Source organism: Stegodyphus dumicola, chromosome 9 (genome assembly GCF_044657685.1).
Source record: "Stegodyphus dumicola isolate Sdum_Otavi_A_Nest chromosome 9, ASM4465768v1".
In the NCBI taxonomy this organism is placed as follows: domain Eukaryota; kingdom Metazoa; phylum Arthropoda; class Arachnida; order Araneae; family Eresidae; genus Stegodyphus; species Stegodyphus dumicola.
This window is the reverse complement of record NC_140776.1, coordinates 82,333,482-82,455,815: the sequence shown is the minus strand read 5'-3', so window position 1 is coordinate 82,455,815 and position 122,334 is coordinate 82,333,482. Positions and strand designations below refer to the sequence as shown.

Below are 122,334 nucleotides of genomic sequence, written 5' to 3'. Positions count from 1 at the left end.
CTCATGTGAGACACCGGCAAATGCGTTAAGAGAAAGTTCTGACTCGTGAAATTTTGAGTTAACCCTCTGACTGCTCAATTTGTAGACCGAAATCTCTTCCAAATTTATTTATTTTTATTTATTTATTTTTTGCATATTTTAAATATATATATATTGGAGAATTGAAAAATGCACTTTTTCTTTCTAGAAAATATTTTTTACCTAGATTTTTATCATGAGAAACTAAGTTGCCAGAAAAACCAATTTCAGATGTTATCCCCAAAAAAATCTTTTTTTAAAATAAATTTCAGTCGAATTACAGTTAATTTCTATTTATTGCATAATATAAAAAAGTGAAATGTATAATTAAGAAAATATAAAGTGCTGAGGGGAAAATACCGTAGAAATGCAGTTTAGTATGATAGGGTTCAAAACGGGGTTCAAAGTTTATAGTCCGACTTCACAGTTTTTGCACCAGATTAAATAAATCTAATTAATAATCAATTTAATTATTAATATAATTTATAATTCAATAATTTAATTAAATAATCAAGATAATTGCTGTAGGTTTTCTAGCAGCCATTTCTGTAAGAAAAAAGTGAAGTTTGAGCGCTAATACCACGTACCATCAAATGCTGCAATTTAGTGGACAACTAACGATATCTGTTGGCAAAAATGTAAACTAAATTCCTAATGCTGTATATAATTTATTTCAATACTTAAACAGGGAACAGGATGCGCTCCTCAATAAAGGAAGAAAAGCATATGCTCACGGGATAAGCAAATTTTGCTACGTTTGAGTTGCCCTTGGAATTCGCGGGATGATCGGCCAGAGGTTCTAAATTTAGCTAAATGAAATTTTAAAACTGAACATATCATTAGTCTCATGTATAGATTGATCTAGAAAGGACACTGTCCAGAAACAGATACTGTTATTTATAAAATAGAGAGTATACGAAATTTAAATTGAGCATTATTTTTATTTTGATAAAACATATTTTATGATTCTGTATACTAACAGTTTAATTTACTTAACTAAAAAATTTTACATAAAATTAATATTTTCTGGTGTGAAGTAAATTGAAAACCTGGACAGAATAAGTATTAATCGTTAAGTCATAATGGCAGTTTTTCTATTAAGATATAATTGGATATAAATTGGGACATTTTCACTTAATTTTTCTGTTATAATAACAATAATTACTAAATAGCTTACCTGGAAATATTTGAATTTGACACAGTAAAGAGACTCAAAGAATTGAATAAGATTTTGACTTTATCAGCTGTTAGAATTATTTGCATGAGTTCATTCTTTCTTAGCATCGAATACTAGTCGTTTAGTTTTATTTAATCTGTTGCCACAAACACATGGCAAAATTAAAAAATACATTACGAATCAAGCATCTTGCACAAAGGCAGTGCCGTCTATAGAAAAGTATAAATTAAGGGATAAACACAGTTCTCCCAACCCTGGGCTGAACACTCAAGTTCAGGAATGACTACTTAGGAAGAGGACAGCATATGGAAATTGGACATCGACAAAGTCCAGTTGATGTTTTTACTTCAAAAACTCGAATGACTCCCCCTTTTCCAGGAAAAACTTCTATGATTCTTCCAAGATTCCACTTGAAAGGAGGAAGAGAATCCTCTTTGAGATAAACCAAGTCATTCACTTAAATATTGTTTGCACGCAAAGTCCACTTTTCTCGTAGTTGTAGTTGATTCAGATATTTCTTCTGCCATCTTGACCAAAACTGATTATGAAGCTGTTGAATCAGATGCCATCTTGACTTTACAAAAAGAAACTTTATTAGAGATTTCTCAGGAAAGGAAGTTACAGGAGCACCTATTAAAAAGTGTCCTGGAGTAAGCAGTTCTAAATCCTGAGGATCTGAAGGAAGAAGAGTCAGAAGGCCTAGAATTTACACATGCTTCAATCTGCATTACAAGAGTGGTAAATTCCTCAAAAGTTAAGATAGCTGACTTGCAAACTTTCAATAAATGTTGCTTCGCAGATTTGATTCCAGTCTCCCACAGTCCTCCAAAATGTGGAGCTGAAGGTGGGATAGCTGATATTCTTGAGCTGCAAAGTTTTGAATTTTAGCAGAATTGAGAAGCACTGATTGGTCTTTTATGTAGGTTGCTGCTCCTCGAAAATCATTGCGTTATCAGAATACTACGTTTGTAGATAAACTGTCTTAAAGCCACTGGAAAGGCATCTGTTGATAAGTCTGAAACAACCTCGAGATGAATTGCTTTAGTGGCAAAGCAAATAAAAAGCAATGTACGATTTGTAATGAATGGTCCACCAAAATCAAGTCCAACGTTAAGAAATGCTGTTCCAACACTAAATCTACTAGAAGGCTAGTCTCTCATGATGGTAAGTCATACATTTAGATAGAATTTGTCGCACTGCATCTCTTTCAGAGGGTGTCCAATACTTTTGACACATACAACACAAAGTAAGTAGAGGACCACAATGTAAATGCATTTTGTGAAAATATTGTATCAATGGAGTAGTGAAATGATGATTCTTTGGCATAAGAATTTGATGTTTTTGATTGTGATCTAAGTTCAAGTTTATTAACCGTCCTCCTACTCTAATAATTCCCTCTTCATCAAGGAAAACAACACCATGAAATTATTCTAATGCATTTTGAAAACAATGAGTATCTTGAAATAATTTCTTACATAGCAGTAACTTCAGGTGCATCTGAAATTGTGATATTGACAGACAAGTGATTTCTTTTCATCTGATATCATCTGCACGTGCTTCCTGTGGATTTCTAGGTAGAGGGAGCATATTAGGCTGATACAACCATTGAGGACCATGCCACCACAAAGTGTGACTTTTCAGTTTTAATGCAGAAATACCTTTGGAGACACAATCTGCTGGATTTTCTTGACTTTTCACGTAATTCCATGAAGCTTCTGAAGTTGAGTCTTGAATGTTTGATATTGTATTAGCAACAAACATTTTCCACCTTTGAGAAGATGATCTAAAACTATTTTCGAGTCTGAATATAAAATAGTCTGATCAATGTGAATATTCTTCCTTAAGGATGTTGGAACAACTTTATAGTCTAGAAAGAAGAAGTGCTTGCACATAGTTCGAGTCTTGGCAATTTTATTGTCTTTCAGGAGCAACTTTTGTTTTTGAAGTAATCAATGAAACGTGGAATGTTCCATTTTAGAATATTGTTCTTAGATAAAACACTGCAGCATAGGCATGTTCAGATGCATCGCAAAAGCCAATTAACTGAATATTTTTAATAGAACTGTTTTTTATCATGAATCGTGAAATCTTGATTTCAGCTAAATGATCTATTTGAGATTTAAAGAGATTCCATGCTTGGGAAATATCATTAGATAATAAATCATCCCATCAATATTTTTCTTCCATAAATGCGGCATTAAGATTTTTAATCGAATCGTAGGTGATAAAAACCCAACGGGATCATAAATTTTCGCACAGTTGACGTTTTGTTAAAACACCATTCATAGGTGGGTTTATTCTAATTCTGAATACATCTTCTTTAGCATTCCAAATGATTCCTAGAATTGTATGGATTTGACTTTCTTCACTCTGCCAAAAGTCCATTCAGCTTCTTAGTTCTTGGAGCGAAAATTCAATGACTGACGGTTCATCAGATACCCATTTTCTTATTGGAAAACTGCCTTTCTTCATTAATTTGATAATTTGTGAGACTAAATATTTTGCTCCAGTGAGAACATCGTCTACATAGATATATTCCAGTACGACTCTCGAAACTTCTGGAAAAACTCATTTGTTCCTCTATGGCAAGCTGTTTTAATGCCCGAATAGCCAAATATGGAGCACAAGATGTGCCATACGCAACTGTCAGAAGACGGAATTCTTTAAGCGGTTCTTCAGGATTTTCTCTCCAAAAGATTCTCTGGAAATCAACGTCATTTTTATTTACTAGGATTTGGGGGAACATTTTCTCAATATCTCCAGTGAGAGTGATGCGAATGAGTTTTAAATTTCAATAGGATGTCAAACAATTCATTTCGAAGTTTTGGACCAGTATGGAGAACATCATCTAACCGTTTGACTGCTACGGGGCGCAAAAGCGCTGCGTTCATTTGTCTCGAAAACCGCGACGCAGTTAGTTATTTTAGAATGCACTCGTGTTACAAAGTACGCGTAAGGCCAGACTACACCCACGGAGCAAAGACACACTGAAACTCTCAGCGCAAGAGTGCTGCGTCGCGGTTTTCGAAACAAATGAACGCATTGCTTTTGCGCCGTCTAGCAGTCAAACGGTTAAAGAAACTTCAGAATCAGACTTTGCAGAACTGTTGAATACAGCCCGTAATTTGGTAGTTTCACTTTGATCTCTAATAACTGCAAAATAAGGTAAATAAAAAACTCTGAGGATGATTTTGAAAAATCGACATTTGGAACAATCTGCATACGGTTCATCATTTGATATTCCCACGTGAAATGTATATAATGAGTTTTAAGCTCTGGATTCTGTTGAATTTTTCTTTCCAAGGAAAAGAACCGCTTCCTAGCTTGATTTCTTGAATCGCCCAATAGAGCTTTATTCTTAAATAGAAGACTGACAACAAATCTACCATCACAATTTTGACTAGTGTGATTTAAATAAAATGCCTCAACATCTTGCTCTTCATCATGCAGTGTACTCACTTCTGGAACCGATTTGACTTCCCAGAATTTTTTCATTAAATTTTCAATATCTACTAAAGAATGACAATTGATTAAAGAATTCTGAATTCTATTTGAAACGAACACCCTTCCTGAAATGAGCCAACCCAATTTTTAATTTAGAGCGGATGGTTGGTTTTGATTTCCCACCTTCTTTCCAGTTTGAATTAAATCTAAGAATATATCCGCTCTCAGAATAATATCAATCCGTCTACTTTTGTTAAAAGAAGGATCTGCTAATTGTAATCCTTTCAAATGAGGCCAATTGAATTCTGACAGATCAAAGTTTGGTAAATTTGATGTCAGCTTTTTGACTACTAAATCCTTAACAGAAAAGTTCTCATTATTAAAATGAGGAGCAAAATTTAAATTAGCTACTTTCATAACACGTGCGGCAACTGTATCATCAAATCCTAGGACAGTGTGTTCAGACTTTTGAGATGAAAGTTTTAGTCGATTACAATCTAGCTTGATTCAGTGATTAAAGAAGTGATGTTTGAGAACTACTATCAATTAGAGCACGACATTCGAGAAACTGTCCTTGATTATTTTTTACTCTTATTACTGCTGTGGCAAGTAAAATTAAATTAGAATTTTTCCTGTGAAACAAAACTGCTGCTCTTCTGAGATACTAGCCAAAGGTTGATATAAAGGCTGATTTTGAGATAGACTTTTTGGAGTACAATCGATATTCATTTTAAGAAATTTCTCGCACTTATGTAAAAGATGTGTAATTGGCAAAGTGCACAAGAATCCTGCCTTAACTTTTACACTATTTTAAGAGCAAAAGTTTTGTTAATGGATTTTACTGATTTGTCTTGAATATTATAATTTCCCTTTACGCTATGAAGGCTTATAGCTTGCTTTTCCAAAAACGTAAGAAACGTTTTTACAGATGGAAATGTTTTATTCTCTAGCGTTAATTCCCACTTGATTTTAAGTGAATCTTCTAGCTTATCTTGTAATGCAAATATTAGAAGAATTTTGACTAACTGATTGCATTCTAGACCAAGTGTTTTAAAATTCCGAATAACTTCATTGCAGGTATCTATCATCGTTCGAATGGAATCAGATGTTGGTTTTACAAATTTTAAATTCTACACTGAGAAAATCCTAATTCCCTTTAATCATCATATCTGTCGAGTAAAGTGTCCCAAGCATCTTTATAATTTTCAGAACTTATTGCAAATCCCTTAATAAGTCTTGCAGTATCAGACAAAACTGCACTTTGAAGATACAGTACAAAGTCTGTAACCCGGACCTCAAAGCTACAAACTTTCTGCGCATGCGTAGCGTTTACGCATAATACATTTACGCATGCGCGTTTAATGTATAACAGACGATATAAGCTAGGCTAAAATTATCTATTTCAGTTAATGTTGCAGATTGCATTGTTCCTTAATCTTCTAATTGGATCCAGCTTATTATTTTTTGCAGACTGTTAGAACAATTTTATAAAAATTAAGCTTGAACTTTCGATTATGTCAAAAAGAGTTTCCAATTCTGGAGCTGCCAAAGGATCTACAAAGCGAAAGCATGTTTCTATGTCCATTAAACAAAAAGTGGAATTGCTGCAAAAAATGGATGAAGGCCTATCCATCTCAAAATTATGCGAGAAGTATGGCATTGGAAAGGCCACTATATATGACACAAGAAAAAAGAACTTTTTGAATTTTTTGTGGAAGCATCTTAAACAACTTACATTGAAATAAATGTTTAATAAAGTAAACAAATAAATATTAAGCTTTTTTTGTAAATTTTGATACCCTTTAGATCATAATTGTTCTTTATTTCATAAATTACGATTTCACATTTTAAACTGTATATTTTCTGCATGCCATCTTACCAGATTTAAATTGATGATCTATAATCCAGAAAAACTTCTAATCCAGAATTGCCGAAGTCCTGACGAGTCCGGATTAAGGACTTTGTACTGTATTGCAATTTTTGAATGTCAATTAAAGATACATTAGAATCAACAGAACTTAAAAATATGGATTTAAAACTCAATCAGGATTCCAACTGGCCAGAAAACATTGGAAGATCATACTTTGAAAGCTTTATAAACATATTATGATGAAGCAGATTTTACCATCTTATCATAATTGAGCTGTGATTCTTTATTAAATGAATTAAGATACGTTTTTATTTTAACTAACGATTCGCCTGCCAAATCCTGCGTCAATTTTTAAACTCAGATTCTTTATCAAAATCTTCAAGAACATCTATAATAATATTCTTCAAGCTTGTCACGACATCTTTGCAGATTTGATTTTAATGTAAGAATTTTCTCTAGATTTTCTGATGTTAAAGCATTGTCAACAGTTCCAGCAAATCTTGCAATTTACTTGATTTGAGTTCGATACGTTAATGGAACTGATGATTTCCTTTTTAACATGTTTATTTTACCTTAAAAAATAAAATTACATACAATATAGTTATGTACAGATGTTGTGCAAACTTCAAACATATACTTAAAAAATTTATAATAGAAACCAGAGTTTAAGAATGAATTTTACATGAAAATAATCTGAATACGACTAAAACTTCCTTATAGTTTTTCATTTACAACATAAAAATGCATACTTCAATTTTTTTGTAAACCAGGTAACTTTAATGGAATACTAGATTTGTATTTTCGTCTTTTACTATTAATATCTCGTCGGTGCCTCCAGTGTTTGCTGGTAAGTTCAATAATTAATAATTATTAAATAGCTTACCTTGAATTTTCATCAACTTATTACCTGGAAATTTCATCAACATAGTTACCTGGAAATACTTGAATTCGGCACAGTAAAGAGACTCAAAGAATTTAATAAGATTTTGACTTTATCAGCTGTTAGAATTGTTTATATGAGTTCATTCTTTCTTAGCATCAAATACTAGTCGTTTGGTTTCATTTAATCGGTTGCCACAAACACACGGCAAAATTTTAAAAATATATCACGAATCAAACATCTGGCGGGAGGGCAGCGTCATCTATAGAAAAGGATAAATTAAGGCATAAACATTTTTAAAACTGAACAGACGTGCTTTAAGTTTCGAATACCAGATTTAATGTAAATTGACAGATTACAGTGTATACATATTTAAATATATTTGCAGTGGTTTATAAAATGACTGTCTGATAAGATAGTTGTGTAAAAGACTTGCAGTGAAAGTTTTTTTTTTTTTTTTTTTTTGTTTTTTGTATACATTAATAATGGGTGTTTTCATAATAAAACGAAATTAATTAAATTTATATGTAAAATTTCATACAAGTTTATTCATATGTCACTAATAATTACAATGGTTACAATATGATGATACTTAAAAATTAAAATTTTTCATCAAACTCGGTAAGAGATGGCCTAATATTTACATGTCTTCCACTGTTTACCATGAATGTAGTTTAAGTCATTTATTATCATTATTCATGAGTTACATTGTTGCCAGTCCATTGTTCACAAGGTCATTTTAATGCCTTCTATTATTTCACTAAGAGAAAAATACTGAGATCATAATGTGTGTCTCTGTCTTGGTGAAAACTTGATTTTATTTTATGTATGGACCTTCATATTAAATGCTGTTTGCATTAATTGAATTAACTTAAATCAAAATGCAAGTCTTGATTTATGCATCAATCATTAATTCTTATATAATGGTTACTGCATGTTAACAGAATCCATGTAAGATACATTACTTTCTTTAAATAAATCTGCATTAATAACATTTGAAATAGTATTAATGTGGTACACCAGCTAAAGTTCAGCTATTATAATTCAGTATGAATCAGACATTTTATGAACTTAAAAAAAAAAAGTGAATCTTTTGTATACATTTATTTAAAAATATGATGCAGTATCTAAAAGTATTAGATATCACAGAAAATTCTTATCAAACTCATGTAAACAAGTATGAGAGACTAACTAGTTATTCAAGAGTCAATAAGCCGTAAAACTTCATGAAATGAAACAGTTTTGTATTTGAAGCTTTTAAAGTAGTGCATTCTGTATGACTTTCAAAATTCATGATTTTTCTTATGTTTTCATAAATTTACACATAAAACTATCAATATTCAAATATAACTCGAGGTTTTAATCTACAAATTTGGGGTCATCTTAAATTTACATAAGAAACAATATTATAACTTGATATTTTCAAGTTGTATACTGTTGGAATGGTCCCTCATGCACAACTGCTACCTCCGTCCCTCAAATTCCTTCATATAAAAAGGTGTCTTCTTTCAGAATCTACTGTTGGCAACAAAAGAAAATGGCACTGAGTAACAATATGTGTCCAAGGTCCAGTAAATTTAATGTGTGTAAATACAAATACCATTGATAGAATGTTCATCACTATATCCTTTATAATGTATTTCAATAAGATGCTGTTTTTGAAAAGTTCCATAAATACCTAAAATTGTGCTTCAATATATTGTAGAACCAAAATGATAAAACCATATTTTTTATATGGATTCAGGGAGTGAAATATCTTTAAATTAATTCTTTAGAAGTTGCTGAAAAAATAGGAATCGTTCTACATTCAGATAAATATGACAATTGCAAATAATAATTTTTAATAGATCATCATAAATATAAGACATTATGTAAAAATATAACTAGATCTAATAAATGCAGTTCAGCACTAAAATAGATATTGAAAAAGTTACTTCTCAGACATTCAATTTACAAACAAATTAAATATGCAAGCAAAGTTGTTTTATTACTATTAAAAAAAAAACTCAAACAAAAGCAACTAGTTATTTGTTTTAAAAGGAAAATTAAAACGTATCACAAAATATAAATGGTTATATTTCATTATATAAGAACTGCTTGCTGGTATACATAATTATCTTGCATAAAGATACTTGATATTACAAAGAAATACATTGATAATGAAAGACAACAAATGACTTAATATCATGAACAGATCAACTTGAGCAACAGAAGCACAATGTATATGTCCAGAATTATTCTTAACAAAATAAGAAAGTGATAAAAATTAGTTGAATTTTACAAGTTGCTGTGTCAATTCCTATCGGACACTGCAACTAAGACAAACCTAAAGAGAGATTACTTTCAATATTGTTAAGTAAAATAATAGTATCATATCAATTTATAGAATAATTTGACATGTTTTAATTTATGTAACATTTGTAAACTAGAAAAAATAGTCAATCTTTACAAATACTACATTATGTTTTAACTCTTCTGGTGCAGCAAATCAAAACTTGAATGAAGTTATTGATATATACTTTACCAGTTTTAAACTCAGTCACATTAACTGTTAACATTGATAATTATTATATTTCAGTTTGAAGCTACAGGCTCAGAACTGTTAATGAGATTAAAATATTAATATATATATACTCATTAAATAATAATAAACAATAACATTTACAGCTTTTTTGGGGGGGAGTTAAGATAAGTATAATGAATATTTAAAAAAGATGCTATGGATTTTATATCCTTGAGCCCAAACATATATCAGAGTTTCTTCGAGAGAGTTTCTTTCGGTAGAGAATTTAATGAAAATAATTTCAGCATTGGTAGTAGAAGGGTTTTGTAAATATAAATACCTAATTTTTTTATGGTTTCTGTATAGAAAAAAGTTCAATTAGAGATATTTGTAGCTTTATAGGTGAACTATTAAATTAATAAGGAATTTTGCTTTATATAATACAGAATTATTAATTGCCAGTTTTGTAATTTGCCATGAATCAGAGTATAGCATATTAAGATTTATCCTGATGTCAGTAAATGATTTATCACTAAATTCTGCTTATATCTTCATAAATACTACATACAAAGATATGGAACCTTTTATGCTTAATGTATTGAAATAATTGAAACTGAAATTTATACTTATAAAATTTTTCTACTCCCAGTTTGATCTGCTTTTCAAAAAGTCTACTTTATTTTGAGAAATGTTGTAATTAACAATATATATCAAAATTGAGGAAACAAAGCCTATAGTCATCTTTTAATACCATGTATGATAGATATAGCCTCTTTGGCTTATAGCTATAATAAAAGAAACATAAACAACAGGTTATGACTAATTGCAGCAGTTTAGATCTGTACATGCATAATAGCACATTACTTGCTATTTACAAAAATGCAAAAATGTTATGTGCTTGTGCATGGTGGGCATAGTGGACTCCAGAACAGAAGGTGTTTCACATTTTATCATTTGTCGAATTGAAGTCTGTTAAGCGAGTGCTTTGTGCGTTCTGTCATGAGTACAACCTGGAACACCGCTTGCAGTGTTCATGCATGAATTGAATGCATTCAAAAAGGAAGATGCCTGAGGATAAAGTGGGGAGAATTTGCACAATCTTCCAGAAGTCCAAGAAAATCCATTAAAAAAGGAAATGTCAGAACTTGTGATTCCATATTCCACTGTACATAATGTATAAAAAATGCCTACTTTTGCAGATCTACAAGATTAAAATACACAGCACATTTATTTTGCTGACAAACAGAGGAGGATGAGGAACTCCTGACAGCTGCTTGTTTTATATTAGTGAAAAGATGAAGGCACAGTTGTCAGATACAGACTAGTGAAAACCCACATGTAGTTAATGAAACTGAATGTAAGGACGGGCATTAGGAAAGACAAGATCATGGCCCATTCTTCACTGAACAGTTACCTGTCCCTCAAATTGCTGGAACTTTTTGTCATGTCTCAACTTCCTCTAGATACCATATTTCAGCAGTAAAGGGCCCTGCAACATTTTGAAAACCAAGTCATTTACGGGATACACAATTATCCGGACGATAGATTGGATGGAATTCAGTATTTCTTGGCTGGCATTTGCAGTTACCTAATCCTCCCAATTGAGATTTTTTTTTTTTTTTTTTTGGATTAACTTGAGAATCTTATATCTTATCGCCTGTCTAAGATTTGGCTAGAGCTGAAATACAGTTTTGATATCTGTTACATTACTAAGAATGGCCAAATAGTGTACTAGTAATGACACTGTTATTGAGAGAGACAAGGCCAGTATCTCTCATTTTGTGAAGTATATTGACAATGTATTGTGTATCAGGATCTAATAAATTCTAAGTCTAATAGACTTTGAAAGGTCACAAACAATGTAGTCGCTTTACTAGGCATCAATATTTGTAGTCTGATTTAAGTAAAATATAATTTTCTTTACAGATGCATAGTAAATTGTTATGCAAGTGAGAAATTATTATTCTCCTTAGTATAAACCACAACATAACATTTCGTTCTCAAATTGTTATTTTAAATGAACAAATGTTTTCAGTATCGTTAATAACCAAAATGGATTTTATATTACATTCAATCAAATTCTCTAGTATATGCTGTGATTTGATTTAGTTTCCAGAAAAATACATCATGCATTTAAAGTGCATATTCGTTTATTTTTGCATTAAGTACAGTGTGACTCAGATAACAAACAAATGCAATGGTAAAAATAAAGCCCCTTTAATAAACCATATCTGGGCATTGTCAAACAATATTAATATGTACATTTAAATTTGAAAGCTTTTTTTAGCACTGTTCAAGTAGTGTAAAAGTATAGAAAATATGTATGAGCATAAATAAAAACAGAAAAATGGGCACATAAATATATTTTTTAATATACTATTTCTACTACAGAAAAGGAAAGCATACTCCTGCAAGAACAAAAGAAGCCCCAGAAAGAAATTTCTTATCGGGAAGAAGGGAACACAAAAGGTTCATGACTACTGCAACCACCAATTTAAAAGAGGTTTCAGACCACAAAAGAGCAATGACATCCCAATAAAATAAGGTGAATACAGTTAGCAGATCTGTTCAATAAAAATGCTAGGCATTGTTTCAGAACCATCCTGAGGAAGCAAGAGAACATGAGACTATTTTAGGGGGGAGGGATGCCTTCGTGGAGGACTTTCTCGGAAACTGGCTTGTCTTTATGTAACACATGAGAGAAAATCACAAAAAACAACCATGTAGACAGATCATTCATCTGAACTCCTAGCATTTAACTGTCTTAACCTCTAAGCTATTGGTGGTGCAAAAGTGACAGAACGTAAGAAGCCTTGGTCCAAAGGCAGCTGAGTACATATGTTACATATTTTTTTTACTTCTACTAGTAAATTCATAGCATTTCTAGTGTTTTTAATATGGCCTTAACTGTTTTTACACCTTTCTGAGATTTTGGGCAGGCTTATGAAATTATTCCCTAACGTGATGAATAGTATTAGCATCCTGGAATGAAGCACGTTTGTTAAGAGAGGCATTATTGTATTTTGTAAATTTAATATTTTTGATGTACAGTTAATACTGCACATGTGTAAACCTCAAACATTTTAATATTAAAAACATTTTAACAGAAATGTATTGCACAAAATAAAAGCTGATTTATTGTAGTCAAATTTTAAATATTTGCATGCATATATACATGGCTATGTAACTCTGAACACACATAAGCTAGCTATGTATTTAATAATAAGCTCTTCATTATTAAGTGTGTGTAAATGATAACAAAAGAGATGCATTTAAATGCCTCAAGCAAAGTATTCAGAAAGTATTTCCTGAATATTCTTATTCATATGAATTTGTATACTTGAAATTAATACATTTTTTATGTAATATTTTTCCTAAAAAGTCATTACAACTAAATTTTCTGTTTTGTGACTTACCTGACATGCAGATCATAGCCATGTAATACATGTTATATGCAGCACTGTTTATTAAAAATTATCAAGCATTCAGAATAATAAGTACTTGTGTTCAAAAAGAAGCAGTAATTATTTTTAATTATTAGAAAATGTAGCTAAATTAGGTAGCATCAAGTGAAATTTAATAAAAAGTAAAATGCTCACATAGAACTCGTGAAAAATTATTACTAATTGATTTCAACTATTTTTAATAGTAGTATTTTAACTTCTAATTGATGCTAATCATGTAATATCATCTTTCTCTCTCTTTTTTTTATAATAAATTAGAAAATCATTCTTATCATCTGCATGCTATGAAAATTGCTAGGCTGCTACTCAGAGTGTTCAAATGAAATATTATTAAATTTATTGACAAAAAGTCATAGAATATAAAAACTAATTAACATAATACTTTGGCAATAACTATTCTTTTTTTTTTATTATTATTCAAACATATGCATCTCTACAACAATAAAATAAACATAAGAAAGAAATATATATCCTTTGCAGAATTATATGGAATGCTTACATGAATTACTGATGTGAATGGAGGCTATCCCACAGGTTCCTAAAAAATAAGTTCATTAAAATACCAGAATTTTCAGGATATAAATATGCAAATCACTAAACAATATAGATGACAATGATTAAATTTGTATCAGGTCATTTAAAAATAATCTCACCTACTCTTATGAGTAGATTAAAACATGTAACTTAAAAAAGAAAGAAGCTTTACTCTCATACAGAGCAGAATAAAATTTGGAGACACTACTCTTTCTGATATGAAAATTTTAAAATAAGCTATGAATTTAGAAAAGTTTTAATAGAAAAAGCTATAGCTCTCCCTGGACAATTAATATGAGATTTAATATATATAGAGAGAGAGAAAATAAACTTAAATTAATGAATTAATTCATTAAGTAAAATAACTTGTCTTTATTTTTTCCAATTCAAATTAAAACTATATACAGTACAAAATCAGAGATTTGGACTCCTCGGGATTTCAGAGATTGCAGAACTTTTCAGATTTTAGATTCCTCAATTTAAATCTGATAAGGTGACATGTAGGTCTGCTTATAAAATTGAAATATGAAATAGTTGTTTATGAAAAAATGAAACATTTATGATCTTAAGAAAATTAAAATCTAACTTTCCCATAAAAGCTTAATAATTATTTGCTTATTAAACATTTCTTTCAATTTAAGTTACTAAAGTAACTTCACATAGTTTCTTATTTAGTTATATTTTTCAATATAATATGATTTATCAAGCTGCCATGAATTGATAGTCACATGTTAATGAAAGCAAAATATGATTATTAGGTTGTCATCAGAGATGTACTTTATTCCATACATGTACAATCAATGATTAACTTCAGTATAATATTTCTGTTTGAGATGTATGCCAAGCAAAACGGCAGCCACAGAGCCAACAAATTGCTGATAATATATATTTAAGCTAAAAAATGATTGTTTCTTCAACATGATCGTGTTTTAATTAGTTTTGAAGTAAGATTAAGAATCAGGACCTTTCACAAAACATTTCTTTAAAAAAACAAAAATGCCGGTGGTCTGAATATTGAGCATCTGAATTTCAGACTATGTACTGTATGCTTTTATAATGTTAAATATCATTTGAAATATATTACAGCAGGTTCCTAGTGTATTTGTCTTTTTTTATTATAATGATAGCCAATTTAATAATTTAAAATATCTTTAATAAAAAAAATTAATGGTAAACTCTTTGAGATGTTAGATTATAGTCTGAAGTTACTACACTGTTAATTCTGCCTCTCCTCCCAAAACGCTCAAGAAAATATAACCACAAAACTTTTTTCAATACTTACTTGACCTGTGGGATGCCCAGAAAAGCAGAGCCTGAATATGAACCCTCATTATTCTTCTGGAATGCATGAGAGGCATACAGATTGTATTGACCCCAAATGCTATTCATTAATTTGCTGTTATAGTTTGGTAACACATTATCCATACCTGGAAAAAACCCACAAGAAGAAACGTGGCGTAATTATACAAGATTAAATAATAAAATGATCCCTAAATTTTTTTCCTTTGTGAACTTAAAAATTAAATAAATTGCAATCAAAATAAAACTAAATTATATTATAATACAGGGTGTTTCATAGATCATGGGACAAACTTGGAGGGGTGGTAGAGCGTACTAAAACATGCATTTTTTGTATAGGAATGTAGGGTCTAAAGCGACGGGTTAAAGCAGGAACACAAAAAAAAAACGACACGAGAGGAAAATGTGTTTATGTACAAAATCAACGCAAAGTGCTACTTTGCAGCAATACAGTATTCACAATAAATGTTCAAAAAAGAGAACACTAACAGTAATAGGAACTACAGCTGTGATTGGCTGGCAGTGCAGTGGTAGAGGGTGGTAGTGAGCTGGACAAACCACGATCCGATGCATCAGAGGATCATTCCCAACTCTGATGTCGAGCGTGATGGGCGAGTTTACGCACAGGGAAAAAACTGACATGCATCTCGTGTATGGTGCTGCTAATGGAAACGGCAGAGCAGCGCCACGGTTGTACCAGGAACGGTTTCCAAACAGGCGTATGCCAAAGCACACAATGCTCGAGAGGTTGCATCGGTCTCTGTGTGAAAAAATGGGTCATTTGAAGCCACCTGCAAGAACTATTGCATGAACAAGAGTTATTGCACGTCGTCTACAGCTGAGTCATTCCATCGTTTGGAGAGTATTGTATGAAAATGGTTTGCACCCATACCATTTGCACAGAGTCCAAACCTTGCAAGAGACAGATTAACTCCTTTGAGTTCATTTCTGTCATTGGTTCTTGCAGCAGTGTGCAGCGCAGGCGGATTTCCCATCGGATGTGCTATTCATGGACGAGGCAACTTTCTCACAGGACGGCATCTTCAATAGCCACAACATGCATGTGTGGGCAACTCATAATCCACATGGCACACGTCACATGCATTCCAAACCCGTTTCTCCATGAATGTGTGAGCAGGTATTGTTAACGACTACTTCATAGGCCCATACCTCTTACCTGCATGTACAAATGGCTTATGTTATCGTATTTTTCTGAAAGAGGTGCTACCGGAATTGCTGCAGGATGTTCCGGCTGTTGTTCGTGATACATGTGGTCTCAGTATGATGGTGCACCAGCCCATAACCACGTGCGGGTCCGCAATTACTCGGATGGGACATTTCCGGGCCGATGGATTGGATTGGCCGTGGTGGACCCGTTCGATGGCCAGCTTGTTTACCAGATTAGATTTCAGCTTGGATATTTTTTTTATGGGTCCATTTGAAGAGCATCATTTATCAGACTCCCATTGAACTCACTAGAGGACCTCGTTGCATGACAATCCATTGCAGCTGTAAGTGTCCACGAAATGCCTATAGTTTTTCGAAATGTTCGTCAATCCCTTCTGCGACGTTACCAAGCATGTATTACTGCTGGTGGTTGCAATTTTGAACATTTATTGTGAATACTGTATTGCTACAAAGAAGCACTTTGCGTTGATTTTGTACATAAACACATTTTCCTCGCATGTCGTTTTTTTGTGTTCCTGCCTTAACCCGTCACTTTAGGCCCTACATTACCATAAAAAAAAAATGCATGTCTTAATATGCTCCGCAACCCCTCTAAGTTTGTCCCATGATTTATGAATCACCCTCTATATCAGTATGTAAGCAAAATACGGCTGACTTTTCATTTCTATACATATATAACATTAAATTGTGTATTACCAAATAAGTTGTAGCGAAACATCTTTCCAGGTGTTTCTCCATCTGATGTTCCATCAAATTTATTTTTAGACTTTACATGATCATGTATTTTTGAAGCACTAAAAGAAGTGACAGGAATGGAAGCCATGGCAAGCACTAAAATGAAATAAATTAAAAAAAGAAAGGAAGAAAGATTCAATATATAAAAATATTTGAATTTTATTATATACTATAATATTTTGACTAAAAATGTACAATTTCACCACTATTCAAACTTAACATAGCTAAAGTATTAATAGTTAAGTAAAAATTAAGAAAGTAAACATTTAAAATTAGTAAAACAGCAGTTTTTCATCCTTTATTGGAGGGACTGAATACATTTTCAATGATTTGCTATATATGTTTAATGCATATTTTTAATAGATTCATCCACAAAATTTGTGAGTAAAATGTATATGTTAGTCTACTAAGATTAAAAATGGCTGAAAATTATGTATGGCATTCAGTAATATTATTGATGATATAGCATAGTTTATACAGAAAATACACTGAAGGGCCATTACATTATGACTATCCTCTTAATAACATGTAGGACCACCTTTAGCCCTCAAAACTGCCAGCACCTGGTGTGGCATTGACTCCATAAGATGCCGCTAGGCAGGGCTGTGAAGTCGGGAGTCGGAGCTAGGCAGATTTAGGGGAAAAAGGACTCGGAGTTAGAGTCACTAAAAACACGGCAACTCTGACTCCAGTTTATATTGGACAGTTTGAATTTGAAATTAAATTAAGGTGAATTGAAAAAAGATTTAATGAAAAATCGAGTTATTATTTTTAGTTATGAACTATATACATCAATAAATAGTTTTTTTTTCTATTTTATTGACATATTAATAAATAAATATAAGGGAGGAGGATGGATGTGATGTTTGCCATTATTGATTAAACTGCTTCATTTAGTTACAACTTAGACAAGAACTCCAAAAATTAATGCCATTCTTAGGAAGTGAGCAGGAAAAGGAGCAATTATTAATCAAGCAACATGAGGGGGAAGTACATATTTGATGATATAGAGGTTGTTAGAATAAAGAAATTTTTAGAAGATTTAGATAACCCTAATGCTTCACTAACAGAAAGACTGTGGAATGATCTTGCAGAATTGAAAACTTTTCTTTGTGTATACAGCCACAAAAAAGCTACAATCTGAAGAATTAACAGGAGGTGAGAATGGAAGAATGTGATGTTTGTTCTTTCTGAAATAGAGGGTTTATTGCAGAAGGAATCATTCCTGCAACGAAGAAAAGAGAAACTAGTTTGCTAGACAGTGAGAACTTGCTGGGTTCAATATATGTAGATCCAAAACACCGAATTTAGCTGGATGACGGACAAATTAAAAAGGCAAAGAAAGCCATCTATGAATTTTCATTAAGAATGAAATTATTCTCAAGACAAATGGAGTATTCAAATCAGGGTGGTCACACTCTAAATTCGAAAGAGTCCTATCCGACTCTAAAGGAGTGACATCCCACCTCCCTCTAATGCCAAAATGGCACCAACCTCGAAAGAGCGATATTTCACTCTAGTAAAAAGCGGTTCCTTTTCACACAAAAACAGGAGTGACCCTTTCTTCGTTCGCTCTTCTTCGATAGTCAGATATCGCCCGATATTCAGGTGAAACCACACACATTACAAGGAGTTATAATAATAGTCTGCTCACTCCTTGATAGTGTGATTTTTATATAATTATTTTATAGGCAAACTGAAAATTGGTATTTACTATGTAAACTTTATAGCTGATGTATTGTTTTAGATATCTGGTTAATATTATCTCTTGAAAAAAATATTTTACACTACTTTTTAACATGCTATTGTGATTTTAATTATCTTATATATACATCTGTTTTAGATTTGCTACCTATGTACTTACTTAAACATTTATTGGTGATGAGATTTCTTTCCAGATCTAACGAAATATCCATATAAAAAATTACATCCATATTAAAATATTGGAAATTCGGTGTAGTTAACATTCTGAAATACTTAACACTATCACTTTCTCACAGAATATATTTAAATTTTACAGAAACATGGCTTTTGCCTTTATGTGTAATAAGCAATAAAAATAAGAACATCAATGCAACTTATATATAAAAACTGGATTATGAATCAAAGTAGACCATCACTGAAATAAAAAAACACAGTTTAAAGACAATCATATCTTCATTGTTTAGACATATAGTTTTTCTTTCCAAATCTAACCAAATATACATATAAAAAATTACATCCATATTAAAATATTGAAAATTCGGTGTAGTTAACATTCTGAAATACTTAACACTATCACTTCCTCACAGTACTTCTGATGTGAAATTACTTTGAATTCACAGAATATATTTTATTTTACAGAACCTTTATGTGTAGTAAGCAATAAAAATAAGAACGTCAATGAAACTTATATATAAAAACTGGAATAGCAAGATATTCGCAATGAAAAACTTAGTTTTTGAATAAAAAATAAGGTTTTTCAGGTACTTAAAACTTTGAATAAATATTTCAGATATTTTCAAAATTTGATTTGAGAAATCAAAAAATGCTTATTTTCATAAAAGAAATTTAATAAAATCATTTTAGATGAATCATATATATATATATATATACTGATATACATTCTAAATTTTGTATACATATTTTAATTTAAAAAAGCAAATTATGCTTATTCACATGATTTGGGCACGTAATCATGTAAATTGTAAGCTAAATTTTCCATTAAATAATCATACTAGTTGGAAAAGTAATTTATTAAAAATAGTTCTTGACAAATTTTATAATGAAAATTTGAATGTGTTAGAACAGCTGATCATATATATATGTGTCAGTAAACCTGTATCATAATCTGATAGATTTAACTTCTTAAAATGCTACTTATAAGTGAATATATTAATACAATTTGTGAATTGATGTTACTAGTAGTTTGTCTACTTGAGCATAATATGCATAAAAAATCGAATAATAAATTTTAATATACATTGAACTAAGAAACAAATGCGAATTTAATTTCCCTTACATGAAAACTATTCAGCTTTATTTTCAATGTATGAGATTCAGAAAATAAGTAACCATAAAATACTCTCATGCTATTTTTTTAGCTCCATATATTGCACAAAATATTGCAAAAGAAATGTTTTTATTTCTTATTACATAATTATGAAGAGCTTAAAATTAATTATTACCCCAAATTATGAATAAAGTCTAAAATCTTCAGTTAGCTTGTTACACTTTCTATTTTTGAGAAGTTATATGCATACAAATTCCCATACATTAATCATTACAGGTGAATAAATGCTTACATATACTTTTAGACTATAACTTATTTTTATATATGCTAATTCCAAGTCTCATTTGGGAAAAATAAAGTAAATTTTAAAGTGAAATAATAAGGATTATAGCTCACATGTGTAAGCTAAAAATTCATTTTTCATAATTCTGCTGAAAATTATTATGTATTTCATTTGTTGACTAAATCCGAATAGGAATCATTACCATAACTGCAGAATTATATTAATTTCAATGAACGAAGTATTTTAAATATAAGTGAAAACAAGCAATGCATGAAAAACTCTTTATTAGGAAATATATGTACATATATATACATATATAAAAATGGAAAATATGACAATAAAATGACATTAAAAATATGAAATGTAATGCATGTACAGAATGCAATAAATTCATACTCAATCATGTATTTAAAGAGTCCCCACAAGCTCTAGGATTGCTGACATTATACAAAAGGCTTGCCACAAAATTATAAAAATTTGTTGATGTATATGCATATTGAACGCTAAATACAAAATTAGTTTTAAATAGAATGTCAAATGCCTTCATGGCATGATTTGGGCATGTTATTAAGTGATTTACTGCTTTAATATAGAATGAACTTGTAATACACACTATAATGGGCTGTTTATTCTGAGCTGGCCCAAGAGATTCCATGTCTTCTATTTCCTGAAAATAAATTTCTTTATTAAGAATACATCCATTACCTATCTATTAGGACAAGTCAAATATCAATGAGCCATACTAGAAAGTATATCTTTCCAATTAAAAAATATCGCCAGAAAATTTGTTCTTCTTTCAAAAATAAGTAATTCCTAGTAATTTTATTCACATAGAGGTCTTTTGCTTTTAGTTTCTGTAAAAATGCAGTATAAATACATATAGGAATATGTAAATATTATATTGATGCAAATATAGAATAGGATAGTCTATTTGTGCATTGCTTCTTAATGAAAAATGTAATAAATAATGTACATAAAAATGTAAAAAGAACAAACTATATGGAGAATTAGTCTGTCTTTTCCTTATAAAAACAAGTATCATCCCTTCATAATAAACTATTGTTGTTCATAATAAACTATTGTTATTGTAAAGATGTTTGTTCTTGATTTCATGATCGCTATAGTCTGGCACTTTACAAGTTAAAAAAAAAAAAAAAAATCTATGTTCACTGTATATACATGCATATATATGATTAGTGTCATGCTTTAGATTTAGATCATATAAAGGCATCACACATATTACAAACCATCTTATTCTCTTGAAATATTTGCTAGTATGTAGGTGACATTCAAATCAGTGCAATTCCAATTCTACAGAAATTAGCTAAATGACCATGCATCATCTGTGGGTACAATAGTCGAAAGCAGCCTGAGAAGATGAATTTTAGCAACATGAGGCCAAATACATTCACTGTTGTAAAATGGCTCATTTTAATATAATCTGCCCTCTTAAAATGAAAGTTAGTGCAAAGCATATCAAAATTCCTCAATACTTACATTTAGCAAATATTAGAAGTGCAAAATTTGGATTTTTTTTATTTTTTTTCAAATAACAGCCTGATGCTAAAATACTTGCTTTGCCTTTACCCTACAAAAATAAAAATAAAAAAATATATAAAAGACATATACTGGATAAAAATTGCATGTGAAATATAATAATTGATTGAAACTATATAAATATCACACATGAACCTTTCAAGATAGAATATGTAGCAAATTTCAAAGGATATGCAGCTCAGCTCACTTACATATAGTATCAATAGCTTATTTACATATACATACACTGCAAACTAAAAATATTATCCTATGAAAAGAATTTTATAGCTAAGCATATGAAATTATTTTTTATGCATAGACTTATGCCAAATATTTACTCATTAATAATGAATAAAACCTTTTCCCCTCTTTCTTTCCAATAATTTTAGCTGAGCAAAAGTTCTGTGAGCAAAACTAATGCTTTTAGGTCATCTCTCTCTAATATATATAAATACACACGTTTATTACATAATGTTTGCAAAAATATCATTAAAAAGACCTTTGGCACTAGAGGCACATGCATTTACAGCTTACCTTTATGAGCCAGAAGAAACAAACTATAAGCCATTTACGAATAAAGACGAATGTGAGTAATAGATGCAAAATTACTTTACTCTAGGTAATTAAAAAGTAAACAAAGAAAAGTTTTAAAGTATTCTATCATTTATAATCCTAAATAAATTCTATCATTTATAATCCTAGTTAAATTTTTAAAGATTTTTACCACTGAAATCAGCAATACTTGGTACCAGAAGATCAAGGCGTTTTGTTTCCACATATTTCAAAATTCTTGGGACATAAAAAGATGAAAACTGTTTTTTAAATGTCTATCATTAGAAATTGTTTCAGTTTCGATACAATTTCTTACATGGCTATTAGACAAAACCATTTCAATTGTTTTAATGACTGAAACATACTGAAATGTTTCTTTTACAATTTTGGTTTCAAATTGACCTGTTTTTGTATTCAGAGCTTGATCCAATCTACTGCCAAGCATAATTTCGACAGGTTCGATAAAATTCTGACAGCTTTTCAAAGCCTTTATTTGTTCTTTAGTTGCTGACATGCCATCAAAAATCTGCCTAATGGGAAGGATGCCTCCGTGGAGGTCTTTGTAAGGCAAACTGGTTCGTATACACGTTACACATGGAGAAAACCACAAAAAAGTCCACGCAGCCAGCTTCTTCATGCGATTCAAACTCTGGACGAACTACCAGTGCTCAGCGACTTTGCCGCTAGTGGGTATTATTTAGGGGATGTGCATTAATGTTCGGAGAAAAAGCATGATATTAAGCATTTGTTAGTTAACAGCCTGTTAAACATGGTATTTAGGGCATATAAATTAAAATGAGCGCAGGGGTGTAGCTAGAGGGGGACAAGGGGCATCTGTCCCCGGGCGCAGGATCCAAGGGGCGCCAAACTGATGTTACGGCATTTTAGAATTAAATGTTTTCCATCCTTGGCAAGCAGTAGGGGGCGCGAAATCTTCAGTTGTCCCTGGGCGCTGAAAACCCTAGCTACGAATCTGAATGAGCAGCAAGAAATATAATATTAAGCATACGTAAGTAAAATTTACATAAAGTAAATATTAGTTACTGAAATCAATTTGGCCTTCCCCCATTTTCTCAAAATTGTCCCAAAAACTGTTCCGTTAAGAAAATTTTCGGCAACATATTATCTTAGAAGGAAACATTCTTTAAACGCAATTTAATATTTCTTTGACTGTATCTCAACCATTATGCTTAATTTCATGCCGAGACAAGTACTCGAGTATGCAGTTTTGTAAATTTTCTTTGCAAACACTTTAAAATCACTTTTAGGAAACATAGCACGGAAATCAGACAAAATAATAATAAATTGAGAAAAAATGAGACATGCAAATAAATTTTGAACAGCAGCGAAAGAAAGCGAGGAGGTCGCAAGAGAATTCTACCAGCTTTGTGCTTTTGCAGCATTTACATTTACTGGATTCTTTGCGGTAGTGTTTTCGAAGGCAGGTGGAAGGATGGTAACTTTGAACTTCTGCAGTTCATAAAATTTCAGAATGCAATTCCAAAGGATTAAAAAACACCTAAGACTGAGAAATTGTACCATACTGTCTACAAATCAGCTGATAGAGTATTAAATCAAACTTTTAGAATACTATTAATGGTTTTGTGTATAGGAAAACAAACAAAATAGTACTTTACGGTATTAGAATTAATGTTTTATTTCAAAAATAAACACAGATATTTTGTTTTTATATATATCATTTTGACATTTTATAGACCTTTTTATTGTGCACTGAGCGAGGCAGCAAGAACTCTGGCTACACCTCTAACAGTGTTCACATAACTTAGTTATTGAAAATGTAAACAAGCTGTGTTACCTGGGTCTTTAAATCCTATCTAAACCAGAAAATGAATTCATATGAGTTTATTAAAATCAGGTTACTTACATTTCTTTCCTACTTTAAAGGACTGTGGATAAGAAAAGGTTTATAAGACTTGTTTGATACAACAATAGCTTTTGCTAATGTAAACAATTATATTATTTTGAACATTACTTTATCAGATCCTCTCACTCATTTTAATATCACTAGGAGAAGATATAATAACTAATTGAAATGAAAAAGCATTAATCTTGAAAAGTAATAAGTAAATGTCATTAGTTTAACTTTCTAACTATTGAGTTGATGTATATGAATTAATCTATAAATCATTTTAGAATTATCATGTTTAAATTAGTATATATTTCAACAATATTGAAAGTATGCCTGACAAGTTTTCTTAGAAGGGGGATATAAATAAATAAAAATAACTCGTCGAATTAGGTTTTCTCCCGCAATAGAAGGTAGGGGAAGCTGTTTTTTAATTGTGCATTCTATTATCTGTTAATAAAATAAGTTAATTTTCTAAATATGATAGGCGCTGCCACAAATATAAGGCAATATTGTTTAATTTTCATATTATAAAATAAAAATGCATCAAACATTTAGGTTTTATGGCTTACATATAAAAAAGTCGTTTTGTTTCAGTTGAAATAAAAATGTTTAGACATGTACGAATTTTACTATTTAATTAAGTCTGAGAAAAACATGCCTTACATTTTTTAAAAATAAATACTGTTTTTTTAATTTTCTTATTTGCATTAAAAGAAATAAACATTTGGTGTACATATTATACGAGGGCCATCCAGGAAGTAGATTACGTTTCCGTCTGTGTCCGCTAGGGGCGGGGCTAGCGCGGCCATCTTGGGGTCAGAGCGTTGCGCAGCTCAGTCTGCATCTAGCCGTGCTAGTGAGAGGTTCGTGCTGTGCTCCGTTCAGATACTGTGACGGTTTGAAATGTCTGCGTTAATTGAAAATCCCGCGAGCTGCGAGGTGCGCTCAGTAATAAGGTTTCTGACTGCAAAAAACTGTAAACCGATAGAAATCTATCGGCAGCTTCGTGAAGTGTATGGGGACAACATTATCACTGAAGGTGGAGTGCGTCAGTGGGTCATAAGATTTCAAAATGGCCGAACCAATGTTCACGACGAAGATCGAAGTGGGAGACCCAGCATAGTGACCGCCGAACTTCTCGAAAAAGTCGATGCTAAAGTCCGTGAAAATCGAAATTTCACAATAACGGAACTTTCTTTGAGTTTTCCACAAATTTCGCGAAGTTTGTTGCACGAAATCATCAGCGAAAAGCTTGGTTACCACAAGTTTTGTGCAAGATGGAAGGCAAGAAGAGGTAACGAAGTGGTTGAAGGCGCAGGCGGCCGAATTTTTCGACGAAGGAATTTCCAAGCTCGTACATCGCTACGATAAATGCCTTAATTTGTATGGTGACTATGTAGAAAAGTAGTATTTGAGTGTGGCTTTCATCTGTATATAATAAAATTTGTTTCCTATACTTTGTTTATTTTTTTATTCCAAAACGTAATCTACTTTCTGGATAGCCCTCGTATATTGGCATATACGTATATTTGTCAGTAAATACATATTTAGCATAAAATAAATACATGTATATAGCATATAAAGTCAACTGAATATCTGGAATTTTCAAAAATCCGGACTCGGTATAGTTTTTAATTAAAAACAGAGTAGACCTGGAACATTTAATAATACAATAGTTTTCAGTTTGTCATCAGAAAATCAAAACTTATTTTTTTTTTTTTTTTTTTAAATAGCTGGGTTTTTTTTAGTCCAAAGGGGCAATTCTCCCAGAAGGACTGTTAATTTCGTTTTGGCATTTTGCATCGATTCCCGATATGTTTCATTTCAAATTGCTGCCACCAAACATTATATTTAAAGAAATTAAATAATGAAGAATCTGCATGAATGTATGTATGTTTCTCGCATTGTAATAAAACAACGGCACCTAAAGCCAACAAAATTTGAATAAGGTAATCTTCCATAGAATATGGGCATGTGGAAGCCCTAATTTGAATTTGAAATTGGTTTTATTATTTTCGTTATTATTTAATATTTTGTAATACTTCAACGAATTTTTGATTAACAAAGTAAACGATTTCAAAGCGAGCAATGGCAAGACTGCTCGTGTAAAAAAAAAAAAAATATATATATATATATATATATATATATACCTCCAGCTCGCGAGACTCTGTATTGGAAATTCTAAAGATATATTCATTTTAAAATTATTTTGCGATATTGCTGTTGAATGTTTTTATGGTTTAAGTGCGAAGAACATGATATTTAATAAATAAAGGTAACACACAAAATGTTAAAAAAACGCCCCTTTGGACGTAATTTAAAATCTGAAGCTTTCAGTCTTTTTTAAAGAATGCAAGATTTTTTTTAAATCGTAAACGGAAAGCCGTCTTATCAGCTTTATTGGCCTCCCGGACTTTTGTAGCTACACCTACACTCTCGAGAATAACAACATATTTGCAAAAATATAAGTTTTAGAATGCTGATATGAGCCAGGTAGTGCTAGTATTTATATTTTGGAAAAATTCAGCTTTGCAACAGTAAGTGAATTTTATTGTCACAAACTATAAGCAGAATTTATAAAAAATTAAAATTAAAAATCTATTAAAAACTACTAGAAGCTGAAAACGATATGACTTCAATAGGAAATTCAGTAAAGTATACGGTTTTTATTTCTTCCAATACTACCAAATAATTTACACACTTGTGTTATAAAAAAAATCAAAACTTTAGTATGCATTTTTTTTCCCCACCGCTGTTCTTCCTATTTGAAATAGGAATGCATGCAAAACTAAATTTAAATAACTAAATTCGATAGCTTTGTGTAAATTGTTCAAAAATAAAAATAATGTTAAGAATTATTTACAAAAAGTACCATCCATACGTACAGCTTTCATTGTGTTAGCAGTACGTAATAAATAAAACTACGTTACAGCATTACACTCTTAAACCAAATTTACAGACACCTAAAAAAAAAGAGCAAACTAAAACTACTTTTTATTACATACTTAAATTTTGACACATAAATCTAACTATAATTTATAATAATTAAGATATTTATATTAAGAAATAATTGTATATATATTTTAAAAGCGAACTTACTTTTGGCAAAGGAGCTGTATCCATTGTTACGACTGTCCTCGCTTGAAATGGCGCTTAGCCAAAGAACGTTCTTTGACTTAGCAAACTTGTTTGGTCAGTCTGGGTGGACAATGGCAAGACAGGGGGTCGTCCTGCTCCTTCAATTCACTCCCTTCCCCAAGGTTATTATTGCAAGTGGGAAACATGTTCTGCTACCAAGACAGTAAATTTGCTTTGTTTGACACGAAAACGGAGCGAAAACTGCTGTCACCCTCCAAATCCCACCCTGCGAGATTTAGAGTGCAAACTACAGACATTGCAACTGAGACTCTTATCATCCTCTTCCAGTGATGAATTAGATTTTGAAATATTTGGATAATACTGAAAAGGCTTAGGTAAAGCAAATGAAAATAAAGAACCAAAAGCCTTTCGATATAAAATTGAGAAAAATAGAAACAAAATTTCTATACAGCGTTTGAAGAAAATATGATTGCTCTTGCAAGGCACCTCTTTTAGAACTTATAAAAATCTAGTCTGAAAAGTTAAAACAAGTAGCCTATAGTAACAGCACTTCCTCCTACTCAAGTCAGTGTGGAAAGTCTCTTCTCAGCTCTGAAGTTCATCAATTTGGATCTACAGACCTTTATCAAAGATACTGGCCGAAGCTATACTGTTCCTTAGAAATTACTAATTCCAGGTTTTCCATTTCATGATAAATACTAATTAATATAAATAATTTGCTATGCCATAAATTTTTTGTAGCATCTATTACTTCTTTTATATTAAAAAAATAAGCTGCAACCCATGTGTATATGTTTACATATATATGAGTGAGTGAGAGTCTTTAAAATTCCAGGAGTCGGTAATTTTCCCTACCGACTCCACAGCCCTGCTGCTGTGTAGTCTGAGGTATCTGCTACCAAGCGCTCATCGAATGGTATTGCATTACTCGCACATTGCGAGGGGGTAGCGTGGCAGAATGAATTTGGTTTTCCAAGTGGGCCCACAAATGCTCTATTGCAGTGATTCTCAACCTTTTGAATAACACGTACCATCTAAACAAAAATTGAAAATCTTTAGTACCATCATTACAAAGGACTACTACCTTCTCCACTGTTGAACAAAGCTCAGATCGCACAAATTTACGAGCGTTAGAGGAAAACCTCAATCAGGATATTGGAGTTTTAATTTTTGAATTTAAGAGTTCTTTGCATACCACCTATTTTTCTCTTGTGTACCACCGGTTGAGGACCGCTGTTCTATTGGATCAATGTCAGGTGAATTTGGAGACTAATACGTGACTTAAAAGTGACTAAATGTTCCTCGAACCGCTCCCTAACATAAAAGTGACCCTTATGACACGGTGCATTATCCTGTTGGTAAACACTATCCCTGCCAGAAATGCTATTGTCAAAACTGGTGAAACTGGTCTGCAACGATGTTCACATAGTGCATAGACGTCAAGGACTGTTCAATGGGGATTATGTATCCTAATGTGCTCCATGAAAACATTGACCACACCATAATACCCCTGCCACTGGCTTGTCTATGTCCAACTGTGCATCCGGGAGCCAGAGTTTTGTTTGGAAATCGGTGTATTACTACATGCCCGTTGATGCGATGGACAAGAAAACGTGATTCTTTGGACTATGCAACTTTCTTCCATTCTTCTAATGTGTAATTCCGATGTTTCTCGGCCCATTGCAGATAGAGCTGGCAAGGCCTCTACACAGCAATATATGCTGCATAGTGTGTTGAGAAACACCACCAGCTACAACACTGGATCGCTAGTGTTGTAGCTGGTGGTGATTTTGGCTGTTGTAGGTCTTTGATCACGGCAAATAATGTGTAGCAGTCTCCGCTCTCCTCTGGAATCAATGCGACATCCACGACACACTGCTGGCCAGCAACTTGTCGTTCACCATCCATACACCACTTTCCATGTAAACTAATGTGCCGTTTCTGATATCGATGTTCTCAGTAGCCAAGCCATAATGGTTTCACCTGTATCAAAGTCTGATAAATCAGCTGCTTTTCTCATTAAGTCGCTAATTGTGCTATGTTTGGAAAGACATTTTATATCTTTTTATATTTATTTTATTTTATATGCTTTTATTTAGCACAGCCATTCTATATCCTCCAACATCGGACGTGTAAGCGCAGTACTTTTGTTCCTGGGCGAGCCCATTGTTATAGATGGAGGATGGTCATAATGTAATTAATGGCTCTGTTGTTGTTGCTTATGCCCACTTGTTTTGAAGTAGTCAGCCCAAGCTCACGAAATACCTCGTGGCAAGGAGCGCTAGAATACGCCTGCCGTTGGCAACAGCCTTTTACATCATTCAGACGAAAGTGATATTTTGCTCAATTCCACCCCCAATTTTGATAAAGAGCACATGGTGTCAGCATAACAGTCAGCGATGCTAACCACTATACCGGTTGGACGGTGTAATGGCTCTTCAGCGTATATCACTTATGGGTACTTCCTTATTTTAGTACCCTCCAATTAATTTAATCGCTAATCAACCAAGATGTAGCATGTAGTGAGATACCTCAATTCATCTGCGATTCAATCTTGGGGGCCTATATAATAAGGAAGAACCCCATTATGTTAATTCCTTCACTTTCAGAGAATGATTTTGCATTCTTTCAAAATGTCAAAACAAAAATATCATAAATTTTATTGACTTATGAAATTATTGTAATAATGGAAATAATAAAAGGCCTTTTAAAAAAATTAAAGAATAAAAAATAATGTCCCCAGGGAAGTTGAATTAACTTCACAATCTGTTTTATCTTCAAGTAAAAATTAACATATTTGAAGTTCATCAAACATCCTCTTTTACATTTTCCACATACTGCAGCTGCAACTTTCATTTTCTCTCAGAATTTTAAGTTCAAACATTAGCCTTTATATATATATATATATATATACAGTACAAAGTCTTTAATCCGGACTTGTCGGGGGACTTCGGCGATTCCGGATTAGGGGTTTTTCCAGATTATAGATCATCAATTTAAATGTAGTAAGATGGCATGCAGAAATTATAAAATTAAAAATATGAAAGCATAATTCATGAAATAAAGAGCAATTATGATCTAAAGGATATAAAAATTTACAAAAAAAAAAAAAAAAAAACTTAATATTGATTTGTTTACTTTATTAAACATTTCTTTCAAGGTAAGTTGTTTCAGTTGCTTCATTTTATGTGCTAATACTTTCTCTTTAATTCTATATACAGACATAATTTCTTGTTCAGTTACAAAGTTCCGCTGTTCAAGTCCTGTAATTGCTGTGCTGAGAATACCGACTTACTTGTCAATCGAAATTTTTTTCGTTTTCACTAACTTCTCTGTCACTTTCTTCATGCCTTTATCCATTTTTTGCAGCAATTCCACTTTTTGTTTGATGGACACTGAAACGTGCTTTCGCTTAGTAGATCCTTTGGCAGCTCCAGAATCGGAAACTCTTTTTGACATAATCGAAATTTCAAGCTTACTTTTTATAAAATTGCTCTAACAGTCTGCAAAAAATAATAAGCCGGATCCAATTAGAAGATTAAGGAATAATGCAATCTGCAACATTAACTGAAATAGATAATTTTAGCCTAGCTTATACCGTCCGTTATACATTTAACGTGCATGCGTAAACGCTAAGCATACGCAGAAAGTTTGTAGCTTTAAGTTCCAGATTAAAGACTTTGTACTGTATATATATATATTTAAAAAAGTATTCCATTTATGGTTATACACTTTCATAGAAATAAATAATTTGTTTGCTAAAATGTCTACAAGAACACTTTAAACTTTGCTTTTGGATGCATGTTAAGCTTTTAGTCTGATATTTAATAACATGATGTTACAAATCATACTTGCTGTCTAAAAGTTTGTACAGTGCTCATACAGTTATTACTGCAAGCATTTTAAAGCTATTGGCATCACAAAGGATGTTTTTGTGAAGGGCTTTCTAGGGAAGCTCTACATGGGAAAGAGAATCTGTTAATATACAGATATCTCTGAGGCGTTTTGATTTTTGTTTGCCAAGGATTAGTTCAACAATGTCAACCAAGAAGAAAGGGTACTGCCATTATTTACATGGAGAATCCATTGACCATTGCATAAAAACCCTTTATTGACATTTCAGTTTTTGCTTGCCAAGTGCTAATTCAGCAACATCATCTGGGGAAAAGGGAAAATACAGTTTCAAAATAAGTTTTCATGACTCAAAAAACATTATCAACAAATAAACTAAAAATAAGGCTGTTTTCAGAAGAATACGGTATATAATATTAATTTTATACTCCGGATGTGCGTGATCAAGGTGACAGCCGGCAACGCCTCAGACGAGGGAGAAAACCCGTTTGGGTTAGTCTATTTCTTATTAGGTCCATGGGAGCTTCGTTGTGATGTTGGCTTACGCATGAAGCGCCGATCACGTGACCTCCCTGCGCGTTCGGGAATTTAGCGCTGATCTTGTTGTAGTTTCTTGTAGTTCTATGGAAACTTCTATCTTAAAAGAATATTTTATCTATATAAAATTGGTTGTCATTGTCTGGGACTTATCCCATGGTATTAAACAAACATAAACAAAATTAAGATGGTTTAAAATTTGCATTATTTCAATTTTTTACAGCTTCAACTTTCATTTATAAATCACAACTTTTATCATGGAAATGATTTTCTGAAATATTTTTTTCCATTTGATTTGATTCCTGTGATAAAATTGGAAAAAAAAATTAAAACTTATTTATTGTAAATTATCCAAAGATTAAAATAAAAACTATATGTTACATTTATGTATACACAATTTCAAGTAACATTCAGAATTTAACCGCTGCTATGTGTTCGAGATTTGCAAGAACTAACCGCTCTCCTTTCTCCTAATAAACTTAAAATAAAATAACTTTACATATAAAATTCTACAGCGTCATATTTACTTTCAAAATCCATAGAACTACAAGAAACTAGAACAAGATCAGCGCTAAATCCCCGAACGCGCAGGGAGGTCACGTGATCGGCGCTTCATGCGTAAGCCAACATCACAACGAAGCTCTCATGGACCTAATAAGAAATAGACTAACCCAAACGGGTTTCTCCCTCGTCTGAGGCGTTGCCGGCTGTCACCTAGATCACGCACATCCGGAGGAGTAGGGACGTGCAGAAATATAACATTGGTTGCCTATTGCAGCGTGTATAATTGTCAAGAAAAAGCTGTCTGTAGCGCCTTATTTCACAAATTTTCTACATATTTTTATTTTTGAAATTGAGATTGATTTTTAAAAATTTAGCATATTTAGCGTTCCAAATAATTATAAAGCTATTGCATGCTTTCAGGACTGGATATATTTTTAGCTTTTCCTATGCTGTAAGGAAATTTGTAAGTACTTCTTTTAGAAAATAATATTTTAAATCTGAACTAATAGAAAATTTCATACAAGCAATTTTCTCTTGCAATTTTTATGCTTTTATGCTTAAAAAAAAACTTATGCAGAACAAAAAAAAAATTAAAAAATAATCACTATAAAATACAAGCAAAATTAATTATTACGGTTAAATACAATTTTAATATTAGAATTAAATGTATAAACATTTTTAAGGAGTCAAACGTGTTTATCACTATGATGTATTATGAAATATAATTGAAATAAAATTCCTAAAGCGAATTTTTGAAAGTTTTGTTTGAAATTCTCAATTGTGCTGCTTTTTTAAAACTATATATGAGTATTATAGCACAATTTCTATAAAGGAATTTTATTTCAATTATATTTCATAATACATCATAGTGATAAACACGTTTGACTCCTTAAAAATGTTTATACATTTAATTCTAATATTAAAATTGTATTTAACCGTATTAATTAATTTTGCTTGTATTTTATAGTGATTATTTTTAATTTTTTTTTTTTTTTGTTTGTTCTGCATAAGTTTTTTTTATTATTATTATTATTTTATTTACTGTTAATTTAATTTATTAGCCTAAAGGGGCGGTAGCCTAGAAAGGCTGTTAGTATTTTGCGCTGTTTTACTATAAATGTCCGTGTCTCCTTGCAAATTGTTATTACCATATATTATCGCCCTGTATTATATGTGAAGAAATTAAATAATGAAGAATCTGCATGAATACATGTATGTTTCTCGCACTGTGACGAAAACGACAGTATCTAGAGCGATCAAATTTTGAAAAATGTAATCCTCCACCCGAACTTGGGCATCTGGACGGCCGAATTTCGAATTTGTTTTAATCTATTTCATATTTTGTAAAACTTTAACGAATTTTTGATTAACAAACTCAACGAGTTCAGAGCGAGCACTGTACGGAAATAACAGTTTTATCTCCAGAGCGGAAATTCTAAAGATATGCTGTTTTCAAATGTATGTGGTTTACGGGCGAAGAACATGATATTCAATATATAGAGATAACACACAAAACTTTAAACAAAGGTTCCTTTTGGGCGTAATATAAAATCTGAGTGCTTCTAGATTTTATTTTATCTTTTTTTTCCTTCATTACGCTCAGAAAATTTTATGCTCCGAATTTTATGAATTATTAAAATAACTAATCCACTTTAATGTTAATAATTTAATGATCATATAATCAAATAAATATGATCGTTTTGTAATGTTATTATAGTTTAGAAAATCACTACCTGAAAATGTTCATTAAATTAAAAAAAAAAAGTTATCAGATCTTGTTTAATTTTACCTTATTTATTTCAAAGCATCGCGTACTATCAATCTTATTTAATTTTACTTTATTTTTACGCAAAATTAAGTTCATAAATTTTGTGCTTTTAGTTTTTACCGTTTTACCAAAGTAAAGATGTTTGTACAAGAATTACGCGTGAAAAAAATGGGCGAAATGCAGTAAAATGTGCTTTAATGAGATATATTAAATCCTATTTGGAAAAAACTGTGGCTTTTATAATCTCATTACTATACAACGTATCACATTTAATAATTCAAAAGAGTTATGTGATACAAACGCCATAGGTTTCAGTGTTAAAGTAAACCAGATCTCTTTCTTGCCGACATGTCGGGGACGCGCGCCACGCCCACTGGGTTAGTCTATCTCTTACAAGGTCCATGGAAGCTCCGCCCAGCATCAACAACTTCGATGTAAACATGGTTCGCAACTTTGATTCGGAAATCTGAAATAAGTCTTTGTGGATATCTGTGAATATGAATGTTTGAACGATTTCGAGCATTGAAAGGATAAATAGTGATCATTTTTTAGATTGGTCTTATATAGAAAATGTAGTACATGTAAAAAAAATCTTCAGTAAGATATTCTAGTATCAGATATTTTTAATCTTATTTTTACATGATACGATTGCTTTGTCAAGTTCACTGATTAAGCTAAACTTAGCAAAACTAGGCAAATTTAGTCTATAAATTTCTCTTCAAAGAATATTCAGAATAAATTGGGATTATGGTAACCTCACAGTAAGATTAATAATTTAATTCACAATGGAACTATGTTCGAATAAAAATATATATATATAAACAGTTATCTGTTATTTTGTAACCAGACCTTAAAAATAGATTCTAAGTTTTTGAAAATGCCAATCAACTGCATTTCCATATATTTGCTATTTTTTTCTCATTTCACATCATTCATCATCATCGGCAAACTTGTGAATAAAATTTATATAATTGCTACTAAAACATCTGTGTGTTTTATTGGATTTATGATGCTTGCATAATAACAGATATTTGTCATGCCACCATTCACACTTGTGGATAAATATCCAACTCTCATATAACAGTTTATAATGATATCAACACAACTAGAAACTGAACTTCTTTGCTCCAGGCAAACTTGGATTTTTGTTTCCTCGCTTTCAAAATCAATTTAGTTTTATCCAAAATCTAGGCTCCAATTTTTTTTTTTTTTTTTCTTAAAAACCTGATTTTAAATAATTTCCTTGCCAATTCAATAAAGTTAAAAAAAAAAAAAAAGTGGACAGTTTCTATTCTCTGACTTCGCAAATCTGACAGATACATAAATCAGAAATTACAAAAAAAAAAAAAAAAAAAAAAAAAAAAAAGACAGTTTTTTTATTGCAAGCTGAAATTAGGTGCATTTGAGTAAAAATTTTATATGATGCAATTAAAATATAAAATGAGCAAAATTTTAGGAACATATCTTGTAATGCTATTTCTATCATTATCATATTTTGCAAACAAGGAGCTCACATGTGTTAAAAAAAAATTCTGCACAATGTTCCTATTAAAAGGTTTATGCTCATTTTTTCTCTAATAAGTATGTTTTTATAATGTTTGTGTACTTTTATCATGCATTACAAGAGAAACTGAAAAAAGAAAAAAAAAAAAAAAAAAAAAATATCAGATTTTATATGTGGCACTCAATACACTTTTGTTCTGCAGTGTTGCCTCTGCTGTAATTTTATGAAACACTGCATTTCTGAATATTCAAAAAAATGAATATCAATTGTATAGGCTGCTTCTTTATGAAGACAAACTAAATGCAGATGCTGCCAAATTGGGAAATAATAAATAGCAGTGCTAGGAATGCGTTTTTTTCTACATAAATCAACCATTCAACTTACTTTCTTTGTTTTCAGCATTCATCTTTACTACCTATATTTCTGTCACTGAACTTGATTAAACTATTATTTTAACTCTCAGGTATGAGTACATAGAATTAGTTTCATTAGTTAAAAAGATTATTAGTAAGTAAGATACTTGCAATGGTATATTGCTAAAAATATATAAGCATGCAGGAAAAGAATTGTTTTAAAGGACATAAATTATATCTTAATAGACAAATCAACATAATCCAACAAACCAATCAATAATATAATTTGCTATTTCAGAATTTTCAGCAACAATACTTTTTCTTATCTTTCTTTAGAATTTTTCAAAGCTACAAAACAGAAAATAAACCCATGACTGTTTCAAAATTTAAATACTCAATAAATAAAAGTGTAGAGAACAAAATATGATTTTAATAATGAATATTTATAAGGAATAATGTTTAACATTTATAAGAACTGTTCAAATAAACTCATGCATCGCAACCACAATGAGCAACACATGCATCGCAACCACAATGAGGTAACTGGCATATACACTCATGTCCATAAATTAAGGATAATGCAAAATCAGGCAAAGGAAGAGTTAGAAGCAAAACAAATATGACTTATTTGTAAAGCTTATTTATTAAACAAAAGGTGAAGAGCAAAAAAAGTTGCTATATGTTTGATATTAACAAAATTAGCGGTCATGATATCTGTTATTAAAATGTCACCAGACTAAGATAAGACCATTGTAATGGTAAGGCAAAAATGAGATTTGTCTGAAAAGAATGTTGTGTAATGCTGAAACTTCCCACATAAAGGAGCATTGGCAAAACATACAATTCCAGTAATTAAAACAACCTATAGTTCTTTCTTTTTTAGTCTTTCTACATAGTATTACTGGAGTACGTGATGTGCGTATACACTGCAATATTAATTATATGCATATTCCATCAAAGTCTGTTCTAAGTCATCTAACAGGAAGATTTTAAGATTATTGGATCCTTCATTCATGGTATTGTATTTTGAATACCAGCAGCGTAGAAAGTGAAAGAGGGAAACAGATGCGTATTATGACGGAAAAAACTTTTAAGGAGGATATATTTTAAGGAAGGATTTTTGAAATAAACTGTGATAACTACAAAAAATGAATAACTATTACATTATATAGAATAAAAAAGATTAAAATCATTACCAGATTAAAATCATTACCATTAATTAATCTTTAAAAAAGATTAAATCATTACCTCCTTACCATTTTTTTTTTCTTTTTGAAGTGATGGAATAAGAACATGACCTAATTTAAAATTGTCCTTGTAGTATGTGTTGTAGTACTGTATTGAAATTTTATTTTCATAAATTTTAATATTTATGCTAGCTGTACATGTCTGTCCACACTTTATAAACCTTGAGCTTTTAGTTTCCATATTCTTTTCCCTTCAGATTTATAAAATCCACTACCTGTCATAGTTAGAAAGAAGGGATTTTGAATTCCCCCCCCATGAGCTATTTAATACAAAGGATGTTCTGGTATTTCTTTCCTCATCATGTAACCATTCATAGAAAGCTCTATAAAAATTTGGAAATCCATTATCTAATAACAATATGTTAATTTCATAATATGTAATAAACATATACTACAGTCAAAAGTCGTTAATTCGGACACCCATAATTCGGAATGATCTGTAATCCGGACCTCAAAGCTACAAACTTTCTGCGCATGCGACGCGTTGACGCATGCGCGTAAGATCTTTACGGCTGCGAATAGTGTGCGCATGCGCAAAATACGTTTACGAATGCGCGTTTAATGTATAACGGACGGTATAAGCTAAGCTAAAATTATCTAATTCAGTTAATGTTGCGGATTGCGTTGTTCCTTAATCTTCGAATTGGATCCGGCTTATTATTTTTTGCAGACTGTTAGAGCAATTTTATAAAATTAAGCTTGAACTTTCGATTATGTCAAATAGAATTTCCAATATATATTGACTAACACGTAAAGGATCTACAAAGCGAAAGTATGTTTCGAAGTCCGTGTCCATTAAACAAAAAGTGGAATTGCTGCAAAAAATGGATAAAGGCATAATCATTTGTTTATCTAATCATTCCGAAATCTGTTTATCAATTTCACGCAATTCGACGCGCAATGAATTGGAAGTTGATCTGTCAGTACTATCCTTATCTTCAGGGCAGATGTTTTTATTTTATTTGGCTTATAATTCCATACTAAATGTAGTATTTGATCTCGATGTACTCCGTCTTTGATATGATTTAAATCAAATTCCTCGTCATTATAATTCGCTTCCGATAGAGAAGAAAGTGACACAGAAGTTATTGAAAACGAAAAAATTTCGATTGGCAAATTAGTCGGTATTCTCGACACAGCAATTATAGGACTTGAACAGCGGAACTTTGTAACTGAATAAGAAATTATGTCTGTTTATAGAATTAAAGAGAAAGTATTATCACATAAAAAACGAAGCAACCTAAACAACTTACAATGAAAGAAATGTTTAATAAAGTAAACAAATAAATATTAAGCTTTTTTTTGTAAATTTTGATACCCTTTAGATCATAATTATTCTTTATTTCATAAATTATGGTTTCATATTTTTAATTTTATAATTTCTGCATGCCATCTTACCAGATTTAAACTGATGATCTATAATCCGGAAAAATCGATAATCCGGAATCGCCGAAGTCCCGACGAGTCCGGATTAACGACTTTTGACTGTATAACGGTGCACATGAGAGTCGGCGAAATTCGGGTTTAAGAGACTAATAAACGCGCCAATTGTGGTAACCAAGCCGATTTGGACGCTCTGGAGGAGAGTGCATTTGGGAGCATTTTCGCGCATGCTCATTAAATATTTTAAATTGAGAAGTTTTGATTGGTGCAGATGGAAGAGAAGAATTATTTCAAACCATTGTTTGAAGTTCCGTTAATCTTCTGTCTTCGGCTGAACTGAATGAGAAAGGATACGTATGTTCAGGTAAAATTTATTTATCTTTTATTTTTTGTATTTTTTAAAATAACAGTAGTGGTTCCGCCGAGTTTCTGATTGGTTAATATTTTTTAATTAATCGGTTTTTGGTCAGATACTGAATATGATTTTAGTTTGATAACGTCTTTTATTCTACAGTTCGAGTTGCTAACGTATTTTGTTCTACAGTTCTATTTGCTAACGTATTTTGTTCTACAATTCTATTTGCTAACGTATTTTGTTCTACAGTTGGGATAACGTTACTTTTCGATTATGATGTGCAGTGCTATGAATTGCGAATATTTAAACACGAATTTTTTTTGGAAGTTAGAACTGGAAGGAAAGCTTGCTGTAATTCAATGGGCAGTAGATGCCGGGTTGCTGCCGAATTTTAAAAATTGCGCTATAGCCGCACCGTATACTAGGATTTGGAAGGAACGTGGAGTGCTGTTAAGCGTGAGACGAAAAAGGTAAGCGAAGAATTTGACTCTTATTTGGTGGACTATATGTGGCGGCGCATGAAAAATAATAAATCGTCATCCGAAAAAATGAAAGGCTTTATATTTGCAATAAAAGCAATATATCCGCCACCCGAGTTTGAGGGCTATGGCATTTGAGTTATGATATAGACCCTAAAACATATGCGACACTGAGCCATGGTATTTAATTTATTATATTTGATATGTGAATGTTTTGTATTTGCTGCGATGCATGTTGAAAATTATATTTTTGTTTGTTATAAAGTCTGTTAAAAATTATTTTCAATTTCTAAATGCTTGCTTTTTTTCTTGTGTCTCACCGTATGCTTAGGATTTATTATCTTATGATTATCATTCTGTTTACTTTTTTTGCCAACTCAAACTTGTGGTGACGCTTTACTTTGAGGTTGCCAAAAATTTGGCGACAAACGTAAACGCATCATTTTGGTGTTGGCGACAAATTTAAAAATCGCGCCAAGGCCGCACCGTATACTAGGATTTTACCGGATGCACTCTTCCGAAGACATGCCGTACTCATTCAAACCAAAATGGACCATCGCGTCACGTAACAGAAGACCACGCCCACAATCTGATGTCATCGAGAAGTCTAATTTAATTGGCTAGCTACATGAGGGTACAGCGCGGAGTCTAGCTTCTCGTAGCGCTGACCACTACAACAAAGATCAGATAGTTGCCATTCTTACAGTGACAAACTATGAAAAGAAAAATAACAACTGAGGCTGGGTTCCAACAATACTCCCACCTTTTGATTGATGACATATACTTAATCAATCAAAACAAAATATAATAAAAAATACTGTCCACATAAATATTAAGGCTAAATAATAAACCAAAGAAAAATTAAGTTCTTAAATTTCTACTCTAAAATAACTCAAGTAGTGTTCAGGTTAGAAATCTAGATGGAATTTTAATTTGTCATCCACTTCTAGTCACGACAGTCTTAATGTCCTTTGATAAATCTGCAGCTGAATTATTCTTTGGTAATTTTGAGACTAAACTGTCTTCACCCTGCGTCTCAGTTTCATTTGCCTCATTTGACTCCAAAGATGAAGGTATTTCGAGAGGGAATATTCTCTGGATTGGTCGAACTAATTCTCCAGACATGGTTTTGACACAAACTACTCGAATGTTGCCGTCCTTTCCGGGATATAGTTCAATTACTTTTACTAGAGGCCACAACACCTTGCGTTTGTCATCACATTCGATAAGAACTATATCCCCGATTTTTATCTGTTGAGAAATCGGCACTGTAGATGGACGTTGCACGAGCAGGCCTAGATATTCATTTCTAAATCTCTTTCGCAAGAGCTCTCGTAAATTCTGTAAATGTCTCAGTCTCTTGTTGAAATCAACTTTATCAAGATGATCCAAGTCAGGAACTCCAAAGACTGGAATTTCACCTAAAAACAAGGACGGTGTCAAAGGGATGAGATCATCAGAGTCCTCTGATACATAAGTGAGTGGTCTGGCATTCACAGTTGCTTCGCAGTCGCACAGCACACTCATCAGTTCTTCATAATTCAGACATGACTTGCCTAGGAGTGGACGCAAAAGCTTCTTAATCATTTGAACAAGTCGTTCCCAAAAGCCACCCCACCATGGTGCTGCGGGTGGACTGAACTTCCTATCAATCTTGTTTGTGGCGGCTTCTATCTCAATGGTATTCCAATTAATCGATCTCAAGAGATTATTTGATCCGACAGAATTGCTTCCCTTATCGCTATAAATTATCGATGGCCTCCCTCTACGAGCAATAAATCTTCTAAGACCAAGTAAAAATCTTTGAGTTAAAAGGGACAAAATCAGTTCCAAATGGACCGCCCTGAAAACAGTACATGTGAAAAGTAAAATCCAAGCTTTTCTTTTATCCTTCAAAATTAATGGGCCAGCTAAATCAACGCCGAAAATCTCGAAAACACGAGCCTCTCTAACTCTGTTTTCTGGTAGAGTAGCAAGCACAGTCTGTAGTCGTTTACCTCCATGTCTCCTGCACCTGACACATGCATATAAAGCTTTTCGAATCGTAGCTCTACTTTTCAGGATCAAAAACGTCTCTCTAAGTGTTGACATCAGTACGTGAATTCCTGCATGAGACATGGAGAGATGTTTATAAATTATCAATTTCTCCACTATCTTATGATTCTTCGGAAGTAACATCGGATAAATAAAATTTTCATGGTCTTTCCTTTCAGTCAACATAGACCTGACACGTAAAATGCCTTCGTCATCTTTGAACACACTTATTGACTTCAGTTTCTTAATATCATCAGATGAAAAAGAATCATGTTGAATAATCTTCTCGATAGATTTCTCAGCCCTTATCAATTCATAAACTTTTAACTCTCCTGATTCTCTTTCTTCTTTCCTCTTTCGGGTATTTCCTATGAATCTGTGTATCCACCCAATCATTCTAAGTATTTTCTTATATTTTGAAAAATAGCCAAAGAATTGTGAAGACATATCGCTAACATTGCTTAACGAAACTATAACTGCTTTACGTTTTTCAGTATTAACCTCTTCTTTATTATCGATTGGGATAGAACGAGGCCATTCTTCTTCCGGCAGTGCCAACCAAGGTGGGCCCTCCCACCATCTTGATTCAATGAGTTTCTTCACAGAGCATCCTCTTGATGGCATATCGGCTGGGTTTTCCGCACCTAGTACAGGATGCCAATTTTCACGATCCGATAGGATTCTAATTTCTGAAACTCCGTTATTCACAAAAGTGCTCAAAACTTCTACGTTCTTTATCCAGAACAGTGCTGTTGACGAATCGGTCCAGTAATATTCCTTTGAAATTTCGACCTTAAAGTTCTTCTTGACAAATGATGCTAATCGCACCCCAATAAGACAAGCAAGCAATTCAAGTCGTGGTATACTTATTTTTTTCAAGGGAGCCACTCGTGCTTTGGCTTGCACTAGGGTCACTTTGACTTCTCAAATATACTGCACTTGCATAAGATCCCTGTGAAGCATCGGCAAACGTATGCAAACTAAAAGATTGTCCTTCTGTCAATGAAAGCAGTCTGGGAATCTCCACAGAGGATAACAAGGGCAATTCTTTGACCCACTTCAAGAATTTTCTTTTAATATCTTCAGGTAGCTCTGCATCCCATCTCAATTTAGTTTCCGAGCTCTTTTGCAAGTATAACTTTGGAAGGAGTGTAAAAGGGCATGTGAAACCTATTGGGTCAAAAACTCTCTGTACAATCGATAGAACGTTTCGTCTTGTCACTGAGAGATCAATCAAGTTGATATTAGGGATGTCGCAAAACAAAGAATCTTCATATTTATCCCACAGAAGGTCAAGTACTTTCAATGTTTCGCTCATTGTAGATTTTCCACTGTTCAGTTCTATTTGCTCCCACTCTCTTAAGTAAAGTTAGCACTTGCCATTAACTGAGTTGATTTTGCAATAAAGTATTGTGCTTCTTCATTCGAATTCACTGAAATGACACAGTTGTCAACATAGAAGGAATTTTTCAATTTTGTAGCCACTTCCTCCACTTTTCAATTTTGTAGCCACTAGTTCACATTGGTCTAAATGAGAGTTGATCACTGCTCCTAAAAGAAACGCACTGCATTTTAGTCCGAAGACTACTCTGCAATGGCGAAATTTTCTTATTTCCTTTTGTTCCGAGTTTTTCCACCATAGGAATCTTAGGAAATCACGATCAGATCTTTGAACAGATATTTGAAAAAAAGGTCTTTTAATATCTGAGATAATCCCTATTTTTCCTTGCCTAAATTCAAGAAGCAGTCTAGGTATTAATTCAATTAAATTTTGACCTTTTGCTAAACAGTCATTAAGTGACAGGAAATCCTTTTGCTTGCACGAATCGTCAAATACAGGCCTTACTGCTGTTGTACAGTTATCTTTGAAGACCGGTCTGTGGGGAAGATAATGATTGTTAACTCGTTCCTCTTCTTCTGTTACTTCTTCTATTACTCCAGATTCGAGCCATTCTTCGAACACTGCATTGTATGTTTCAAATTTATCTTTCAACATGAGCTTCTTTGTCGTGGAAATCAATCGCTTTTCAGCAACTTCTCTGTTACTTGGTAAAGCTTCTTTATCGTTGATCCAAGATAAACTGACTTCATAGCGATCATCCAACCTCTTCAGAGTCTTGTGAAAGTGATCCCACACTGCTTCTTCTAACTCTGAATCAGTTTTACTTTCTTTGGCATCTGTAATTCCCAGTGCTTCTAGCTTCCACAAGTTTTCTATGTCACTGCTGTGAGTCAACATCGATGTTATGGTTGAAGACATGGACAAGGAGTTTCTTTCTGAAACGTTATCTTTTATCTTTTCCCATGATTGTCTATCCAAGTAGTGATTCCACAGCAGTCAGCCCATTTTCTAATTTCTGAATTCTTCCGGTTAACAGAACACCTGCGACGTCAGCTCCAATAAGAACTTCTATTTTCAAATCCTTTTTTTCCTACATCAGATGCATGGATATTCTTCTGTCTTAGTTCTTCTATCCATGGTCCAGGCTGTAAACTGACTACTGGTCCACAAATCTTCGACTGTTCCAACAAGATTAGTCGCCTAGAAAAATCACCTCTTAGGCTTCTAACGTTCACTTCATAGCGTTTGTGAATTTCTCTCTTTGTTGTTATTCCTCCAAAAAGTGCATGGATTAAAGATTCAGTTCCAATTGCGTGGCACCTTATGATGTCTACAGCAGTCTCCTTTAATATGTATGAACGTTGCGATCCTGTATCGATAAGTGCCCTTACTGTCTTCTGATTTTTATTTGCGTTTATATTAATTAATAGTGTTTGAAGAAACACTTCATCTAGGAAATTAGTGCTCGCAAGTGATACGTTTTGTGTTTCCTCTTCTTTATTCTTTTCAACATCATTGCTCTTTTGATTGGTGGGCAAATCCGGACACATGACACCCCAATGTCTTTTCGAGCATATCGTACATTTGTCTTACATTGCTTGGCCCTGTGTCCAATTTTGAGGCAGAAGAAGCAACCCTTCTTTTTCTTAATTTCATCATTCTTTTGTCTCAGAGGCATCTTCTGAGCAACAAAGCAATCTCGACTTTCATGAAATTTTTCACAAAATCTGCAAGAATTCTTCTCACTATAATTGGTTGCTTTATTATGGCCTGAGAATAAATCATTTGCTGTAGGCACGAAATGTTCACTCTGGTACTTTTTATCTCATCTACTTTCTCTCTTGGCACCCGAATCAATTAATTTAAATCCAGCTTTTGCCAAAGAAATTCTCTGCTCTTCATTCTTTAAAAATCTTCCACTTCATTCTTTAAAAACAATAGTAATTGTTTTAATTTATCAGAGTGAGAATTTTCTGCTGTAATTATTGATGCATAATTTCTAAGCCAAACTCGTAAAATTTTCTCGGGAATGCAAGATTTCACGAGCGGAAACAGCATTGCAGCGTATTTATCGCTTGTCATTCCTATTGACTCCAACGAATGTAAATACGACTCTAACTTGTCATACAATTCTGATATACTGCATTTTCCCTTTTGATCAGTGACATTTTTAATAATAAAACCTAATAATTCCCGAATATAGAATTCTACCAACAATTCTTCCCTGCCGAACCTATTTTTTAAGCTTTCTATAACTTTTTCATAATTTTCGGCAGTTGCAGGGAAGCTGTTTACAATATTCCGTGGTCTCGTACCGGGTACGGTCGCTTGAACGAGATAATGTATCTTATCCTCGTTTTGAATTTCTTTATCTTCATGTATTTGCCGAAATTGCCCCCAAAAGGGTAACCAATCTTTAATTTCGCCACAGAATTGTTTTAACTCAATTTTAGGTAATTTCAGTTTCCGTTTGTTATAATTCGGCGGAACACTGCTTATGGATAGTGTCGTAGGCGATTGAAGAATAATTCCGTTTCTACTCGTATTAAATCTAATTTTTCTTTGTATTCTTCAATTTTCGCCCATTCACTTTCAAACTTATCATTTGAAGAAAATTCCGAATTTAATATTTGAGTATCAAATGCATTAAGTTCAACAGATAAACGTTCTAAAGTAACAAGTTTCGTTTTTACAGATTTTGCATCTGGAATTTCCTTTTCTAATTCTTGCAAAATTGCATTAATTGTTCTCGTAAAAGACGCTCTGACAGGTTTTCGTTTCTCAATTAACGATTCCATTTCAATAAAAATAAATTCAATAAAGTCAAATAGAATTAAATTCTATAAAACTAACAAAATTACCTTGACTTGTTTTACCGATCACTTCCGTCGTCACCAAAATTGTTCGACATTTGCAAGAACTAACCGTTTTCCTTTCTCCTAATAAACTTAAAATAAAATAATTTTACATATAAAATTCTACAGCGTCATATTTATTTTCAAAATCCATAGAACTACAAGAAACTACAACAAAGATCAGATGGTTGCCATTCTTACAGTGACAAACTATGAAAAGAAAAATAACAACTGAGGCTGGGTTCCAACAATACTATGTTTTATTTAGGTAAACACAATTTCAACTAAACTGTTAGCTAAATTCTTTACTTCACTTTTTATAGTTTGGCATCTACATGCTCCTTGTTCAATTTGAACTGTGCACATGTAGGACCTGCAAAACTGACAAATGGAAACCTGACTTCATTATTTTCGGTGCCTTAGGCGATCAGTATGATTTGCGCTCCCAAATAAACTTAATCCACTTTTAAAATAAGAGAAAATGTGCTTTAGCCCATTTCCTGGCCATATTTTGGCTATTTTGTTTACTTTTTTGCAAAGCGTCTACAAGAAGCTGAATTCCTGCAGAATTTACCCTCCTCCACTAATATAAACAAAATAACAACCAAGAAAGAACAAATATTTAAAATAAGCAACATTAAAAATTTAAAGGAACACAATAGAAAAAATCAGTTTTTTCACTTAGTCTTTTAAAAATTGGAAAAAAGACTTCTCCCCCCAAAGGGATTGATAATTTTTTTATAAATATGTCAGGGTGCACCACTCTTATCCCCCCCCCCATTTTGAAAAAAATTACGGTGTTCATTCGATGCTTACGGTAGATAGGAGGGCTATATTCTGATAAATATGAATCGTAAAGTTTATAACTGGGTGCCCCTTGTGTTTTTTTTTTTTTTTTTTTTTTTTTTTCTTCACGCTAAGATCAGCGCCAGGAAGAAAACATTTCAAGATGGCCGCTAAACAAAACCAAAATAAGAAGTCAAAGAATTGCATAAATTCGGTTTCCATGTACACTCGAGGTACTAGGCATTGCGCACTGCTTTATTTGGAAGCACTTCCGCAGACAACCCGGTAAATATAAACATCGCCAACTTTGGCGATAATAGTTTAAACCTGGTAACCCAGCAGATTTATCCTATACGCTTGTTCGAAGTTTGCAACCATTCCTCTTGCGTTCATTTTGTTGAATTATCTTTGTCGTTGTTCGCATCTGCAGATTTTCGTAGATAGATGCTGGTACTCGGTTCGGGATGAAAGGAAGAAAATACGGCGGTGAATGCTAATTTGTAACACGGCTGTTTACGTTGTGTGGTACTTTTCCGTTTTGCCGGCGCAAACGATAAAGTCGCCAATAATGTATCTTCGCTGGTAACCTTTTACGCCTCATTTTCAAAACAAGTCGCTACCATTTCTTATCAGATTGATTGTTTCTTTCAATACTGGCATACAATTACATAGAATTTTACAAGATAGTTAAATTTTATGCCCTAAAACAATTCGCGGTAATTAATTAGAATGCAATCACACCGCTCACCTGAAAGCGAAAATATATCAAAATCAAAGTTAAGGCAAAATCAAGTTTGGCAAAATCAAGAGTTAAATTCATCTATTCTAATGAGAACGCATTAATGAAATAAAGCACTGCGGTTTTACATAATTTCTGAGTAAGCTTTTCGTACGAATTGAAATAATTCTTGCATTCAAACTTGTATTCCAAATTAAGCTTTAACTTGAAATTAATTTAGGTAATTACTGAGAGAATCAGATTTTTGTAGCGTAGTTTACGTGAAATGAGATCACTTGGGGTCACGTGATACGAACCGGCGAATCAAGATGTTGTACCATGATAGCATAGTAAATTCTTAAATTAATGTCTTTTTACAAAATTTTAAACCATATTAAAATGTTTATGGCTTGAAAATAAAAAATTCTTAGAACTAACATTCGTTAACATTTTTTATGTGTATACTGTATGCTGTCGCCAACAAAGTCTGCTTGGCGAACTTTGCGCCGGCGAAACGGAAAAGTACCCGTTGTGTTCTTAATTATTAACAGCTCTAAGAACCATGAGGTTTCCAACCTCTAAAATAATTTGTTTCCGTAGGCCGCAAAAATGTGCATGTGCATTTTAAATAATTAAGTAATGCTTTTATTTTTATTATTGGTTATTGTCATCTAAAATTATGAGAATAAATCAATTTTTATGGTGTAAAATTTTAACAAGGTAATATACTGTTAATGCTTTTCTAACAATAACCTTTCAGAGGATGGCAGGTGTGACATAAATAAATGATTAAATTGAAATAAAAAAATATTATTGATTATCTAAGATGACAGAATAGTTTGATGTATCACCATAGTCATCAAAATTAGCAAACCACTGCTGGTGTAAGGAATATATTGTTTTCTGTGTTGAATAGAATTTAAGACAAATTTTTTTCGTTTATCACGTTTAACCGGTTAATTTCAGTATATTAATACTAATTTATATTTTTTAAATGAATTTTTATTTCCGTTATAAATGCTTATATATTGTCTTATGCTTAATATATTCTTTTCTCTGCTAACTTGAATTTAATACAAATTTATTTTCAGAGTCGTAGCTAGGGTTTTCAGCGCCCAGGGACAACTGAAGATTTCGCGCCCCCTACTGCTTGCCAAGGATGGAAAACATTTAATTCTAAAATGTCGTAACATCAGTTTGGCGCCCCTTGGATTCTGCGACCGGAGACAGATGCCCCCCTTGCCCTCCTCTAGCTACGCCCCTGTTTATTTTCGTATATCACGTTTAACCGGTTAGTTTTACATCTACATGCTTATTATCTGTGAATTTTTACTACCATATGCTTAATATATTGTTTTGTCTGCTAACTTGAATTTACATGCACTAAAAATCACGTTTACAGAATATAAAGTTTACGGCTCGGCTCTTCGTCGCTGAACCGCGAGCTTGGCGAGTAAAAATGCAACGGCGCCAACGGGTTCTTTCCCGAAGCGCCAACGGGTTCTCTGCAGATGAAAACCCCCTATTTTTGTCCATGTACACATCGATCTATTTTCCCTTAAAAAAAAAAAAAAATCAGGTTTAATCCTAGTATCCGGTGCACACGGGATTTGGCCACTTTTGGCGACTTTGATGATGAGCAGTAAAAACGGGACATATACGATGAGTAGTAAACGGGTCATTCGAAGAATATATATAGTTATACATAGTATATACTATGTATATAGTGTATAGTATACATATAGACGTTCTTTGGATCATGTTTGGTGTTGACGATAATTTTCAAAATCGGGCCAAGGCTGCACCGTATACTAAGATTTTACCCCAAATCAGGAAGCTAAAACAGTTATAACTATCATGGTCACCAGAAATGGGGTTTCATCGCCAAAATTTGTCTCCAATCGAAGGGGCACCCAATTCTATACTGTATCTGAATCAAAGTCACCATTTTAATGAACAAAAAAAAGATTTTAGTGAAATCAAATGTTTAATTTTTCAATGGAAGTTAAACATTAGTACTTACCAACCACTGAAATGAATTTCTTTCACTAGGATATAAATGTTGCCAGTCGAAGTACATGGAAATTAATTTTATGCAAGGGTAAGAGGCGAATTTATAGCGTAGCGCTAATATAATAAGCAATATTTAAAAAATACCTAAAGAATGGATTACTAATCTTTTATATTTAGACAATGGGATTGTATCTTAGGGGAGTTTATGAAATAAAATTAATTTTTGCTTGCTAATCAATAGCATGCTTTACAATACTATATTTTTGGTTACACACCATTATATGCATTTTAATAGCCTTAAACATTGCAAACGCAAATATTTTGAAACTAATTAAAATAAATATTGTATCAAATTTTTAACCATAGTGTGACTAGCATTCAAAACTAAATATTTTCACTTATTTCCAAGGGCTACAAGAAACTGTTTTTGCTGTCTCATCTAAAAAAAAATCATACCCAGAAATTAGAGAGCTGCAAATATTAATATGTCACGTTAAGTCAAAAGATTGACATTCAAGAGAGAGTTATGCATCTCATAGATGTAAGATTTATCAATATTTACATTTAATTGTTAATATGATAATTAATTCTGTTTAAGGACAGATTAATTTTTATCAATTTATGAAACAAAAAAAAATATGTTGTTGAGAAATATGTGTTTGCAATGTATGCTTATTTAAAATTTGCTTAAAGGCATAACGTTTTGGCGAAATTACATAATTTTGTTTATTCCAACGAAATTTAATATTTATTAGTACTCTTATTACGGTAAAGTAACAGAGTATTACATGAAGTTACAATACGTAACTGTAAAGTTTTTATTTACTTAAGGTATTGCAGAAAATTGTAACTGTAAAACTGAAATTCCCTATACTCAAAAATCCCTTTTCCTTTCTCCTCTTAGCTCATCCCTACTTTCACGTACCATACCTACAAATCTTGGACTCATCCAGCAAACAATAGAATTCGTTCCGAGATTAAGCGCCTACTCATCATAACAGAGGAAAAAAGTGAAAAGTTCTATTTTAAAATCAGGTGATGACAAATACGCAACAACTAAGGTAAGCATTAAAATTCCTCCTTCTGGGGAAGTATAGTTTTATCAATAGAACTTCATTTCACTATTGCTACTATTACTCAAAATGAAATGAAATTTAATTATTTTGTCACACAATTCGAACCGAAATTTGTCGAGAATAAATGAGACATTAACCAATGTGATAGATATGATAACTATTCAACTGCAAAAGGTATAACAGATTTTAAAACCTTTTAAAGAAATTGCGAAAAAAAGTTTCAGATGATTGCTTACGGGAATTTCTTTAGTTGATATGAAATTTAATCAATTACCAAATATCAGTGATGGAAAAATAGATTTTCAGCAGTAAGTATTCGAAGGCAACATAAAAGTGAATTTCGGTAACTTGAATTAAACAGAATAAGACTCGCACTCTTTCAAGAAAACGACTTAATCCCGGTAGAAAATATTATTAGTACTACTTTAAGTTTGGTAATCAGTGTTATACACTGACTACCAATAAGTATTTGGACACCTGTGATAGAAAAGAAAAACTAACTTTATTCAAAATCAATAGTTGGTAGAGCCTCCACGAGAGGTAATTACAGCGTGGACCCTCCGGGGCATACTTTCCACAAATCTTTGTATGACAGCTAGTGGTATTTTCTTCCACTCGGCTTGGAGAAGACGTAGAAGTTCCTTCACCGATTTTGCACGGGTAGTGCACCCCTGAATTCGGCGATGCAACTCGTCCCAGAGGTTCTCGATGGGGTTCAGGTCTGGACTCTGGGCAGGCCAGTCCATTCGATGAACTCCATTCGAAACCATACCAAGCCTTGGTTAACGTCGAAACATGACAACTGGCATTGTCGTCCTGAAAGTAACAGGGGTCCAACCCGTAAAACTGCCACAACGTAGGAAGCACATTGTCATCCAAAATAGTGCGGTAGGCATCGGAGTTGAGCTTACCATGAATGGGGACCAAGGGTCCCAGTCCATACCAGGAGAAACACCCCCAGACCATAATTCCACCTCCGCCGAACTTGACTGTTGGCACAATGCATTCTGGCAGGAGACGTTCTCCAGGTAGACGCCAGACCCAGACCCTACCATCCGAATGGTAAAGGGTGAACCTTGATTCGTCACTCCAAAGAACCCGTTTCCACTGATCTACGGTTCAATTTCGATGGACTTTGCACCACATTAACTGAGCAGCGCGGTTGTGATCAAAGGCTTATGGGCGGCAGCACGACCATGAAAACCAAGCAGATGTGCTTCCTTACGGATGGTATTCATTGAAACAATACTCCCGGATGCCTGTTGAAACTTCTCGCGAATGAAGGCCATCGGTTGGATGCGGTTCTTCCGAATTTCTCTGGACAGCATTCGTCGGTCCCTATCTCCCAGTTTCGTTGGTCTGCCGGCTCGGGGCACATTCCGACAATCACCGCTCACCTTCCACTTCTTAATCACATAGGCCACTGTCGAATTTGGGTACTTCAGATCGCTAGATATGTCCCTTAAGGATAGGCCACATTTGTGATACCCGATAATTATACCTTTCTCGAAATCAGAGAGCTCTGACCTCCGAGGCATCTTGCATGCGACTAAAGCCGATGCTGTTTCCTACACGATATATACCGACGGAGTCCGTGACGTACCTTAGGATCGCAGATATCGTCATTCCCATGCGTGTCCAAATACTTATTGGTAGTCAGTGTAGTAATAAGTGCAAAGATCCATGTATCTGGAAAGTATTGGAAAACTTCGAAAGATTTGGCGGCAAGTTCCGCTGCTGAAAAATTTATAGACTGCCATTTATGCGAAAGAACCCTTTATTTGTAAAAGATAAAGCAACTTGTTTATGTTTTCCTGCGGATAGTGAAGCTGACAATATCTGTTATTAGTGCATCACCAAAATATGATATATGTAATTCTTTAAAATTGTAAGCTGCAAATGGCACGAGTTTTTCCACATTTGGTTTCAGAATTTTAGCTCTGATTCTAGCCCTTTCGTAGCCAATTCTAATTTCCTTTTACAATAGCTAAAGTAGACAAAGCCATTTCAGGGGCAAATTTCCTGACTCAATTAATAAATATGGACCTGTTGAAATCAACAAATTATTGCATGGCTGTTTTGCAAAGTTTCTTACCATTTTACAGAAATCAAGTGATTCGCCATTGGAAAATCCCCCTAGCAAGACGCCTGCGAGTAAAATGGATAATACCGAAAACAAGGACTGCGTGGATACAGCCGACCACAATGTCATGAAATTTCGAAAGGCTATCCGGACAATATTAGAAGTATTTTCAGGACTAGTGCTTGATGTGTACTACAATATCTTCCATCCCAGAATAAAAACGTCGATTAAATTTGTTTTTCGAGGCCTGGATACTGATTTTACAGAATAATAAATTGTAGAAGCGATTCAGAGCCAAGCAAATCCGATTGAAAAGCGAAACAGTTTTTTTGTAAAGTTAATAACCGTACTGGAAGACTTCCCATCTTCCTCATGGAAATGTTGAGACAATGAGGGAATAAAATGATTTTTTGACTTGAATTTCTTCTCCATAGGAGAGCTAGAGTCATCTCTTTCAAGTCACGGAAGTTCCAGATTCAGTGTTTCCGATGTCAGCGCGCCCACCAGCGGCCGAGCGGTAAGGTCGCTGAACACTGGTAGTTCGGTCCGAGGTTCGAATCCCGCGAACGGGCTGGCTGCATGGGCGTTTTCGTGGTTTTCCCCATGTGTAACGTGTATACGAGCCAGTTTCCCTTAGAAAGTCGTCCACGAAGGCATCCCTCCCCTTAGGCAGATAGCCCTAGACTGCTTTGCCGTAATTAAAATACACCACACTATACACCGATGTCAGCGCTTCGCACGTGCCCAGTCAACTATTTTAATTCCTTAACTTTGAAGAACGAAGCGCAGCTACGGGACCGAACCCACTGAAACCGAATGTCTCCACCGGCCCATGCATTTTCAGCAGTTCAGCCTACTTTTACAAAAAAATTCATATAAAATCAGAATTCTCATATAATGACCTCAATTTTTGAAGTTACGTAGTTAATATACTAATTATTAATATGTACTAACAAAAAGAATAAAACATTAATAGAAATAAATGAAACATGTTAAACACTAAAATTATAACTATAAGCATGAAAACAAAATTACAAATACGAAATGTAAAAGAAAATTGAAATGTAAATGAAGACGAAAGCAATAATGATCTGTAGGTAATTCCAATTTAATAATTCTACTGTGTCTGGAATAATTCAAAATAAGGATAGACAAACAGGACAATGATGGCTTTTTTAGCGTAGCATGTACCGAGCAAGTAAGATGCATCACGCATCAGGAAAGATGATATTTTTCCCCTTCTGTAATAATGCTGTAAAATTAATTTGTAATTAACCAAGAAAGTCTATATTAAGATTTAAAATAAATATAAAAAAGGAAAACTGGTCTGAATTTTTCCATCACGGAAGTTCGGCGACGATACATCAGCTAGATGCGTTTTCTTGGATTCTACTAAAAAAATGAAAGCATTGAGCTGGATGCACTTCCCCACATTCTGATAGGGAAAAACGCTCCTAACTTAAAGAACTATGATTCTCAGTTTGTTCACAGCAAATCTGTCAAAGCCAGAAACACAGAAGAGAAACTGATACTCATACATGAATGTCAAAGGCCACATGACTTAACCGATGTGAAAACCGTTACCATTTAGCACCATCTACTGGCGTTTAAAAGTTCCAAAAATCGTTCCGTTTTAAAGTTACGTGTACTCGACGTTGGGCTGAAGAGCTCTTCGCGTATACATAACGCTCGACTTAAGCGACGCTTGCCTTGCCCTGAACGGGATAAGGTACATGCCAAATTAAAAAAAAAAAAAAAAAGGAAAAAGAACACGCTGAAGAAAAATGAGAAACTTACCTACTTCAATGAACACGTACCTGCATCGAAGATAGGTCCAAAAATCCCTAAGCTACAGGAAATAAAGGTTATTGCCGGAAATTCGAATAGTCAAGCACTTAAAGCGAATTCTGTAAAATAAGCCTGCCGAGGAAACAATTGAAATCACAAAGGATTATTCTCAGTGACAAAATGATAACAACATGTTGTCATGAATTCTTGCGACTTATCGATGTTTGCGAGCAAGGTCAGAGGCCTCTGAAAAACTGCGTGTAGGATTTAGGACAGTAGAAATATGTTCGATATGAAGTTTCTGAACTTTACTGAATCTTCTTGCCCTAACTTTTCAATTCGCAGTGATTTTACTTCGAAATAGATAGTTCTTCATGATGGTAGGCTATCGGCAAGGCACTTTAGTGTTGCACCATCATACGGAAAAAGTTCTTTTTTTTTTCCCCCCCCCGAATTTGGAAAAAAAAAAAAAAAAAAACATTAATGATCTTTTAATGGCCGAGCGCTTTATTTAATAGTCATTATCCTTGCGCCACTACAAGGACCGTAAGTGGTGGCCATTTCATTGTGGAAGCACGTAATAGGTGGCCACCGTTATGAAGGGACGGACAGTTACAACCCCGCCTTATCTGGGATTCGAACCCGGACCCATTGCTACGGCAATTAGGGTCACTAACCACTACGGTGAAGATATAACGATCTACGAACAGGTATTCAACCTTTAAACATCCGTTTCGAATATTGTTCCATTTCAAGCGGACCAAGGAGACAATATATCAACGTTTAAATGTGTGCATGTGGGTGATGGTGGTACAGGAAAAACTACATTTTTGAAGAGGCATTTAACTGGAGAATTCGACAAAAAATATGTTGCCACCTTAGGAGTTAAGGTGCATCCTCTTGTTTTTCACACAAATCGTGGTCCTATCAGATTTAATGTGTGGGACACTTCTGGACAAGAGAAATTTGCTGGCCTAAGAGATGGTTATTATATATACAAGGAATTTTATTTGGAATTATAACAACCTTGTACAGAATAACTTCTGTATATCATGTTCATCACAATTGGGTATAAGTTCCAGTTTTCCAGTAAATGTTCTTAACTATTTAACATTGTGAACTATTACAGCCAATTCAACTTAGAGCTAATTCATTTTATTAGCTGGCAAATTGGAATACACTAACTGTAATGAAAAATTGGTTGCAGTATTTGAAACATGTGCATTTATATAGTATGATGTATTAGTAACTATACTAACTGAAATGAAAAATTAGTTGTAGCATTTGAAACATGTGCCTTTATATGATATAATTGATTGGCATATAATATGTACTGAATAATATTTTGTATTTCATGTTTGTTACAATTGGATTGGTTCCTGTTTTTCTGTAGATGTTTTTAATTATTTGAAGAAATTGGTCACTATTATAGCCATTTTACAAGAATGATTAGCTATATTTGAATATGTGCTCTTATATTGTAGGAATATCTGTCAATTTGTACAAATTGAAATTGTTTAATTGTGCTATTTATAATTGTGTAGTAAAAATTTATTATTTTAACTGTAATGAAAAATTAGTTGCATTTTTTTAAGCATGTACATTTGTAGTATGATTGACTGATAAATATTCTAACTGTAATGAAATATTAGTTGCAGCATTTGAAATATGTGTATTTTTATGGTATGATGATTGGTAAGTAATATGTACTGAATAATTATGTATTTTATGTCTATTATAATTGGGAATTAGTTCTTGTTTTCCAGTAGACGTTTTAAACTACTTGAAGAAATTGTGTATTATTGTAGCTACCTAAACTGATGTGACTGGCCTACTCTGTGGATAACTGCAACAATAATACAGACACACATCATTAGGTGTGTAACTGCTAACATGAAATTATGACGTATTGAAGAAGACATAGGTTTAGAAACTTGTTAATATATAAGTTCCTCTCTCCACAATATAGATCCTATCCATGACAATGTATTGATTAATTGATTGTATATTTATTTTTCATACGGATTATTATGTAACAATTATTGTATAGATGACATTGTCAATTTAGCATTGTAATATTACTATCATTGATTCGGTGAATGCCGCCGGCGGTGGATGGTAGATTCTTTTCCGTCGCATGGCCATAACTCTGATTTTGGTGTAGAACCTTAGGTCGGAGGTTCATGCGACGGCGTTTCGGTCACTAACCACTATACCGGCTGGGCGACAAAAGCAGCAATGAAAAGTTAGTAAATGAATAAGTTCTAGAGCCTGTTTAGATACGACAGTAAATGTACACCATTTTGTCCATTCATCAACTCATTTCTACCTGAATAATCTCTCTAAAAATTTAAACATAACCAAACAAGTTTATTCTACCAAAATAATAACGCTTTACAGCTGTTGGCACTCAAAGCAAAACTAAGAGGAAATTAATATTACACTGGTTGAATGTAGATGAACAATGCTATATTTTACATACTCCCACCTTTTGATAACAGGATTTTTATAAAAACAAATATTTAATTAATCTAAAATGTAACCTAAAATTCCATTTTAAAGTTCACGCTTAAAAGTCTATTTTAAAGTTCAAAGTCCTTAAATGTAGAAGGCACTTTTATAGCTCGACCACTTCTAGTAACTCTCTCTTTCCATATCTCTTGAAAACTCGTAGGGATACTTTCTTGTTCAGTATATCTGCCTTTTCAGGACTTCCTTCAGATTCTTGTTGTATTTCCAATGGTCTTAGAATCTCTCCATTCCATGTCTTAACTTTAACCAGTATGACATTATTGTCTTTACCAGGATACAATTTGACTATTCGTCCCAAAGGCCAAAATGTTCGCTTCTTATCTTCGTTTTCGATTAAAACTATGTCCCCAACTTTAAATTTATAAGATAACTTCTTATTTATTTGCTTGATCATGATATTTCCTAGATATTGTACTCTAAACCGTTTTCTGAACTCTTCCCGAAGTCTTTGCTGGTACCATAATCTTCTAATTAAATTTAATTTGTCTATATGGTCAAGAACTGGCACACCAACTTCTGGAATTTCTTGCAGGACCACTGCAGAAGTAATTGGTTTTAACTCATCTAAATCTTCGGATACATAAGTTAATGGTCTCGAATTAACTATACCTTCACATTCACAAAGTAAGCTAAGCATCTTTTCGTAAGTTAGTGAAGCATTCTTCAAGATTCTTCTTAACATTTTCTTAACAATTTAGATCAAACGTTCTCAGAAACTACCCCACTAGCAAGCTAAGGGTGGATTAAACTTCGCTGTAGTTCTTCTATTAGCTGCTTCACCTTCAATCATTTTCCAATCAATAGCATTAAAAAGATTATTTGCTCCTGTGAAGTTAGTCTCATTATCACTATATTTTATTTGAGGACGTCCACGTCGGGCAATAAGTCTTCGTAAACTTAAGAGAAAGCAATTCGTAGGTAGAGAAGTTAGCAGTTCCAGATGAATACCTCTGAATACAGCACATGTATACAAAGCAAACCAAGCTTTTGCTCCATCTTTAAGAATAAGAGAGCCTGCTAAGGCTATTCCAACAAAATGGATGCTTCTCTAATTCTGTCTTCTGGAAGTGGCACAGAAACTGTTCTCATTGCTTTTGTACTGTGTCTTCTACAAACAATGCATTTAGAAATAGCTGCTCTTATTGCTTTCCTAGCCTTTATAATCAAAAATTTCTCTCGAAGATTGGTTAAGAGCATATGAAGTCCAGCATGATGTAAAATCAAATGATGTTCTAGGATAAGTAGTTTAACTAATTTATGTGTACTTAGCAATAAAATTGGATATTTAAAAATTTCTAAATCTTTCCTTTCTGCTAATTTTGTCTTGAGTCTTAAAATTAATTTTGCGATAGCGGACATGCTTGTTTACATTTCAAACTTGGCAAAATAGCGGATTTGTAGCCAATCTAGAGAAACTAAGCTTCGCAACAACAAAGATAACGCCTTCTTTTATTATTGCGAATTAAATCATATTTAATCCATTCTGGAATTTATTCGAGGAAATAAGTGTTTAAGATTTACTTCGTAATTTTTAATATAAATATTTTGAGTTTTTATGTATTTTTGCCTTGTCGGGAAGTGAGAACTGAATTAATTGAATGAGAAATACTGAATCGTCTGTGAAAAACTGTTTCTTTCTTTCTTTTTTCTTTTTTTTTTTTTTTTTTTTTGTTTTTGTTTTGTTTGCTTAATTTCTTTTATACATCATTTTAGATTTATTATAGTATTTGAATAGAACATGTGGCAACGATTAGATAATTCTTCAAATGATATAAATTTATATGCATTCTGAGTTATAATATGAACGAAATGTAACGCTGTTAAGTGATCCTACCGCCAGAGTGTCGCTATGGTAAACAAATATAGTGACTTTTAAAGAGTGCATTTATTCTATTGTGGTTTATGCGCTATCGACGAAGTAGATTTAATTCAATCCAATAAGTTTAAATGAAATGCAATTAAAAATGCGTATAGTTTAATATTCCGTGCAAGGAAGTCATGTGGTGTACACATCAGGATTTTTATGTCAGATATAACACCTATTCTTTTTTTTTCCTAAATCTTACTAACAATGACGGTATCAAGTCTAAGTTATTAGGTCCTTTTTCAAGACCATCATTAAAAGAAGAAAATCCTTTCTTTCTATTTGATGCGTCGAAAACTGGTCTAACCTTAGTTGTTGAATTTTCCTTGAAAACCCCTCTATGTGGCAAGTAGCAACCAGATTTAAATAATTCTTCAAATGGTATCTTTTCAATTACATCTTCTTTTATAACCACTACTCGAACACATTATTATATGCATCATATTTTCCTTCCATTTTTAACTTTGGGAAGTTCAAGTTGTTTTTTCTAGTCTTCTTTCATCTATATCTCTATACTCAGGAAGATTTTTGTCTTGTACCCATGGCAATTTCACTTCATATCTTCCCTCATTTTTTCTTAAATTTGCCATAAAATGATCGTTACGACCTTATCAATTTCACTTCTAGATTTCAATTCAAAGGGATCTGTAATGCCAATGGCTTCTAATTCCCAAAGGTTTCTGATATCTTGATTGTGAATTAAGAGGGAGGTAACGACAGCAACAATAGAATTTTCACCTCCAGTTGTTGGCGATTTACCCATCAAAACCCATCCGAGCAGTGTTTCAATGGCAAAAATGGCTGTACTTAATTTCTGTATTTTTCCTGTATAAATATTTCCTGCAAAGTCTGAGCCTATCAAAAGATCAATCTGTGGGTTTACACAATCAACATCTGTGATATGAATTCCCTTTCCAGCTAATTCTGATATCCAATCCTATCTGTAGACTAAATATAGATCCACAAATTATAGGCTGATCTAACACAAGAATCTTGCAGCTATAACCAGTATGCAGATTCTTCCCATTTATTTTATAACATCTATGATTCACATCAGATGTCTTTCCTCCAAACACAACGTATGTTAATTTTTTATGAGCTTTTAATCTTATTCCTAAAGATTCTACTGTTTATTTTAAAACATACGAATATTCAGATCCAGTATCAATCAAAGCTCGAAGATGAAGTTTCTTTCCTTCATTATGAATGGCAACCACTAAAGTTCGAAGCAAAACTCTTCCTGAAGTGCCTGTTGAAGAAAGAGTGCTAATTTCACAATCTTCTTGATTGCACTCGACAACTAAGCCTTGCAACTAAAGTTAATTGTTCACAAACATAGTATTCCACTAACAATTCCTCACGGCCAAATCTTGCTTTGAGGCTTTCAATCGCTTTTGTATAATTTTCTGCCGTAGGTGAATAGCTTCGCTCTTGTACCTGACAATATACACTATTAAATATTGGAATTTGTCTTCCAATTCCATTTCTTTATGATCGTGAATTCGTTTAAAACTGACTCCAGAAACACAACCATTCTTTAACTTCACGGCTAAATTTCATTAGTTCAAGTTTGGGAAGTTTTATTTTTGATATCTTATTACTTAATATATTCCTGTTTGGTTGTAATTTACTTTCAATAAAAGAATTGACGCAAACTATAGATTTACCAAATTTGACTTATATAATAATTATATTCTTCTACAAATTCAAATTCATCAGAATAACTTTTACCATTATCGTCTGCACTTAAGGCAAGTCCTAAAATTTTGTTATCAAGAGTCATTAAACTTTTATATGCCTTAGTAAACGAAGTTCGTAACGGAGATCGCTTCTACAAGACGCTCCATTGCAAACCAAAACCAAAAATTCAATTAAGTATTTCTTAGATAAAGTACTCACCTCTTATAATTTAATCAGGTGCTGAGGGTCACCAAATGTTAGATACGACAGTAAATGTACACCGTTTTGTCCATTCATCAACTCATTTCTACCTGAATAATCTCTCTAAAAATTTAAACACAACCAAACAAGTTTATTCTGCCAAAATAATAACGTTTTACAGCTGTTGGCACTCAAAGCAAAACTAAAAGGAAATTAATATTACACTGGTTGAATGTAGATGAACTTTATAGAATTTTCCTATATATATTTAACCACCTATATATTTCCTATATACATTTAATTACCCTTTCCTATATATATTTAATCATCAAACATAATATTTATATATTGTTCTATAATTTCTAAATAGCACATCCCCAGACGCGAGAAAGGTAAACTTCAATCGAAGCTCCATATTAAGTTTTAATAGGTCTCGGATGAAAATCCTACCACAGCATTATATTTAGAAAGATGTGAGCATGCTTTAATAAACATGATCAAAAGTAAACGATGCAATGATAAGAAAAATCCTAGGAATTTTTAAAAATAGTTTAAGAATAGTTAGGAAAAGATTGCATGCAAAGCAGTGCGATAATAGTTGGGCAGTGTATTCATAAAAAAATAAGGGGATTCAAGTTTCAATTAGAAAAATTTAAATGACACCAAGAGCTGTTATGAAGTGAAAACTTCTCTGCCCTTTTCAAGACATTTTTTTTTTATTTTTTATTTCAGAACATCTTTATTTCATTAACTCATCTGAACTTTTAATATAAGTGCCATGAATTCTTGAACACACATTTATTTCCTTTTTTTATGTGCGTGTGAGAGAGTGTGTTTTACTGTGACTTATCCTACCCTATCGACAGTTAACATCAAATAATGTCTCTGACATCAGAGGAAGCCTACGGAATTCATCCTGGCAAGGGGTTAATATTGCACCTGTCGTTTGCAAGAGGCTTGGGCACTATACAAGTTCCAAACCATACCAAAACTTTGACTAGTTCCGCATCTAATTTTGATGGAGAGCACCCCGGGGAGGGACGGGTCCGAGGGTCTTAAACCTTCTTCCCCTACCACTAACCCCTCGAGAAGACTTTCAGCTCGCCGCATATTTAGACTACCCCTAAGTCAGACGAATACCATACATTTACAAACATTTATGCGTCCTCCGGGATTCGAACTCGGGCCCTTCGGTGTTACAGTCAGCCGCTCTAACCACTATCCCATTTGGCGGCGAGAGTATGTGTGTTGTGAGTATACAATACTCAGACTATAAATACAAGTAAACAAAGAAACAAATAATAATTATAACAAAAGGACAGTTACAATAGAGTCATCTAACCCAAGGATAATGGAGCCGTTCATTCGTTTGTCAGTACCTTCATATATATGTTCTCTAGTTGTATACTGCTACTTTTTAAAATAGAGCGTATTCACCTCAAAGGCTGACATTTCCAATAACAGTCTTACATTTAATACAATTTGAGCTAGATTAGATTTTAAATTAGTCTAAACGTTTGGCAAAGAAGCATGCCTTATTCCTAAACAAAAGCCAATAATTGAGTGTTACAAATGTGACAAATAACATGTGTTCGCAATTAGCCAGTTTCGTATTGTCAAGGGAAAGACCCCAGCGTTTTCAGCTAGCTCGAGGCTGGATACGTGGAAGTACCTAAAGGAGGTTTCTTTAGATCTTATCTCTGCTGGGTGTATCCATTTCTCGTTTTGAAACAAAGGAGTAATTGTCTAAAAAAAGATGCCGCTGAAGTAAAACGCGTCTTGCGTCCAGGTAGCTTTGTTTTTCCCTTCCCTAAAATTATGCTACAATGTCGTTTTCGTATACTAATTCTAATTAGAATCCGGTACTTCGCCTATTCAGTTTTAAAATAAATCTAAGAAGACAACCTGTCCCGGGAGTTCGGCAACAATTACGTTAGACTGCAGCTCGGATTTTAGATAGTGAATTTTTCCAAATACTTTTCAGCTATTTCTTCTATTTGCCTAAATTAAAAATCTTCTTTAATGGCATTATTTACAATTTTACAACTAAAGCCTTTTTAAAAATATTTCTATGAACTATGAATTCTATATTTCTATGAATATTTCTATTTAAGTTTCTATGAACACCATCCTTGCATGGTCCGTACGTGTTAACATTCTTTGTTTTTGAAAAAAAAAAAAAAAAATCTGATAGCAATTATAGGATAACTGAGGGGGCATCCTAAATCCTGAGACCCAAGACAGACATTTAGTCTTGAGATATTTGACAGCAATCAAACTTACTCACATTAAAGGAGTAAACTGGCTTTTCTGAAAAGAGTAAATTGCTTATTTTCCATTTTAGGCTAGCAGATGTCTCACGGTTCATTACTACTGATACACTATTGGTATACCAAATTTCCATTTTTCTTCTTATACGCTGTTGCTTGCACCAAAACCGCGAAGTTATGTACAGAGAAAATTTCTTGTGAACCTACTGAGACACTTTGTCTTAACGCTTAAATAAACAGACACTTTGTCTCCTAGCCTTTACGTCTTTTTTATATTCTACTTAAACTAACGTTCAATTTTCATAACGATATATTGAAGTTCCTAAAGAAGAAAATTTATTCTTAACGAATTTATAAATGCAAAAAGTAAAGAATAAAAGACTTATCAAAAAGGTATGATAGAAATTTACTAAATATTAATTATATCCCGATTAGAAGAAGTTTTGACCATGTATTTCGAAAGAAAATTTACTTACCGGCTTCAAAATACTCTTTTTCCCTGAAAGAAATCAGTTTTGCCGGTGGAATCACTGAGAAAGAAATGATGGTTTCAAAACTCTCCAATCCGTACAGAACGAGAGTAACTGTATGCCTACAAATACAAAAGAAACCAGATTAAATGTAATTTCATTACTGAATATAGGCATGATTATCTGGTATAAAAAAGAAACAGTAATCATACGTTATAAAAATATTATATAATATTATTGAATGTTGCTATCTACGTTAAAATCCTTCATATGATAGTAATTAAGAGGCTAATCTATATAAGTTTATGGGAAAAATAATTTTTATTTGTATTACATATGGGAAAAAACAGCAGCAATTCCCATTGTAATCAGCTATAACCTAGGTTCCGTGTCTTTAGATTTCCGACCACTAGCTAGTACTTTTCTTGACTTCCTTGTATGAAGTAAAAAGGAAGTATTGCAATCGCGAAAAATTTCGGGTATGATACTTCAAAGAAAATATTCATTTTGACAGCTATCGAATACAATTTAACGATGTTTTTTGTGACATCTGTATGTAAAGACAGAATAAAGGGCTCGATTTCCCCAAACGAATTATAAAACTGATTTAAAAATGGATCCATAAGAGATTTTTTCGTGGCGTCTGTACGTATGTATGTATCTCGCATAACTAAAAAATAAGTAGCCTCACAACGTTGAAATTTTGTATATAGGACTTCCATAACATGCATATCTGTACCTCCTATTTTGGTTGCCAAATCGATCGCACCAAAAGTATATAACTATATGTACATATATATCCACTCTACTACTCGGCTCAGTGAGCTCAGTTTCTTTATTATATGTTTGTAACTTGTGCATTTTTTGCTTTAAACACGATTGTGTATTTGTGTGTGTGTATTTAATTATGGCAAAGCACACAAGGGCTATTTAAACACGATTGAATTATGTTGTTCTTATCTTCCAGTTAAGGTTTTTTATGCTGCAATGTATATCCTAATTTTATAACTGTTATTTTAAGTTTATACGACTTTCCTGTCACTTCTAGTTTCAGCTTCCAATTCCTTACAAGAATGGGTCCACCAGCGGCCGAGCGGTAAAGTCGCTGAACACTGGTAGTTCGGTCTGAGGTTCGAATCCCGCGAACGGACTGGCTGCAGGGGCGTTTTCGTGGTTTTCCCCATGTGTAACGTGTATACGAGCCAGTTTCCCTTAGAAAGTCCTCCACGAAGGCATCCCTCCCCTTAGGCAGACAGCCCTAGTGTGCTTTACCATAATTAAATACACCACCACACCACCTTACAAGAATGAGTTTTTGGTATCGCGTTAAATGCAAATGACTGGCAAAGTAGAATTTAAGTAGAAATTCACTGACTTCGAGGGAGAAAATTAGGATTCCTGAATAGCGCGCGTTTGCTTTTTGGCTATATCTCTTTAATTGGTACTACGCTCGGCCGTATTACGCGCATTTAGATAGCTTCGCTAGCTAATTTAATATTACGAGTCAACTAGTTTAGAAATTGTGTTAGCTTTTGCTAAATCTCTTTTAGTTAGTCATTAGTTAAGTTCTTATTTCTTACATTTTTGAGTTTAAGCCGAAGTGGAGGCTTTGTTCTACGTCCTGAAAAAAGGGCTATCTATGAATCTTTATAGTGAGCAATAAAGGGTAATTAACCTTTCTTGAGTTTACGTTTTCGTTCTTGGACTTAAGCGATAATTCGCTAAGTAGTTCACTAGGTTCCTCAACACTTAGTTAATAGATAATAAGGCGGAACATTACATTGGCGCCCGAAGCATTTTGACGAACCATGTCGTTAGACAAAGGAAAATTTACGCTGACCCGTCCGACCCTTCAAATCTCTGAGCCACCAGCAAATCCTATGGAGGGATTTGGGTTCATCGTAGAAACTATGCGTGCAGCTATGAAGCCAGCCGCGGTGGTAAAGGTTCCATGATGACCTTCCTAGAGCAGCTGGACCTGCATTTCACGTTACATCCCGTAAACCAGCTGCAGAAAGTTAAAATTGATACCGCTAACCTTAAAGGACAGGCCTTGAGTTGGTTATTGGAAATTTCCTGTTGGGGGGGATCCAGGTTCCGAAACCTACACATGGGGAAATCTTAAAACCGCGTTATTAAAAGCTTTTCCCGTAGTCAAAGATTGAGCGAAGTTGGAGGCAGAGCTCTTTATTAATTACTATACGAACGTCGAAAATTTGTCTGTATCTTGAGAAAGATAAAAATTTTAAATCTATTGTATGGAAAGAGGCCGGGTAATGAATTAATCGAAGTAATAGTGCCGAATCTGCTTCCGTCAATTCAAGATTTCCTGTAGGTCAGAAATCCCCAGACCTTGGAAAAGCTATTACGGCTTGCCGTGAAGTTCCAAAGCAGACAAGCTGCTGATAACCGCGTGTTCAGAAAACTTACGCCAGTTCGAGGTTTTCGCCTCAACAGAAATCTCAAAGCAAACGGTATTCTTATCGGCAATTGGAGAAGATTGAAAAAGACGATAACAAGAAGACGAGTCAGGCGAAAGCATTTGCAGATCGGAATAAGAAGCATCAGAAGCAAAGGGCGAAGAAAAAGTATTTAAACTGATCAGGGTCGCCGAGAAGAGGGCCAGGTCACCCCCTGAAAAGAAAAATCCCTCGGAAATTAAATTAAATACGGTAGTTGTGCAAAGTTTAGCCTTGCTGGAAATTCATATTTTATTGAAAAATGTAATTACTCTTGCCTTACTCGACACTGAAACGCAATGCAGCTTTTTGGCGCAAGAGTTCTGTGAAAAGAATTTTCGCCGTTACAGATTGTTTACAACTACAGGGCACAAAGTTATTGCCGCCCAACGGAAAAAGTGTGTCTACATTAGAAAAGTAGGACTGCAAGTACAAATAAAGAACGAGACACAAAAAGTGAATTTTCTGCTAATGAAGGGTTTATTAACTTCGTTATTTTGGGGGCTCGAGTTTTTTAAGCTCAGCAAGCGCGAAGTTAAATTTTAAGAACTCTACCTTACAAGTTCAGATAGATGCTGTAGAAGAAAAAGAGGGTGCTATGCCAGACGTGGACCTGAACCATCTCCAGGAAGAGGAGAAAAAGAAAATGGGAAATTTGGTAAGAAATATTTGTAAATTATTCGATGAGCTCGGTTTTTGCCAGGTGTTGCAGGAAATGCCCTCCCACAGCTCATGCTAAGCCTTATTGCTATGACCAGGTGAAGGAAGAAATCCTGGAACAACATATTAAACAGATGCTGGCAAATAAAATAACTGTTCCGAGTAGCAGCCCCCACGCAAGCCTATGTAGAAAGAAAAGCGGCCTCCCAACGTCAGATACGAATTCGTGAAGATTCCCTGTTGATTAATGTAAATTAAATAGTATAACGAAATATTCTACGTATTATCACCTACCGATAATTGATGAAATAATAAGAAAAATTTGATCTACTAAGTGTATGACTACACTAGAGCTGACGTCAGGATATTTTCAAATTACGGTAAAACCCAAGGATGTCGGAAAAATAGCTTTTATAACGAAGTCAGGCGTGTACGCCTTTTTGAGAATGCCGTTAGGCTTAAGCGGATCTCTGGCTACATTCCAGAAAGTCGAGGATATCGTATTAAGACCCATCTTAGGCAAAATTACAGTAATTTACTCAGATGATACAATAGTTATGAGCGAAACTATAGACGAACATGTTAAACATCTTGAGGAAGTGTTTCATTATTCAATGAAGCCGGCTTCAAGGTGAATCCTAAGAACTGCAAGTTTGCGACAAAGGAACTTAGATATCTCGGGTATAAGATCTCGAAAAAAGGGAATCGAAACCGATAGTTATAAGATCTTATCAATAAAGAGTAATCCACCTCCTAATACAGAAAACATAGCATCCTTTTTGAGCATGTGCTCGTATTATAGAGTATTCATCAAGAACTTTCTGAAGATTGCTGGTTAAAAGAAAAAAAAAAAAGATTCACATGTCACATGGACCACAAAGACGAACACTGCGTTCGAATAATTAAAGCACGCATTAATTACCGTCCCTGTTCTCAAGTTCGGAATTTAAAAATTGCAGCAAACGCCTCTGATTTCGCAAGTGACGTAGTCCTCTCCCAAATGGGCAGTCAATTCCCTACTTCAGTAAAACCCTGAATTAAAATCAACGAAACTATACCGCGACAGAAAGAGAAACTCTCGGAGTCTTACTAGCAGTCCAGAAATTCCGAGTTTGCTTTGGAAGCGCGCCGATAACAGTCTACTCGGACCATGTGGCAGTTAGTCGCTTGTGTTCGGGAAAAAAATTTTTCACCTGGGCTTATATGTTGAACGTTAAAACTACATGAGTTTAACCTAATTATAAAACACACGCCGGGAAGGAAAACGTCGTCGCAAATGCTCTATCAAGAATTAAGATTGACGAAGAGGGAAATACAGTTAGATGTATGAGTTCCGTAAAACAAAAATTTCAGAACTGAAGTCGGACCCTGAATTCAAGGATATTTATGCATGTCTTAGAGACCCCGAATATTTCAAGCATGTGGACGTAACGGCTATTCGAAATAGGGTGGCCCACTAGAAGAGCTGCTTGATTCGCCCATTTCGGGTCACTTATGTGTCATGAAAACATTGCAAAGAATCCGCGAAGCGGTCTATTTTCCGCTGTTACAGAGGGTGCTAACGGCGTATGTCAGGTCATGTTACATGTGCCAATTAATTAACGACTTTAATTATAACCCGGCTGGGTACTTAAATAACATAAAGACCACTTTCCCCAATGACTTAGTGGGCATTGATTTGCTCGGACCTTATCCTAGAACATGATTAAAGAAGCCTAGATATCGCTTAACTATCGTTGATCACTTTTCGAAGTGGGTGGAAATAATTCACCTTAAACGAGCATCAGCAAAAATGAGTGGCAGATTAGTTCTTAAATAAATAAATTTTAAAATACGGGGCCCCAGTAAAAGTAATATCTGATAATGGAAAACAATTTTTAGTCACTCATTTAAAAACCTTTGCACAGGACTTGGCATTAAACGTCATTAAAAATACATACATACGTTATTAAAAATGGTACTATATAAGCGGCAATCCAATGCAGCGGAACGTGTAAACAAAAATATTATTAAAATTATTCAGGGATACGTTAAAAATTATCATGACTTTGGGATAGCTACGTCAATGAATTAGGTTTTTCTTTAAGAAAGGCGAAACATTATACTATACAAAAGACCCCATCAGAACTCTTTTTAGTGAGCAAACTTTTAACTCCCTTAGATAAACTCTTTTTTGTGCAGCAAAGGGAAGAAGAATTTAAGTTAAAGGATATTCAGGAAATCATTAATGAAGCCATATAAAATTCTAATGCAGACTAGGCAGAAGTACTACTATGATAAGAATAGACGAGAGGTAAAATATTCTGTGGGTCAAAATGTTTTGAAAATCAAACACTCTTTATCGTCTGCGCCAGAAAATAAAGGTGTTAAATTTGAACCCACGTTCGAAGGGCCTTTTGTCATTAAAAGAATTAAGTATACGACGCTATATTTAAAGGCTACAAAGGGCCGGGAAATAGTTGCTAATGTTGACCAAATCAAACCACATTATAGTCGACGAAATCTTAACAGATCTCTTGCAGGATCCTGGAAGCATGGCAAAAACGGCGGATAGTCAAGCAACAAACCGGATTCCCCCAGCAGGAAAAAGGGAGCAGGCGAAATATACAAATAAAAAGGCCAGTAAAGAAAGCCCAGCCGCAACGAGTTCCACTGCCAACAGAGAAAAGGAAAAGAACAACGAACGGAAGACAAGCGAAACGAGTGGCACCACAGAGGGTCCGGACGCAACGAAGAAAGCCTCGCCAGATAGTCATCGTTATCCATCGACAATCAATAAGGGAGATCGGAAGAGATCCTGGGCGAAGAATTATCAGGGGTAAAAGAACAGCCGAAGCGGTATCCACGCCGTTCCAGCAATCAAGGAAGTCAAAAAGGAGGTTTAAAGACCCGCAGGAAAGAAGTGCCTCCCAGGAAACCAAGAGAAGGGTCGAGTACGAGAACCCTCAACCTCCGAGGAAGTCAGCCAGATTCATCGCCAAAGGGAAGAAAAGGAAAGGTATTCTGGCAGAAAATACCAGCCGTCCAAGGAGGGAAAGGCTTTCGACAGGTGTTGGCATATCGGAATTTTATTCAAGCTCATGCGACTTGAAATTTCGGCTAATTTCGTGCACATAATGCACTCTTACCTCAATAATCGTACCTTTTCTGTTAAAGTTAAATACTCTGTTTCTTCTCCTCGGCCTATCCTGGCGGGGGTGCCCCAGGGAGGAATTCTTAGCGCTACGCTCTTCAACTTGTATGTAAATGACATACCACAATCACCAAGTGTCGATCTAGCCCTTTACGCAGACGACACAGCCATCATTTCTCAGCACCCAACACTTAACGCCACTCTCAATCACCTTCAACTTTATTTAACAGACTTGGAGTCCTGGCTCATTACCTGGAAAATCAAAATTAACGTCGCAAAAAGTGCCGCCACCGTTTTCTTTTCCAGAAAAAGGAACGTCCATAGCCAACTCCCACCACTCAGGTTATTTGAAGAGGAGATAACCTGGGTGGATTCCTATAAATATCTGGGAGTTTATCTAGATGCGAAGCTGCTCTGGAGTACCCATATCAACTATACAATAGCCAAAGCAAGAACCGTCAGAACCCAACTAATGTCACTCATCAACCGCACCAGCAACCTCTCTCTCAACAACAAGATCCTCCTTTATCGCAGTACCATCCTTCCCATCCTCACCTATGTAGCTATCATCTGGTCGACCGCAGCCAACAGCCATCTAAAGAAACTCCAAGTATTCCAGAGCGTCACGCTTCGCATACTCACCAATGCTCATTATTTCGTCCGGAATGAAGTGCTCCATAACGATCTCAAAATTTTACCCCTAGATGCCTTTTTTCGGCAAAATTCGGCCAAGTTCTTCAATAGACTTTCTCAGATTGAAAACTCAGTCTTGCATTCACTTCCTGCCTATAATCCAGCAGAGCCCAGCTCTGCTAAGCGACCTAGGAGCGTTCTTGATAGAACATTTAATATCTTTCCTAGGAAGCCAAAGCGGAGGTGCTTGCTTGACTAGGAATTCTTTCTAATTTTAAATTTCAACCAGCACTTCACGAGCCTAACCCGGCGACCCCTAACTAACTCTCATTTTAACATCATTGCCCGCCAGACCTAATCTGGCCTCGTTCTTTGCGACCTACATCTGTACCACTAAACATGACCCCCCGCCATTTATCAGGACCTCACCTTTTCATATATCACGGACCAGACTTATAGCATCAAAGTTAACTTTAAAAATAGGCAATAATGAAAATTAACTTATTAAACTAATTTAACTTCTAGTAAAAATTCGTTAAATCTCAGACTTAATTAATCCTGCAATAAATAATCTATAATCTAATCATTCCTGCAGAGCACCTTTTACTTAATTTTAAGTTACCAAGTTTTTACACAGGTATCACAAGCTTGCATTTCATCACTTCACGACTTTAATCCACAATTAAATTTAATCTAGTTTCTCTTTTAATCCATTTTCCTTCCTTTAATTCCCCTTGCTTTCCTCCTTTAGCTCAATACTCGTCCCTTTAAATCCTCTTCCAAAAATTTCTCCGTCTTTTTCGCAGTTAACTTTCCTCACGGTTCTTTTCCGCTCGAAAAGTTGCTCCTATTCTCTACTCGCCACGGGCGGTCGGAGAACTTTTCGCCTTCTTGAATAGACTATCCCCCCCCTCCTCTTCGCTCCTTCTTCCCTGGATTCCAGTTTTAGTCGCAAGACTCTTCCCCCCCCCCGCTCATCCCCAAGGCATTAGCAATCACTGCGGCTGTCCGTATTACCTAATATTACCTTTCCCAAGCCTTGGAACAATATGTTTCCCGGCTGTTCTCTTCCAACCTTTCCGATTCCATTAACGCAATGCGTTCCGGAATTCGCCTCAATCAACACCTCTCTCTCTTTCAATCTTGGATCACAAGTTGAAACCAGAAAGAATTACTCGTCCCTTACGTGGACTCCTTATTCATTTCTTTCATAGTAAACCCTTAACGGTTTGTTCATTTTTCCTTCAGCCAATGCTTTTTCTTATTCAACTCAGTTTCCTTATCGAAGTTGTGGAGGTAATTGCATTAAGTTGCAAAGGTACTCCGGAAGACAAACGCCTTGGGCCAAGGAGGAAAATTAAAGTGCAGAACTTAAGATGTCTCACCTGGGAAGAATTCTGCCAGAAAAGAATGGAGGATTATAAAAAGCAAAAAGATAAGTGAAAATTTTCTTTGCTCATTTAAAATTCAAGTTCAGTTTATATCATGCTACTTTTCTCAAGTGAGAACAAGTGTTAAATGCTGTTAAAAGAAAGAATTTTGAATTCGGAAGTTTGTGAGAAAGTATCTTGTAAATATCCTTTAGTCGGAAAGACTTGAATTTAAGATGAAAATCGTTGTAAACTTGAACTTAAATTTTAGAAAAAGATTGTGAACTATGTATAGCAACTGCATAATTTGTGATGTAAAATGAATTAAAAATTTGATATGTTAAATGTGGGAAAATGTTAGCCTTGAAAGTAAAATTTTAAATGTTGATTGTAGAAATATTTTAAAGTTAAACTCTGTTTAAATGAACGATTGGAGAGATAATATAGAATGAATGTAAAAGTTATTCTCTCCAGCCAACCCCTAAAGTTTAAATCACGCTCTCTTTAGCATATTAGGTGCAGTTTTGTTAATAGAAAGTCCTTGAGGTCTTCGTGTGTCAAATTATAATAGCTCCTAGATTGTGGTTAGTTGGTATAGTACTGATCGTGGTAACACAAAACTGACACGTTCATTTCATAAGAGAACAAATGTGTGGAGAGCATGGGGGGAAATGAGTTAAAATGTGTGTGAATGAAATCTGTTTGAGGGCCAAGTAAAGGCAATAAAATGTAATTGGAAGGGAAATTAGAATATTTCTTAGAAACAATGTACTAATCCTTTTTTCCTTCTAGACATTTTGGAAGGACCAAAGCTTGTATCATACTGATGTCTCAAGACCCGGAAGATATATGTAACAAAAGCAGAGGTAGAAAAAAGATTTTATTTTATTTAGTCGTAATTTAGGTTTAGATCATTAGCAAAGTTGGCCCTAAAAGGAAGATTTCAATAATGGTGTTGGTGTTGGTGTATTTAATTATGGCAAAGCACACTAGGGCTATCTGCCTAATGGGAGGGATGCCTTCGTGGAGGACTTTCTAAGGGAAACTGGCTCGTATACACGTTACACATGGGGAAAACCACGAAAACACCCATGCAGCCAGCCCGTTCGCGGGATTCGAACCTCGGACCGAACTACCAGTGTTCAGCGACTTTACCGCTCGGCCGCTAGATTTCAATAATGAGACTGTATTAAGAATTCGAAAGTTTTAGAAGTTAAACTTTGAGTTGTTAGGAAGGTTTTCTAGAATTTAAACTCTTAACAAGGTCGTTGTGAGACCTTTTTCTTCGAGCAATTCTGGTGGGGAAAGTTGTAATATACATCCTAATTTTCTAACAGTTATTTTAAGTTTATACTTTTTTCTATCTCTTCTAGCTTCAGCTTACAATTCTTTACCAAAATGAGGTTTTAGAATCACATTCAATGCAAGTAGTAGCAAAGTAATATTTAAGTCGAAGTTCAGACTTCGAGAGAGAGAAGAGAGGTACTGAATAGTTACAATACTACATAGGAGAAATTTTACATAAGAAGTTAGTTCTGTATCTGAAAAGAAGGTTTCTCTCAACCAACATTGATTTCAGCGAGCTGATTTAGTTACCTAACTTTGCTGTTTGTTACCTGAGCTTCGTCTCAATGTATCCTACGAGGCGTATGGCCCTCCTGTGCTTATTTTCCTACTTGTGGCTACTGTTTCGTGTTCTATGTTCAATTATATTACTACGGAAATCACAAACTTCAAGTTAGAAGCTGAGATTTACAACAACCTCCCTGACAACGATGCTCGCGACCTTTTTTAAAACGACTAAAACGATTCATCAACCAGTAGTTGCTGCAACAGCAAGTTAGTTCTGCAATGATAGCTACAATTACGAATTTAAACAACTTCCAACTGTTAAGCCGAGTGTCAGACGCGCTGAAGGTGCTGCATGTTCCGATGAGGACATCAGAAAATACAAAGCTTTGAACGAGAGTTCTGATTCGATAACGGTCCGAAAGAGGACAGTACAAAACGCACTCGAAAAACCTATTCTCCGTAACACTACCTCTCACCCTCCCCTCCTGAGCATTCTGATTCACCGATTGCTGATCCGGCTGCTGATAACCTAACGCTACGAATACCACTCCAAATGTTCAACCTACACCAAACGACACCTTCAACTAATCAAAGCACCTTAGGACGAAAACCACCACCTGTTATGATAACAGATTAAAGATTCACCTTCCATCACGTTATAGCTCTATTAATTAGTTATAATCTGCAAGCTTAACGTGATTATTACTTACAGTTAATTCGAGGTGACTTTAAAATTCAATCCAAAACGCCTACATTACAGACAAATAATAAAAGTGCTCACAGATGCAGGAGTTCGGTACCATTACTTTGAACTACCTGAAAACAAGTGCATTAAAGCGGTAATCAGGAGTTTACCTGCTTATACACGAATTGATGAAATTACGGATGAACTATTGCTAAAGGATAGTGTTGCAAGAGTTAATCAAATAAAACGCAGACGCAATGGTGAAGTGATAAATCTTCCCTTCTTTTTAGTGACGCTAGAAACGAAAGAAAAATGTCGTAACATATTTCAGGAAAAATTCTTAAACGGTGTGAGAACTACTATGGAGCGTTACAATGGACGTGCTGGGCCCCTGCAGTGTTTCCGCTGCCAGGGGTTTCACCATGCACAATCGCATTGCAATCACGATCCTAGGTATGTTCGATGAGGAGACTCACATGAGTCGTATGACTGCGACAAGGACAGAAATACCCCTCCTAAGTGCCCCAACTGCCCAGCAGGTGGGACACGCGGTAAACTATCGCTGATGCGAGAAGTTTCCCAAGCCAAAGCCTCCCTTACAAGCTAAATCTTATGCTGACAGAGTCATCACAAAAAATCATATTCACAAGACCTGGCAAGCTGTCTCGCACCAGAAGCAATTTCGAAGGCAAAAAACATCCTTAATGAACTTAAAGCTTCGTTACTATCATCAAGGAGTCTAGTCTCCCTCGCATCTTCAAACAGCTCATTCAGGATATGAAAAATGCACCTCAGGGCACTACAAAAGCCAGCAATGGATAAATCTACAAAAACTGGAAATTTAATACTTTTTATGATATGGAACTCAAACAGGTTCCAAAATCAGAAGCAGAAACTGCAGGAATATATCTACGACTATGATTTAGACATAGCGATCATAACTGAATCGCACGCACAGCAATGTCATCGACTTAACATCCCAAATTTTCATATTTATCGCTGTGATAGGCCTTCCCATCGCGGCGGAGATGTTATTATTTGTGTTAAAAGGAATTTACCTTCGTGCCTCGTGAAAGCATGCAATGACTTTGGCTGTGAATTTGTGACTGTATGTATTACCATCCCGATGTATAAAGATATTTTAGTGCCTTTTATAATCCACCACAATATAATCTAACTGAAAGTCTGCTGGATCTACTTTCATCTCCGGATAAAACTAGAATACTCGCAGTGATTTAAATGCAAAAAGCATTGTTTGGAAGTGTCGTCGTAGCAATTCTAACAGCAAAATTCTTCAAGATTGAAATTTAAATCATCCTGTTGCAATTTATACACCTGACGAGTACACCTATAGTCCCGATAGGATAGATTGCTCCGGTATTTTAGACATTGCTTTATCCACAGCTACAATACCTATCACACTAGAAGTTATTAACGAACTTTCGTCTGATCATCTTCCAGTCATCACAGCTCTGTGTGTTAAAAAAAAATCTCATTTTCACAAGAAATTCACAGATTGGTTACATTAGGAAAACATCATAAAAACTCTGCTAGTGATTTACGTAATTTAAATAGCGTTAATAACATCCACTCTGCTGTTTCTCCTATCATTGATAAAATAGAAAATACTGTAGAAGAAGCAAGTGATACTATCGACAAAAATGAGGTGCCTTTTTCGACTTCCCAGAAATATTCGACAACTGATGAGACAGCGAAACTGTCTAAGAAACGTTTATCACCTCACGTGGAATCCGGTCGCCGAAAGAGCGATAATTCGCCTCAACAAGGATATCAAAAAAGCCGTGAAACTGTATAAGGAAGAGAAGTAGAGCGAAAACATTTCACAATTCATAATTCAAGAAGGTTCTGTTTGGACTCTAATTAAAAACTTTAACCAAATTACGTCTCAAATTGCCCACTCTGTTACAATGGAAAAGTGGCTATTTGAAATAAGCATAAAACAGATATATTTGCTATACACTTAGAAACACAATTTACGCCAAATGAAAGAATGCCAGTTGACAGGTACTTTAAACTTCTCACATTACTACAGTTAGTCAATAAAGTCTGCGTACATCAAGAAAAGTAATATCAAATCCAAATTTTAAGGTACGAAAAGTGTAGTTTCCTTAAGAAACTACCCTTTAAGGTACGAAAAGTTTTATTTTTTAAATATTTAGTTTCAATAAGGGACTTTGAAATTATTTAACTGTAATATTTTCATATTTAATAATTTATGCACACTAATTTTTAAAAGATAAGTGGCCAGAAATCAAAGCCAATAAAGTTTGCGTACAACGCGAAGGAGGCGGTGGATTTCTTATCTAACTTTTAAACTTCAAATTTGAGAATACAAAGAAGGTTACACTTTCAAGGTCATTGACCTCCGAAGCAAATTTCACGTTGATTGGAAGTTGCCATTTCTATTTTCTTTGACGAAAATGACAACCAATAAAGAAATTCCTTTAGTTACGAGACAACTAATTATCAAATTGAGAGATGAAGGTAAAACTCTTCGTTATATTGGTAAAAATCATTGGAAAACCATTTTCCTAGTGTGCAAAGAGTTATTCAAAACTATCTTGACACTGGTAGTCTTGCTGTAAAACCAAGATGTGGGAGACCGAAGAAGCTAACGCAGAGAGAAGAAAGAAAAATTCTTTTACGAATTAAATAAAATCCTAAACTTTCCGCTGCAAGCATTGCAAAAGACATTTTTTTAACTAGCAACAAGGAAATTTTTCCTGAAACTGTACGAAAAGTGCTGCGAAAGTCCGATTATCATGGACGCAAACCTAGGTCTATGCCATACATTTCCGAGACAAATAGAAAAAGAATTGCTTTTGCCAAAACATATTTAAACTCTTCGCAGGACTTCTGGAACAATGTAATTTGGTCAGATGAAAGTAAATTTACAATATTTAAAGTTAGTGGCCACCCTATTGTATGGAGAAAACCAGGAACAGAACTGAATCTGAGATATTTAAATCCAACTGTCAAACATGGAGTTGGCGGTGTGATGGTATGGGGGTGTATGTCGTCGAAAGCAGTTGGAAATTTTCACATTATTGATAAAGTCATGGATACGTATGTTTATCTGGATATTCTGAAGAAAAATCTACGAGACAGTGCTCGAAATTTAAACCTTTCTAATACCTTTATTTTCCAACAAGACAACGACCCGAAACATACAGCTAAAATTGTGAAGGAATATCTCCTCTATCACACTCCAAGACAATTACGTACTCCTCCACAGTCACCAAACCTCAATCCAATCGAACATTTGTAGGCAAAATTGGAGAAACTAATTCGAAAACACAATATTACGTCGCGAAATAAGCTAATTAGTAAATTGCAGGAAGAATGGGCGAAATTTACGTCGGATGACACTGAAAAACTAGTTCAGTCAATGCCCAAACGTCTGCAAGCTGTTTTGAAGAATAAAGGATATCCTACAAAGTATTGAAGTAATGTAAAAAACTTATATTTTGCTTTTTTTTAAAGTGTATGCAGACTTATTGGAAGGAATTTCTGAGTTTTTTTGACAAAATATATTTTTGAAAAAATGTAAAAAGTATTACACTGATATTATTTACTTTTTATTTCAGCTTACTATTTTAGCTAATAGAAGAAAAAAAATGCAATGATTAAAATACATTTTTCTATGCTTTAAGTGTTTTTTAAATTTAAAATTTAGTCTGTACGAAGACTTTTGTGACTAACTGTAAGTGTACGTGACTGGCTTAATTCAACTTTTTTTAAAATATTCCCAAATTCGTCACTTCTGCTGAAATTGCACAAATAATTAAAAAACCTGAAGCCGCGTGAAGGGCCTGGAAACGATGGAATAACAAACACTGCAATCAGGAAACTGCCTCCTAATGTTGTTTGTAAATTGACAAGCGTTTTAAATGCATGTATGTTTCATTCCTACTCTCCAAAACATGAAAAGAGCTAAAGGGATTCTAATCCCAAAGCCTAGTAATGATCACACGAAAACTGACGGTTATTGTCCTATCAGTTTATTAACAGTTCTTGGAAAAAATTATGAAAGCGTATTACTTTCTCGTATGCAACCTTATCTTACGTCTTATCTTATCTTACTTAGTACCGGATGAGTTTGGATTTTTCTAGCCAAACTTTCGACTACTAAACAGCTCGTGAGAATTTAAGTGATGTATTTAATTATGGCAAAGCACACTAGGGCTATCTACCTAAGGGAAGGGATGCCTTCGTGGAGGACTTTCTAAGGGAAACTGGCTAGTATACACGTTACACGTGGAGAAAACCACCAACTAGTGAGAATTACGGAGTGTGCTGGTTCTGCACTTCATAATAAACAGTGTGCTTCTCTCCTCATGCTAGATGTGGCGAAAGCTTTCGACCGCGTCTGGCATGACAGACTTATTTCTAAACTCATCTCCTGTCATTTTGACAGAGAACTGCTTCTTACGATTCACTCGTTCATCATTACCAGAACTTTCAGTGTTTGTGCTAACGGTGCAAACTCCTCCTAAAGATTTACTTTAGGCGGTATTCCACAAGGCTCGAGCCTAGGACCGATTTTGTATTTATTTTATGCCGCAGATTTCCCAAAAATTCAGCAAAATGATTACATTTGAGCCTGCTATACGGATGACACCGCATTAGCGGCGAAATCCGCAAATGTGTATCATGCAGTCGGCAAACTTCAAAACTTCATTCACCACATTGAGAAATGGTATGCAGAGTGGAAAATTCAAATTAACGCGTCCAAATCACAACTTCTGATTATTCGGAAATAAAAAAGGAACGTTCCGCTCAAATAAAAAATAACTTACGTTTTTCAATGAATCTATTCCTGTCTTCTCTCAAGCAAAATACCTTGGAACATTGTTTAACTATCGCGTCACATGGATTGACCACGCTAATAACGTGCGAGATGGGAATCTAAATATTATTAAATGGCTTTATCCCATCATTGGAAAATACGTTTTACTAGATTTGGATAAGAACAGACTCAAACAGGAACAAATGCGTATAATTTACTATTCCTCTTTCTGTTATTAGGCCAATAATAGCCTATGCTTCCCGGTCTGGACAACAGTTACTGAGCAGGAACTTAATAAATTACAGGTGGTGCAGGACAGATACCAGCGTATCGTAACAGATGCCCACTTTTTTGTGAGGAATAAGTGTCTTCATGATAACCCCTAGCGAAGTTCTTACGCAAGATTAATACGCAATTCTATCAGGACGCACAAGATTGCAACATTATCAATCATTTCAATCTCTTCAGCTATGAAATTCTGCAAGATCGGACTTGCACCTTTTCACAGCTTTTATATTAACTGAAGACCAAAGTTTCCCTGCATAGGATTTAAAATTGTTATTGCAACTCCATACTGTGAAAACTCAATCATTCTAAATCTTTTTTCTACTTTTTGTAGGACTTCTGCTTCTGCTATTTTAGCATGACATATAAATATTCTGTAAATAGAAGTCTACTTTCTGACAAAAATATGTATTTCATGTTTTACGTATTGTATAATTCTGTAAAATGTGTTTTTTCACATCCCTCAAGTGACAAAGGAGTCACAAACTTTCATTCTGTTCTCTGGACCCACTCAAGCATTTCTGTACTTGCATCGCTCCTTGAAACACCCATGTTACGGCAGCCGGTATACAATTTGCATGTTTGGCAAGCTAGACGCAGCGACAGCGGCATCTGGAACTGGAACTTCGAGAGAGATAATTGGCCAACCAGCGGCCGGTAAAGTCGCTGAACACTGGTACTTCGGTCCGAGGTTCGAATAACGCGAACGGGCTGGCTGCATGGGTGTTTTCGTGGTTTTCCCCATGTGTAACGTGTATACGAGCCAGTTTCCCTTAGAAAGTCCTCCACGAAGGCATCCCTTCCCTTAGGCAGATAGCCCTAGTGTGCTTTGCCATAATTAAATGCACCACAACGAGAGAGATAATTAGGATTGCTCAACAGCGCGCGTTTGCCTTTTGACTACGTCTCTCTAACTGTTGCTACGCTCGGCCGTATTACGTACCTTTAGATAGCTTCGCTAGCTAATTTAATATTACAAGCCGACTAGTTTAGAAATTGTTTTAGCTTCGGCTAAATCTCTTTTTGTTAGTCATTAGTTAAGTTCTTATATTTTTGAGTTAAGCGTACTTTGTTGTACATCCTGAGAAAGGTGTCATCTGTGAATCTTTATTTTGAGCAATAAAGAGTTAAACCTTCTTGAGTTTACGTTTCCATTCTTGGGCTTAAACAATTATTCGCTTTGTAGTTCACTAGGTTCCTCAACACTAAGTTAATAGATAAAGGGGAGGAACATTACAATGTCTTTAGTTAACCTGCTTGTTATAGTTGTAGAATTATCAACAATTTAAAAGTAAGTTCGGCTCGGCCTAATTTTTTAACATAGCAGACACATTTGTTTACATTTGAAACTTAGCAGAATGGAGGATTTGTTGCCAATCTAGAGAAATTAATCTTCGCAACAACAAATTAACGTCTTCTTTTTTATTATTGCGAATTAAATTAAGGGTAATCCATTCTGGATTTATCATTTAAGTTATTAAATTATCTCATATATTGACTCAGCATAGCGTCCACAACAAATTACGTCAGTTTCTAAGTCTTTTTGCCGAGTGAGACCAAAAGTCAAGGAGCCAAAAGTAAACTTTCAGTTTTGTGCACCGAAAAATATGCCTTCTTGCCCGCTGGATGTTTTTCTATGAACCTGGTTCTTTCAATTTTTAATACAGATATTTTGAGTTTTTATGTATTTTTGCCTTGTCGCGAAGTCAGAATTAAATTAATTGAATAAGAACTATATTTCCAGTGAAATTCGGGTAAATAAGTTTAAATGAAATGCAGGAACAAATGCGTATAATTTACTATTCCGTACAAGGAAGTCATGGGATGTATACATCAATTTGTTTTTTAATTTTTGCGTTTTCGAGTTTCCATATATCTCATGGAAAATTTAATTTGCAATTTAAATTATTTAAATAAAATAATGACCAATTCAACTGTAGAACACAGTTTACAGTATAATCTGTATTTTAATGGACATTTTAAGAATTTTTTTAAAAAATAGTGATTTATTTTTAATTAAAAGTATTTTTGTCCAAATGTGCCTGCTGTGTTCATGTTTTAAGAGACATGACATATTTCTAATTCCTTAAATTTATTGCTGCTTAACATTTGGATTTTTGTAGCATTGATATTTGTTTTTGTTCCTCCTATCTGGAGATATAAAAAAATACAACCATTCTTCGCTGTTCAATACACGAACAAATGAATTAACTTTTGTATCTCCAGACTGCTCTTATATGCAAGGAATATCTCAGGATATAAAAATTGATAATGAACCGTTTTAAATTAAGTAATATAGTTGCTGTTTATTCGCCACTTTTTTATGATGCATTTTTAATGAATAACATTTTTAATTTATTTAAAATCGAGTTGGATTCTCAAAGATTGTTTCACTATTTTACATTATGAAGAAATGTAAAAGTATAACTGCAGTGTTACGTCACTACCGCTTTATGATGTCTGTATCAAACTTCAATTAGTATTTAAAGTTGCTATAAATTTTCAACATTTTTATCTCATGAGAAGAAACATTATCAGACTTACGCGGAAGCATATCAGCTATCTGTAGTGTAGACGTGGGGCTGAAATTCCACGTCAAGCCATAGCGATTGAAAGAATTTTTTCCTTCAGCCAGACATGAGTTTTTTGTCTCTATCCATCTTTAAACTCTGATTAAATGCACATCATATTTTATCTTTCTTTCTCTTCACAATCATTTTGTTCGTAACTTAACTTAAAACCATTATTTAAAAAAGATATAGATTTCTTAAGAGATGCCAAATGAATTATCTATCCAAGCAGGAGCGTGAAAGGTTTTTCTCCTGAAGTAATGAGAAGAATAGCGGTTTTCTTTCATTCCGGAGAATTAATTCATTCCGGAAAATTTTACAGTATTTTCGTAAGTACTAAACATTATTCCCAAACGGTCATTTTCTCAGCTTAGCTTGCATTGCTGATGATCAAATATATGTTCTAATTAAACACTACAATTATTTCAGCATCCTCAGATTCTTAGAGTATTTTTTGAATCTGACATTTTATTAATTATAGCAAAATACGCGTAAGTTATCATTCTAAACTGAAGTGATGTCTTCCTGGAGACCTTTTCTAAGGGAAAAGAGACTTTAAAATCCATATTATATACTAAGAAAACAATGAAACCATTTATATTATCGCCAGAGGTAGAACCCAGAATGAACTGCGAGTATTCCATAGCTTCAGAATCTCGGCCATTGGTGGGCTCTTTATAGATTAAGGAAACTATAATAATACCTTATAACTTAATTAATTTCTACTTTCTATGCTTTTCTTACTAATCTTTCTGATATTTCTTACTAATCGTTACGCTTTTCTTATTAATAATTCTTATGTTACCTTGTAAAATCATCCCCCATACAGTGGCTGGACGTGAACTAAAACGTGAATACACAGTTTTAGTTCCTGAGAATGTTAAAAAAAAATCTGAAGTGCATTAAACTCAAACTTTAAACATCATTTCTTTGAAATATGTTTTTAAGAATTCTTCTTTTTTGTATTAAATATTTTTCCAAAAATGAATTATTAGGCTTGAAAACTAATATCTTCTGTTTTGAGCGCAAAAATCATGTCACAAAAGTTATCAGATACATACAGTTTAATTTAAAAAAAAATTATAATTTTTCTAACATTTTGCTGTATTTTTATTAGCTTTTAAGATGTTATTTAATCTTTGTATCTTTTGTATTTTAAGATGTTATTTAATCTTTGTACCACTGATTCAAATATATTTCTAAAATTTCTAGTTTAAGTTTTCTCTAACCAACTTACCATTACTAATTTTACTGCAGTTTTACGGAAGCTCCAAATTTTGCATTCCATTTTAGCCAAATGATTTCAATAAAGCCTAAATTTGGTCGCTGAGTAGGCGTTTTGAGTATTTTAGGACAGTAAGACAACAGTTAGAGTTGCATATTCATAGACACATGCAAAGAATTTTTTGTTATGGCAGAACTGCACAAGCCCATTTCTTACGGTAGAACTTGAATAAAGTACTTTGTTGATAAAATTTTTGTGCTGATTATGTTAAATTTCATTTAAAAATATCAGCACATTTATACGATGCATTATATCAGAGGGCTTACCAGCGGCCGAGCGGTAAAGTCGCTGAACACTGGTAGTTCGGTCCGAGGTTCGAATCTGGTTGCATGGGTGTTTTCGTGGTTTTCCCCATGTGTAACGTGTATACGAGCCAGTTTCCCTTAGAAAGTCCTCCACGAAGGCATCCCTCCTCTTAGGCAGATAGCCCTAGAATCACACACACATATTATATCAGGAGTCGGCAAACTGTTCCTAGACAGAGTCAGATTGTAAAAACTTAAGGTTCGGAGGACTAAGTAGCAAACCTGAAGATATAAATGGCTAATTTTCTCATACAGAAGGGGGGGGGGAGGAATTAATTTTTTTTATGAAGTGATACTTTTGCATAATATACACATTTTACTAACACTTACAAAAGAAAAAAAACGAATAAAAGATTTACATTTACATGCTAAAAAACGTCATCATTAAAGAGACTGAAATTTCTATGTGAAGAATGTAATTGTTTTTTTTTATGATGTAATATTTCATCATATTGGAGTTCGAAAATAAGTACTTCTAACCATTAAAATTGTTTAGAAATGGTCATTTGTTAACAATGAATCTGAACTGCGATTTTACAGATCTTACTTTCGAAAATGCCTTTTCGCATTTGCAAGTACTCCCAAACGTGGATATCCATCCCTTGCATATGGTTTTAACTGAGCATATTTCATCTTCCGAAAGATATTCATAAAACTGAGTTAGACGGTTTGCTTTAAACATCATTTTGAACATATCAACATTTTGCAAACCAGTCACTTATAGCTGAAGGTGTGATGGAAAAACACAGAAATATCTTTTGCACCTGCACAAAATCCAAAAACGCTGTTGTAACTGTAGTAAATGTTCAGAAAACGTATTCTGGGCGAATTTTTATGTAAATGGGAATTTCGCTAATATTTGAAATTTTTTACAACATGGAAGATGGTCAAATTTGTTTAATGTTATTTGCTTTTCAAACAATGCACATTTTCAACTATATGCCTTTACGATAGAATATATTTCACATATGAGTACTGTTTTTCTTTGCAACTTTAAATTGGATTAAGATATCCCACGACGTCTGTGAAAAAGGCTAATTTCCATAGCCATTCGCTGTTCAATAATAAAGGTTGTGAGCAATTTTTCCCATCTAGTAAAATATCTATAACTTCTCTCAGTTCGAAGAATGTTAACAAAACATTCCTATTGCTGAGCCATCGAACAGCTGTATCATAAGACATGTTAGGATTTTCAGCTTCAGTCACTGATAAAAGTTCACGAAACTGACAATGGTTAAGTCCACGACAGCGAATGAAGATATTACTGATACGATTTCTTCAATAACGGATGACAGATCTAGGTGTTTCCTACGAAGAGCTTGCTGGTGAATAATACAACGAATTACCAGAAGTTTTTAAGTATTTAGCATTTTCCAAGCCTTATAAATTTGATTAATCCTTTCTCTGTTCCACTCGTATTTTTTCCACTATCGGTTGTGATACATTTTAATTGATTCTGTTGTAATTTGTATTGTGTTAGCTGTTTCTCAACTTTCTTCAAGATATCTTCATCTGTAGTTGTTCCGCGCAGACTATTCATAGAACCTAATTCTTCAGTCACCTCCAATTCAGCACTGATCTCTCGAATAAATACCAGAAATAGGGCAGTATCAGTGATAGCTGTCAACTTATCAAGAGCCAACGAAAACAATTTGACATTTTTTGCCGTGTCTTTTGATTGGCTCTTGAAGTGGCTCTTGACATCCTCAAGTCTTCTAACAGTTGCTGGCATACACCTTGTAACATGGCAATGTATTATCCAGTGTATTAAGATTAATTAGCTTTAACGCCACTGTATTAAGTACCAAATTTGTATGTATGTTTATGTATTAGTGTATTAGCATAATGACCACGTATGGTTATCTAGGTAAAGGTGGACGTGGCGCTATACCGATTAACCGTATTGGTAGAGGTGTGGTGCCCACGTCCTCCGTCGCATGTCGCATGTGTACATTTCTTCGTCTGCTCCAAGCAAACACGGTTTAATTAATTTCACAACCGGTAAATGGTTTTCCTTTCATGGGTAATAAATGGCAATTCGTATCATTTTTTATTTTTACAAATAAATTGCGTTGTGATGAAACAGTCTGTTTTAAACTTGCCAATTCTGATTATCGTTCATTTTCTGTGAGGTTTGAATACCACGTAGCGTGCTTAGTTTCGTTAAGATGACATGTATTGCACTCTTAAGGCACGGTTATTATGTCATTGCATATTAAACATAAAACTTTGTCATTTAAATCTATGGCAAAATTACTAGCACTCCCATTCTGCTTTAAAAGCACAACATTCGAGGTCTACTTTTCTCTTCTTATTTGATTTTGAAAGTGATATGGTAACGGTAGACAAAAAAAAAAAAAAAAAAAAAAAAAAAAAAAAAAAAAAAAAGAATAAAATATTGCAAATTACCTTGACAGAAGATACTGCGCGCACTGCTATAGCAAAACTCGCAACTCACTCGCGCGGGGCACAATGCACAAACATTAATACTGCTTTTAAAAATAACAACAAACAAACAAATAAATAAAAAAAGAGAGAGAATACGACAAAAGCGCCACTCGCGGCCATTATTCACAACTTTTCAATTCAATTATACACCGCTGCATAATAAAGAGTAATTTTATTATTTTCATGAAAAAAGCGGGAGGCCGAATACGGGTCATAGTTTGCCGACTCCTGCATTATATGATCAATGCAATTAAGATTATGGTTTTAATGAATAGCATCTTATAACACTTTTTCGTTACATTTTGCTATTAGAGCTAAACTGGCATTTCGAAATACTACTTCTGTGAGTCTTCTCCATACGAAAAGTTGATCGTTCTAAACAAAGATGTTAAATTAGCTTCCAACAACAGTACAAGTAACCCTTTATGAAAATTCGTTTTAATTTATTTTGTTTTTTGTGTAAAGTTTAAATATTTGCTTGCTTTTTCTTGCGGCTTCTGAGAAGCGGTTGCTGATTTATAACCGCTCGCTGTGTGTGCTTTCGTTGGTTTTAGCTTTGAGTAGTATGGGAATCATGTTTTTCCATTAAGGACAGAATTTGAGTCATGGAAATAAAAACCTCTACAGTTTGAGTAAAAAAAGCTCTTGTGCGCTAGATTCAGGAAATAAACTCTTTTTATGTTCGCGAAATTCAATGGCTCCGCAGACGCCATAACAATCTTCCCCAGCAACTGTTATGTGAATGAGGAGGTACGAATTTGTTGTAGTGATTTCTTTGTTTGCACTTTGTTGATGTGCTTTACCATGACAATGGTATGCTGTTGTACATTTCAGATTATTAAGTACGGCTAGTTGGTCTTTTTGAACAAATGTAGAGCGAGGTGTGTTGGACGGCGCGAGTGACGTAGTTCATCAGTTCCCGAGTTTGGCGAATGGAGGAGCTACATGTTCTTATCAGGCTCGTAGGTCACCATTTCCGGTGTCGTCGGAGTTTTTATTGATTTATGGCCACTTGCTTTGTGTTCTTCCGGTGTTTTCTGCTAAGGGTAACTTGTGGCGATATCTAGGGACTTGAATTAGAAATGCGATGCCCAGAGCCTCGCGTCATTCGGGAATTTTTCCGTTAAAGACAGAACTCAGGAATTCCAACTCTTTTAAATTACGAGTGCTTAGCGGTTCCGTAGACACCGTAACAAGTATGAGGACCACACAAAGATGATAAATTCATGTGCGCGGCAACTTCAAAATTGCAACTTTGAGTTGATACGAGATGTGAGATGACATGCCCTGACATGCAGGAACAATTACTTGTTCGATAATGTTTCACTTGATATTACAAAAATCATAACTTCACGACTATTGTCAAGAAAGATTTTAGAGATCTGTACTGTGCCTGGCATGAAGGCCTCTTGAATGCAGGCACCCGAAGAATCAATTATGTTCTAGCTCCTCTGATATCATCTTTGATTATGACGATTCAGACGAAACCGCAAAATTAAAAGGACGTGATTAATTCCGGCTGCAAACTGCTTGAGATAAAGCAAGATATCAGAACGCTCTTAAACTCTCGACTAGAGAGTTGCTGGTTCGCAAGATCCTAATATAATGAGGACAATACTTACCGTTCATATGCATTTAGTATTAATTGTCAGTTATAGTTTAGCTATCGGAATAATTACTGATAATTAATAAGTTTGTTAATGCAGTTGTCAGTCTTTGGTCCCAGCTAGGGAGATGACGGTGCGTTGATGGAACGACTCCACATAGTGATTACGAGCTGACTGGTTTGTGTTTTGTTAGGTTGCATATTACCTACTGCATATAGAACAAAAATATATTTATTATAAACCTGTGAGAAGCTCTATTAACAATACAATAACGACAATTGACAATTAGTACTGACTGCATAGGAATGACAAGTATTGTCCTCATCATATGACAGAAGCCCCTATCTCTTTAGTTAAGACTGTTCTGATATCTTGCTGCGTCTGAAACAATTTACAGACTGAATTAGTGATACTCTTTTAATTTTTTGGTTGTGTTTTAAGTTGTCTGACTCGTTATAGTCGATAACGATATCAGAAAAGCTAAAAAAAGTTATTTGTGTAAACAGACAAAGTTCAAATCGCTAAAGTATCTCGATACTGGTCGTGAAATTAGGACTCTTGTAATATGAAGTGAAGGCGTTACTATTATTAAACAAGTTATTGTTCCTGCAATATCAGAGCTCGTCATCTCACATCTCTCACGCAGCTCGAAAACTGCGACTATGAGAGGACCGCAAGAAAATATTATCTTTGTGTTGTTCGCTGCACGCTTAACTAAGAGAAAGTGAAGCAGATTTCCGGTATTACGAAAAGAAATGAAAATTAAAAATAGTATTCAGGATTTTCTTTTGCGAATGATTGCAGGAAAATATGACTTTAAATCGGACACAGGTTTAAGGCAATCTTTAGTGGTACCTATGAAGATGTATATGGCAGAAAAATAGGGCGAATGTATGCCTAAATTAACGTAATACAGACAGAATAAGCCTTTCTTGTCACTTAATGAAGAGAGGGAAAATATTCCTTTCCTTGAAATTCGATGCTGAGACATACGGACATAGAATCTGGAGACAAAAAGATGTAATAGATTCCAAATCATAATAAAATGTAAATTTGATGATACTCGATGTTCTAGCTTGCCATTTGTCTTTTCACGCGCAGCGTTCTAGGAACCACTATAACCACAAACAGTTATATTATGTTGGACTAAAGACGTACAAAACAAGACATTTATCTATTTTGTCTGTTTGTACATAAAGAAGAGTCGGAGCAAGTTATCAAAATTCCTAGATGCTGCAGTTGTCAAATTGTTGCAGTAAAACACAAACTAATTCTTGAGCTGAGGTGTGCGATGTCCATACCTTGTCTACTAAAACCAAGATGAACAAATTGTCAAAACGGGCCAACCATTTAAAGACATTTAAAATTTTGCAACAATAGATTAATTTGTAGAGCCATTAGGTTATTTTAAAGCAGGAGATGTGAAAAATGAGCAATGCCCTCGCCGGGACTCGAACTACGGACCTCTCGAATTCGCGTCGAGCGTGCTGACCACTACACTTCGAAGGCATTCTAAGAAGGCGGGAGCAATACCTTATATGCTCCCCCTTTTAAAGAACGACTGGGGTTTTTAGGGAACCCAGTCGCCAAATCCTGGTGGTGAAGAATCACCATTCACCACCTTTTAGTTCGGGGGCTAGTTGTAGAGAAATTAAGATTTTTTTTTTTTGGAGGAGAAGCAGGAGACTTGAAAAATGAGCAGTGCCCTCGCCGGGAATCAAACCACGGACCTCTCAAATACGCGCCGAGAGTGCAGACCACTACACTAAGAAGGCACGATAACAAGGCGGGTGAAATACCTTATATACTACCCCTTTTTAAAGGACGACTGGGGATTAGAGGACCCAATTTCCAAATCCACCACCTTTTTTAGTTCGGGCGCCACTGTAGAGGCATTAGGTTATTTCGGAGCAAAAGAGACGAAAAAATGAGCAACGCCTTCGCTGGAAATCGAACCATGGACCTCTGGAATACGCCCCCAGAGTGCTGACCACTAAACTACGAAGGCAGGAGAAATACTTTATATACCTCCCCTTTTAAAGGGCGACTGGGGTTTAGGGGACCCAATCGCCAAACCTTGGGTGTAGAAAATCATCATCCACTACCCTTTCAGTTCGAGCACCACTGAAGAGGCATTAGGTACTTTTTATAGGAGAGATGAAGAAGTAGGAGAGATGAAAAATGAGCAACGCCTTCGCCGGGACTCGAACCACGGGACCCTCGAATACTCGCCGAGCGTGCTGACCACTACACTAGGAAGGCATGCGAAGAAGGCGGAAGAAATACCTTATAAATTATCTAAGTTTGCAAATTCTGTCGACTAAGGGCGACGGAGTCTTAAATGAGCATGTACCGATCTATCTCCTCTTTCGGTGATAGGAAAAAGCTTTTGGAATCTTCATATCGATGAGTTCATCCATCCTTGTCCAGTCAATTTAATTTGCATCATAGTGGTTACATTCTATCAAACCAACATTAATTTCTAAGATTAACCCTCATTATAGATAAGTCACAAATTTTTCCCGTGATCAAAGGCGAAAGCATGCTGATGTGGCTGCTGTTTCTTTCATACCATAAGCCATATGAGTACAACAATAATAAGCAGCTATTATTTCAATATTTAAGAGCGACCGCTTGCTTCCGCTCTCTCTTATATTGCTTGCGAGAAGAGTTTCTAATGCACATAATTTAGAAATATGTTGTTCTTTCACGGTCAATGTGTCATTCAAATTTCAAGAGGACAGAATGTGTCTTTCTTAGTGTTGCAATTTAATTAGCTAGTAGTGTAATTACTAAGATTTAAAAACAGCACATATTACAATTTATTATAAAAACTCAGATATTAATTTATTACAATCGTATTTCAATCAAATAGGTTCACCCATCCCCGCCCCCACAAAAAAGCCTAAAATTTGCTGCCTAGTCTTTCAGTAAAGCTTAACAAATAAAAATCGATTAGAGCCAATAATAATTTAATAAACGGGCTGCTTATTAAATCTCGTGAAAATAGCGGGTAGTTCTCGCTATTGTCTGCTGTAAGTTTTACATCTCGATATCCAGTGCCTCTTTTTAAACGCTTGTTAGAACAGCCTATTTCAGAAACCAGTTCATAATGGAAAAAAAGAAAAAAGAGCAGCAAAGAACATTAAAAAAGAAATTCGGTATTTAAACTGAAATCTTGCACTTTTATTAATAAGATTTATGTAATATCTGTTTTTTCATAATAATGTGAATTTCTTTTAAATGATACATATTCATTACCTTATGCTTGACTTGCTATTTTTATTAAAGGTTTCCAAGTTAAATAAATAGCAAAGAAAAAAAGTATTATTACGAATTTGAAGGTGTTAGTATTGTGACCAGCTATCGTTATGAATTTCTTTAAAGTATCAACTTCCTTGCCGACAGCAGCAGAAAATCTGTCATGAGATTGTTGTTCGATAGTAGAATCTCTTTCTTTCATTTGTTGTCCGACAGCAAAAACTTTTTCTTGAATTTCTCCAACTTTATCTTCATCCGTGTCTTTTCTCCCTTCCATAGCTTCGAATTTGTTTCCTATAATGGAAGTAATTTCTTTTTTCCTTTCCTCTTGACCTGCCTTCATATCTTTTTTAAGAGCTTTCATCTTCTCTTTAAGAGTTGACGACGCCATCCATCTTTTCTCGGCCCGCTTTCATCTACTCTTTGTATGCAACAAAGGCTGCCACCAGTTGTCTGAATTGCTCATCCATCGCTCTTCTCACCGGCACGGAAGCCCTCTCCTGACACTGAAAATTGCCGAGTATATATATATATATATATATGGATTCGTAATGGATTGAATGCACACAGAACCGATGATAGCTTGATAAAATTTATTTTACCAAAAGGAACACTTTATATTTCTGAAACTTTCCACAAAAGTACTCGTACAGCTGTTCTCGGTATCACAGAGTACAATCAGTAGTTACACTTCAAACTACTAAGAACGTTAAATACAACGCAATGCAAAGCGCATCTAAAAGGCAAAACTCTAACGGATGTCTCTTTATTCCGTATTCATTTCTAAACTAACAACAACAAAGAAACTGATGCTTTCTCCAGTCTTGTATAGTTTTCCAGCGGCCGACGAGAAATCCCTAATACTTTCCAACCAACGGTTACAGTTACATATCTAGATTAAGTATATTTATTCAATCACAATATTAATTACAGTCATACATGGACCGGACCAAAATTTCGGCAAATAATTGCCAAGATTGGCGTTTTTTGGGGATTTCTCACCAAATTTGACGACAAAATATTTGTCGCCAAAACCGTCACTAGCTCGGCGATATCTTCAATTTAACGAGATATCCATTTACTCAGTGTTAGACTTGCCCTTGTATTTTTCCTTTTCCGGTAAAGCTTCGCCTATTTAGATATTCATGTTACTTTATACAAAACAAAATACAACAATTTCGCATATAATTTCACTAACATTGCATATATACCACATTCGCAATAACATTTTTGCTTTGACGTAATAAAAGAAATGAAGGATTAAATGTAAATATTAATTTTAAAATAAACATTATTGCTTTATAGAGATTACATTTTAAAGGTAAATGCTGATAATTTAATATAACCAAACTGACAGAAAAAATATTTTTTTTTGTAATCAAATAATGGTATAAATTGAAATGAAACGCAATGAAGGGATATATTAACAACGCTGTTCGTTTCTACTCTCTAACATTTTGGATCAACCAAGTATAAATATAGAAAAATGAAAAGAAAATAAATAAGTTAAAAGTTGAAGAGAAATAATGACGACAGTCAAATTCTTGAATTTCCTAATCAGGCAAGTGAAGTTAAATGATAATATTATCAACCAATGGAAAGCGTTCAAGATACCAACTATTGACTAGTGACTGAAATCTTACATCATCTTATCTAGGACAGAATCCCAGAAATCGATAGCAAGTTGCTTATGATCGTTAGAGATTGCATTACCGATTTAACTGTATCGATAATACAGGAATTTAAAAACCTGTATTTTGGTATCTTTAATATCTATCTGTAACATCGATAACATTGCAAACATATATAAACGAATGACTTGGAAAAGAAATGTCATTAATAATGAATTTACAAAAATCGCATGGCATAATTTATTAGACATATTAAGTTGCTTTTACGAAGTTATAAAATGAGATAGAATTTCATTTTAATTGGTTTCGAAATTGATACTTATTTTATATAAATGGCATGGATTTATTGTAGTATTTAACGGTTACATTTCAAATGATAAGAATTGCATAACAAGAAGTTTGTTACGCTGATGTTAATCTATTTACAATAGGTATTACTCAGTTTATGCTTAATGAAATACTATCATAGCAGTATATGATACCATAATCTGTAAATTGAAAGAAGAATTGAAGAAAACAGCAAGAGACTAAAGATGATGAATACAGTTTATTCAGCATCATATTAGAGATTAATTGTACAAATATTAATATTTCTATGTATAAATATTAATATTTCTACAACACCAGTGGTGATAATGATTGAATGTACAGTCATCGAGTCGAATTTGCATGTCCTTCAGAATAACAATGGCGATTATAATGAAACATGGTTGCCATATCCGTAATAAAGACTTCATTATCCCACACAGACATGATAATTAATTTCATCGATATTTGAAACCGAACTAATCGAGGAATGACCACATACAAAAACGATAAATGATTCCCTCAACACAAGTCTTTTTTTTTTTTTTTTTTCATCATTAAATAAAACGTGGTTAATAAATTTTTTGTTCGAACAAAGTTTTAAAAATGCATGTTTCTGGTAATTCATTATTTATTCTTTATAAAATTGTAATATCGTTATCTACACATTTTTATACTTTGCCCTTTCCTCTTTAAACATTTCTTTGTAGCAACAAATTGGATTGCTTATCGTTGGGCGAATCACAAAACTACGTTCATACGGGGATCAACTTAATCACTCTTTCCAATATTCTCTGAGAAGTATTGGAAAGGTTTTAAATTTTTTATAGCTGTTCAACTGTTAATTTTCGTTCAGCTGTAATTCTCTCTTGTTTCTCTGATTGCAGTGTTTTTTCTCTTTTTCGTAATGTACAGTCGTCATTGTCTAAGCTGTCCTCCCGTTCTTCTTAAGTCCCATATTCATCAATAAGAGTTTCGTTATATAGATAAGAGATTTCCTATCCGTTTCTTGCATAGACCCCTTTTAAAAGAATCATCTTCCTCGACCCCCTTACATTTTTGTAATATATAGCATACAGCGTACTCATACTACAAACAATTGTATAAAGAACATAAAGATAATAATTACACAAATAATATGAAAAAATGTTTTGGAAAAAAATAGTTTACGTTTTATCATTTTTTATTATTATTCATTTTAATTTTACAATTAAAAACAGGCTCTCAGGGAAACAAAACACAAATTATAATTGTACAAATTTTTTTATTTTAATTAATGTAATGACTGTGTTTGATGTATTGGTTAATTTAAAAAAAAATATTTGGCATAAAAGCAGCTAAGTTTAATTCTTTAATCATCTTATTAAAAAATATTCAATCTGTTGTTTTCCGTAGTATTGCTGATTAAAGCCTGCATCCACTAGGTAAGAAGAAGGAAACGTCAATATTGCTGGTATGGTAAAAATTTTAATTTTGGGATATTTCTGTCGGATGACTTTTAAATTTCAAAACTTAGCGATTTAATCAACTTTTCTTAGATCATAATGTCAAGATCAGATATATTGCAATTCAGCTTTTATGAGCCATACTGGCACATTCAAATTTTCAATGTCTTCCCAGTGAACATTAAGATGTTCTTTCAAATTTTGTAAATGGTTTGCATATAATAACATACATGCTGAGAAAATAAACTGCCTTTCACTTACGGACTATAGATAAGTTATGAAAGTAATGGAATACTTTTCGATCTGATGTCGATATAAACAAGTCAGTTTTAAAATGAAAATCTATATTTGTTCTAGCTCCAAGATAATTGTTCTAGCTCCAAGATAATTGTTCCAGCTTCAAGAAAATGATATATATTCCTTGACGTTTATTTTGTATGTCACTGAACCATAAATATATAAAAGTGGTCATAAAAAACCAGTATATGGACCAACTGTCTATCCGCTCAACCAATCGAAATTAAATTTTAGATATTGTTATTTGAAGTTATACGCTCGAAGTTGTTATGACTTAAAAAAATGAGCTCTAACGGTTATGGTTACAGTAAAAAAGGTGGGCGTTGCCATTCGAAAATTTGAAATTTTTTTACTGTCATCTTAACCGTAAGAGCTCTATTGTTTTAAATCATCACAATCTCGAGCGTATACCTTCTGTGTGCATTTTCTTAACTACTTTTTGAACTATAATAATAATAAATTTCTACCAACTGGGGGTAGGGAGGTGTAATAAGAGCACCATTTAACTTGTAAACTTCTTGACAAATGTACAACTACAACAGGCACGTACAATACGGCCGAGCGTAACGGATTCAAGAATGAAGTAGCCAGAAGGCAAATACCCACCACTAAGGACTCCTAAGAACTCTTCTTTCAAAGTTAAGTTCAAATTCCTTTAAATACTTCTTCTAACCCATTTGCAGTGAAGATGATTCAAAAAACTCATTCTGGTAGGGAGTTGTAAGTGGGAAAAAAGAATTGAAAAGAAAGAGTTTCAAAATTAAAAATAACTATTATAAAATTAAAATACACCTTACAGGCCTTACCAAGCAAGAAAATTTGTTAATTATTTACTACATCAATTAAAGAAGTAGATCTCGAATCTTTTTCGTAAAGGGGCCATTTTACTACATGGCATTGGTTCTTTCGTGTTGGCAGGCATGTGAAGCATGCATTAGACACTCTTAAATGGAAGACCTTACTTTACGATCTAGATTAATTTTTTTCATCCTTTTTTTGCTCCATTTCCTCCTTCTCATGAAGCCTCAGAATGCCGTTCCTGTAAGTTTTATTTGTATTTATTTATTGAAGTGGCGCATTTCGGACAATAAATAAAATTGAAAATTTTTATTTTGTTATGTTATAAAATTTACTTGACTCCTTTTATAAATATAGTTACTAAAACATTTCCATTGATTCGATATCACTTACGTGATACTTAAACTTGACATTTCTCATCACTTTTAGAGTCACATTCAACTATGCCTTAGCTGTTTTTTGTCCTCAGCTTTTTGCTACAATTTACATCTGATGCTAAACTATTCGCTATTGAGATCGCAATATTCGTCGCTCCCCGAGAATCTTGGTTTAGTCTTTTCACTGAGAAATTTTTCTTCGTGCTTTCTGAAGAATGTCAATTCCAGCCGTGTGATGACATAATAAGGACCGATTAGATATAAACGTTAAAAAGCATTCTTCTACTGCAATTACATCCTTAACCTGGTTCGTTAATTAACATCCAAGTAAGTTTTCATCCTTCCAGTTTCACTGTTAAATTAACTGCTAGCGTAATTAATTCATAATAGATTGAGCAAAGACGAAACATTTTTTATCACCGCTTAGAAAAAAGAAAATACATTTTATAATCTTCTATTTTAAAAAGTCTTCTTATATCCTTTAACTACTAATATATAAAGCAAAAGTATGTGCCTTTAAACACAATATTAATTACCTATCATAAACATACTAACCATTAAAAATATTCGAGTTTCTGTCGAAATTCTGCTATTTTCACTTAGAGTTACCGTTTATGATCTGTGTCACTGAAAAAATTATTCCAGAAATATAATTTCTGAGTTTGTATGTATTAAAAAGTATGCATGCATAAAAAAAGCTTAAATATTATTCTAAGAAGTCTTTCTTATGAGGGACAATTGGTCTACTTCAAAGAAAGAGTTTTCTTACGAAATTATTACTGGAATCTCTATAACTGTGGGAAATATTAGCAATATTTTATTTATTGATTAAATATTTGTCCTTAAATGCTTAAAATGATAAGTTCAAATTAATCTTCAAGTCTCTGAAGTTATAGACTTGACGTTACGGAGAATGTAAGACGCATTTCGGATCAAAGCCATTCTCGGAATTGGCAAATGATTAAATTATTTAACCCTCCAGGCGGCAAGGCCGTATATATGCGTTCGAAAATAATGGCTCTCATAGCGGCAAGGCAGCATATATGCGTCCAAATATTTTGGTCCTCATGGCGGCAAGGCAGCATATATACGTAAACTTAAATTTTGGCACGAAACGGCAAAGCAGCATATATACGGCCTGTCTCAGAGCGCCCTCCCCTCTCTGCCCTTAATGTAAACTGACAGGTGATAATTTTTCTCTGCGGGAGGTAATTGAGGAGAGGAAACTATCTATTCGCTAGGGGCAAATGGGTTTTATCGTTAGGTTTTGAATAACAGCTCGGAATAAATAGCTCGTTCAAAACTTCCAGCTATTCCAGCTGTTCTGTGCTTATACCAGCTATAGTAAACTTAAATGGTTATATTCGTAAAGAGAATTTTCATTTTCCAGCCTAATTATTCTCCAAATTTTAGGTGCAGTTTGACAAAATGTAATTGGAATTAAAATTAAAATTGCAAGAAACTGAAACAATATTTTGAAATATGTGATTTCAATTATATTGCATTTGTAATTAGCTTCGCAATTACAATTAGAAAGTAAGTACTTTTTAAATGCAACAATAATGTATGTAATTGCATTTTAATTCTTAAGTCTTACAATTACAATGCAATGATAATCACAAACATTATAATTATATAATCTAATTACAATTACAAATTGTATTGCATCTAATCAAAACTACGGTAATATTAGCTAGTTACAACGTAATTTTAACTGCAATTGCAGTAGGTAATTATAACTACGTAATTAGGAAAGTAATTGTCTCTGATAATTAGAATTACTTAACATAGTGAAATTATGATCATAATTGTAATTCTAAGTGTAGTATGCAATTGTAATAAAATTATGCAATTACTAAGTAGTTATAGTTAAAAAGTAGCTGTTTTTTTAATTACAATTACAGTTAACGTAATTTCATTTAAATTACAATTACTCTATATTTGTGAAATCCAATTTCATATTCAATGCAACTGCAATCATATAATCTAATTACAATTACACTGTCATTGTAACTCCAGTAAGTAATTATAATAATGTAATTAGGATAGCAATTGTTTCTGATAAAAGCAGTTACGTAGCCCAGGAAAATCATGATCTTAATTGCAAATGTAATTGCAGAATGCAATTGAAAACACATAGTAATTGGGATAATATTATGCAATTATCTTGCAATTACAGTGTAACAATTTTAATTACACATACAATTTACTCAAATGCATTTTAATTGTGAAATCTAATTGAATAAACAGTATAACTGTAATTATATAATCTAATAAAAATTACAATGCAATTGTAATGACCTCTTAATTAAAATTGCGCAGCAGATGATTGTAACTATTTAATCAGAAAAACAACTGCCCCTTATAATTTCAGTGACATAGGCTAAGGAAATCGTGATAATATTTGAAAATTACAGTCAATAATATTATATTCGAATTGTTTCTGCATTTTGGATAATGAGTTTTTAAATAATACAGCGGGATAATCACCTATAAGAAAAATATTAATATTTTCTGTCATGTCTTCTGAATCATCTTACATATATTGTAGTTTGTGGTACCAGCATAAATAGGAGTTGGAGTTTATTTAAAGGAAATATTTTATATAGACCGAAATGCACATAACATTAGTAAGCAAATATGTATGTTTATGATCTTCGATATACATGTGAACTTAAATGTAAGATTAACGGAAAGCAAGCAAAGAGTTTATGCCAGTGCAAAGGGATGTTTTTGCAAAGGATTTGTTACGGGACGCTTGTCTTGTTTACATTACACAAGAAATAAATCATAAAAATTACATTTATCCTTTTCTTTTCAGAAAGGAGATCATCAAGGACTAAACTAAGTCTCATAATTTTATCCAACCTATTGCTTTAGCTGGTAAAAAAGGATTCTGATCAGCAATCAGTATGCTTAATTGCTGTGTGTATTAGACATTTTACTAAATCCATTTATTATGAATTACCGCCCAGACAGTAAAGCGATTCGTGACTCTGGTTGCCGTACCGAAGAGCCTGGGTTCGAATCCCGGATAGGGCATGAATGAAATTTGTTCGTCCTCTTCATAAGTGGCAACAGTGGCCCACGTATTAGTTCCCTCCTTAATAACATGACCGGCCTTAGTAGTGATCAATGTCTATAAACGGCTACTACCTGCCATTGGAAAAAAAAATTACGAATTGGTCTTTTATTCAACATAACGCACATTTTCCATAAATAGTTAAAATGCATTATTCAGTTACAAGTGAAAGTACTTGCATGAACTATTTTCCATCATTGTTTCACGTAAGATCAAAAAGTACAATTTTCTTATGCACCTGTGATTGTCATATTATTTAGATTACGGTAAATACTGCGAAGATGCTTGTGTGGAGGACTTTCTAAGGGAAACTGGCTCATGTTCACATCACCCGTTAATAAAAGCAGGAAAAGATCTTTATTTAATTGAATGCAACGAAACGTTTAAGAAGAATGATGTACTCACAGAGAACTTTCTAAAATAAAATGATTTGTATTCATGTTACACATAAGGAAATCCACGGAGCTATCAAAACATTTAGATTGTTTGCCAAAATGGGCATCCGATTTGAACTAGTAGTATTCAAAAGACGACTTATTACTCTGCTGAGCGAAAAATCTAATTGCTTTTGAAGTTATATTGTAATTCGAACAATCATTGTATTACAATTATTATTATTATTATTTATTTTTTCCCCAATGGCAGATTGGGAAAAGTTACAGTGCAACACAGTCCATTAGTCTATACAAGGCCACAAGTTGCAGTCACTTTATTATGGAGGCATCTAATATGTGGGCCACCATCGCCACCACTCCTATGAAAGGACGAACAGTTAAAGCCATGCCTTCTCCGGGATTCGAACTCAGGCCCTTCGGTATCGCAGTCAGGCTTCCCTAACCACTATACCATCTGGGCGGCACAATTACAATTATAACTGCATTAGTTGTAGTTTTAACTACAAAGTAACTACAATGAATTACCAGCTTTTCTCAGTCAATAACAGATAGCTTAAAATTTAAAGATAAATGGAAGGTCTTATAATTTGTCGAATGGCAATATTCTAAGAAAGTGTAGTCTCCAGGATGGTCGAAGTTTAATTACAGTCTTACATTTCGCATACTCGCAGCACTTGCCCAAAGGCTGTTCCAAGATTATTTCTGTTCACCTCATCCATTAATTTTGGAGACAGAATCATGTCTAGAGACATTTTTTTCTGAGGACAGCATTTTATATAATAGAGAAAAAAAAATAATGCGTCTCCCTCAAGGTGCAGGAAACAACGAGTACTGATAAATTTAATTGAAATTACAATTATAATTCTAGTTAATACAAATACGATGTTACTTTAACGGTTAGAATTACATTATAGTTCTAATGGCAAAAATATCAAATGAGTGTTATAGATTAGTATACTTTTACTTATCACAATATTAAACTTTTAATACCGTTTTATTTTATTTAGCTTATCACAATATTGAGCTTTTTAATACCGTTGGTACTGACAAAATGTTTTACTACTGTCATGAAATGTATATTCGATAATAGTTTCTCATTGATGTTTTTCTTATATATTTTTCTGCATAATTCATAAATGTTTGCAATGGAAATAATTCTGAGACTTTTATAATACTTCTAAATTTTCATGAAATAAAGTTCCATTAAGGTTTACTTAAAGGAGACTCTCAGTGCAAGCACTCGAAAAGAAGTTATGCTACATTTACATATAATGAAATGGTTGAATGTACAGTATTTACTTGTAACAGCGGTGCTCAATATATCGCGTTTTCTGAAAGAATGCATATGTTGCCTAAAATCGAATTTAAATCACTATAATCAGAATAATTGGCTAAAGTATTAAATTGTAATTTTTACAGCATCAATCGAATTAGTGGATTTTATTGAAGATAAAAATGTGTTGATATTGACAAGCTATATTAGTTTTTGTACTATAATGAATGCTAGCTATTAGCTATATGAATGTAATGAATGTACCTACTCTAGCTAATAGCTAGAGTAAAACTCAGGATATGGTAACATTAAATAAATAAATAAATAAAATTAAAAAAAAAAAAAGAAGAAGCAGAAAACGAAAGCTAAAAGGAACTGAATACATTCGGAAAGAGAAGGCTTACTATGGTGAAACATTAGAAAAGTGTAGACAAAGTGTTAATATTACATGTGAGAAAATACTAAGGACAAATTGAAATACATCATAGCTACGTTTGGTGCTTTCTATATTATTTGTATCAATATTAATATAAGTACCGAAAAATACTTAAAAAATAGGTATTTTCGAAAATTTAAAGGAACAAAATTGCAGTCTGAAAATGTATAGCAGAGGAACTTTTGAAGTAATTTGATGCCTTCTGAAGGTCGCCATGAACATAACAATTTATAACTGTCAGCTTTTACAACTAGGAATCAGATAAACTCTATTGTTTGGTAAACCGGACTGTCTAGTAATGTTTTCGGTACTGTCTAGTTTCCGGGAATGGCGATGTATGCAAGCTTTTTCCTCTTTCTGCCCTACGAATAAACAGCTCATAGGGAAATTTTGAAAAATATATAACCCTTTCATATATGTACTCATACCCTGATATTCACAATAGCGTTTCTTTATTTAGATAGCTTTGAGCATGCAAATTCAGTAAAAATCAGAAAACAAGTACCATACTTATAACAAAGCAGGTTATCTCAGTAAATGAAGGGAATTAAGTACCGGCGATGGCAAGATTTTCCCATGGTTTGAAGACTAAGTAATTTATTCCTTTCAGAAAATTTTCTCGGAAAGCAAATCATCACTTAAGGATAGAAGAATGTTCTAAGAACTACGGGATAAATTTATAATGGGAATAAAAGAATGAAAGAAATCGGAAACTCTTTTCTAGTAATCATTTTACTCCTCGAAAGTTGGTTTCAGTATCACCTTTTTAAGGAAATGACACATGAAATGGATTTCAGAAACTGAATCTCGAAATCATCAATAACTATCCAATATTCTGCATTTGTAAATATTTATTTAATTTGCATTTCAACCAAATGTTGAAAACAAAGCGGAAAAAAATCTCCTTACAAAAGGAAAAAAAAAAAAAAAAGATTCCCTTTCTTTTACAGTGATATTCCATTAAATTATATCAGAAAATCATATCACTGTTGGATGCAATAAATACTAATTTCAGACATGTTGCCTGTTTATGTTGTTAACTCTCTTTTGCAACTGAACACTGGTAGTTTTGCCTAAGTTTTAATTCCGACGAATGCGTTCGTTGCTTGGTATTTTGGTGAATTTTAGGTTGAATATACCAAACCAGTTTCCCTGAAAAAGTCATCTGCAAACGCATCCTTTTCCTCAAGCAGGTGTCCATCGTATGCTGTCTGACGAATGTGCAAGAATTTTTCTTCTTTTACACAGCTTTCATAATCACATATTACCCACCAGCGGCCGAGCGGTAAAAATGCTGAACACTGGTAGTTCAATCCGAGGTTCGAATCCCGCGAATGGGCTGGCTGCATGGTCGTTTTCGTGGTTTTCCCCATGTGTAACGTGTATATGAGCCAGTTTCCCTTAGAAAGTCCTCCACGAAGGCATCCCTCCATTTAGGCAGATAACCCTCGTGTACTTTGCCTTGAGTAGTACCATACCAATAATACCATAATCACATATTACATTATTGAACATTTTTAATTTGCAAAACTATAAGTTATGGAAAACTCAATGACATACGAGGGCTATCCAGAAAGTAGATTACGTTTTGGAATAAAAAAATAAACAAAGTATAGGAAACAAATTTTATTATATACAGATGAAAGCCACACTCAAATACTACTTTTCTACATAGTCACCATACAAATTAAGGCATTTATCGTAGCGATGTACGAGCTTGGAAATTCCTTCGTCGAAAAATTCGGCCGCCTGCGCCTTCAACCACTTCGTTACCTCTTCTTGCAGCTGTGCGTCGTCATCAAAACACTGCATAGCCAGCCACTTCTTCATTGCTGGGAATAGCTGGAAGTCGCTCGGTGCCAGGTCGGGACTGTACGGCGGATGAGGAAACAACTCCCACTTAAAAGATTCAAGAACTTTACGAGTGACATTTGCCGTGTGGGGCCGGGCGTTGTCGTGAATCAACAAGATCTTAGAGCTCAACATTCCTCTGCGCTTGTTTTGAATTGCTCTTCTGAGTTTTTGGAGAGTTTGGCAATACCTTTGAGAGTTTATTGTAGTGCCTCTTTCCAGGAAGTCCACCAAAATTACACCTTTTCTGTCCCAAAAAACAGTCGCCATCATCTTCCTTGCCGACATTGTTTGCATGCATTTCTTGGGTTTTTGGGGAGAACTTGTGTGCCCCCACTGCATTGATTGCAATTTCGTTTCACAGTTCACATGTTTCACCCATGTTTCGTCACCAGTAACGATGCGATCGAGTAAAGAGTCACCATCCTTATGGTAAGCGTCCAAAAAGTTCAACGCTGCAGCCATTCGCTGATTTTTGTGGTCCTCTGTCAAGATTTTTGGAATCCATCTTGCACAAAACTTGTGGTAACCAAGCTTTTCGCTGATGATTTCGTGCAACAAACTTCGCGAAATTTGTGGAAAACTCAAAGAAAGTTCCGTTATTGTGAAATTTCGATTTTCACGGACTTTAGCATCGACTTTTTCGAGAAGTTCGGCGGTCACTATGCTGGGTCTCCCACTTCGATCTTCGTCGTGAACATTGGTTCGGACATTTTGAAATCTTATGACCCACTGACGCACTCCACCTTCAGTGATAATGTTGTCCCCATACACTTCACGAAGCTGCCGATAGATTTCTATCGGTTTACAGTTTTTTGCAGTCAGAAACCTTATTACTGAGCGCACCTCGCAGCTCGCGGGATTTTCAATTAACGCAGACATTTCAAACCGTCACAGTATCTGAACGGAGCACAGCACGAACCTCTCACTAGCACGGCTAGATGCAGACTGAGCTGCGCAACGCTCTGACCCCAAGATGGCCGCGCTAGCCCCGCCCCTAGCGGACACAGACGGAAACGTAATCTACTTCCTGGATGGCCCTCGTATTTATTTAGATTAATAAAAAGATAAAAATTAAATGCATCATCGGCATCATTTTGTTAGTAATATCATTATATAATCTATTGTACTTTTTTTTTTTTTTAGTGTACTGGGAAATAAAAAAAATTTCTCAAAAGTATCATCATGTTTTCGTAAACTGATATATAGTGTTAAATTATTATATTAAATTTCAGATTATTATAGCAGAAATCGTATATAGCTGCATTATGTATAGCTCTTGCTTCGCTGAGCTTTCGGAAGTGAATCTACGTCCATCCGCATAATCGAGAAGCAGGTCGATTTGTTTCTCAGTGCAATCGCTGTGGGATCTTAATTCTACTTCTATAAATTTAAAATATTTTGCCCTGCCTAAATTCTGTAGCTCCCTACATTCTAAAACTTTTGCCGTTGTCAAGTGCCAAATTCTTAGAATTTCGCCATCCCTAAATTTTCTTGTTCGATGCCTCTTTAAATTCTAAGAATTTTTCAGCCATTAATCTGCCTCCTGGCCAGACGTGTTTTTCAATGCCACATATGTCACTGAAAAAGGTTGAAAAATCGGAATTTTAAAAGCAAACTTCCTACTTTTCATCAAATAAATTTTATCGATTAGCAGTGCTATGGAAGCATTAAAACATTTATGTAATAAATACACAAATACTTCAGAAACATTTTTTTCTCTCTACTGGAGAAAGGCCTGTCTCTGACTACCTGCGAATTTGGTTATGTTTTATCCAAAATCTACGTCAAATCGTTTCTTTTTGGCTTAATATTAAATTTTACATTGGCATATTCCTGTCCCTGCTTGATGTTGACAAGATTTATTCAAAACTTACCGTTCTTATTTTTTATTTTAAAACAAACAATTTAAATGGAAATCCTCAGCTTGCTTTTATTTATTTAAATAATAACATTTGATAATGTGAATTGAGATCTCTAAGTAATTTGCGTATTTGAACCCAAAAAAATGTTAAACACCAATTTTGAAGCTTTTGTTTTGGTTTGCGTTATTTTTCCTTCAAAGCACGCGAAAGCTATCTGCCTAAAGGGAGGAATGCCTCAGTGGAGGACATTCTAAGAAAAACTTACTGGCGCCCACATTATGCACAGAGAAACCACGAAAATTCCACTTTGAAAGGTAAAAGTGTCTAATTTTTTAGAGCGAGATTTTCCTAACAATGAATTTTAGCAATTTAATACAAGTGCTATATTTAATTAAGAATTAAAACAATGTTCTTTTGTGATTTACGTAAGGTAACTCTTTCTGTCAAAAATAATCATATGAAAATGCACCGAATTTCAGTACCATGTAATTTAGTTAAAACTGAGAGGTATCTGTGACATCTTGTCTATATGCAGAAAATTTTTAATAAGGTTATTATGACTAAAACTTGTTTCAAAATATTCAGTATTTCATAACTTCTATCAACCAATAAATGCGATAAAGGTAAACTCCCCTTTTATAAATATGAAACAAGATAAACGAAATAAATTTGTGGTAAAATGAATTACAAACATTATGTCGAAATGACTGAAACTGAGCATGTGTTTTTTATTTTAATAGTAATTTAATTATCAATTACATGTAGCTTTCAATAGGAATTAGGTATTTTAAGCCTCTTATAAATTTTTTCTTAGTGTTAAAGCTCGATAACATGAATCAAAAGCAGAAAATTAGTTAAACTACACTGTCTCACTAGTCGTAAGATTATATTACTGAAATATGCATATAAAAACAAATTAACATTCTATAAACGTACATTAAAATACCGAAACGCAATAAAAATCAATAACATTTATACTTAAAAAGCAACAAAACCGGGCTCATGTGAATCACTAGAAGAGGCGCCAAATTGGCTATACGAATTCGAAAATTACTTTAATTATTAGGGGAAATAGGCTTCGTCAAACTTAAATCAATAAACAAACCAAAAAAATTGCAAGAAAACCTGGAAATTAATGCAATATGCATTTCAGTGTTATTTCTTATTTATCAAAAACGAATTTTTTAACGTTTTCATTTGAAAATTATAAATAATTGACTACATTATTTCTCTGAATTTATAAAACTACGATTAAAAATACTTTAAGAATTATGGTATAATTATGCTATAAGAGTTATGACATTTTGATTTAATACAATTACTTTTGCTTAATACAAGTGTAGCTATTTTTATATTTATATGGACGCGCATTGACATTTCTGCCTCTGATGAAAAAATATCTTGCACGGCTCTGATAAGCAATTAAGATTAGAAATATGCACAAAATTAGTAACAAGACAATACAAAACTTCCTTTCCTATTTTGGATTTCCAGAAAAAAATATCTTTTTTCGTCTAACCAAAGCATAGACACAAAACGTGTTCCTTCCTCCGTACGGGCAAAAGTAGTCCATCTGCTTAATCGCCTCTAGGCGGTAATCAAAGGACAGTAGGAAACCATCACTTAAGTGAAACGACTTGTTGATCGCCCTACAAGGAGGGGGGGGGGAAGAAAATCTAACAAAGGCCGTTTTCAGGACAATTTTGGTTCACTCTAAATGAAAAAAAAAATTGTAAACATGGTTAATTTTTACTGCAGTTTTCGAGACGTAAATAGATTTGAATGCGAGCCGCCCGGTGGGTTAATGATTTTAATGTTCTTCGATTTAGGGCTTGAACTAGTTCTCTTCTGCATTAGCGCAACATTTCCATTGTTCTAGTAATTTTTCAAGCGAGAAGTATCTCATATTTCAATTATTCTTTTTAGTCCAAATGGCATTAGTCACAAAAGACTATTCGTCACAAAACGGAATTTTGCATTGAATCACTATAAAAGTCTGAATCACTTTTCAAATTGTTGCCACCAAATATCATTGCCCTGTATCATATTCAAAGAAATTAAATAATAAAGAATCTGCATAAACGCATGTATGTTTCACGCATTGTGAATAAACAACGGTACCTAGAGCCATCAAATTTTGAATAACGTAGCCCACCACCCAAATCTGAGTAACCTGGAAGCCTGAATTTGTAATTTCGAATTTGTTTTATTGTCTTTTTCATATTTTTTTTAACTGTAATGAATTTTTGATTAAAAAACTGAACGATTTTAAAGCGAACAGTGATAACACTGTAGGGAAGAAAAGATTTTTATATCCAGCGCACGAGACTGTCTATCGAAAATTCTAAAGATAATATAAATGAAAAAAAAACCGGTGATGTCCACTTTCAGCCGTGGATTTTGATCCAGAAAGGAAAAAAGTGGATTCTTAGCCACCCCACTCAAGGAACACGTGTAAGTAACCCGACTCCTATCAGCTGTGGCCTGAATGAGCAGTTTTTGCTACTTCATACGCATAACTGCACATTCGGCGATAACTTGCTAAACTTGGCTTCTATAGAGCAGTCAAACAACGGTGAAATACAATTTATATGAATTTAAGCATGTTTAAAATTAATTAACAAAACAAAACAAAAAAAAAAAAAAAAAAAAACCTGAAAGCTTTCAAATTTTGTATTACGCCCAATTATCTTCCTTATCTGATCTCTTAAAGGACAACGTTTACGTAAGTACTAAAAAGGCGAGCAAACACATTGAAAAATCAAAAGTAATAAAGTAAAAAAAAAAAAAAAAAAAAATCTGAGGGCTTTCAGATTTTACATTACGCTCAAAGGGGCGTTTTTTTAACGTTTTGTTTGTTACCTTTATTTATTAAATACCATGTTCTTCTCAGTTAAACCATAAAATTCAATCCAACAGCAATATCGCAAAATATTTAAAATATGCTATTTTTTATATTTAAAGTATGCTATATTTTTAGGATTTCCGATATAAAGTCTCGCGCGGTAGAGATAAAAATGCTTTGTTTTTTTTTCCTTTGCTTTTCCGTACAGTGTTGCCATTGCTCTCTTTGAAATCGTTGAATTTGTTAATCAAATATTCGTTAAAGTGTTACAAAATATGAAATTGATAATAAAACAAATTCCAAATTCAGGTTTCCAGAAGCTTATATTTGAGTGAAAGACGTTATTCAAAATTTGAAATCTGTGAGTACCTTTGTTTTTTCTCAGTGAAGGAAACATACACACATTCATGCAGATTCTTCATCATTTTATTTCTTTAAATACAGTAAAGGGCGAGATATTTGGTGACAACAATTTCAAAAGTGATTCACCGTTTATAGTGAATCGACGCAAAATGCCAAAATGAAATTAATAGATCTTCTGAGTTACGCTCCTTTGCGCTAATAATTTGAAATTAAAGAGGAAGATAAGAAGCAAGTTTTGCTCTACTCTTGCAAACATGAAATTTACCCGATAATGGTCAAGTAAAATTCAAATGGATTTGAAATTGATTAACAACAAAATGTAATTTAAACTTATATTGAAAACAAAAATCTTTCACACTTTAAAATCTTAAAATAAACTTAAATCTTATAACTTTAAAATCTTAAAACTGAGATACAGCAATAACCTTGCATTAGCCTTGCTAATCGGTCCACCATTTAACCCAGACTATTTAAAATCGGACTAACTGAAAAATTAATATATACAGAATTGGATAATAGGTTAAAAAAATCTTTTTCCCTTTCCTGTTTTTCAATAAATAAAACGCAATTTAAAAATTTAAAAATCTTTATTATGAATAATTTTTAAAAACGCATATTTATGGCAATTTCATTGCCTAGAAATTTCAAGATCGATGTCTGCAGATGTTTGCTTGTTCTTTTCACTTTAGGTCATTTCTCTGTTGCAACTATATCGTTTATCGTTCAGCTTTAAAATACATTCCCATTACATACTCTGACAAGGTTTCAATCGTTCCAGTAAATGTTTTAGCTGTTCGGCTTTAATAATGATAGTTATCCAACGGTAGGTCATAGACAGCTATTGGAGTTCAAGAACGAGGCTTTAGCATAGGTATACACATAAACAACGGGGAACCCCAGAAAAAGTGAAATATGCATTGTATCGCATAACTTTAAAATCTTACAAAAAGCGTCCTGATTATATAATGAAAGAAAAATCAAACACTTTGTGCATTAGAATTTATATTGTGTACTATTTTCGTAGAATTTATTTTTATTTTACTCGATTAAATTTTAGTTTGTTTTGAAATTTTTAATTCGAACGAAAGTGAATACGGTCTATCCAAAGATTTGTAAAGCCCTTCATTCTGTACATAGACTCGTAAAGCCTTCTTTTATAATGTATATAAACAGTAATGAAATTTTGTTTCAGCTACGGTGAAATCTCTATTATTGAAATATTACTTAAACTACTCGATAACCTTTATGAATATAAATTTCAGGGTAGAGTATATTAACATAATTTTTCAATAACAAGTAATAACAATAAGATAAATATCCAATAATACGAAATCTTGCTCTATAGTGTTCTTTTGTTTTGCATCTGTTGCGTCTCCTTTATGAATATAAATGGTATATGAACATTTCCTATTTTATCTAAGACTTCAAATATATAGTTATAAATATTACATAATATATTATACCTTAAATATTAATACACTTTATCTTGATAAATCACATAATGAAAATAGAAATTTTAAGTAAACCTTCTAGAATTTTAGCCGCATGTTTTCTTTTCAAGGAGCATCACAAGGGCACTCAATCTTCTTCAATATTCCACCTTCTTCGTGTACCAAATATTACTTTTGTATTCATTAGAAGTAATTAAATCTTCCCTATTGAGAGGTAATGAAATATCTAAAGCTTTACGATGATTTCTATTTACGGCTTGGCATTGTAGAATTTCTGATGTGAAATCCAAATCTGTATCAAATAATCTGGAAAACGATTCTTCATAAATCTGTCAAATTCTTCGCGATTATGTTTGTATGATATTCATTTCTATATTTTCCGATTTCTGGTAGTACAATGTCTGGGATACATGAACAATCTTGCCTTTTCTTTAGACGTTGTTTTTCTTCTATTATTTCCATGACGTTATTCAGTAAGATATTTTGGTAGAGTATATTCTCAACGTATATGTCTTTTATGCTGCTTCGATAGTTAATGTCTATTCTAAAAACAATTCTCCCAAAGTCCAGAAACGGAATTTTTTGTCTTTCGTTCATTACTTTATTTAAAGCGTTGTAATGTATATAAAATTTTGAAAATATCATTAAACACACAATAATATATAATATCACAAATTATGATAAAAATGTATCAGTACTTTGCATTTTCAGTTTGTTTGTTTAACAGCTTATGGCAAAGCACTATTTTCATAAATTAAGGATGCCTTAGTGGGAGATCTTTTAAGAGAAGCTGGCTTCCATTCATGTTACACATAGAGAAAACTCCTATGCAGCCAGCTAATTCGAGAGCTACGCATTTTCTGAAATGAAAAATTTCTGAAATTTTAATAAACAGAAAATATAATTTTGGAAACATTGCTGTTGCAAAATATTAAAAAAGATAAGTCGATCTTATCTCTTAGAAACATATTTTTATTAACTTTACTACTCAATCTTTTCAGTTCCTTTCTCATTTTATTGGAATGTTTTGCATAATTAATTAAACGATTTTTTAAACGATTTTGTGAGTGAAAACACACATATATACTTTATGCTTACATTTCATATATATAATTTCCTTTTTCCGAGATAAATTACTTCGAATCAGTATTTCAAAGTTTAGTTTTACAAATCTTTTGTTTAAAACTATTTTCAGTCTCAAAGCTTTAACTATTCTCATTAATGCTGATTGCAGGATCTGTGCCTAACGCTGAAATATCAAATATGAGATTGAGCTAAAAGGTCAGAATGCAGCCGTTTGCCATACATGTTAAGCTTGTTGATTCATTTCGTTTTTAAACAATATTTTCTGCTATTAAATTAAATTTAATTAAATAACTGTAAATTAAAATGAACATGCTGTCTTCCAAGGATAAAATATGAAAGCTTTACTGTTGTTTTTTTAAATAGTATGTTGAAGACAGAAATATCAATACGTGTGTGTGATTATGGCAAAGCCTCGAGGGCTATCTGCCTAAGGGAAGGGATGCCTTCGTGGAGGACTTTCTAAGGGAAACTGGCTCGTATACATGTTACACATGGGGAAAACCACGAAAACACCCATGCAGCCAGCCCGTTCGCGGGATTCGAACCTCGGACCGAACTACCAGTGTTCAGCGACTTTACCGCTCGGCCGCTGGTGGGCCACAGAAATATCAATCTAGCTGAATAAACTAAAGGAATTATTTATAAATCCCCGCATTTTAGCTTTCCTTAACTTAATTTGTCTGGATTTTTTTCAAAAATCAGAATTACAAAGAACATTGACAATTCAAGTTTATTTCAGTGCTTAGTTCTTAAACACAATCAAATCGAAATAAATTGTATTGTGTGCTGAGTAATTTCGTTTAAAATATGATCGAACTGAAAAAAAAAAAAAAAAAAAAAAAAAAAGTTAAGTAGTCTGTTTTGTGAAAGTTAATGCTATTAATTAGTATGCTAATTTGGCAAACGGTCGCCAAATTTGAGCCAGTTTAAGACATCGGACTTCAGAAAAAGTTAAAGCCGAAATAAGGGGGGCAAAGTTGCGAGGTCTTGCTAAGTGGAGAGCCTTTATTTATTTCAAACCTGCGTCGATTTTCACTTCTGTTGTAGGGTAAAGTAATTCTACTAGAAGTCTACTATTTTTTTGATTTTCCCTCGTGGCTAAAAATCCAATGACTAAAAGGACATCAAACAGATTAAAAACACCCGTTTAGGCGTAATATAATATCTGAAATCTTTCAGATTTTTTTATTGATTTATTTATTTTCTACAAAGCTGCAAAGAACTAATTACTAAAGTGAAACACAGAAATTACGCAGGTTTTAGTCAGTAATTACTATCTTCAACTCATGGAGAAAACTTTTAATCACATGGACTTAAATTCTCAAACCAAAGTGATTAAAGCCAATTTTCTTCAATATAAGCAAAGTCTTCAATATAGGCCTCTACTACAACTGCATTGCTGATATAGCTTTATTCTTATCTACACATCTATTTTCTCTCGCACTGCTTCTTAAACCAAATCCTTCATTTTCGATTACTGTGTCAATGATTTACAAGTCTAGCCATGAACTACAAACATCATTCGTGTATCTTTTGGTTTTAAAGGTTAAGAATAACAAACTGTATTGTATCTATCAGACAAATGAGATAGTCGCAACAAACAAGTAATGTATCCACTAACCTAAATGTATCTACTAAAAATATCATCCCTCTACCCCTACCCCAAAAAAGAGTTAAGTACGGAAATAAGTTACAGCATTGAATGGAAGGAAGAACAGTTTATTATTATCTTCAGTAGCTTGATTAGTGTAAATGAAAGAGAAATAACAGTTTATTTTTTAATATAAAAGAAGGAAATTTTTAATTGTAAATAGGGAAGTAAAGAAAATGGCTGTTGACGCCAGTTTCTTTGAATTAAGAAGAATCGTTTTATTATTGCTATAGTACAAAAGTATGCTATTTATTGATATGGACAATCTCGCTATTACTCTGGAGGTTTTCGGCTCAGAAACCCAATGTATGTAGCCTGCTGCCATTCAACACAGAAGAGAAAAATCATTTGGATCACTCTGTTAATATTCCATAAATAATATACTTAAAATTTAAATTTTTCCCCAATTTTTTTCACAAAATTTTTAAACTAAGTGGTCACAAAATCGAATCAAGTCCTCACAAAATGTAGTTTCAAGACTACTATCAACACGAGCTTAGGTTCACACTTATCTTCTTGTGCAATTGCAGCTTCTTTATCGCCTTGTCCAAATCACAGCATTTTGTGCCCCCTACGATTTTCGTAAATTGATCCATGATTCGTTGAAATTTTAATGTATGATCTAGATAACTAATTTTATTTTAGAGGCATGCAAACTAAATCTGCCATTATTCATATATACATCCGTTTGTCCAGTTGTTGTCTCTCTGTTTATGAAGTAGTTTGCATTCTTCTAAACTTGTCGCGAAATCGTTGTTCTTAGTAATTTTACGGTAGAGGATCACAGACACATAATGGAGCAAAATCTCAATTAGTTTAAAGATTCTTTTATTGTCTCGATCTTATCTTCAATTTAATACCTAGAGCTGTGTTTATCTTCTTTTTGTCCCAGTCTCACGCTTTGAAATGGCGGAATCAAAATGTGTAATGATACCACTAAAGCGCATAAGAGTTCCGTTATTTTATTTTATTTTTATTTATTATTATTTTTTTAAATTTTTAATGTAAGTTTATAAAGACAGCTGTAGACAGAACAAGCAAATGAAAACAGACTATTAGAGGGTATGATACCCTTTAAGAGTCAGACAATTCTTATAACACGATTTTATATTGGAAATGAGGTGGTTTATGAGTCCTTGTAGCAGTAGGTCTCCCTATTACAACAACGCTGTTTTTAGGTTATAGAGAGATCAGAGAGCAAAGAAGGCAAGTCGCAACTGATTCTCCAAGGCTTAAATATGAAGATTTGAATAGATAATAAATCAATTAATGACATAAATTACTACTATGTGGATGAGTGTTGTCCTCTATGAAAACGGAATGCCAATTGAACGGAGGGCCAACTCCATTCCTGGAAAGGCGAACACAAGCCTGTAAGATCTCCTCCTTATACTCCGCTATAGATGCAGAGCCTCTGCAAAAGACATGGAGGTCTGTGATGCCACTGAACATGCTGTCTACTCAGACCATCAAATTTCGACTCTCTTACGGATCACTTTCTCGGATGATGGAGTACATGTATCGGCTCATCGATTCTCTCCAGATGAAGGTACTTCGAGATTCAGTGGTTAGGCGGAATCGGGATTTGAATCCCGGAGGAGGAATGGATATTTATATTCCGTGCGGCATGGAGGCACTCTAAATATGCGGCGATGCGAAAGTCCTCTCGAGAGGTTGGTGGTAGGGAAAGGGGAGGGAGACCCATCTCCCCGGGGTGCTCTCCATCAAAATTGGGGATGGAATTAAGCGAAATTGTACTGTCACCTATATGGTGCTCAAGGCTCTTGCCAAAGACAGGCGCGATCTTGCACTTTTTACCACGAGGAATTTCGTGGGCTTGTTCTGATGTTACTATCAGACAAATGAGATAGTCGCAACAAACAAGTAATGTATCCACTAACCTAAATGTATCTACTAAAAATATCGTCCCTCTACCCCTACCCCAAAAAAGAGTTAAGTACGGAAATAAGTTACAGCATTGAATGGAAGGAAGAACAGTTTATTATTATCTTCAGTAGCTTGATTAGTGTAAATGAAAGAGAAATAACAGTTTATTTTTTAATATAAAAGAAGGAAATTTTTAATTGTAAATAGGGAAGTAAAGAAAATGGCTGTTGACGCCAGTTTCTTTGAATTAAGAAGAATCGTTTTATTATTGCTATAGTACAAAAGTATGCTATTTATTGATATGGACAATCTCGCTATTACTCTGGAGGTTTTCGGCTCAGAAACCCAATGTATGTAGCCTGCTGCCATTCAACACAGAAGAGAAAAATCATTTGGATCACTCTGTTAATATTCCATAAATAATATACTTAAAATTTAAATTTTTCCCCAATTTTTTTCACAAAATTTTTAAACTAAGTGGTCACAAAATCGAAACAAGTCCTCACAAAATGTTCAAACTAACTGGGAAAATTACAAAACAAGCAATATAATTACGAAAACAATAGTGTGTGGAGTAAGTAAAATGTATTGATACTCCAAATTTATTAATAACTCTATAAAGATTAATGTTTGAAACATGACTTTGTTTATCATTTCATGAAATAAAATGTCAGATCAAACCTACTGTCATAATAAAGGTTTCTAAAATAATAAATACATGCCTTAAATTTAAAAATTATAATCTGTTTACTATTCATGAAAATGAGAATTCGTTTTATTTACGCAACTAATGAGCATGCAAATGTTACCGACGTGTATACGCGTAAGGTTTGACTCTATTAGAATACATAAAATTACGCAAGCATATTAATTTAACAAATGGTTTTTCATAGATGGGAATTCAGCCAAATCCTTCAAAAAGTTCATTATGATGGATTTTTTTTTTTTTTTTTTTTTAAATTTCTTGATGACGCACTACTCTGGAAATTAGCATAAAAATCTTTTTTTCTTTGCAATAATCTGTTACTTACTTGACTGAAATTTAACATATTTATAATACGGTATATAATAAAATATATATTACACGTATATAAATTCTGGAATCAGTATTTAGTGAACATTAGTACAGAATTATATTGCGATGTCTACGGAAACGTTTCCTGTGATGTAGGCCAAATTATATAAGAAGACACATAAAGAAACATAACAGAAGTTTATCTTTAGTTATGATATTAATAAACATGTAACTTATGTATTACATGTAATGCCATCCTCCTTCAAAATTTCATTAGAAGTTTTGCATTTAGCACAGAGAAACCTGCAATATATTTATATCAGTTTTGTTCAGTTAAATACGTTATTAGCAAAACTCCAGTGATACAAAATTTCTATTCTATTTTAAACTTTTAATATGGATATGTGAATGATAAATCAATTTAGATAACTTTCTTTACAAAACCTGTTCTATTTTATTTTGCAAATATCCAAGCGAATTTCAAATTTAAGAAATAAAAATTTACTGAATCTTAAGTTTTCATGATGTCGTTTACTATATGAAAATTCAAGTGCAATTTATATCCGGCTGAAAGAACTCAACAGCTCACCTTTTAAGAAATATTCCACACACCAATGGATTCTTTCAAAATGGATGCAAGTCGAGATTTAATACAGATGCAAGGCAATGGAAGTCAGCGAGCTAACTAAGATCCAAGATAACGAACACGTTATATCCCATGTGAGGAAAAGGGAGGGTAGAAGGCAGGGAGATTATTCACGACTTCTTTAGCGCAAGGCCAAGTCATAGTCCATTCGATTTCAAACCGTGCCAGAAACCGTGCCGTCTGATAGCAGTTGATACAGACGGACTTTTTTTTTTTTTTCCTGGATAGCAATCTGTAATGTTGAGAAAATTTATTTACGAAGAGATATACTCTATTTGACATTCATGCAAGGTTAGGTTAGGTTAGGTTATTTAATTACGGCAAAGCCTCGAGGGCTATCTGCCTAAGGGGAGGGATGCCTTCGTGGAGGCATTTCTAAGGGAAACTGGCTCGTACACGTTACACATGGGGAAAACCACGAATACACCCATGCAGCCAGCCCGTTCGCGGGATTCGAAACTCGGACCGAACTACCAGTGTTCAGCGACTTTACAGCTCGGCCGCTGGAGGGCCGACATTCATACAAACGTACCACATGTGTGTAACTAAAGAGGAATGCTTCTTATGCAACAGAATAAAATTTTCTTGGGCAAATGGAATATTTCTATTACACATAAAATTTCAATATATAGAGACATTTTATTGATATGTATACAATGCGAAAAAAAAAATGGGACAGTTCTATATCGCCCGTTCTACTGGGCCGATTGACGAAATTCAAACTGCATTTTTCATGTCTCAAAAGCGCGACTTAGGGTTTATATTAGATTTATATATAACATTGTTTTTAACATATGTAATTTGACACAAAATCGGACTTTTTCTAAAATAACATACCAATTTTTTACATATTTCGATTTTACGACTCAAATTATGCCTAGATAGTAAATTTTGTAAAATTTGGTGCGAAATTTATGGAGAAATTCAGAAATTTATCTTGACACAGTTTTTTCAGTTTTCGCCAAGAATAATTCATTTGGCGAACTTCTTAATATGTGGCAACCAATTTTCCTTTCCCTTCCATTATGGAACGGAAAAAAAGCCACCTCGTTTTTACCTTTTTACATTGTGCATGACTGGAAAAAAGTCACATCGTTTCTACTTCCAAATAATTTTAGCAAAGTGTCTAAGCCACATTTGATGTTTTATCACCTTCAACAAATATGCCAAATTTCAAACGCACCAATATATAAATTCACGCATATCTTCGGAAATTCTGAATAAAAAACAGTAATATTTTGCAGGTATGCTTAGAAATACGTCTACTTTAAGATTATAGTAAAAATTTTATAGATTATAATTCAAAAATTTTTTTCGAAAAATTTATAAAAATTATTTAAAAATAAATCATAAAAAAATCGGTAAATTTTATTTGGAATGAACCTGAATTTCGAAATGTGAAACGAAGAATCAAATAAGTTTAATAAAAAAAAGAGAGATTAAATAAATATCTACCAAACTCAATTAACATTGAGGAGTAAAATTTTGAGAGCAAATTTTTTAAAAACTACTCCTGCGATTTTTACAAAACTTGGTAGTTTGGCGTAATTTGAGTAGTAGAATCGAAATATGGAAAAAAAAAATGGTATGTTATTTCAGAAAAAGTTATTTTTTCTGTCAAAATACCTATATTAGAACAATGCTATATATAAATCTAATATATATCCTAAATTTCACTTTCGAGATATGAAGAACTCAAGATGAATTTCGTCAATCGACCCAGTAAAACGGGAGATATAGAATTGTCCCCCCTTTTTTTTCGTAGTGTACATATATATATGTATATTTAAACAAATTTAAATTTAAATTTAAAAAAGCAAAATAAAAGCCAAAATTAAATTTAAAGCCAAAATAATTTTTAAAAAAATATTTAAAATGTGCAAACATATAAAAGATTTAATTCTCGAATTTAATTAAATTTGTATTTATTTAATTAAATTCAATTTATTCTTATGAAAAAACACATTAAAATGATCTTATAAACACATTAAAATGATAAAATAGCAGTCGATAAAGACCCACAAACAGTCCAGAATTTTTTGAAGTTACTGTATGCTTGAAAACGGTGGCAAAGATTAAGGAATACTAAAAAATACCACAATACGTGAGGCAAATTTAGAATCAACATACTGACTACACTTAAGACATATCGTCATATATGACAGAACTATCTGTAACAATGTTTATGTCTGAGCAATGCATTCTGTGATTGATTTGAATCCGATGAAATATTAATTGCTGGTTAGTAACTTAAGGATATCCAATCACGGTAATTAAATGATGTTCAACTATATAATCAATGATTTTCTCCCCTCTCTCAGTTGATAACGTCCCTAATTCTCGACTAGGAGCGCTATAGTCGCGCTCATTTGATCAGGTATGATTATTAACTGCATAATTTGTAATCATTCTGGGCCTATGAGACTTCTCTTGAATTCTGCTTACAGCGTTCATTGAGATGCAGGAAATTCTGTAATGGGTTAGATACTTCATAAAATTAAGATAAAGCGAGAGACAGGGAATTAGCTTGGGAATTCCATCTATTTGCATTCGCATTGAAAACTGAGTCTTATACAGTTGCCAGGAGGTCTTACCATCGTATATGGATAGCTAAAGGCACGAGAAGGCATGGATAAAAATTTAAAACCACCAGAAATGCTTCCTGTTGCCGCTTTGAATTTTTTTAAGGTGTCAGCTATTTTTGGCAACAGCAGAAACTCAGTAATAAATTTTTTGTTGCACAACAAAAACTCTCTTCTCGATTTGTTCTTTAATAGAAGAAACTGTTTCTTCAACTCTCCAATTTTGTTTTCAACCGTTTCTATTCTGCCTTCCAAAGCTTCAAATTTGATTTTTATTATGGTAGGAATTTCTCTTTTCATTTCCTCTTGACTTGCTCAAAAATACTCGAACAGCTCTTCACATTATCACAGAGTTCACAGTTTTGCCCCTACCACATAGAAATCTCTATTACGTTTCGAAAATACTGGGAGATTTATGGCGCCCGGATAAGGTTACAGGTACATATAGCATCAATTACAGCTATTCAATTACAATACCCATTACAGTTAAACAGGGACGGGGCCCAAATTTGGCCGAAAGGGCCTCAAGGTTTGGCAATTTTGGGGAATGTCTCGCAAAATTTAATCACTAAGCCATTGACAACTTGGCGATATCTCGCCAATTTAACGAGATAGCCATTTATTCAATGTAGATAGACGTGCCCCTGTATTCTTACATTTCCGCCAAGCTTCGCTTCGTTAGATTTTCATGTCACATTATGCAAAAAAAAAAAAAAAAAAAAAAAAAAAAAAAAATACAATATCACATATATATGTAAAACATTCGTAATAGTATGTTCTTATATGGAAAGCGATTTGGATCTCGTTAAAAAAGAAATTTTTGTATAGTCTGAAAGCTTCTGAGAAAATAATTTTTGACAGCGATTTCTACCTTTTCTACACTGTAAGTACATTAATTGCTATCAGTAACGGACATGAAGCCCATTATCTTTCGCAATTTAAAATTATATAGTGTTTAAGGAAACTTTCAGGTGTCGAAATTGCTCTTTAATGATTAATCATAGATACATTTTTCTAATTTATGAAGTAAATAAAAGTAAGGTAAGCTTTCAAACTGTGGCAGTTTAGGTCACTTGACAACGTTTAACGGAAGTATGTGCGATTTAAGTTTTAAGAAGTGCTCCGCATAAAGAGGAATCCTAATTAGAAATTACTAATTTTAGCAGTCATCTTTAAAGTTAAGGTATCTGCCTACGTTCGGAGTACTTTTTTTTTAAAGATAGAATTTTGATGAAATATATATATATTTAGTCAAAATATGATATCAAATCATGAAAATAGGTAAATTTTTAGGAATATTTTCATAAATTTTTGAAATATATGCAATTTTATGCAAATTTTTAGGAGAATTTAACACTTACGTTAAATGTCGTATATTTTTTCCCACAGCATATATTTCAATTTTATTTATACTGTATACTACTACAACACTCATCTGTGTTATAAACTAAAATGTTTATGATATTTCTAAAATTTACTAAAATATGTGTAATTACATGAAAAAACACAGTTTTTTGTTAAATATTTCTTATCGTTTTATATAGAAATACTTATAAAACAATCAAATTAATAAATATAACTTAGATTGTAACTTGAAACCTAGTAAATAATATAAAAACACTTTAGTGAAATTTAATAGAGATACCTTTAGAACATTTTGAGTAATTACATTTCTTGTATGTAAAAACACTAGAAAAATTAGTTTTCCAGAAAACGCGTTTAAAGATTTCACATTAACAGAAAAACTGTTCTGTTGTATTTACACACTTAAAATTCTCCACATTTGTACATCACACCCTCCATATCTTTATACTTAAGTAATTTTGATTTCCTATTTGATTTTAAGTTTTTTCCTGGCTATTTTCGAAATGAGCGACGAATGACGTTTCGAGTTCTTTATTCTTTCGTTATCAATTCCAAAGTAATTTTTAATCATTTCTTGTTCAATTGATATGCCTAAATGTTCAAACACAAGAAGTAATTCAAGATATCCTGAATTAAAAATTAAAACTGCTATATATGCATCCAGCAACATAGTCTTTATAACTAATCGCAATGTTACCAGACCCAGTTCAAAAAACCACAATGTTGCCAGTCCCAGTTCAAAAAATTAAGGCAAATAATTATTTCCAGAAACAACAACAAAAAAAAAAAAAAAAAAAAAAAAAAAGAACTCAGAATTAAAATGAAATGTTTTAGCACAATTTTTTACACACAAACAGGTAAAAAAAAAAAAAACACGGATAACTACACTGTTTACCTTTAAGTTGAGCCTTTTAAATGGCACTTCCGGTCTTTCTGCTTTCACTTCCAGTGCAGTTAATTGGCTATATCTTCTCTTCTAATTATCACAAACGTAAAAATGAACCATTTTCGGAATCCTACAAAACTGACTTTTCAAATTGGTCAATTAAAAAAAGTCGAATTTTTTCGCCGAAATCGTTTTTTTAACGTAGGCAGATAGATACGTTAAGTAAAAAAGAAACCTTAGGTCGGCACAGATTTTGAGTAACACTCTGTCGAAGGTTACCCTTTTTCGGAGCAAAAGAGATTTGTTCTAATACTCTATTTTTACCACTGATATTTTGTAAATATCTTTTTGCTCCTGAACAAGACGGACCTATGTATGATCGCTTTCGAAATGAATAGAGATTTATTCAAAGACTTCATCAAATCAAAGCCTTTTACGTAATTTTAAATGATATCTTGTAGTTAATCATCCTACTGAAGCTTACTTTAAAAAAAGGTTTTGTTATGTGTGAAGTAGGTGCTGAAATATTATCAAAATTTCCTAGCTAAAAACTATTCTCCGCAAAGAAAACCTGAGTTTTCAGCCGTTACCACCATCGTTGGATCTGTTATTTATATCATCGACGACATTACACAAGATTCAAAACTAGAGGAACAAACTTCTAGGAAGGGTAGAATGCAGTTAGACGACTCGGAACCTCATAGCAATTCAGCGTCGGAAATGCATTCCTAACGAGATAGAAATAATGTTAAGGGCTATTGCAATAAATCCATCGACAGCACCCATATAGGAATTAGGATCGAAAATTGACATTTAAAGACAATAAGCTTAAAATAAATCACGACTTTCCTGAAAATGAAATTTCCCGAAGTTTCGTAACGTGGGCACTTCTTGGAATTTCGGACGTTTTGAAATACGCCGAGTATCCGTTGGACGTTCGTGGTATCCACGAAGGTGTGCCATATAAATATGCCCAGTGCATTTCAAAACGTCAGAGATTCCGTGCCTTATGTCATCTTACAAAATATCAGGCCCTTTATCATCAGGAAAGTCAGGACTTATTTTTATTGCCTTTAAATATCAATTTCCGATCTCGATGAAACCCAACAAATTGTTTCTCTAGTGCCTCTGATCAGGTGGAGGATAAACAAAGCTGCAGGGATTACATGGCAATAATGGTTGAAAAAATTATTTAGCGATAATTTACAATGCGTGTATAATTTGTGTCTCACAAAAAGTGCTCAAAGTTCTGACCATTCATCGTTATGCAGTCTTACAACGGCGATGCATGGACTGTCGAACCATTTCAGAAAAACCTGGTTTGTTGCGGACATGTGCAGCTGCCACGGAGATTTTGCGACGAGGTCAGTTACAGTCAACGAACGTCTCGCACACCATGGCTTTCATGGCCCCACACCAGAAGAAATCCAGGCTAAATAAGTCGGATGATTGTGATAGCCATGTGTCGGGTCTTCCACGTCCCGTCCACTGCTGCGTAGATGTATTGTTCATGTAATCCCGTACAATACGGTAAAATGAGCTGCAGCCCCATATTGCTGATACCATATTGTACGTGAACAGTCATCGGAACATTTTTAAGTTATTATGGTAATACCTCATCCATAAAAATGCGATATTTTCGACCATCCAATAAGGGTGGTTAGAGATATAGCCCGATTAAGAAATTATCAATAATATTAGCCCATATCTTAACGGAAAACCGTCGTTGGTGGGTGCCTGTGTTTGCCCACTTCACGGATTGTTGAGGCTTCACACATGAACATGGTGTGGATCGAAGATCCTTTATCCATGAAAAATATACAGGATTGGAAATGCTGGGTTCCAGTTGCATTTGTCCAAGTACCAGCGTTCGAATTCCATGCGTCAAGGATTATCATCAGGCTGCAATAACTATATCCCTTGCAAATGATATGGATGTAAACGCTCTCTGTGTATTTTGCATTATACACTGGGCTAAGATGCTACAATATCACGGGTAATGATTCGCGTGCTTGAACCAGGAACTTCTTTCACTCGCAGTATCAGGCAGATAACTAGCCCCCTCAAATGTATAAAACTGTAGATATTAATAACCAGACACACAGCCAGAAAACTTTGGGCAACTTCATTATTGGGAAGTCCATGACTTATTTATTTAAGCTTGTTGTCTTTAAATGTCAATTTGCGATCACAATGTATTCATATTTTCGATCCTGACACCTCTGCTGGTGGCTTTCGACGATCTTTCTGAAACAGCCCATAATATCTCCCCAACTTCCTTAGGACTGCATTTCCAACCCTGCATTGTCATGTGATTTCGAGTTGTCTAGCTGTATGCTATTCCTCCTAGAAGTTTGTTTCTCCAATTTTGAAGCTTGTATTCGTTCTTCTAAATGCTCTCTTTCATGAAAGATATCTCGGATAATTTTGATTACAAAAAAATAAGTTTTACTTTATTTTTATGTCATCTTTTATTTATTTATATTACTCTACCTATAACAAGCATTTTACCGATTGACACTTTTCTTCAACAATAAATATTTAATCTTCGAACATTTTTACAGAAAAGTGATACATAAC

General features: G+C 33.7%; 1 protein-coding gene across 5 annotated transcripts; it reads right to left on the bottom strand.

Moving 5' to 3' along the window:
- Positions 1-8,728: 8,728 nt before the first annotated feature.
- Positions 8,729-82,983, bottom strand: LOC118201268 (uncharacterized). Of its 5 annotated transcripts, none has more exons than XM_085823692.1 (6): positions 82,867-82,983; positions 63,145-63,260; positions 17,074-17,208; positions 15,173-15,317; positions 13,856-13,894; positions 8,729-9,170 (listed from the first exon to the last, which is right to left on the bottom strand). In XM_085823692.1, the coding sequence occupies exons 1-5, from the start codon at positions 82,953-82,955 to the stop codon at positions 13,861-13,863; spliced, it is 519 nt and encodes a 172-aa protein (XP_085679818.1). In that variant the 5' UTR covers positions 82,956-82,983; the 3' UTR covers positions 8,729-9,170; positions 13,856-13,860. The 5 variants fall into 5 exon arrangements, with proteins under 5 accessions (XP_085679818.1, XP_085679817.1, XP_085679819.1 ...); XM_085823691.1 differs by lacking the exon at positions 8,729-9,170 and adding an exon at positions 9,445-9,715 and having other exon boundaries at positions 82,867-82,982; XM_085823693.1 differs by lacking the exons at positions 8,729-9,170; positions 63,145-63,260; positions 82,867-82,983 and adding exons at positions 21,885-21,975; positions 22,458-22,531; positions 25,920-26,162 and having other exon boundaries at positions 12,241-13,894.
- Positions 82,984-122,334: the final 39,351 nt, after the last annotated feature.

Coding starts and splice junctions, on each gene's coding strand:
- LOC118201268 (XM_085823692.1), bottom strand. CDS start 82,955: ATGGGGAAAACCACGAAAACACCCATGCAACCAGATTCGAACCTCGGA. Junction 17,209..63,144: donor AAAAGAGTATTTTGAAGCCG/GTAAGTAAATTT, acceptor ATTTCATTTTAG/TGCTTGCCATGGCTTCCATT. Junction 15,318..17,073: donor GTTTCGCTACAACTTATTTG/GTAATACACAAT, acceptor GGTTTTTTCCAG/GTATGGATAATGTGTTACCA.